The 134,474-nt window shown below is 40.9% G+C and overlaps 2 protein-coding genes and 1 non-coding gene across 14 annotated transcripts; 1 reads left to right on the top strand and 2 right to left on the bottom strand.

Moving 5' to 3' along the window:
• Positions 1–13,228: 13,228 nt before the first annotated feature.
• CDC14B (cell division cycle 14B) lies at positions 13,229–83,803 on the bottom strand. Of its 12 annotated transcripts, XM_039543913.1 has the most exons (17): positions 83,494–83,802; positions 68,500–68,593; positions 67,266–67,341; positions 61,195–61,287; positions 56,248–56,378; positions 55,560–55,689; positions 46,812–46,888; positions 43,027–43,093; positions 40,365–40,427; positions 38,475–38,562; positions 37,916–38,146; positions 35,826–35,964; positions 35,511–35,664; positions 34,610–34,710; positions 18,378–18,494; positions 13,991–14,056; positions 13,229–13,724 (listed from the first exon to the last, which is right to left on the bottom strand). In XM_039543913.1, exons 1-17 carry the CDS (start codon positions 83,639–83,641, stop codon positions 13,685–13,687), a joined length of 1,815 nt encoding a protein of 604 aa, XP_039399847.1. In that variant the 5' UTR covers positions 83,642–83,802; the 3' UTR covers positions 13,229–13,684. The 12 variants fall into 12 exon arrangements, 11 of the variants coding, with proteins under 11 accessions (XP_039399847.1, XP_039399848.1, XP_039399851.1 ...); XM_039543914.1 differs by lacking the exon at positions 13,991–14,056; XM_039543917.1 differs by lacking the exon at positions 18,378–18,494.
• Positions 83,804–92,310: 8,507 nt separating this feature from the next.
• On the top strand, positions 92,311–92,470 carry LOC120408811. The gene has a single exon (XR_005600987.1). It is a non-coding gene; the product is annotated as a U1 spliceosomal RNA (small nuclear RNA).
• A 1,196-nt stretch (positions 92,471–93,666) lies between these two features.
• Positions 93,667–99,911, bottom strand: PRXL2C (peroxiredoxin like 2C). Its single transcript, XM_039545800.1, is given in 7 exon segments — positions 93,667–94,963; positions 95,620–95,751; positions 96,988–97,090; positions 97,501–97,554; positions 98,897–98,965; positions 99,538–99,757; positions 99,759–99,911. Coding segments are annotated over 7 exon segments (801 nt in total). The 5' UTR covers positions 99,854–99,911; the 3' UTR covers positions 93,667–94,835.
• Positions 99,912–134,474: the final 34,563 nt, after the last annotated feature.

Raw genomic sequence — 134,474 nt, 5'->3', positions numbered from 1 at the left:
ATGGAATCCTAGCCCTGAAAAATTAATGCTTAATTAATTTAATTCCCACTTCCACAGCTCTGATACTGGAGAACAGTTACTTGTTTGAGTCCTTCCTGCTGCCAGCATTGACTGTCTTTCAAAATTATATATTTTTTCCTGTTTACAAACAGTGGCAAAGAGTCTGGAAACTACACAATCCAACCATCTTGACTTAGCTATCATTTAATTCTTAGGCTCATTTCATGACTACACAGATGCTCCATTCTTTGACCTTGCCTTCTCAAGTATAAATTTATAGCAGTCAATATATGTACATAAACCATACCAAAATACTGCAAAGCATGCACAATTCTGTGATGGGGAGAGGATGAGAGAATGAACTGCAGCTGACTGATTTGTTAGTCTCAGCACTTACTACCTGAGTACTTTTCAGTAGTGCATGATGGAAAGGGTGGTTTGAATATATGGAATAGAAGAGAAACCAACCACCCAGGATTTGTTCACTTAGTCTAGAGCTCCTCTCTTCCTCCAGTTTGTTTTTGCCCCCTAGCTGCTGCTGTAATAAATAGGTGGTTAATTTAGCTTTCTATGGTCTGGTCAAGACAGACACTCCCACCCTTCTGGGCTTCCTAAGGTCAGGTTTCTACAAAGCAAGACTTCTGCTACCCTTGGTTAGGGAAGTAGAACAGGGATCCTGGCTCTGAGTAAGAGGATAAGGAACCCAGCATCTGCACTTTCTGCCTGAGCAGCAGAGAAGGATATTAGCTGTTAAATGGAAATGCAATTTGCCTTTTCCAAAACTGCTAGTGACTGGAGAAGCAGTTAACTGCAATTGTTGTAGACTATAGACGCTTCTGTGTACAATCCACAGCAATGGTGCTTCAGCCTTATTAGTTTTATCTGACCTGACTGCATTATTTACATAGTTCTGTGCAGAGCATTGTATTTAGACTTGGCTTTTAAGACAAACCTTGAATATACTGATGCATGTTGTAGCAGGAAAGCTTGTTCCATTTCCCTCCCCCACAGAACATTATCTAAACTTAGCAGAGTATCAGATACATTGAGGGTAAAGGGATGGAGAAAAAGTCAGAATTTATATTCACAGACCAGACAAACCTACTCTACAGATAGCATGCTTGGGTGATGCTGAAAACAATTTTTCCTCAGAAGACTTGGTTCACTTTCATATGAACAGGAGCTGGACAAGCATGGTATAGTTAGCTATAGAAATAATAGTTTTGCTCCAGTGAATGTATTCTGTGACAAACACAGAATTGGAACCTGGAGTTTTAAATACAACTTCTAGAGGTAGCATGGAATGCGCTTCAAAATGAAAGACTCAGAACAACCTTTTTGTTTCCTTGGGACTTGTGTGAATGTCTTAACCCCACAGGGAGATTAAAATCAGTGTGACCCAGCTTGAGGCCTGAACGATGTGAATGCCAGGAATGACAAAACTCTGGGAGCTGGAAACTGTGGCATGGAATGAGTAGGCAGTGTTGGGCAGCTGTGCTCTGCAAGAGACAGTACCAGTTATTAAAGTGAGACCTCTTGCCTGTGTTTCAGTGTGAGTATGTGTACACCTCATGCTTTGCATGTCTGGTAGGTGCTTCTGAGTAGGAACTGGAGTGAGATTTACAAGAATCTCATTTACCATCTCTTCAGAAAGCCTTAGGTTGGATGGAGCTGTATGACTAAGGTGGTGGTTTTCCCTGACAGGACCAATGCCTTTGAATATGGAAGCCATAGCCATGAAAAAAATAAAAACAGCTGGTCCTGCACATCGTCTGTTCCTTTTCCCTTTGAGTGTCTACCAGTCAGGGAGAAGAAGTTATTTTTGTAGTAAGTGCAGGCCCTGATAAAGGCCCAGTATGAGGCATGAGGCCTGAACTAAAGTAATGGTCAAGACTTTGCTAACATAAAGCAAAGTTAAGCTGTGAGCCAGAGGCAGGCCCTGCTCACAGAAGCAAGGAAAGGGCTGATGCTGCAAAAAGATACATACCTAAAAGGTACTGAACACTAGATATCAGAACATTCACCTACTTGCACATTCCACACAGATAACAAAGAACAGGCTGGCCCATCCCAATTACAGGGGCAAAAGGGTAATATGATGGATAGAGTTGTTTTGATCGAACCAACATGTACAAGGTGAGAGGCAGCACCTAAATACGTATAGGGGTTGTACCTTGCTATGTAGAAAGGTGGCCCCTCAATACGTCAGGAGTGATGTGTAACTTGTTTGTATCTGTGTATAAGAATGCATCCCTGGGGAGGTGCCTTTGTCCGGCCGAGGGGGCAGTGGAAACTCCCGCCACTGACTGAGCCGGGTCCATTGCCAAGAGGCACTTTCTCGTAGTATGCCCGGTAGACTAAATAATCTACGGGGAACTGCCATTGTGTCCGAGGTCGCAATAAACCTAGTCGACGTGACTTTGCATCTTACTGGACTCTGTGGTTATTGGGGGTTCTCATCGGGTCTGCTGTGTCAGCTATCTGCGCAGAGCTGGGGCAGCACACAGAGGGAACTCACGCACGTAGCCGAGTGATATCAACAAGGAGAAAGCAGAGCACCACACCGGTACCACTCTGACAACACTGGTGACCCCGACTGCTGATCTGGTGAGTAAGCAAACCTGCCGTGGTAAGAATCGCAATCCAACATGGCAGCAAACCTCGTGCTAGGGAACCCCCTGATCCCCTCCCTTTTGAGCCCCACGGAGTTTGATAACTCCTGGACCCGCTGGATTGCCAGTAAAGGGGGTCCATATGAATTTAAAAAAGAGAGTGGGGAAACATGGACTGGCATATGTAGAGCGACGGTACAGACCGAGGCCCTGAGAAATAGTAATAAAAGTAAAAACAAGAATTTTGCAACTCCTGTCTATGGCAGTGAAATGGCTTAAACAGCATGCTGACATGCTGGCCAAGCAAGTAACAGTAACAAAGAAAGAGTTAAAAGAATCAAAAGAAGCTACACAGCCCTGGAATGCTCCCACCCCCCTTGCAGGGTGGCAAGCAGCCCAGAGACAACCAGTACAGGAACAGAGTGAAACACTGAAAACAGCTGTAAGGAACCTACAAAAAATACATGTGCCGTCCCCTGTTATAAATATTGGTGGTAAACAGCAGGCTTCAGGTAGCTACTCTCTGCCTGAAGAATGGGGACAGAAATGGAAAAAGGTGGCCCTAGTAAACTTAAAAAATAAAACAGGGTCCACTGCATTGCAACCATCACCTTATGATAAAAGCCAGGTTCTAGTTAAACTTAAACCGGAACCTAGACTGGTGCCTGTCAGAACGGGACAAGTAAGTGCACAGAAGGAAAGAGTAGCAAACAATACTCTCACTGAATTGGTAAATCAAATGAAGGAAAAAATGGAACAGTTCACAGAGCACATTAGGAGACAGGAGCTGCGACTCGATCGCAGGGGAGAATTCTGAATAAAAAAGAATTTCAAAGTAAAAAACTGAAATTAAGCAGGTTAACACCTAGAATTAATGCATTAATACATGGAGCTGCCCAAAAACAGTTAACTGCAGCAAAAAAAGGGCACTCCCACTATCCATTTGGCATGCACACAAAAGCAACAGACACTGGGGGAACAAATTCAGGTTTTACAAGAGCAGGTAACTACCCCCAATCTCCTCTCACAGCCAGGATAAAAACCAGGGGCGCAATTCCCAACTGTGCAGGTTCCCAATTGCTTTGACCCATGGAACCACACTCCACGCTCATATCTGAAAATAGAACCTTCTTTCTCAAATATTTTTACATACCAGTTAAGTTTTGTCTTTTATATGTTTTTTCAGTTTGCTAAACTTGCTGCTGCTGCTTGTACTTTCAAATACCTTGATAGAGTTAATCTCTCTTGGCTCAGGTCTCGCTACCTTCCTAGGTTCCTCTCCCCCCCCCCCCCACGCCTCTCCTCACTGCGGCTCTCTCTTTTTGTTTTAAAAGTTAAAGTTTTTACAGAAACCTCCAAAAAATAAAGCAATTGAAAACAGAACAAAACAAAAAACAAAAGAAAACAAGGTAAAAACTTTAAATCCAGTAAATTAATTATTTTAACCCTTCAGGAATGCAACAGCTGGAATTATTCCTAACTTTCTTGAAGATATGGTTGCCAAGCAACAAAAATGCATTCTCTGCTTATAATCCTAAGCACTAACTAATATTTGAAACATGGGCTTTTTTTATTTCCATATAGCAGAGTTTTAAAATAATGTTAAATATAAAGTAAAGTAATGTAAAATTCCTTGTTACCAAATTAATACAATACATTTGGCAAATATTAATATATTTTTATTAAATTTATGCTACAAGTTTTAAATAAGGTAATAACTTGTTTACTTTTTATTTTTGGTGTTAGTTTGTATAGTTATGAATAGAATTTTGGCGCCATTTGTTTTTAATTGTATGTTTGTCCTGTATGTCGTGTGTCTCTGTTGTGTGTGTCACGTAACTTTTTATTATTATTATTATTATTATTTTGTTGCAACAAAAGTCAATTTTATACCCTTTTAAAAAATATAAGTATATGTGGTACCACACTATTTTAAAATCATGGTTGAGGTATAATCATATTATTAACACCAATTTTTTGTGCAAAGTTCAAAAAGGTTTCAGTTACAAATATATGTACATATATTTCTGCCTCAACAAATAATACAATTGCAAACAACAAGAATTCTCTTTATCAATCACAGTTTTGTTTTTTAAGTTTTTTTTTTTAATTGTTATTCAAAGAAAAAATGTAAGGGGAAACCTCAACATTAAGGTAAAGATAATATTAACAAAATGTCAATTTCTTGTTTGGACTTTTTATAAACTTGTTTGCACTTATAAATATAGTTATAAGAATGTCATAACCAAAATGTTTTGAAATAACAATTTATGCATAAAGCTAACCAAACAATTTTAACAGGTTTTAACATTTTCAACAGGTTTCCACCTTTGGCTCCCAAACATAACAAAGCATCATAAAAGTATACCCTCAAAGTATTTGCATGTATCTGTATTTAAAATTTATTTTGGTTTAATTTTATAGTTGGTTTAATTTTATATGCTTTTCTTTTGTTGTTATGTTATGTTAATGGGAAGCAATGGTTGTTAAGGTTTGTGCTTCTAAACAGTTAACAAGAGTGACGTTGGTATCACAAGCAAATTAACTCTAGAAAGCTAGTTAAAATTATGTTACTAACTCTTTTGCTGTAACAAAGTGTTCAGCAAGGGAAAGCAATATACCTTCTTATGGAAGATTGTGAACATTTAGTTTAGCCATTAAGCATTACATTTAGTATTAAATATTAGTAATGCACCCCAAATAAAAATGAATGTCTATACCACAATTGCAAAAGTATAGCTTGTGTTATAAAAGACTTGGTCCCTATTACATTGTTCTTATACATTGTAAACAAACTAAGTTGAAACTGTATTAAGTTTGGGTTACTAAAAACAAACAAACAAAGAAAAAAAACTTTACTGTTAACTAACAAAAGTTGTTTAAGTTGCATCCCACAGACCAAAGACACCAGAAAATATCACACCCTGAAGACACCAGTTCATATCTGTATACAGTGAAGAAACCCCCAAGCATCAAGAAAAGAAAAAGTGTTTTATAAATAAGAGACTGGTCAATTATACCTCTATCTACAATATATGGACAATTAATTTAACAATCAGCTAAAAACCACTAGCTGGACCAGAAAAACTGTCATTTAATTTCAACTTGGTTATTGTGTAAAAACAACTGTATTATCACTGTACTACTGTATTATTGCTGTATTGTATAATTGCTGTACAATATGTACAATATGCATAACCTTGCTAAACTGTTTAACCAACACAGGTACAAATCAACAAACGAATGGCAGCAAATAACATGAAGACAAGGAAAAAACAAATTGGTAAAGAAACTAAGTTACATAGTAACTACAAATTGAGTAAACAAATTCCCTTTTAGTACCAGTCATAATTTAGGTCAGTAACACTGCATTCTAACTGAGGCACATTTATTCAAAACAATCTTGGTCAGTGTCTGGGTACCAATATTAAATCCTGACACAGCAATATTTCATAAATTGGTTACTGTCCATTCAGTAGGTTATCTGAAAGACAGCATCCATAAGAAACAACTGGATCTATATCAACCAATGGAACAGAGAAGCTACCCACTTCTGTTTCCTGCCCATTTTCAACAATTTTGAACAATTTTCAAGGACAAGTTTCCATTGAGCAGGAAGACCATCCTAGCAAAAATCCTAAATGCTCCATTATATGAATAATTCACCCCTACAGGAAAACTTACTGCAGTGGCTGAAGCTTTTCAATAATTACCAGAATCCTGTCACAGTGCCAAAGTGGAACTGTAAGTGTTGCCATGAGGGTGGAGAAAAAGCACCAAACTTCCCCCCACCCCTGCAAACATACACAGGAGTTGATTCCTTTCATTTGAATTCCAGTACCTGTATCCTCAGCTATATGACAGATGATTGGCATTACCATAACATTTCTGGTTTTGACATGTTTTCTTAAACAACCACTGTCATCTTTTCACAATCTGCATAGAAACTGCTAAATTAAATAGTCCAGGTAGTACAGCATCCTTTGCCTAACAGCATCCAAATCTAGATGACTCAGGAAAGAACAAAACCAAAAGGACAAATTGAATGGTCATTTAAAAACAGATAAAACTTCTTTTAGCACATGCAGTTAAGCTGTGGAATGTACCAGTATGGGATATGATTGAGGCACATACCTTCCACCTGCATCTACTAGAGAAAAAATAAGTGTTCTCCATCCTTGTGGTTCAGGCTAAGCTCACCAGTTGGAATCAGGAAAACACTTTCCTCTCAAGACCACAGATTTCCTAATGCATCAGAACGATAACCCACACCACCTTTGTTATTTTATTCTGTCCCGTTTCCTGCACAGACTGTCAAGTGTGGAAAAACAAGGAGTCTGGTGGCACCTTAAAGACTTAGATTTACTTGGTCATAAGCTTTTGTGGGGAAAAATCCCACTTCTTCAAATGCATCAAGTGTGGAGACTTTGCAATATGGACAACTATAAACTATAGGCAAAACAAAATCTTTAATTCCAGAGGTGACTGTCATGGTGCAGAGGCCTCTAATCTCATTTGACCAAGGTAACAGAAATCCAACTCAGCCTGGTACATATCTGTTTTTAAAAGTTAGAAAATGTCAAAAGCAAATATACTGGTACAAACTGGATTGTTTAGGTTCAAAGACTGGTGATAAAGAATATTCAAGGCTGCTGGTGAAGTCACCAGCTGACTGGGGTGCTGCTAGGGTGCCATAAAGAGCTAAAACATTGTAGAAACGGGAGGAAATGTTTACAATTGATGGGTTAATGTGATGTCACCCTTTCATAAACATTGTTTGGTGGGGGGTGTCACAGTGGGAACAGGTGGACTGAAAGGAGCAAGCCTCCTCATCACATCTGCCACCTCATGGGACCCTCACCATCCTGATCCTGAAAGGCATGCTGTCCTTACTCTATCAAAGATGGAACCAGTGCTATCACCAACTGCCTTGGTTGACTCCTGAACATCTGGAATGTGAGATGTGCTGCCACTACCTCCTTTGTGCATCCTTTTCCTTCCCTACTTAGTTTCTTCTTTCCTCTCTCTCACCTCATTTAGCAACACTACTGTAAGTTTGACCAGTGAGGCAGCTAAAACCTGTGCCATAAACAGCTCAGTGCTGATATAAGTTTGACATCACAGTGGCTAAGGGGGAGCTGTGCCTACCTTTCTCCAACAGCAAGGTTCCAAGATACAGTCAGTGCTAAAAGCAGAAGCTGCATTTTTTCTAATCTTTTCTGTTCTCTTTTGTATTTCTTGTTTTGTCTTCAAGGAAACAAAACTGGACTTCAACAGGAGCTCCATCCCATTTCACCTCACTACTTTTCCCCCCAAAATTACAATTAATTCCAGCTTTAAGACTCTCAAACAGGGATTTTTCTTATTAAAAACTCATCACAGCTAAAGGGAATAAAAGATATCAAAGCCTTACTTAATATTTTGTTTCAAATGCATTAATGCACTGTTTCCTTTTTCCTGCATCTTTAGTAAAAGGTTAAAAAGATCAATGGTCATGGTTACAGTGCAAGTAAGCCAGCAACTTGACAAAACCCCAAACCCTCTTAACTATTTAGTGTTGTAACAGTAAACACAGGTTTCATTAACATTTTATCCCATTGGGCCTGAGATAAGCCCCCTGCTTTTTCAAAACAACACAGCAGTGTGCCCAACTCTCAACAGAGAGTAAATGGTTTTGATAGGACAGCACATTCTCCCTTGGGATGCCCGTCATTTTCATTTCCTCCCTGCAGATCTGGACTATGTATAATTTTTTTTAAAGAAGTGTTTCTGCTCTGACTGTTGGTCTTTGCAATGATAAGCCGTCAGTGATTGACACGCAGGCTTCAAACAGTTACACACAGTGATAAATCTATTGCCGTGAGACTCATTCATTCTCTAGCATGCAGATTATTCAGGTCATGTAAAACTTTTATATTTATAAGTGTATAATTATCTTTAACCAATTTCAAAGCAGAAAAGGATGAGAAGTGAAGATTAGCATTTTGCTGTACAAGACCAATAGGATGATGTTATATGCATGGGAAACATATCAGGAGGAAGGTTTATTTATGCTTTTGGGAAGAAGGATGAGGCTGTGTGTTAGAGTTAAAAATTTGCAGATTAGCTGAGTCTAGTGTGTTTTTGTTGCTTGACAGAGGCAACCACCAGTGGCACAGGTTGACCACTGTTGAGTTTATACAGAATTGCAAAGATGGCCAATAGAACAATTTTTTTGTGAAATTCTGAAGTTTTCAGTTAAAGAGTTTGCAGTGGACCCTTTTGCAACATTTTGTGTATTGTATTACATCATAATTTCAATAAAATTTGATATATTTTGCACTTGATATTTTTATCTTGCAGCACTATACAGGTGAGGAAAGATGCACAAGAAGGTTAAGTGATTTGCTCAAAGCAAAGTCAGTAACTGAGTGAAAAAATAAAAACCTTAGCTGCCTGAATCTCACTCCTCTAATCTTGCTGTAGGTAAGCATCTTCACAGAGTAAACGTATTTAACAAGGCAAGAATCATTCATGAGAATTAAGAGTTTTCTTCATTTTAGTAAATGAAAAAAGTTATCCCTTATAATTTTGCACTTTATGTTGGTCAGCGAGGCAAGATTAATATATTATGCATTTCAGTGAATAGTCACAAAAATGTTACCATTTGTTGATCTACTGTTGGAAACCACCCACACCAATGCAGACCCTAACTAATCTGATTGTCAAGGTTGTTGGTAATAAGAAACATCAGGTTAATAGTTTTATTTGTACACAATTCATATTTACAATGATTACTATTCAATATTTTATATAAAACAAGTTACAATATGCAAGATTTCCAAATGACAAATGCATATCAAACTAAGTTTACAAGACATCATGAAGCTTTATTTTAAAAATACCTTCAGCAAAATAAAAACTCCCATTCTGTCATTCAATCTGATTTAAAAAAATATGATTAGAAATATACAATTTAAAAAAAAATCAGGATGAGCAGTACTGATTATTCAGTACATTTTATAGAACTTTCCAGACTCTGTACACAAGACAAATGAAAGTCTGCAAACCATTATTATAAAATTGCAGAACAATCTGATTAACATGATTGTTGATTTTTCTTCCACTTAAAATGTGCGTCTCATTTTATACAAATCCTAGCTTAATAGTTTTTGTCCAGTCTTTAAAAACAGCAGCACATCTGCAGCACTTTCCTATTTACAGTTGGAACAACAGGTCAAGATCTGGGAGTAACTTTAATATAAATTACTGACACTTTGCTGAAAAGCAGCAACTTGACCCAAGATAAAATACATAGTAACTATTGGGTAAGTAGGATTTTCACTATATATGTCAGTATAAAAGGGCAGATGGTGAAAAAATGATGGGCCACCCACCCAGAATTATACATCCATCACAGCAGGGATAATTAGCTTCTCAGCACACACGAGTACTAGGTCTCCAGCTGCCTGTTTTACATGTACATTCCATTTGGCACACTTTCTCCCCTCACTTTCAGAATTGCGGGTAGACAACTTTGGTACATATGGTGCAAATGCAAGGCAAAATGTCAGATTGAAAATACGAGCTAAATGTTAAAATTACATAGGCTCTGAGGAGGTAATGTTGGTCACTAAATAGTAATGCTGATTTGAATAGTCAAATACAGAATGGCAGTAGCATTTGTGCGTTTCTCTGCAACCATAAGATGTATGGAAGTGAAAAATGGTAGCCCAGAATCTTCATACCTAACAAAACTGTGAAACTTTGTTTAGAGACTTTCACTATATGTAATAGACATTTGTGATGGGCTTTGTTTTTCAGTTAAAATCAGTATTTGATGTTTAAAACAATGATACAAAATTGAAAGTCCGAGAGTTCATCTGTTTTTTTTAAATGTAATTTCAAAGTTTGCTAAAACTTCAAATGTTGAGGTGATTCTTAAAAAACAAACCCTAGTCTGATTCTTTTCAGGTTCAACGGACAGTACGAACAACTCAACCTGTGCATATGTATAAGCAAATTATACCTATTACATTACTTTGGGGGCAGACTTTAACTGAACAAATCAGTTCAATATTTGCCAACAACAGACGACTCCTCAGTTTCACTTCAGTGCTGAGGTAAAGCACAAACATGTACACAAAATATGAAAATACTTAGAAAACAAAGAACTGGGAAGGCAGCTGGGAAGTTAAAACTACTACATACTGTCCAAAAGCCTTATTGTGTTTTTTTTAATTTACTCCTCCCAACCACCTTACTATCTCCTCATTCAGCTGTTTAGGCTTGTAAAAAGTGGAACTGTGACCTCCCCAGGGTTAGGACATTTAAAAAAAATTTACCTGTACAGCACCTAGCACCATGGTGTCCCTTTCAGCTTTAGAGGCAAACATTTTATTTTTTGAAAAAGATCAAGGAGCTCGAGTTATTACAGTGGAGGCAAAAATCTCTTGCCTTGCATCACTCAGGTAATAAAAGGAGTGGAATCCCTCACAATGTCCCTGCTGGGGATTCTACCCACCTGGAGTGCACGGAGCCAGTATAGCAGGGCATAGGTGGCCCAAGATGGGGAGGAGGGAAGGGTGAGAGTGTGGAATGTGTTATGCATCAGCTATCCACAACAGGCAGACAGTCCCATTGGGACTGTTAGCTGGCACAAGTTAAGAGCAACTGCTAGGCTGGCTCTGACCAGGATAGGGGTAGAGAATCATGAGTTTTGAGTGTTGTCTCTGTTATCTCCCCACTCTCTTGGGCTGCCCTGGCAGCTGCTGGAAAGGATGGGGCAGAGGGAAGTCGCCCTTTACTAGGTGCTCCCCTACGTTCAGGCAGGCAGCTGCTCAGAGCATTCCAGGCTTACCCAAGAACTGCAGCTGCAGAAGTGAGAGGTATGGGGGAGGCAGCCCCCACAGGGCCTGGGCTGACATACACACTTTGGTTTAAAAAAAAAATCCACAAGGATTGTTCAGGGAGCACATTTTCAATTAATCATTAACTGCACATCCTCTCTTCTAGGTCACTGGTGGAAGTTGGACTCACCAGTCTAGCACAATAGGGCCTCTAATTCTTGATCAGCGTAAAGAGCGCTCTGCTACCCCAAATAAAAAAACAAAGGGGCTGTATTAGCAGAGAGGGAATTGTTTTAAAAAACCCACTGACTCATTTTGTCCCTCCTCCCTTCACAAGGTTAGCAAGGCTCTTGTCCCCAGAATGATGTGGCTCAGCCTCTCGCTCCCAATTGCTCTGAAAGACAATATAAAGACTAAGATTACCATTTCCCTGGAGACAAGTCTCTCTCAGCTGTACAAAGCAAAGGAGCAAAGTCAGATGAATCAACGGGGTTTCTTCTTACCAAAAAAAAAAAAAAAGATATTAAATACCTCTTCAAGGTTTTGATTCCATACTGGAAGAACCTTTTCTTCTATCTTCTTTACATTCAAGTTTGTATAATTAAAAAGTTCAGAACAATTTGGGAGGTGCTTCTGTTAACTTAACAAGTAACCATATCCTGGACTAATACTCTTCTGCCTTTAGCATCAAAAGCTAGTCAAGCCAACATATTGTTACTTACACTATCTAGGGAACACCCTTCAATTACCATGATGATTTTTTTTAATGCTCTAATAAGGGGATTAAATTAGACCTAGGTGTTGAACCTTGCCTAGCACTGTTTAAATTTAGTAGAAACATTCCCTCCCACTGCAAGACAGTAGGTCTTTCTTCAGGACAAAAAAACCTCTGCTGATTAACATTTCAACCTTCCTCCCCAGATGTATTTATACAGAACTCATAAAAACAAACCTCTTTTTACTGTTGGCTATGCAGCAGCAGATCTGTTCTGAGGGGTGTGCACATGTCAAATGTGATGTTGGCAAACAAAGATACTGGGGGGGGGGGAATAAGCTGTTCAAATATAATAGGATAAATCTGGAGGGAAAAACTTTTCTGATTTAGAAGAGAGTACTGAAAAAGAAATAAATAAAATTTCAAATCCTAGGTCACCTTTAAAAAATTACAATGACATTTAACAGATAATTAGGTATCTAGGACTTTTTTTTTTTTTGGTAAACAAAAGTATGTGGATGTTTCAAGGAGCACCGCCACCTTGAAATAACTGTTTTTAAAAAAATGACTGACTACACCTGCTCCCCACTGCCAATTTCAGTGGTTTTACAATCACAACTCATTTTTTTTAAGTGCCTCTATTTCCCCTAACCCCCAGTATGGAAGAAAATGATTAAACAAGGGAAACTATGACAATGACCATAAAGATGGTCTGATGCATAAACTTTAGGAACTATTACCATGTCTGAAAGATTGAGAACTTTAGGTATTACCTGTAGCACAAGTAGGTAAAAAGTTTTCAACTAGCCATGTAATCTAAGTTGATGGTGCTGCTTTAAATAATAAACTCTGGTAGGAAAAATCAATGTTTTCAATCAATTTGAGCAACTAAAAGCTATTACTAATAAAACAGTTAACAGCTTTTAGTTAATTTTTTTTTAAAAAAAAACCCTTTGAAATAAAGCAGTCTTTGGCATACAGTAATTAGTTTGGGTATTTAACATTACAGCTTCATAAAAAAATCCATACAAAATAAGGAAGGCTATGCAAATCAACAGGAAAGTACAATGTTATGAGAATAAAATCTTGCCTTCCCAAGATTTGCTCTGTATTGGACACTGAGATCAGCTTGGACGGACAACAGTGAATTAAATATTTAAAAGCTCCCACCACATCTTCACTTCTTATGGTGGCCAGCAGCTAACTGATTGCCATCACAATTACACACATGCATCATACCCACTAGTAAACCCTCTTTATAATAGAGAGTTTAGATATTTACACCTGAGTCTAAATTTACAAGGGTTTTTTTTTTTAACATTTGAGAAAACGTTTAGAATTAGAAAGCTGAACTGTTTGTCAAGCATCTTAAACTGGTCATTTTCTTCTACAAATTAGGAGGAGTTTTTCTGCTAAATCTTAGCTGCATTTTGCAGCTAATTTCTTTGAAAGGAAAGACTTTTTAAGTTCCATAGCAATATTCCATTCCGCCCCCCTCCAGAGCATCCTCTTCAGTCACTTCTTTTTACTTAACGCAGCACTGTCCTGGTCCTTGGTATGGAGTGACCACTGAAATGATAAAAAACAGATTTATGAGGAATAAAAACCATCCAATTTTAAATTCAAAAAACAAACCAAGTGCAAAATCTTTCTAACATTTCTGCCAGTGTAAGCTAAGTTAAGCATAATAGTACAAAGAAAAAATTGTAAAGAAAAAGACTTGATACTTTTATAGAGAATAAATTATCAATTGTAAAGAAAGCACAGACTACTGTTCTGATTACAAAGAGTAGGAAAAAAGCCTTTGTAAAGAAAAAGCAGAAGATTCAAAGTACCATAATTTCATTAAACGCATTTGCTGTAAAGCATTCCTTTTCCTTTTCTCCTTCTGAGGTATCAGACTGTGGGAAAAGTAGAAAAGAATGGAAAAGAAATATTAATTTTTTTAAAGCTAGAATTAGATCACAAACAGACAAAGCTCTGGTGTGCTTCTCTGGTGAGAAAAAAAGCTAAGAGACCTATAAATTAATTGTTGCATATATTTCCCCTTTCCTGCCAACGGAGTCACAATTATTCCTTGGCATAATGATTCCTATAGTCCAATTCCACTGAACCCCCCAAATCCTCACTACACACACTATTTCCTCTCTTCTAAATTGCTAACAACAAAGGAGCTCAAGAACTTGTTAAATACATGGAGCGCTAATAGTGTAATGAGTGGGACAATAGCTTAATTTCTATCCATTTTGAAGGGAAGAGGGTTCTGTTAGTTTCTTTACTTCATGCAGCTGGTGTTGGAATTTCTCAAGCCTCTACTGGATAGTTTACAAGCGGGGGGAGAGGGGGGTCCTTTTCCTGGCTCAGTCACTGCCTTGCTGTGTGCCTCCGTTTCCCAGTCTGTAAAGTGGGGATATGAACACAAGCTGTGTCCACCTCTGTAAAGCACTTTGAGTTCCATGGATGAAAAGCAGTTTAAGTGCTCAGTAGTAGGATTATTCCAGTTTTTTGTTTCAAGATGGGATAAGTATTAAATGTTGCCTCTACTGTAAATAGTCCAATTAAATAGATTAACAATAAGAATTTAAGGAGTGTCTGCATTCTGGAAGGAAGAGAGAAGAGGATAAAATTTCACCATAAAATGATCTGATAAATGCACTTTGTAAAATGTGAACTCTGACCTATCACTTATGGACCAATCTACAACAGCCATGTCCTAGTGATGGGAAAGTGAGGTGCCAATTGACCAAGTCAGTTAACCTAATGTCACAGAGCAGATCATGACACTAGGCTGCAACATGAATCCCTGGCAGTTCCATTACATTCTCTCATCCACACTATAAACAAAGTGCCATGTTAATACCCCCTCTCATTCTGGACAGCCAGGCATTGACAATGGCAGATATATAGCGTCACCTGAAGGAAAAGGCAAAATATTGTACATATTGGCTTGATTAAACAATCATGAGATGGCTTCATAAATCTCATCAGAAAACTTGAAGTAAATATTGTAGTTTTACTGGGAGATGAGTTATTCTGGACCTACTCCTTAACAATTTCGTCACAGTTTGAAGGATGAGGAAGGACTCAAATCTGAGGATATAATGCTAAGAATGAATTTTTGATCACAGACTGTGATTCAGCTACAACAAAACTGAAATCTGAAGAAATCAATGCAATACCTATAAATAAAATGAGATTCAATGAAAAAAATGGAAACAGTGGTCATATAGGAAAGACTATTAAAATACACAGACACCAAATAAAAGAGTACTGGCTAGGCACTGATGTCCAAAGAATCAAAGGGTTTATATTGGATGATAAAGTTAATATAGATACAATAATACTGTGTCACAAAAGACATGCTGAGTTAGATTAACAACAATACTACAGTATTAACAGAAGTCAGAACTGTTCTCCTCTACTCTGCATTTATTAGGCTTGAATTGGAATAATGCAGTCAGTTTGGGGGACAGCCCCCCCCCTTTTTTTTAAAATAAGACAAAGTTTAATAAACTTCAGGCAAAAAGGATGGGAAGCCAGTTTTTGTTTTGTTTTGAATACACTAATGGAAGCTCCATGATGTCACCCATTGATTGCATATCCTTTACCAAATGGAGAGCTGCAAAAGCCATCTCATTCTGTGATAGACTGGCTCCATACAAGATTTCTCCAGAGGCTACAGGTAAATAAAAACACATCCATATTGTAGGGAGGACATTCTTTATAATGCCCATCAGAGGGTATAAATTTAATCACATGATGTGTATATGAACTACAACCAAGCTGCCTTTTTTTTCATGGAAAAAGAACTCCAGAATTGTGACCCTATTGGATGGCACTATTTTGCATTGAGATATCTTGAATGGCAGGATCTGGTCATCAACTGACTGAAGCAGTATGGTCTCAAAGTTAAGTATCAGAAACATGATCAGATACAGTTTAAAGTGAAAAATCTGGGGCAGAAGTTTCAGAAGCAGTGTCAGAAAGCCAAATTACAAATACTCTACAAAGTTAGTGCTCATTTATGAACTGAGGAATCCCTCATCTGTAAGAGCACAAGTCTTTCCTCAGAGCCAGAAGGCATCATGCCAGGTTTGTAAAAGAGATCTCCAAGTGGCAGCACTTCTTCATATAATAATTTATCAGGTGGTCTTTTTTCATTGTGACAAATGAGAAGAAAGGAACTGGGGAATGCCTGCTGTTCTCTAGGAGGGAGGATCTATTCATAAGGATGCTTTCCAGGAACTGAAACAGTATGTCACTGAATGGACAAATAGCTACAGAGCTAAGAGGCTCAAAAACAGACGAGGCATGAAGAATATAAGAAATAGCCAGAACCAGAGAGGTCAGCATGGACAGAAATCAGTACTGATAAACAATGCAGTCAAGGAGACCTAATCAAACCAAACAATTATACAAAAACTAAATATAGCTTTTAACTATTTGTTAATATGAATCAAATGGTATATAATACCCTGAAAATTCTCTCAATGTTAACCTGCAGGTCACTTCTAATGTATCTTTTACCAACCATTAGAGGATTTATTTTGTTTGTTATTTTTAAAATAGTTTGCATTTAAGGATAAGGGCAGAAGGAAGAGAAGAGAAAAGGAAATTCTACAAAACACTACCACATACTAAGTTTGTATTTATGGCACATAAACACCAACTCATAAGTCCTAGTTGCAAGTCTAATGATTCACTCCTCCCAACAAAATAAGGCTCTTCTCTTCATCATTTATTGATAGACTAATTAAAAGATATTCACAACAAGCATAAGACAAAAAATTGTCACTTTCAAAAATAAAAAACTATTTGAAACTGCTGTATGACATATAAGCCACAGATTATATGTGATTTGGATTTAATGTGTTTAGATCTTTTGTTTTCAAACTGAAAGTTGCAAGCCCTCTTGGCAGTTTCACTCCCAAAAAAGAGAAATATATATTTGGTATCTCTCTTCCACAGTGTACTGATATCTGTGAATGTGAAAGAGGACAGCACTAGAAAAAAATATACTGATGGCTTTAAATTACCCTAATTAATGGTTGTGTAACCTACAGATTCTGAACTAGAATCTCATGCTCATTTCCAGCACAACTTGGGAGGGTCTAGGTCTGCATACTTGCTTTGCACATGGATGTATACAAGAACTCGTGTGGTAGCTGTCAGAAGTAAATATACTTTGTACCCATGTGCTTACACACAAAGCGGCACTCACACTCTTGTTTTAAACCATCCACATTTTTAATTCTCCATGTGCTTGTAGAGCAGACTACCTAGTTTAAATTCTGAATCCTTTTCCAATTATAAAATCTCATTACCGGTACTATATCTCATATCTCCTCTCTCTCTCACTCACTCATTCACACACACTCTTTCTGTGCATTTTCTACACCTCTGTGATACAAAGCCAGTGTGCTTCTATGGTTTATTTTCTCATATCTCAGTGGTCAGTCCAATTCCTCTTAGTTTTTATATTTCTTTCTCTTTCCATATTAATCCTTGCCAAGACAAAGGAGGAGTCCCTTCCCCAAAAGTGAACTGTGAAACGTCATCTAACGTTTTCGCTCAATATTGAAGATACCCTCTTTTCCACACAAGACAAGGAAATAGATCTTTTCTATGCTGAATGGTTGGCTTCAATCATCCATGTTCTTTGACTTTCCAGAAAGAGTGGAACTTTTAATGTTTATTTTCTTATTGGATGGTTAGACCAATAGAAAAAAGGATGACAATACATTTGATCTTACAGCAGTAGAGAAGGGTGTTACAGAGGAGATATTTATGAACATTTGACAGAAGTTAGTTCTTTGCCATCTGAATTTCTAATTTGTTGCACTTGTACTGTTTCTCAACTCCCCCCAGCACCCTTCCCTCCACCACACTGTCATATACAATCTCTCACCAGTTTTTTTTAAATTTGTTTCTGGAGAGGTTTCTTCATAATACCTGTAGATATTGTGATGGGAACTATTAAATCAGCAAACTCCTAAATTCAGTAATCCTTAAATCATACATAATAACCACAATACAAGTCTCCCAGTTTCCAGAATTCACTCAGAAATGTATGACACAAGAAATTCAAAGCTCCAGACAGTCTCATTACATGATACATTTTAAAATATTTTAATTAATTCCTTGTCACTAGGAGGCTAATATTCCCTCAGACAAAGTCCATCACCAGCAATGGACATGCCAGCTCAAAAGAGTAACTCTCACCTTTTTAAACTGCTTTTTCTTGCAGCAGACCTGGTAGTTCTTTTATTAATGTCTGCACTGCCAGAAATGCTAGGTTCAGACGTTTTACTTTTCTGAACACTGGACTGTAGAATTACTCTGAAAAGAGTCGGAAAAAGAAAATTATATAACCTGAAAGTTTACCAGGAAAAAAAAACTGATAAGAGGATATAATACTGTAGCACAAAGAACAGATATATCGGTATATGTGTCATATGGCTCTCCACAAATAATTCTTGAAAAAGGGTTCTTCGCAGACTGAGGTATACAACTTCCCCTTGGTAATGCCTTGTTAGTAAGTTAATTCTTGCAGTATTACTAGTTTATTTTTACTTTACTTATTTTACATTCAATAAGATTGTCAAAATGCTTTTCTTTTAGCATTACCACCTTTTTAGGAAGAAGGGGAGAAGGTAGAAATGAAGTGAACAAAAAGCTGATATTTTAAGTGCTTTGTACTGAAAGAGCGAGCAACATGAAGAGCCTAATAGAGAAGCAAATGTTATTTTCCCACAAATGACATCTCGGCTGATGCAAAAGGAATCACAACTCTCAACAGCTCCTGAAGATCAGAGTCCAAATCTCCAACCCATAACATGGTCATCTGGAACACACAGTCTGTAAAAAGCTTTGTTACAGTTGACCCGGGACAGTTTTTAGTTGACAATGCTGGTATTTTGCTGTTAGAAAACAGGGAGTGACCACACCACACTTGTGGCATGCTTTTCAAAAGTGCTGACCACCCAGCATCTCCCAGTAGACACTGGCAGCAACAGGCACAAAACACTCTTTAAAAATCAAGTCACTTGTACCCTTTGCCATCCCCCATTTTCCCCTATCTCTTTCGTTTTGCCTTGCCACATCCCACCATGTTTCTGCTTACACTATGGGAGAGACTTTTTTTTTTTTTAAATTACTCCATATGGCACCTGCCACACTTTTGGATACTCAGTTAATAAATAATAATTATTATATAACAGAAGGGTAGGAGGGAGTCTCCTCTCATGACATCAATTAAATCATTTTAGCAAGGCATTTCCCACTCAATTTGAACTCTGCCCTCACAGAACCAACTAGATTCTGAAACTATAATAAGTATAATTTGTCCATGAAGTGAAATAGTTCATTGTTATGCGTGCCACACATTCTGGTTACTTTACCTTACAAAAGGTCCTGTGGCACCTTATAGACTAACAGATGTATTGGAGCATAAGCTTTCATGGATGAATACCCACTTCGGTATTCACCCACGAAAGCTTATGCTCCAATACGTCTGTTAGTCTATAAGGTGCCACAGGACTCTGTCACTTTTTACAGATCCAGACTAACACGGCTACCCCTCTGATACTTTACTTTACAAAAACTTGAGTTCTTTGAGATGTGTGGTCCCTATGTGTAGTCCACTTGAGGTGCACAGGCATTTGATGTGCCTAAGACCAGAAGATTTTTCTTTAGTAGTGTCCACTGATCTGTGTCTGCGCACTCTGAACACAAGGCATAAAGGCTCAGCGTGGACAGGCCGCCTCTCCAGCTCCTACACCACCAAAAATCACTTTAGGAAAGGATCTGAAGTAGAGGGGAAGGAAGACAGGTAGTGGAATACATATAGGGACCACACACATCTTAAATAACTCCAGTTACTGTAAGGTAAGTAACATGAATTTCTTCTTTGAGTGATGGTCCCTATGAATATGTCACATGAGAGGACTCATTGAGGAGGAGGGTGTGAGGACCCCGATGTACTACAGATTGCAGGACACATCTGTTGAAAAAGCTTGTACCAGGGCATAATGTCTAGCAAAAAGATACACACAGAACCACATGTTGCTGCTCTACAGAAAGGAGACATCCTGAAGAACAGCTACTAAGAGAGCCTGGGTTCTGGTCAAGTGGGCTCTCTCACTTTGTGGAGGAAGTGTCACCATTAGCTCATAGCAAAGCAGGATGAAACCTGATATCCATTTGTAAAGTGTCTGTGAGGAAATTACTTCCCCTTTCATCCATTCAGTAAAGGAAACAGCGTCAGAGATTTCCTGAAGGGTTTTGTCTTGCAGATAGAACACCAAGGCTCAACAGACATCCAAAGAATAGAGCTTCCTCTGTTTTCTGGTGGTGTGAGGTTTTGGGTAGAAAACAGGTAGATATAGGACCTAATTTAAAGTGGAATTTGGAGGAAACTTTTGGAATGAACATGGGGTGTAACATCAAAGAAATCTTACACTTCTGGAAGACCATGTAGGGAGAGTCTGCCGTAAGGAATCCAAAGTCACTTACTCTTCTGATGGAGGTGACTGTGGTCAGAAAGGCCACCTTCAAAAGACAGATGAAGGTAGCAGGAAACTACAGGTTCAAAAGGAGGATTAATGAGTGCTGACAATGAGAGACTGAAGACTCAAATCGGTATAGGTTTCAGTACTGGGAGGAAAGGCTCTATCAAGGCCGTTTGAAAACCTCACAATGGATAAAGACCAAAACAGTTTTCCACTACAGAATGGAAGGCCTTAATCCTTGCCAAATGCACTTTCAGTGAGCTGAGTGATAAATCAGACATTTTTAACATAAAGGAACTAGTCCAGAATGGTAGGGATCTCTGAGCCCTTTGGACGTATCTGAGGATGCAGACATCAGATAGAAAATTTCTTCCATTTCATCAGAGACACTTCCTGCTATTATTGAGAATGGATTGTTCTGCCTCTGAACCTGACCTCTCTAAGCTCATCATCCATCCAAATACCAGGCTTAGACTGAGCGATGCTGGATTTGGATGAATGGTCTTGCCTTTCTCCTAAGTCAGCTGGTTCAGAGCTGGACAGGAAGCCATCTGAAGGAAGCTGGTGAACCAAAACTGTCTCAACCACTAGAATTGGCCAATGCTTTTTTCCTGCTTGATTTTCCTCAGGCTTGAGGTAAGAGGGGAATGGGTGGCAAAGCATCCATTAGCGGTGCTGACCATTTTACTAGGAATGACTCTTCTCAGGAATTGTACCCCTGAGCTGCCTGGGAACACTAGACTAGGCATTTCTAGTTTTCTTGGCACAAAAAAGACATCCCACAACAGGAATCCCCACTGTCAGAAAATGCTCTGTATCACTGAGCTATGAAGTTTTCAATCCTGGTCTGTGGAACTGCCTGCTGAGGCTGTCTGCCAAAGTGTTCATTACTCCTGGAAAGTGCACTGCCAAGAGAGTGATCTGGTGTCAGATATACCAATTCCAGAGACTGATCATCTTCATGCAAAGAGTGGTGGTCTGCTCTGCTTCATGTTTGTTCATGCAGGGCTCCCCGGGGAGGGGGGGGGGGACAAGTGGGGCAATTTGCCCCGGGACCCACAGGGGCCCCCCACGAGAATACAGTATTCTATAGTACTGAACTTTTTTTATGGAAGGGGCCCCCAAAATTGCTTTGCCCCAGGCCCCCTGAATCCTCTAGGCAGCCCTGTGTTCATGTACTATACTGTAGTCATATTGCCCAACATACTGAATATGTAGGACATGGATGAAAGGCAAAAGCCTTCTGTAGGATTCGAGTACTGCTTGCAGTTGGAGGAGACATGTGAAGCTTGAATCTTGCCAAGTCCAAGAACCTTGAGCCACCTGTTCATCCAGATGTGCTCCCTAGCCCGAGAGGGAGGCATATGCAATTAGTTTCTTCATGGGTGGAGGGGGAACAAAGGTAACCATTACGCCCACAGCTTCTCTTTTCCCACCAGGTCAAAGATCTTGAAAACACTGTGCGGAACTGACACTCGCTTGCCCAGCTTGTCTCTACTCAGAGCATAAACTGTTTGAAACCACACCTGATGATTCCACAGATGGAGTCCTGTGAAGAATATCACATAGGAGACCATATGGCCTAGAAGGACCATATGGCCTAGGATCTCCCAGGGCTCAGTCAAAGCTGGGAGATGAGGTCCGTCAGAGCTTGCAATCCATCCTGGGTAAGTATGCTTTGGCTGTTATCAAATCCAAAAATTGCTCTAGTAAAAGTCTATAGTTTGCACAGAAACTAAAGTGGACATTTCTAGGTTTCCTTCGAGCTATAAGGATTGAAGGAAGCTGAGTAGGGATAGAGCCGCCAACTGTACCTCTTTCCCAGTATGACTGACTTATGAGCAGCAAGTTGTTTAGGGAGGGAAATACTGGGGTGCCCTGGTGATGCTGGTATGCTGCCACCATGGATAGCGCCTTCATGAAAACCCTTGGCCAATCAAGAGACGGAAGGAAAGCTTTCTGTACTAGTAGTGGTCTAGGCTCACCATAAAGTGAAGCAACCTCCTGTGTGCTGGGTGAACGTCTATGTAAAAATAGGCGTTCTTCAAATCTAGAGTTGCAAATCAGTTGTCTTTGTTTGATCAGCGGATGAAAATATTTGAGATCCAGAATGGGTCTCCAGCATCCCTGTTTCTTGGGTAGGAGGAAGTATCTTGAATAACAGCCCTTCCCCCATGCTGTGGACGGACCAGTTCTATAGCACATAGACAAGAGGTAGACTCCCAGTTCCAGCTGAGAGTCCTCTTGTGAGAGTGATCCTTGAAGAAGGATGGGAAAGGGAGTTTTGACGTAGGGATGGACAAATTTTATTGTATAGCATTTGCCGGTGGTAATGATCTCTAGAACCATCTGTCCGACATGATCTGATGCCACACCTGAAAGAAACAGGCTAAGTAGCCACCAAATGGAGCACAGGGTTCCTGGGCTCAGGGCTGCTGCCCCCCCACTCCTGCCCAGTCTTGGGGGTTCAGCCCCCGTGTCTCCTGCTGTGGCTCCTGCCAGAGCTGAGGCACCCATTTTTCAAATTGTTCATGGCCTCTGGGTACAAGCCCCATGCCTTAATCCACCACTGACACTAATTAGCAGCTAGGTGCCCATGGTTGGGGCACTCTCACCAGTGCTGGGGAGATTGGACCTACCTCCACCTCTGGGAGCCTCCTTCAGCTGCAGGAAACTCCGCAGCTGCTGCCTTCAGAGCTGGGCACAAGAGTAAGTATGGCAATGCTGCAATCCCCCTACAACGATTTTGGGACTCCCCCACAATCCCCTTTTGGATCAGGACACCCACAGTTACAACACCATGAAATGTCAAGCGTGAACATCTGAAATCGTGAAACTGACCAATTTTAAGACCCTCTGGCCATGAAATTGACCAAAGTGAACTATGAATTTGCTAGGGCCCCAGTTAAAACCACGAAGAGGAACCAGATAAAGCTGGAAGGGCCAGTTTGAAGTTCACTGTATTGACTCAGGAGTCAAAGTCTCTCACCAACTCTACCCATTCCTGATTAATAAGGCCATAGTCCCTGGTAATGAGTTTCTGGAATATCAAAAACAGTGGCATTTTTCTTTTACCATGGAAAACTCTGTGTTTAAAATGGTCTGCTGACCACAGGATATTCGCAGGAACTTTAATAGTTTCCAAGAGTTACACAGAAAGACCCCACTTTCTTCTGGAGAAAAACAGGGAGAAGGCTGCTCCAGAGACATGGACTCATCTCCAGAGAAGATAGTCAGGTAACTGCAGTTGGAGCCCGACTTCTGCAGTGTGGAAGGAGCCAGCTAGGCTTTGTGATGGGTCTGGATGAGGTGAGGCTAAAGCTTGATGTTTTCTAGTACTGCTAAAAGACCTCTCTCTAGATGGAGACGCAGTTCGATAAGAGGATGAAGAGCCTAAAGAAGACAGATTACAAAGAGGAAAAGAATGCTGACCCAGCGCAATGTAAAGGCTCAGCAGATGAACAACAGACCTACTGCTGCAAGGGTAAATGTTACCTCTCCAGATAGAAGAATTGAATAAGGCTGGAGACAGCCTTATTGTGCCAAGAAACCCCAGAATGGATCTCAGACTCCACTCCACATGGTAGTAAAGTTTACTCTGGAGGGTCTCAGAACTAAGGCATCAGAACCCACAATCACAGAAACCTTAAGAGGTATTACTGGGGATGGCCCTCTGCCAAAGCATATGATAGAGAAAGAGGAGGAATGGCTACCAACTGTCAAAAGACTTATCTCCTTGCACAATCTCAGCACTTAATTGTAACAGAGCAGCTAACATCTATATAGACATCACTGAAACAGAGGTACACAGTACCCAGACATTACCCAGACCTCCCTTGGCTCTGATTAGTCCCCATCAATAACACCCTCTGATCCAAAGAATTATTTGGTAGAGAGGACTCTCTTGTACACTTGCCCCCAGAATCCTCACTGCAAGACTTCTGTGAATAGGACTGAAAGGAAATGTCATAGTGAACAAGAAAAACTCTTAAGTGTCAAAAAAGGAGACGCCTCCAGCTCGTTACCCTTCCTTGCTTTCTTGGGGGTTGTTAGGTCAAAGATCCAGTCTGTCCCTACTTTGGAGCCACCGCCAGATCTCATTGAGTTCCAGGCTCAGAATGGCTCCTCTGCGGATGCAGGAATATTTGCCCCATAGCCTTCTCCTTCGATGGCAGATGATGGATGCTTCATCATCCTCTCTTTTCTGGATCTTTGGGTGTAGTGGAAAGTGAAAGCCACACAACCTATACACTGCCTCAGGGACTGACCTTTGTGCAGGCACCAGAAATGCTGGTCAGTTAGCAACATCTTAGCACTGACATACAGTTAAAAAAAAATAATTCCAGGGCAGATACTTTATCTCCAAACTTTGATTTAGGAATCAGACAGGATTTACACCACAGGTGCCTGGAGACCACACCAAGTTGAACACAGCCACTTTCCCAACAGAATTATACAAAGAAGAGGAATGAAATTAAAGCAGACTACTCTATTAATAACAAAGCAAACATTCACAACAACTCATAACCATACACAAAGTAATGGAAGAAAATGGCTGAGACAGTTTTGGAGTAAAAAAAAACCTCCAGATTCCAAAAATGTGAAGTCTCTTTGTAATTTATAATGCATTATCAAATATTATGTAAATTCTAAGCTTTCATATTAAAAATAAATGGTGTCTTTTCACTGCTGTGGCACAATCGTTAGAATGTGAACCGATCTGCTGTCACTTTGTTAATTCAGTTTGGCAAGAAAGTTGTCTCCAAGCAAACAATACTAACAGCAACGAATGCTAGTATTCCCTCTCCACCAAACTAATCACTTCAAAGCCTAACTGGAACAAGAGACCCTGCCTACCCTACAAAAATAATCATTCTTAAATATGTCTATGGCCACGTCATGTTACAACATGGTTTATTCTTGCTTGTGTGGACAGAAAGGAAATAGTGAGAGAAACTTGTTTTAGTCTTAGCAGGGCTTAAATACTAACATTGAAGCAGCATAAGCAATCTCCCCATAAGAACATAAGAATGGCCATACTGGGTCAGACCAAAGTATCCTGTCTGCCGACAGTGGCCAATGCCAGGTGCCCCAGAGGGAGTGAACCTAACAGGTGATCTTTCTCCTGCCATCCATCTCCACCCTCTGACAAACAGGCTAGTGACACCATTCCTTACCCATCCTGGCTAATAGCATTAATGGACTTAACCTTCATGAATTTATCTAGTTCTCTTTTAAACCCTGTTATAGTCCTAGCCTTCACAACCTCCTCAGGCAAGGAGTGCCACAGGTTGACTATGCGCTGTGTGAAGAAGAACTATTTGTTTTAAACCTGCTGCCCATTAATTTCATTTGGCGGCCCCTAGTTCTTATATTATAGGAACAAGTAAATAACTTTTCCTTATTCACTTTCTCCACACCACTCATGATTTTATATACCTCTATCATATTCCCCCCTTAGTCTCCTCTTTTCCATCACACAAAAATAAAACTTAGAACATCTCCAGAAATGTCAGTCTGTAAGTAGAAAAACTGGGTGGCTAATGCAACATCAAGGTTGCTAAGTTAAGGAAGCTAAGTAAGTGTTCCCACATTCCTCTGCCACATTGTACATTCTTTATACTTTATGGTCTTGACAATGTAAAACAGAGAAATTCAGGTACACATTTAGCTAGGAAAGCAGGAATATAACTAGGGCCCTACCAAATTCATGGTCCATTTTGGCCGATTTGACAGTCATAGGATTTTAAAAATTGTAAATTTCATGATTTCAGCTATTTAAATCTGAAATTTCACCATATTGTAATTGTAGGGATCCTGGCCCAAAGAAGAGTTGCAGTGGGGTTGCAAGGTTATTGTAAGGGAGATTGTGGTATTGCTGCCCTTACTTCTGCACTGCTGCTAATGGCAGTAGTGCTGGGCAGATGAAGAGCGGTGGCTGCTAGCTGGGAGCCCAGCTCTCAAGGCAGACCTGCCTCCAGCAACAGTACAGAAGGAAGGCTGGCATGATATGGTATTGCCACCTTTACATCTGTGCTGCTGCCTGGAGAGCTGGGATTTCAGTCAACATCTGCTACTCTCCAGCCACCCATCTCTGAAGGCAACAGTGCAAAAGTAAGGGTGCAATGGTATGGTGTGGCGATCTGTACTTCTGCGCTGCTGCTGGCAGGGCACCACCTTCAGAGCTGGGCACTCAGCCAACAGCCGCTGCTGTACGGCCACCCAACTCTGAAGACAATGCAGAAGTAAGGGTGGCAATACCACGATCCCCTAAAATAACCTTGCAACACTTCCCCCCCCCCCCCGCAACTCCCTTTTGGGCCAGGACCCTCAATTTGAGACATGCTAGTCTCCCCCATGAAATCTGTGTATTATAGGGTAAAAGCACATGAAAGACTAAATTTCACAGCAGGAGACCAGATTTCACAGTCGGTGACGCATTTTTCATGGCTGTGAATTTGATAGGAACCTTAAGTGTAACATATTACTAAATGCAACAAAGAATCCTGTGGCACCTTATAGACTAACAGACGTTTTGCAGCATGAGCTTTCGTGGGTGAATACCCACTTCTTCGGATGCAAGTGGTGGAAATTTCCAGGGGCAGGTTTATATATGCAAGCAAGAAGCAAGCTAGAGATAACGAGGTTAGTTCAATCAGGGAGGATGGGACCCTGTTCTAGCAGTTGAGGTGTGAAAACCAAGGGAGGAGAAACTGGTTCTGTAATTGGCAAGCCATTTACAGTCTTTGTTTAATCCTGAGCTGATGGTGTCAAATTTGCAGATGAACTGGAGCTCAGCAGTTTCTCTTTGAAGTCTGGTCCTGAAGTTTTTTTGCTGCAGGATGGCCACCTTAAGATCTGCTATTGTGTGGCCAGGGAGGTTGAAGTGTTCTCCTACAGGTTTTTGTATATTGCCATTCCTAATATCTGATTTGTGTCCATTTATCCTTTTCCTTAGAGACTGTCCAGTTTGGCCGATGTACATAGCAGAGGGGCATTGCTGGCATATGATGGCATATATTACATTGGTGGACGTGCAGGTGAATGAACCGGTGATGGTGTGGCTGATCTGGTTAGGTCCTGTGATGGTGTTGCTGGTGTAGATATGTGGGCAGAGTTGGCATCGAGGTTTGTTGCATGGGTTGCATCGGCCAAACTGGACAGTCTCTAAGGAAAAGGATAAATGGACACAAATCAGATATTAGGAATGGCAATATACAAAAACCTGTAGGAGAACACTTCAACCTCCCTGGCCACACAACAGCAGATCTTAAGGTGGCCATCCTGCAGCAAAAAAACTTCAGGACCAGACTTCAAAGAGAAACTGCTGAGCTCCAGTTCATCTGCAAATTTGACACCATCAGCTCAGGATTAAACAAAGACTGTGAATGGCTTGCCAATTACAGAACCAGTTTCTCCTCCCTTGGTTTTCACACCTCAACTGCTAGAACAGGGTCCCATCCTCCCTGACTGAACTAACCTCGTTATCTCTAGCTTGCTTCTTGCTTGCATATATAAACCTGCCCCTGGAAATTTCCACCACTTGCATCCGAAGAAGTGGGTATTCACCCACGAAAGCTCATGCTGCAAAACGTCTGTTAGTCTATAAGGTGCCACAGGATTCTTTGTTGCTTTTACAGATCCAGACTAACACGGCTACCCCTCTGATATATTACTAAATATTCATAACGTGGCCAAATTAACATTACTATAGGAATCTTACTTTTTGCTTTTCCTGGCTTTTATATTTTAACTGTGTAACCTTAACACTTACTTTATGTTTTGTGCAGTTAATACAGATCTGCAAATATTTAAAAAAAAAGCATTAAAGCAAATGTGTTAGCAATTTTGATCATCTGTTGGTTGTGAATTTTATCTGAAGGACGTATGCTCTTCCATGACACTATGAAGTTAGGATGACTGTCCATAAGAAACTTAATCCTGCTTCTAGGTCTAAGGCTTAACTATAGGAAACGGTACAATTCTATCAATTACACACACATCTATTATTTCACACATTCATAGATTTTTAAGGCCAGAAGGGACCTTTCTGAACATCTAGTCTGACCTCCTATATAAACACAGGACATCTCGGTATCAGCTCCTGCTTCAGGTCCAATAGCTCTGGTTGAACTAGAGCATATATCTTTTAGAAAAATATCCAATCTTGATCTGAAAATTGCCAGTGTTGGAGAACCCCCACATCCCTGGGTAAGTTGGTCCAATGGTTAATTATTCTTACTTAAGATGCAAACTTTTATTTCTAGTCTGAATTTGTCTAGCTTTAACTCTTGCAACCACTGGTTCTTGTTACACTTGTGTGCTACATTGAAGAATGCCCCTATTATCAAATAATACATGTTCCCCATGTAGGTACTTAAATATTGTGAACAAATCATCCCTTAACCTCCTCTTGATAAGATAAACAGATTGAGTTCCTTAAGCTTATCACTACAAGACATGAGTTCCAATAATTTGATCATTCTCAAGACTCTTCCCTAAGCCATCACCAATTTATCAACATCCTTCTAGACTTTTGGACACTGTATTTGAGCAGCAGTTGTACTGTAGTGCAAGAAGTTTCCATTTATAATTAATCTGTAATGGAACCTTCACTTTGTTGTTCTATTGCCCAGAACCTCATGTTTTCAAAAGGCACCCTATATTAAACAGAAGTACCTTCATTACTCAGAGACACTGCTTCTGTTCCAGCGAGTACACAGCACCTTAACAAGCCAAGAATTGTTAAACCAGACATAAATGCAACAACAGCAAGGCTGGTAGGTCCAAACTTTACTTTTTTTTTTTTTAATCAACTAGTATGTCAGTGCTTTAAAAATCCCCTGAAATGCTAGTAACTAATGTGGGAATGGGCGACAGGGGATAGATCACTTCATGATTACCTGTTCTGTTCATTCCCTCTGAAGCACCTAGCACTGGCCACTGTTGGAAGACAGGATACTGGGATAGATGGACTTTTGGTCTGACCCAGAACAGCCGTTCTTATGTACATGAAATGAAGGCAGGAAATCAGCAAAGGTAAGAAAACATGTTAATTTCAAGCTTCACTGGGAAGAGACATACAGGAGCATCTCTCCTCTGGACTGTCTAGAGTTTGTAGAGATTTCTTATATGCTAAAGGAAAATGAAGACCAAGGTTTTAAAAGAACGGGTGCCTAAAGTCCAGTTTTTAAATCTATACTTAGTCAGTAAAAGGCTTGTTTTCAAAAGTACTGAGAGACCCTAGCAGCTCCTACTAATCTCAATTCAGAACCTTTGAAAATCAGGTATATTATTTAGGTGCCTAAATGGGTGCCTATTCTCTGCCTAAGTCGCCTTTGTAGACTACTAAAGATCTTAGCTAGCTAAGATTAATATGACAATTGGGTTTTACCAGTAGGATGGCACCATTTTCTTCATTCAGTGGATGGACATTTAGTCTGAATTTTCTTCCTTAATGAAAGATAAATCTTTCTTTTTTGATCATAGGGTTTCCAGTTATAGGGCTGTGCCACCTGATCAAGAATTGCCTGCACTCCAGGGACTCTGATTATTGTTTGGGCATTTTTCGTCCTTAACTTTAGAGCAGATTCTTACTTTTGTGGGTGCTGTGGTGAGGTCAAAGTAGCAGCAGACTGAAAGGCTTAGCTTTCATGTTTAACATGAAAGCATAGAAGACTGTTTTAAACTATGCTTACCACTCTAGGATATTACATTTTGGACCCACTTTTTCCAGCAGCAACTGAAGTTTCTAGTGTGCTACCAGAGTAATTATTCTTGCTGGGTCAGAGTTCTCTGCACAAGCAAACTCCACAGTGACAAGACTTACACAAAAGGAGAGGAATGTGCAGTGGGTTTATCAGGCAAATTTCTCTGGTGCATACACCTTACTTATCCAAAAGTTTGAGATTTTGCGGGTCTTTTTAGGGGTAAGGAAAAAAACATCAAAAAAAGGATCATAAATTCAAAGTGAAAACTAGGTTTCTTTGGCAAGAGCTATTCATCACTGTGATCATTATAACAAAAGAGGTAGTCAAAGGCATGGATATGCAGAAACCGAAATGGCTACTGCAATCTGAGTGACAGAGAGGACTATCATCACAAAATTTCATTCAGTAAAATTTTTCAATCATACAAAAGGGCTAAATTTGTAATTATGCATGGCTGGACTAAATACTGCAGGCTTACACCCATGGCAGACAGATTTTAGAAAATATTTTTGTCATGTTTTACTCGGTTTCCTGTTGTACACACAATGTAGTCCATTAGCAAAACCAGATCTATTGCCAGAAATTGAAAATCCCGACTCCAGGTATTAAAGCAGTTAACATGGGCAAACTCATCTGTGGGGAAACTAAGCAATTTCACAGCCAGTTCAAGAAATCCAAACTAAAATGGAGACCTAAACCTCTCCAGATGCATATGTGATAGGCAAAGGACAAAAAGCACACTTTAAACAATGTAATTTGTTTTTAAAATTATATTTCAGAATATTTGCAGTAGCATGCAGAGAAGAAAAACTTCAGAACTATGAACCATCCTACTTGTAATTGCTCTCCATCTTTCAAAGAGATATTGCAAGTCAGCCACACAATTACTTTATTTTAAATCACTCAAGAAATCTTTTCTTAGAAAAAGGTAGAACAATGAAATTTACCCTTGCAACAAAGCCAATAAGAAAGCTGATATGAAAGCATGCAGTTATGAAATATATTGGACAGAAAAAGTGAACTATTGTAGAGAAATGGAATGGGACACTTACACAGTGGCTCTTTCTCAGGGGGTCCTGAGGTTACTATGTTCTTAAACCATCTAGACTGAATAGCAGGCTGGGAAGAAGGGAGCCACAAACAATCCACCAGATGACAATGCTACACAGTGTAGAGACCAGCATAGCTAGGAGCCATCTAGAAAGGGTTGGGAGGGGGAGGAAAAGATGAACAAAAATTCAAACGGGAATGCTATTGGTGCATTTTAGCCAGTTACAAGTTTTAAAAAAGCAAATCATCCTTTAAATTGGGCCAAGCATTTTCTCCCTTTCTGCTATTACAACAGTCATGCAACCATTTCATGTGGAAAGTTTTATCCATGTGTTACTTGGGACCAACTTGAACTAGGTTTTCTGAGAACCTGAAATAACCCCATAACGGCTTTCAATTCCAAGGAAAGTCTACTGCACTATCTTAAAGAGAAACAAATTCTGAAATAGCTTAATACAGCAACAAACATTTGTTGCCCTCTCTTCAACCATATTAGCAATACAGGCTGGTCAAACTAAACAGTCTCAGTGAGCCACTGGATTCACTACTACTGCTTCACAGCTGTATGTTGTTGTAATACCAAAGCATCAAAGCCATAACCATCTACTAAAAGAGCAAACAGAATTATACAAGATACTCGGATGGTGAGGGCCAATTGCCTTTCTAAATTCAAAATTACAACTACTATTCAGTAGGTCGTTACCTCAGGTACAACATATTTCTAACTATAACACACATACAAAGGATCCATTCATCAAGGCATAGAGGATTTATGCAAGTAACTTTGATAAACTCTAATGAGCATTACACACAAATCCCTTGTGCCTTAATAAGAAAACAACAGACCTAGCTCTTAATTCCTCTCCCCGCACATTCTACCTTTTTGTAAACAAAGTGTTTTGTTCTCTGAGATAGTCTTACACTAAGGAAATACAAATCTCATTCTGCTTTCTTCCTATTAATAACCTTGCTGTTCAAATGATGAGGCTTAATTATGTGTAGGAGAATCTGAACTTAAAAAAAGTCTAATAGCTATTCAACCTGGAAGGATACCCTACTTGATTAGGACAGCGAGAGAATATTTTTGTAGTATTGTTATTTTGGGAGTGACAAAATTGATGACATATCATTTAGCTCCTTGATGCAAATTATTTCAGTATGTACTGCCAACACACATGATGTCGGGGATTGGAAAGGGGGAAGTCAAACTCCCCAGAAGAAAGGATTTAAGAGAATTTTTTTCCCTCTAACCACAAAGCACAATACATAATGATACTATTGGCTTTAGCTCATTTATGTTAGTCTTATGGAAAGACAACCTAGTAAGTTATCTTTGATTAAAACAGTCATGTTATGAAAAATTTCTTTATACACACTTTTTGACTAGAACCGCCTATAAACCAGCAAAGAAAAAAAACACATTTAATGCATCAATATGATGGTTATGAATTTGTTCTGTATCATACAATGAATACTCATTCCAATGGTGATTCTGCAGATGCAGTTTGTTATGTGAGAGAGGGATAATCCTTATTTATTAGGTTATTTGACTTTAGAAAAGTGGTTTTCTTGCAACTGGAGTGTGAAGGAGACAGGCGCAGGCTGTGTTTAAGTTAACTATATCAGAAGATTCTGGCTGTAGACCTAATTTTGCAACATTTTGTAGTTTGTATTTTCTTCTTTATTCACAACATATTCTATAGTTAGCTTAAGATGTATTTTCATTGTATAAAATCCTCTATTTGCCTAGTTTCCTAGGGCCCTTAAGTTAAAATATTTATATTTTTATGCATTTATAAAGGTACTTATCACCATAGTATCTATGCACCAAAGCAATATTTATTTGGTATACAGAATTAACTGTCCATGATAATGTAATGGAAAATACACTTAGGACACTGATAAGACAGAGTAGTTTGGGTGTTTTAAAGATATATTCCTTTACTGTTAGATTACTGTATAGTTTTTACTGCTATTTGGCTTTCTGCTCTCCTGATTCAGAAAAGGATCACAATGTTGTTTGTCTTCTGTAGAACTTGTACCATTTTTCTGTCAGTCCAGCCACAGCACGGTGATATGTAACAGAAGAAAGGAAGGCCAAGTTAAAAAAAAAAAAAAAAAAAAAAGGGCAGCTGGCTCTGGGTCTCAGAATGTAGCTCCTAGGTGCAAAGACAACCAGGGTAGAGACTAAGTTTCCTTTATTCTTGAGCTCAGGAGGCATGGTGGCTGTGAAATCTAACAGGTAATGATGAAGTAGATAGTAACAGTCCTGGCCATCTTCTCTCTAATTTTGATAAAGGAGCAAAGAGTTCCCCTGCTTCTGCAGAGGCTCTTGTATTTCTCTTTTACTATATGTGAAGGCACCAGGAAACCGATCTATCCTGCAACTGTCAGCAACAGATGCTAAGGTCAAACGTAGATATGTTGCTTCCCTTGCAGCTGATGTTGCATTGTCTACCAGAGACAACTGATAAGTAGCCCGTGGGCAATGCTCTCTTCCTGGTCTGTAATCCGTGTCTTAGGATCATCATATGTACACACATCCCCTTTTGAACTTATCCAGTGAGAGTTCTCTTGAAGTTTTACTACTTCTTGCTTCGGCAGAACTGCTCACATGAAACTACCAGCAGTTCTTATAAAACTAGCAGTATCTAGAGAAGGACCTTCCCCCAGAAAGATGAAAACAATAGGAGTTAAAAGTAAAAAATTTTTTAAAAAGAAATAGTTTCATCTTCTAATATTTATTTTATAATTATTTTAATAAATTAACTACACAAATTGAGTCAGTTGATCAAACACTACACCTTAGAGAGAATGACTTCTAATTTTTTTAAATACCATAATACTGAATTCAAAGAAGTGTTTGTGTTCCAACAGACTGAGCTGTCAAGAATATGCAGATACACAACCAGGCTAGTAGGCACATGTAGCATATACTGGCAGTGGGTCATTCTGGTGACAGAGGAAACAGACAAGAGAAGGAGAAAAGTTGAATACTATTGTTTAGCCAAAAAATCAAAACAAAAACAACCAACCAGTCACTAAGCCTACAGTGAATTAGTGAATCCATGCTTCCTTTAATCAATGTGAGCAAAGCCTTTCCAATGAACCTTCAGAATGGGCAAAATGGAAGACACTTCCCCCTCTCTCTTTTGGTATTTATATACACAAAAAGTTGACTTACGTTAGGGGAACTGTGGTTGCAGCCTTTGCCTGCCTTTTACTCTTCAGGGCACGAAGCTTATCACCTTGTGTTACACAGTTTGCATCATCTTCATCACTGTACTGGATAAGTAAACAAATGATAAGACAAGGATTTTAAGTTTTACCCATTAATATTCACAGTTTTATTTTAAAAATTATAATGTACACACACACACTAACTTCTTCAAGAACAAAATCTGCAGGTGTAAATTAAAGCACATTTACTTGTATAAAAATACAATTATATCTTCCCTAACTCATAGTTACTGCATTTAAATGTGAAAAGCATTAAACTCATGAGCTATTCATTCAGTATACCACCTGACTTAGAAATACTGGAAGTATTTTCAACAGTGCTGCTTAAATATAGTATTATCTTGGTTTCTATTCCTTCTTGGCATTCACGTCTCTTTTCCTATACTTGGCTTTTAAAGACCACCACATCTCCTTTTACACTGGATGCCAGTGACTAAACAAAGGTATCAGACAGTGTTACAGAAGTCAGCTGTCATGGTAGGAAAAGGCATTTCAACAATTTAAAAAAAAAAAAAAAAAAAAGCACATTTGAAATAGATCAAGGATACATCTGCTTGCAAACTTCAAAACCTTGATTTGTGTCTGTTTTAATATTTACCTAGTGAATGAAAAAGTTTAAAATATAACAATGATGCTCCTACTTCAACTGCAGAGTGCACTTCCATCTTTCACAATTGCTGTCCAGACCTTTTTGCCCCCAAATCTTTTAGTATGAAAAGGAACATAGCAAAACATACAAAAAGAATCTGACATCTTGAGCTTTATTGTACCCATGGCTTTGTCCATGTAAGAGGTCCTCAACAGCAGTGAAAACTTTTACAACAGCAGAACAGTCGGACGATTACCAGTTCAGTGTCTTTTCTGTTGGCTCTCCGGTTTTTTGCATCATTAATTGAAATATCATCTACTCCTGTGAGGATTTTTGTAACAGCAATTTTGCGATTTCCCTTTAACTTTGCACGGAAAATATCTCCTTCTGTCCAAAGTTCTGTCTGTTTCCTATTATGGAATGGAAAAGATAATTATGTTATAACTTTCCAGAAATTAGTTCCTTTAGAAACAAAGCACGCAACGCTGCTAATTTCTAATTTTTCTATTAAAATACAGTTTTTAATTAGTCTTCCAAATTATTAATTCTAACATAGTAAAAATCTACTTACTCTACAAGGAAGTGCTGCTGTGGTCCAATTACTGAGCCGGGTCTATTTATTCTAATCCAAGCAATGGTTTCAGCAGCTGTCATCCTATAATGCTTCATAATATAACAGGCTATAAGTGTGCCAGTTCGGCCAAGACCAGCTGTGTAAGATACAAGAGAGGCTTCTTTTTATATACATATTTTTACATACAGTTTAGTTTTAACTAAACTCTTAAGAACTAAAACTAAATCACTTGTGTTGCTGCTTCTATGATTGACAAATATTTAATTGCCCATCTTATTAACTCTATCGCTAGCCAAACTTACATGGGGAGCAATGTTTTCAAAAATTATGTCCAATATTTGTAATGTGACATTGTTTGAATAAAAGTATTACACAGTTTAGGTTTAGAAAGTGACTTTTCAGTAAATCACAAATATGCTTTTGTAATCAAGCCTTTCAAAGCCAGCTGCTTTTTATGTACAGGAACAAATTATAAAGACAGTTGTCTATAGCACTATGCATCATAAAATACTTTTAATATACCAATAAAATTTGGATATGAACATACTATTAAATGCTCAACTAAGAGTATATGAACTCAAAAATTGCCTTAAAGTAGGATAACTACCAACACATTCCCTTATCAAGATCTCAGGGGGGAAAAAGAGACAAGCTTTGCATTATGCCCTAAAGATAAACAAATCCAAGTCTCTGGGAAACAAAGGCAGGGAGAACCTTTCACAGAAAATGCCCTGTCAATAGTCGTCTCCCAATTTAACTTGCAAGGCAGGAGGAGACAGAAGAAGGGTGTGAAGAAAGAGAAACTGGCTCCAGCGTAACTGCTGCCTGGGATGAGAGACAGTTTGGTGATCAAGTCCCAAACTATTTAGGAATTTACTGATCAACACCAATATCTTCAACTCTATCTAAAAGTTAATATACAAGGCAAATCATGCAACACTGATGTAGACAGGTTTGACAGAATTAATTTCTATTTTTCGTAATTTTGATGGCTGAAATCAATACTTAATCATTTTTTTCAATTTTTATCAATTTAAATGTTTACAGTTGGGCAAAGTTATAGAGGAAGGGATCAGACAATTATTTAATGACAGTAGATATTGAGATTCAAAAAGTTAAAGCTTTATAACTGCCAAAACATCAATTGTCAATATCATATGTCAAAATATAGTCAATATCCTTAAATCAAATTCTAAAGTTCTCAAGCAGCATTTTTCTTACTTTGCCCATCTGTAAATTTCTATCATCATTGATGGAAATATTTTTTCAATAGTTAAGTGAGTATAGCAAAATCAATGTTAACCAACATTTACCAATAAAAATGTAAGTCTTCCAAGCCTAGATATGTGTGCTTTGAATGTGCTCCTAATGTAGGGTTGGATGTAAACCTTATTCAATAATGAATGCTGTGTGACAGACACAAAATTATCACCTCCAGTCAACAGAAGGTCTCCTCCTGGCTCCCAGACCAGCACACCTTTCCTTGGACAAAGAAGGCAGGAGGGATTTCTGCTGTGCTTGTGTCTCATCTGGGCATCTACATCTACCTTGTAGAAGGCTGAATAGGGCCTGGGGACATGCTCAGTGCAGTTATGTAGGAGCTCCATGGAGCTAGAGAATGTTCAGTGTAAATGGACTGTCCAGGTATTTTGTCAGCAAACCTCTAAAAAGCTTTATTAAATCTGTGCAAACGATTATTTTAAAAGTCTTATAATTTAGCCAGATTTGGCTAGCTACTAAAGAAAATAAAAGCAGCTATCTCCATGGCACTTAGGACTAACACTCTGCCAAATTTATAGTTTCTGCTGAAAAGCACCGAGATGCTAAAGCTCTTCAAAGAGATGGTTGGAAAAAGAAGTGTTAACATTGACACCAGGGAAAAATAGGCTTGCAAATCTCATAAGCAGCTGAAAAGATTTGCCAAAACAACCACAAAATCAGCTGAAGCATTGAACGAAAATGGTTACAGTTTGGCTAACTTATAATCAATTGGAAATAAGGGGTTATGATGCAAAGTGTCAGGTAAACTTAACTATAGGCTTTGCTCTCAACTCCACCTTGTAATATAAACTGTGCACATAACATACCTTTGCAATGAACTGCTATAACACCTTCAGCATTTTCACAAATATTTAGGAATGTTTTGACTATAGTATCACTAGGTATGCTTCCATCAGCAAAGAAGAGGTCATAATGCTCAAAACCAGCATCTGCAAATCGTTTGGCATCATACATTTTTCTGTTAAGACGTATTATGGTAGTAACCTTGTGCCTTCTGAAATATGGGAAATAGGCCTCAGGAGCATGGTGCGGATAACCTGTAGGCAGAAACAAAGGAACTAGTCATGAAAATTGCACATCCAAATGAAAAAACAAACAACATGTAAAATACCTTATTTTAAAGTTATGTCCAATAGAAGAATTCCATTTTCAGTCAGTGAATTTTTAAACAGTCTAGTTCAAATAGAGCTAAAGAAAGTCTTGGGCTTTATCATCGCCAAGTGTTCCTTCACCCCACCCCCAAAAAGCCAAGGATAAACATACCATTGGAGGAACAATTTTTTAAAAATGATAAAGTTGCTGTTACTCATAACAATCAATCAAATACACAGTAGCAGCATATGGGTTTGTGTCCCCAAAGCATACCATTTTCAGTTTTACTTCTTGAATGAGGTCCACTGAAGGCAATGAATTTGTTTGGTATTATCCAGTTAAAATCTCCATTTTCTGCTTTCTGTCAAGAGAAAATGTATGATTTACCATTACCTCTATACTTCAGGGGTGGGCAAACTACAGCCCGCAGGCCACATCCAGCCCGCCAGCCGATTTAATCCAGCCCTCGAGTTCCTGCTGGGGAGTGCGCTCTGGGGCTTCCTCGCTCCTGCCGGGGAGCAAGATCGGTGGCCGCTCCGCACAAGCCTGCTATGGCTCCCGGAAGCAGCAGCATGTCCCCTCTCCGGCTTCTATGTTTAGGGGCAACCAGGGGCCTCCACGCGCTGCCCCCACAGCTCCCATTGGCCAGAAACTGCGGCCAATGAGAGCTGTGGGGGCGGCACCTGTGAACACGGCAGCACAGACCCGCCTGGCCATGCCCTCGTGTAGGACCCAGACGGGGGACATGCCACTGCTTCCGGGAGCTGCTTGAGGTAAGTGCAGCCTGGACCATGCACCTCTCAGCCCCCCCATGCCCTAATCCCCAGCCCTGATCCCTCTCCCACCCTCTGAACCCCTAGATCCCAGCCCAGAGCACCCTCCTGCACCCCAAACCTCTCATCTCCAGCCCCACCCCAGAGCCTCCATCCCCAGCTGGAGCCCTCACTCCCTCCTGCACCCCAACCCCAATTTCGTGAGCATTCATGGCCCGCCATACATGTTCCATACCTAGATGTGGCCCTTGGGCCAAAATGTTTGCCCACCCCTGCTATATTTGCTTCAAAAGTACAAAGCCAAATACAAGCCCTGTCAGTGTAAGCACATTTCCAGTCTGCCCTTTGCTTCATCAATAAAATGCCAAATGCTCTCAACCTCTCCAATGTTTTTCTTTCTAAAACAAACTTCAAGTGATGCAATTAAGTCCCCTTCCCAAATAGAGCCACACTTGGATTTTTTTTAAAGCTTTTGTAAATTGTCTCATTTCACCTTTATCTACTATATTAGTAATTACTTCATGCAACTCCTACAAGTCCTGAGCTTTCTGTATAGATGCCGTGCTGCTTTGCCTTTAAGAGAGTACATTTATCCAAGTGTTATAGTACTTTAGCTGTACAGTTACACACAAGGAATTTCCCATAAACTGAGGTGAATTTAATGGGGTTGGAATTCCCAAGATCAATTACTACTTTTTTTAAAGGAATAATGGTGCTGCACTTCTGTCATCTCTCTATTACTTCCCACTTAAGTTTCTTTTAAATGAATGCCAACTGATCTAGTGATTAGCTATACTTGAATTGCTCATTAACTTCTCCAAGAGCAGATCCTGCCTATGAGAAGTGCCGTTGGAACTGAAGTTTACCATCATCCTACAATGGATAAAAATCAGATGTGGGGGGAAAAAAAACAAAAAACCTCTCTTTAACTAACTACCTCTTTCCAGATACCTTAACTCCACTTTACTTCCTATGCTCTTTCATCTCTTGAGACTACAGCCACAAATGCAGCCTTCTAACTCCCCCGTGTTTAAACTTAAATTACCTATCCTGCTCTCTTAGATCCTTAAATAAAGATGTATGGTAATAGCTGTTTTAAAAGCAGAAATGGAACCAACAGCAACAAAGGCAACAGTGCATGTCACAAAAAAACTGTCTTAGCATTTATAGTAAGAGTAACACTACCACCATCTAGTGCTTATAATTCATCAGTAGATCTCAACACACTTTAGCATCTCAAAGAACATCAATATCATTATTCCTATTTTAAAAATGGGGTAACTGAGGCACAGAGGGGAAATAGCTTGCCTCAGGTAACCCAGCAAGACAGGAATAGACCCCAAGTTTTCTAAATCACGGTTCAGTGTTTATCCCCAGGCCACACACTTACCTCATAATGCTCATATTCATTTACATCAAAAGCACTGAAATCCAGGAAGCCATATCGCAAAGCCTAAAATCCACAATACAACTTTTAACAAAAAGAACCTTCATCAAAAGACAAAATGCATCACCATTTTAAATGTCTGCATATCCCTTATATTGGACTCTCAAGGTCCCTTTCAGTCCTATGATTCTGTGATCTATTTTTCACCACTGTGCCAGAGTAACTCCATTAATTGGACTGAACTCAATTGAATTCATAAACATTTTAACACTTGTAAAAATGCTGGCGTTGTGGAAAATATTTAGCATTCAGCAGTGCCAGGTTTACAATGGCGCCAGTGGCTCCATGGAGCCGGGCCCATGCTCAAAAGGGGCCCCAGCCTGCTCCGCTTGCACTGTGTCCCGAGACCCCCCCCCCCTCAAAAATCACTTGCTCCTCAGGCCAAGGGCGCCTCTCCACCCCCTGGCCCCACCTGCCAGCTCCTCTCTGCCCCCTGGCTGGACCCAGTGCACCTCTGGCTCTGGGCAGTCTTTGCTTCCCATCACCTGTGGCGCCCCGCCTGTCTCACTGGAGCTGAGCCACCTGGGACTGGTGCAGAAGCCTGGCCAGTCTCAGCCAGGTGGGGGTGGAGGGGCGGATGACAGTATGGGAGGCTTGGCTGGGCCCCTCCAGGCAAGTGCGTCTTGAGAGAGCCTGGCTGGGGCAGGCCCTGGCCGGGCTGATCGTGCCATTCCCGGCCCTGGGACCAGCTCTGGCTGCACTGCTGGGCTCAGTCCATCAGACAGTCACCTCCCAGCAGGGCCAGTAAGTGCGGCCGGGAGGCAGGGGGTGAGGAGTGGGTTTCTGGAGGGTGCTGGGCTGTGAGGTGGCAGGGAAGATCTGTGTGTGTTGAGGCACTAGGGAGTGGGGGTTCTGTGGGGGGTTGTGGTGGGGCTGTGGGCAGGGGGTGCTGAGCAAGGGTGGTGTTGTGCAGGGTTTTGTGCATATGTGTTGGGGGTGCTGGGTATAGCAGATCTGGGGGGGCTCTGGCCACAGGGAATTGGGGGGAGGGGTTCCAGTGTTGGGGGGGTGGCGCATCATGGACCCGCCCCAAGAGAAAGGGGTATGCTGTCAGTACAGGGCAGGCCCGACCACTGTGCATCCAGCAACTGCCGGTTTGTAAATCGTGCCCTTGCACTGGGCTGGGTGGAGTGGGGCCATCCCTGTCATGCCATGCCCCATTGCCTCTGCTTTGCCCCTTGCTCTGGAGACTGACGTCCCCGCAACATGCTCCATTGCCTCCATGGGGGCCCACAAATATATTTGGTGCTGGGCCCACAAAAGGTTAATTCGGCCCTGTATTCAGTCTTGGTCCAAAACAAACCCCTCCATTCCTGTATCCATGTTATATATACACATACATCAATACAATTAACGATAAATAAGCAAGCCCACTTTTCTGATTTCACTTAAAAATAAAACCAGAACCAGGCCACAGAATCATTCATGACAACAAGTCTCAGAACCCCAGTCAACTAATTCAGGCTCACCAGGCTTGCTCTATGGACTAAAAACAGCAATGCAGACATTCCTGCTGGGGCTGCATCTTGGGCCTTATCCCTCTGACGGGTTTCAGAAACCGAGCGGGAATACCTATACTGCTATTTTTAGCCCTAAACCACGAGCCCGAGTCAGCTGACCAGAGTTCTGAGGATTGCTGCCACAACTACTTCTTCTCACTGCCCCACTCCCTCCCAGTGTAGATATACTCAGAGCTGCAATAAACCCTTGGATGACTAAATTAGTGGTGCAGAAGGAATGAAGGGGTCTGGCAACCAGTTACCTGATTCAACTATTTTGCCTTTCAAACTCAGAAACAAATGTTGAAATAATAAGGCCACGGAGTAATGCAGGCTCCTTCCTACAGTCATCATTAAGTTACACACAACTCCTTTATAATATTTACCATGCTGACTGTTTAGAAGACCAGTCATGGAGGGCTGTTTGGTCCAACAACTTACCAATTTCCACATTAATATCAGGATATTAGAGGTAAAATGACTGGCCTGAACAGCTCTGCCCATCTAACTCCATTGCTCCTGCTAAGATGATTTCCCTAGATAACTCCCATCCAGGGAAGAACTTGCTCTATATTAGGGTCCCAGACGCCACCCAGACATGCTCATTGGATTCCCCAGATATCAGTCACAGGAGCTCAATTACTATACAACAGGGGTAGGCAACCTATGGCACGGGTGCCGAAGGCAGCACGTGAGCTGATTTTCAGTGGCACTCATACTGCCCGGGTCCCGGCCACCAGTCTGGGGGGCTCTGCATTTTAATTTATTTTTAAAAGAAGCTTCTTAAACATTTTTAAAACCTTATTTACTTTACATACAACAATAGTTTAGTTATATATTATAGACCTTATAGAAAGAGACCTTCTAAAAACGTTAAAATGTATTACTGGCACACGAAACCTTAAATTAGAGTGAATAAATGAAGACTCAGCACACCACTTCTGAAAGGTTGCCGACCCCTGCTATACAAGATGTAGAGACTAGGCAGAGTCAGACACATTGCTGTAACGAAGGTCTAATAATTAGGCCCTTAGTTTCATGAGCTAATTTTGGCTGTATTATAATTAGCTGACAAACGTATCACAAATTTTTAAAATTTTACTTACCTTATTTATTGCATGAAAGCAGTCAAGCAATGTTAGATGAAAACTGCAAGTACCAAATGAAGCATCCCTGTAACACAAACATGTGAAATCAATTTTGACAGCTGACAGCATTTCTAGTTTCATAAGCAAAACCGCATGAGTTCCCTCATGCAGATCCAAGACTAAATGAATTAAAATGTTGTTTTCTCAAGAGCCAGCAGTAAAAAAGATTGGATTATTAGTTACTTTAAAATACTCTGTTTTCCAATCTTAAGTTTATTTATTTAAATTTTAACTTATATTTGATTGCTTTACTGGTATCTTATATTAAAACACAGACGATCCAAAATTAAGTTTATTTTAGCCAACTTTTTTTCCAACAGAAATGCCACTTTCAGTTTTTGTTGGGAATAAAAGACTTTGGCAAAGTTTAGTGAATTTGGACACCACCACTTCCTGAAAGATTTTTATTTTTAATCAAAATAGTTTGTATACTGTGATTCCTTGTGTACTGTAAGATTTTTGGAATCTGATAAAAACACTGCATATGTGGATGGATAAGACTCAAATTACTTCTAACACCAACATTCCCTATTTAAGTAATTACATATATGGCAGTTTAACCTTTCTAACCAAAAGATTAAAGAAATAGCTATAGTAATATTTAAAAGAGAATTTTCCTAAACTTAGAGCTTTAAAATATTTAGTTGGACTATGCTTAAAAATAAGTCTGGTTTTCATTAAAGCTCTTTTTCCTGCCATTCTTCTTAAATCATCTTAAGGTAGGAACAGAATGTTCTTGGTACTATGTCAGTTATTGACAAAGAAATGACTCAGTGAAACTGATGAAACCACGAACTTAGAACTGATCTAAGGTAGAAACCCCCTTTTCCCTATAGTATTAAAAAAAAAAAGTCTCTGAATTTCAGGATTATATATTTTAGTAGAATAACTGTTGGGTTTAAAACATTTTAGAAAGCCAGTAATTGTACGGTCAATGGCAATTTATAGTGGCATGCAACACTTCCTCCCCTCTCTCCTCCATTTCTGCTAGAACATGGAAAGAAGCACTTTAAATTGTCCACTTCATGCTGCACTATGGGATTACATATTTGGAGTGTCACTGATTTAAAATCTCTCTTCACCTTACCACTCTCTTTGGTCATGTCTATCCCTCATTGTTGCTACAGATTTATCACCTACTACTCTCACCAGCAACTGTGCTGTTTGAGGCATTAGAGTGAAGTAGTGTCTGGTTTAGGGGTTTTTTAAATGTGTAACAAGGGACACTGTTATAATGTTCTGACTAAAAATGACAAAAAAGTGAGCATTTCAGAGGTCTGGCTGCATCTACTCTCTCTGCACTCTCCCCTCCTCTAATGAGTTAGTGTGAAGGGCGGAGGAAGGGGAAAGGGAAGTAATAGAAAGAAAAGGAACTCATTCAGGAAACTGACAATAGTATACAGAGAATTTCTCTAAGACTTTAATATAAATTCCTCTATTATGAAAAAGCACAAGTAACTATTATCTGATCGCAAAAAGCAATTCCTCTCACTGGCTACTGAATAGTCAGTATGGACATAATCTAAAAAGAACAGGACCCTAAAGCACCATCTCAACTCAATTCTCTTCAGTGGCTTCCTCCTCCTAGTTGCATAAGGCTTGAACACCATGGACAAAATCCTGGTCCCACAGAGCTCAGTGGGAGTTTTGTCATTTACTTTAATGGGGCCTGGATTTCACCCTGTATCTTCATTCCAAAGGCTGTACACAACTATGCTGCTGCCAGAACTCAGCTCCTCTCATTCCGCCTCATGTCCTCCTCATTCCTTTCTCCTTAAATGATCTCTTTAGTCTCAAATGTTAAGCTTCTCATCATACCACCTTTACCCTTGTGGAAGGTCCCCTCTGGCATGATAAACAACCTCACACTCCTCCAAATCCCTTTGCAGCTTAGGTTATAAGCTTTTTGGGGCAAGGTCCATTTTTGTCATACACATGTGTGTACCTAGCACTATGGGACCATGATTAAGGCCTCTAGGTACTACTGCAATATAAATAAACAATAAAAGTCAGTGCTGTGAACTAACTCATTTTCCATCACTAAACTCTGTTCAGATGTTCTAAATAAGGTATTAGAATAGAGAGATTAAAAAAAAACATATTAAAATAAATTCTAAAAACAAACATGATCACCTTCCCTTGAAATACAATACATTATCATTTGTCTACTGCAACAACTTCTTTTCTATGTGCTCATCCCCAGCACAGTGTTTTTCACTATCATCCAATTTAGATTGGAAACATCTCAGACCAAGGACCTGGTCTTTCTAAGCCACCATATGTATCTGTAGCACTATGTAACTATAGTAAAACCTATCTTAGGTGACCAGAGGATGAAACCAAAAAAAAAAAAAAAAGAAAAAAAGAAAGAGAGAGAGAGGATTAGGTGGCCTCTTCTACAAATTTATCTGCAACACTAATCACAACTGACATCACCACTGTTCTTGACAGCCTCTGACGCATGGAGGATTCAATAGGTATGAAGGCTGAATGCCTCTCAATCCTAGTGCACATTGACATAGCTTGGAGAACTTTGCATTGTTCCACTGCCTGTGTAAGACATATTTTATGGATATATAATGTCACTATTCAATGTCACCAAGTCTATCAAACAACTTTCATAAACACTGAATTTACTCTATGCACTCTAAAAAGTTACTCGCAGAAACGGATGCATGATCTGCTGGGAGGGTAAAAACCACAATAAAAAAGAGTGGGGAGGAGAGAGAGAAGAGTTTGGTAGAGAGCTATTCCTCAAGAAGAGTCCTGCCATTTACTGGAACGCTGAAAACAGGCAAAAACAGCTCCCAAAAGCATACTACTGTTGATATAGGGAAAGGGAGCATGCCAGAAAACCAAAATATTATAGAAAATCTTGATGCTCCCAAGAAAGGGAGAAAGACATGAGACAGTTGCTCTGATAAGAAACGCTCACTTGCTTTTAGAGTCAGGAGTGAACGGATCACATTATAGATCTACATGTCTAGATAGTAAACTGGAATTTTTTGGTTCTCCCTTTAACTTCCTGCATTTTATAAAAGCCTGTTTAATTGCTGGATAGTTTTATCTAACTTTTGAAAGCCTTACTGTTTTAGTTCTTAGGAAAAATCTACAAAATTGTTCATGGTCAGGACCTATCAACCTTGTTTATCTACTCGATAAAAACAGAGTGGCAACAAGAAGTCTGTAGTCAGGAATACCTAAAATTATATCCCTTCAGAGGTGAAGCAACCTTTTTATTTATTTATTTTTAGATGTTTCCTCATTGGTAAAAATTTCATTTTACACAAAAAAGTACTACATAATAAAGCATTTATTTTAGGGGAGTGTGTTCAGCAAGTGACAGAAAAGATGTCAAAATTATTGCAGTCACCACAAAGTATTTATATAAATAGATATTTTAGTATGTGGTTAAAAGAATTCAGACTGGGTGACTAATGGTATTAATTTAGAATTCATTATCGTTAACTATTCCAATCTCTCTTTTTAGTGTGAATTCAAAGGGGAGAAAAGCTAATGAAAGTAAATAGTTATGTAAGCTTCCTCATATACTGTAGGTTTGCCAGCACACCTCAATACTGACCTGCAATATCGCTGTCACTCCACTATCTGACCTTGTTTTCATCAGAGACTGCCAAATATGTTGAGATGTGCAGTAGCCATAGGCAAGCGACGCAAACTTGGTGCCTCTGAACACCGTTCAGAGATCATGACACACAGAATTCTAACATTTTTATATTTACCTGAAAGGAAGATAAGATGCGTTTCCTGCCAATAAGAGCCTGTACACATCTTCGGGTGATTCTTTTAAGTATATTATCTATTTTTGGAAGAAGGAAAGAAAATAATTTTTAATGGTAACTTTAAGCTACCTATTAACTTTCAGTGTTTATTGTAAAATATTAAACTAAATGCCATAAAAATACCATATGCTTGATAATGTCTTTTTCCTAAAAGCACAGCATCAAGAATAAAAGAATATAAGCAAACAATTATAATATATGGAGATATACCTATACCTATCTCATAGAGCTGGAAGGGACCATGCAAGGTCATGGAGTCCAGCCCCCTGCCTTCACTAGCAGGACCAAGTACTGATTTTTGCCCCAGATCCCTAAATGGCCCCCTCAACGATTGAACTCACAAACCCTGGGTTTAGCAGGCCAATGCTCAAATCACTGAGATCTCCCTCCCCCCTTAATGTGGCAGACAGAAGCAAACCATATATTATATAACATACCGGCCATTATTAATGTAAGAATATGAATCACAGCATCCACTGTATAAACATCAGGATTTGTGTTGAGTTTCAGATCCCAGTGAAAGTGCTTTTGTGACACTATTGTACTAAATATACAATATTTTTGCTATAATTCTCTAACATATTCTCATGGACAATTTTGTATAAACTTTAAAGTGATTAAAATTTAAAAGAAATGTAAGAGAACATAAAACCTCTAGGGCACCAGTAAAGCAATAAAGCAGCCCATCTGCAAAGCTGCTATATGGTAATAAGGGGGAATGTTGATCCTTCTAACGTTGGAGCTGTAGGAGATCACAGTATTCCAAATCTTGCATCGCCTTCACTGCACAACCTGAACAAACACTAGGTTAAAGCAGTGTCCATTAATTAAATCCAGATGCCACCAAAAAAAAAAAAAAAGATGAGTATAGCAGCCTAAAATGTAATAGAAGGTAAGAAACCCCAAGAACATAATGAGGGCAAAATATATCTAGTATTAATTACTGGAAACATTTTATTGTTAAAAGAAATCAGGAAAGGATGTCAGCTTCACAAAACCCCAGTTCATTACAGATTATGTCTAAAAAGCTGTCTGCACCAGGAGATCGATCCCTAACTGCCAGCCATTGTCAGCAATGGTTTCTCTTGAACCAGTACTATAAATTGTTTTTTCATCAGTCATCCTTTCTGAGACTGTGCTGAAAACAATTTTACCCTATTACACCATTTTCAGCACTGGTTAAAGGGCACCTATTGTTGACAGGAGTTGTCAGCAATGGGTCCGTTTCCAACTGTAAGATGGGGCCAGAGAGTTTACAGTAGCCCTTCTGACCGACATTTGCCATCTCTCATTAGAACCACTATGTTATTAAATATAAAGAAGCAAACTTTATATAAGAACACTGTACTTTACTGAACTATACATCTTAAAAGTTTAAATTGTTGAGATCATGTTTTAACATTTTAAATTACTTCCTAAGTCTCTTTGTCAATAGTGGAAATTAAAAAACAAATATTAAACTAAGTACTTTAACATCATTCAAATTAGACAAACAATTCACATTTCTTGTACTAACAGCCACTTTTCCCAAAATTTCTTGTCAACAGTATTTTTAGTTTGTTTTTAACCAGAAATGAAGTAAAAAAGTATCTACTTAAAATTTCCCCTCACCATTTAAGACTTTCTAGGCATATTTTCTTTTCTTTTTTTAAAAGTTGGCATTGCCTTGTAATTACAGTTACACAGCTGTAAAGCCAAATCTGAAGTTTAACAAAATCATGGGTGAGGGGAACCATGTTGGTAATAAAGCTGGAAACATTTCCAAAAATAACGTAACATAAAATGACATAACATAAAAACATAAAATACAGTGTTGACTTTTATTGTTTTTCCTCTGGCAAGGAGAACAAACAGGAAAATATTTAACATTGCTGGTAGCAGAATGAAACAAAAATAAAACTATTTTTTAAATTTTAGCTTACTTTTGGTCATTTAAATACTCTGAATCCCTCCTTCTTTTACTCAAACATCCAGGGACAAAGAGACTAAAATTAAGTACAAAATATTGTTCAAGTACTATTCCTCAGATGTCCATCCAATTAGCATTCCCAGGACAATGTAGTTTAACATCATAATTATAAATTACATGGTTTGGATGTATAGGCTGTATTCCAAGAATAGTCAAGCTTGTTTTGATAAAACAGACACAACACATCCAGCAGTACTACAATGCAGGTTATTCTCAACCTTTAACATAGCGCCAAAAGCTGCAAACAGCACGCCACAATCCATCAACTGTACTAGGAAAACAAGATTCCCTTCCCCACAGAACAGGGATAGCAACTAGAGGTTCAAGCAAACAGTAAGGGCCTACACTAGTGCCTAGTCTACACTAAAAAGGTAGAAATGCATCTTATACCATCTATCCTCCTTGCGTAGATGCAGCTTATACTGGCAAAAGAGTACACTTGCCCAAATGAAATAAACTATACTGTCAAAAGTACTTTTTTTGCCAGTATAGAAGTGTTATTTAAAAACAAATAAATAACAAAAATCACACCCTTAAACAACATTGTTATACTAGCAAAAGTTTTAAATGGAGACATGATCTGAGCAGTAAAATGGTTATAAAACGATTTTAAACACAAACACACAATCTTAACGCTCAACGTACAGACAAGGACAATTGTTTTTAAAATTATGTCAGTGAATATGACTTTCAGCATAGCAGTCTTTAACTACACTTCTGGCTGACATGTCTAATATTTGCACACACGTACACAGTAACAGGATGTCATCTTCCAGGGTAGACAAGACCTAAAGTGTGAATCAGTGTGGAGCAAAAGTCACTGTAGAAGGAAGCTTCACCGAACAGTTGAGTTTTTCAGAAATTGTGCAGACAGGGAATGATCTTGATGAACTTCAGGAGGGAGAATGTTCTAGATCATAGATCGCGATCGACTGGTCGATCCTGGAGCCTCTACCAGTCGATTGTGATCTCCAGCCGCTAAAAGTCCGGCAGCGCAGAAGGGCTAAGGCAGGCTCCCTGCCTGCCCTGGTCCCACACCGCTTCCAGAAGTGGCCAGCACACCCCCGCAGCCACAGGTCTCCACACACGATGCTCCTGCTTGCAAGCACTGCCCCTGCCGCTCCCATTGGCTCGGAACAGGGAACTGTAGCCAATGGGAGCTGTGGGGTCCATGCTTGCAGGCAGGAGCAGCATGCAGAGCCAAGTGCCCCCCACCAGGGAATGCAGGGGCGTGCTGGCCGCTTCCAGGAGCGGAGTTGGGCCGGGGCAGGCAGGGAGCCTGCCTTAGCCCTGCTGTACGGGCGACCGGAAGCTGCCCAAGGTAAGTGTTGCCCAGCGGGAGCCCACAACCCATACCCCCTCGTGCACCCCAAACCCTCTTCCACACCCCAACCACACACCCCAGCTCTGAACCCCCTCCCAGAGCCAGCACCCCATACCCCCTCCTGTACCCCAATACTCTGCCTCAGCCTGGAGCCTTCTCTTGCACCCAAACTCCCTCCCAGAGCCCACATCCCCTCCTGCACCCCAACCCCTACCCCAGGCTCAGCCCAGAGCCCCCTCCCCCACACACTCCAAACCCCTCAGCCCTGAGTCTGCACCCCTTCGCAAACCCTAACCCCAGCCCGGTGAAAGTGAGGGGGGGATGGGGGAGAGCAAGTGATGGAGGGATAGGACCTCAGGGAAGGGGCAGGGTAGATCCTGGGTTGCACTTAAATAAAAAGTGATCTTGTGCGTACAAAGGTTGTAAACCACCGTTCTAGATAAGAGATGACACATAAGAAGTTGCAAAGACAAGTGCTGACGAAGGAGTTCCATGGTTCTATCAGTAAAAAGTGGCTTGCATAGAACTTGGATACAGGAGATGGTGAGTAGGTGTGATGTTATGGGGTGCTTTAGAGGACATGAAGAGAGGCTCAGCCTTTACACCAGGGTAGTCAATAGTGGACCATGTACCAAATCCAGACCGCCAGATGTTTTTGAATGGACCCCCAAATTTTTATTTACTTATTATCATTTTTTATTCTTATTTTTTTTTCTGGAGTCTGGACATTGACTATACCTTGACCAAGAAATCTGGACCTTGACAAAAAACAATTACCTCTGCTTTACACCATAGATGGAAGGCTACGAAGAGATTCTATACATGTTTTTAAAAAAATCTCTGCAGTTGCACATCGGAGGAGGTTATAGTAGTTACAGTGAAGAGAGGTACAGACTGGTGCCTTGCCAGTGCAGATTTTAACTAATGGTCAAATTATAGAAATATTGTCGAACAAGCAGCAATGAGATCTGATGATGACTAGATGCGGGGGAAGGAAGAGTATAGACAAAGATGATGCTGAACTTATTGTGAGCTTGGAGTACAGGTAGGATGGTCTGTAAACAGAGACAAAGGAAGGGGAAGAGGAAGGGTTTAGGGAAGAAAAACAAGTTTTGACACACTGAATTTAAGATGGCAAGGGAACATTCAAGAGAAAATCTTGGCCACATAAGCAAACATGCAAGACTAAACCAGAGGATGAAAGGTGCAAGTAGCAAAATAGGTTTGTGAATCACTGGCACAGAGCGGTTCATTGAATCTATGGGAGTAAGCACAGGGTAGAGGAAGCAGAGGAGAAGACCGAAGTATGTGGCAACAAGAGGGAGTGGGATGTGGGGGGTGACACAGGGCCACCCAGAGGATTCAGGGGGCCTGGGGCAAAGCAATTTTGGGGGCCCCTTCTATAAAAAAAAAGTTGCAATACTATAGAATACTATATTCTCATGGGGGGCCCTGAGGGGCCCACGGCAAATTGCCCCACTTGCCCCCCCCCCCGGCTGGCCCTGGAGAGACAGGAGGAGGGGGTGAAGCTGCATCCCAAAGGAAACACTGAAGAAGAGTTTGAGGATAGGATATAAAGAAACATGGGATTTGCAGAAACCAGGGTGTAGAAATTATGGAGGAGATTGATCAACAGATCTGAAGATGGCTGAGAAATTTAAGAACTTGAGCAAGTGACCATGAGACTTGATCAAGAAGAGGTCATTTGAGAGTTTAATGAGAGCAGGTTCATTGAAGTGAAGTGGGTAAGCAGAATGCAGGGGACTGAAGAAAGAACTGGAAAAGAGAATTAGTGAATGGAAAAGACCACTTGCTTCAGGAGTTTGAAGGTAAAGGGGAAGAGGGAGATGGGCAACAGTTGAGGCAAGTGGGAGCTGAGAGAAGATTTCTTTAGGAGACAGAAGACATGTACTTGCTTCAAGGAAGAGGCGAAGGAGCTAGAGAAGTGTGACTATAAGGGGAGAAGAGGTAACTAAGGGCATGTCTACACTTCCCGTGGATCGACGCTTCTAGTGAAGACCCACTAAATCAACCACAGATTGCTTTCCTGTCGACTCCGGTACTCCACCGGAACGAGAAGCATAAGGTAAGTCGACGGGAGAGTTTCTCTCATCAACCTAGCACGGTGTAGACACCGCAATAAGTCAATCTAAACTACGTCGACTCCAGCTACGTTATTCGCGTAACTTACGTCGACTTAACCCAGTAGTGTAGACCTGCCATAAGAGACATATTGTAAGATTAGAAGTACATCTGAGATTTCAGAGTACAAAATAAAAAAAGGATTAAAGTGTTGGAGTGGTGAATAGGGTAGGATGAAAACAGAGTTCCTAACATGTTTTGCAAATTTAGGAGGCAGGGAACTAGGTCTTACGCCAAAAAAAAAAAAAAAGAGGAACAAAGACGACTGTTTGCCTTTCGGGGATAAAGACACTGAAGTTGAGATTGGTTTATGTGGTGTTTAGATGTGCTTGTAATTATTAGAACTGGGAGCACTGGCTCTTGGGAGTCTGAAAGGACAGGAAATAGGAAGGAGGGGGGAGGAGTTGAGGAGGCTGAGTGAGAATTACAGAGTATGCAGCAGCAGCTTGGTAAAGAGGTTTCCACTGTAAAAATAAAGTCCTGTTGAAGCTTGTTAGTACCTTGCCTGCTTGATACAATAGTTTATTAGGATACATAATGTAAGCTTTTTCTAGTAAAACCCCTGGGTATTTTCTAGTATTTCAGATGCAAGCTCCCCCTCCACCTTGCATACACCTTTGTGTGAAATTTATAATTTCACAAATGCAACAAATAAAAGATAGTATTACAAGAGAACAGGCTGCAAATAATCGAGCTGTGCTTATATCAAGTGATATATCCAAATATATCTTGCTGGTAAAATACAAGATCATACCAAAAATGAAATGGGAAACAATCTACAAAAATTGCACATGTCCAACTTTTCTGAAAACTGTTAGTTATCAATCTATTCATTTTCCAGGAAACAGTCTTTCATTCACATGACAGCTAGTTGCTCAATTATTTAACACCTTTAATACAATATCTGTACAATACATATATATTTATTTTAAATGTGAGTGTGCATACATGGAAAAAAAAGTTTCACTCCAAAAGACTGGGGGTTACTGTTATACAAAAACAGTTTTTAAAGGTTTTGTGTTGTTGTTGTTTTTTTTTTAATATGGTAAGTAACAGTCAGTTTATTTATAAACACAGAACAGACATTTTTCAGTCAACCATAATAATCCATTGCAGTTTCATCAATGGATCAATGTATATAAAACACTACTACTGTTCTAGATAACCTGAATTCCCCTGTTGGCTTTATATACATAAAAAAATCCTCATCTCAGAATACATAAAGAATATGCTTCTAATTAGCAATGGGAGCATATCATCACCCTAGCTAACTACCTTTATAATTTGGCATCTGTTTCTAGTTAAGGCATATGGGGTGCAAGTTTGCTAAAGGTTGAGAACAGAAGATTTTTTTCCAAATAAGTGTACTTTTCTGCAGATGCCTACAAACAGCTCGTGCAAACCCTTACCCTTGTACATAATCCTATTGACATCAGTTGGATTACACAACAGAGTAAAGATATGCAGACTAGGCTATCCGCTGTCTTGTCGAGAAGAATGAGCTCTGTAGGAAAATTTAGGAAGTGACCTTTATGTGTAGCAATATATGCCATAGGATGAAGGAAAGAATTGTTCTTTTACTAGAACCTGTTAAAATTGTAGATTATCACCAAGAAATTGTTCAAACCACAGTTCAATTATTAAATACACGTTTCATGGGATTAGTGATATGACTATTAAGAGAGATGGGACAAACGGTTAACAACAGCAAAGGAAAGGAAGTTCCATCTGAAGGAGGCATCCTAAACTTTAGTACACAGGGTTATCAAAGAAGAATTTTACCTCATTCTGTAGTGTCACCATACAAGTTATTTTACATTGCTACTTTCCTTTTTACGGAAGATTAGTCTATTTAAATCTAATTCAAAACAGTTACAATTGCAACAAACCAACTCTGTATTCTAGCGATACACAACACTTTTATAACATTTGAAATGAAACATTTCTCTTAAAGTACTCTGAACATTCAAACTCCACCTCCACTCTCTCCCCTCAACAAAAAAAATCCTTAAATTTTAGAATCTACTTAAGATAACAAATTAATCACACCATTTACAAAACTCAAGCACTTAAAACCAAGAAAATAATGAAATGCGCTTGTGGGAAGTGTAAGATTTATTGTGTCATCATGACACAACTACTTTAACACTTACCCAAAATAATAATTCTAACAGCTATAAACTGCAAACAAACACATCACAACCCCCTTCTGAACAAACATAGAATCTACAGTACCTATATAGCACATTGATCAGCCTCAAATGCAAGTCCACACAGATGCATACATTTTACCATAAATTAATACTGAACAGTTCTATTACATGGATGATTACGATTTCAAGAATATATAAATACTTTACAAAAAAGATTCTCAACATCTGATAGATTAGGTGGGAAATATCAGTTAATCATATATCTTACAAGAAAATATTCAGATAGCAGAATCAAGATAAAAATACATCAATTTAACTTACAGGTCAGAGTTAAATTTGTTGTGTTGTCATGAAACACATAGGTGGCCAATGAAAGACAAAGGGTTCTTTTTTTTTTTTAATTAAAGTGGATCAAAACAGGCTCACAAATAGAGAAACCCTCCCATCTCTGAAAAACCTCACTGCTAATTATAAAAAAAGGAAGAACCTTAAAAAGCCTTGCAAGTGAGGAGGGAAGATAGCCCAAGAAAGCCATTAGCTGCAGAGTCTAGTGAGGACACCCTAGAAGGGAGCACTGTCTTAAGTACAAGCATATCCTGCGCAACCTTACTTCTACCAAAGAAAAAGGGGCAATCAGGTAAGTATAAGAGGGAGTAAACTTCAAGGCTACTGGAAAAACTGGTAGAGAGAGAGATGAAATTAAACTGCTACTGTGAATGCTAGTTATGGTAACAGTTTTTATATAACTTTTTAAAATAAGTCAGAGTAGGGAAATGTTGTAAAGGGCAAATTCTTAAGGAGAAAGACAAGACTCAAGGCAGGTTTTGCTTAAATGAAGGATAAGCAATGGAGTCTTATATTTCCTCCCTCCAAAAATACACTGCTGCCAACTCCTTTTCACATAAACCCATATAGCCTTAGCCAAAGATTAATCACTATGCAAATACTAAAAGAGAAGCTGAGCACTGAGTATCACAAACAGAAGGGTTATTGCTTCTACAGCTCCCTCCTTCTCTCCAAAATACTGTTTTTCCTAGGTGTGGCATTTTCAAAACAAAATAGCACTATGGATCAGAATGGGTGAAAGAAACACTGCTTACCCTGAAGAAAGAAGATGAGAAAATAGACAAAGTACAGAGATGAGTCCTGGAGAAGGTGACCTGAATTACAGCAGTTCTTGGGGCGGTACCCATGGAGGGTTGCCCTCCAAGTACATAATTAGTGCCAAGCCTGAGAAAAGAAACACTGTTACTAAGTTAATGCAGCAAAGGGAGGTAGGAATTAGGGAGGAATTTGGAACCCAGGAGGTTAAATTTGGTTTATCCGAGTATAAACACAATAAAGATGGAAGAAGGAGGCTTTCTCCATCCACACCTAAGTCCTGGTGAGGATCAAAAGAAGTCATTACAGAGACATTATAGATCATCTCAAAGAATCTCTGTTTGGTAGAACAGTAAGGCCTAAATAATGCAGATTGCTTCCAGATAAAGAAAGTTCTGCCTTAAGGATGACACAAAGCTGGTTTTGTTTTTAAATAATTAAACCAAATACTTTTAGCCCCCAGTCTTTGGGTTTCAGTAAGATACATGTTCTGTGCTGCTGATCATGTTGGGTACACCCCAATCTCATTTGGTCAGAAGCTTGTATCCCTGCTGGTACATTCTGACCACTTCAATGACAATTTAACAGACTGTGACATTACCGAAAGTACAGGGGAGGACCAGAAATGAAAGGGATCAAGATTCCAAATCACTAACAGAGTAAATGCAGTGACAGAAATATGCTTACATTTTGTTATAGATTTGGGATCTTAAAGGAGTTAGTTTAAAAACAAAAACTTTGCTTTTTATCTTTGAGATCGTGTTACATTGAAGAGCTCTGGCTGCTTGAGTTAGGCCTGGCTGGCACAGGAGGCACACCTGGAAGAAAGCAGTAGATATAAAAAGGAGTGTTTAGGCTGGATGGCCCATTCGGAAACTAGAGGGGAAAAAAAGTTGTTAAATGAGAAGGGATGGGGGTTAAAAACATTAAAAAAACATAACGATGAAGAAAAGAATTGGAACAGCCTTTGCTCATAAACCAAATCTTTGTCTGTCTCTCAGCCTCACAACGGTTAACTAGGACTTTCATAATTAGTTTAGTAAGTCAGTGACAAATGTTGCTATGGTACGCCTTGATTTGCTTAAGTGGCAGTTACAAGGATTACACGATGCAACAAATTATTGATCATTGCAACTTTAAGGACAAATAAGTTTCAAAGCAAGAGGCTTTCAAGTTAATAGTACCAATGTATCACTTGAATGCTTACTATTGATTGTTCCTAGACAGACAGGCTCTGAGGAGTACTAATTATTTTACATTTATTGCATTATAAACTTGGGGTGCCACCTCAAGTTTTATACAGCTTTTTAAGTGTTAAAAAAGAGCAAAATTTCAATGTCAGTTCCCTAAAACTGGAAAATCTTTGTAGATGTGCTAAATAAAAATTGTTTATCACACAGAGATATGGCTTATCTTAAAAAGAGATTACTAAAAATTAACACATTCAAGTGTGATCATTCCCCTAAAAGTAAGCCTTAAAATGGGCCCAAAAATGTTCCCCATAATCCTCCAAATTAAGAGCTACAACAGTTTTAAAATCCTAGTTACAAGGGCTCAGTGACCCAACAACAAACCCATCTTGCTGCATATTTTGGCAATGTAACTGAGTGTATGACTATTCTATTTGATAGAGATAAGATGGGTGAGGTAATATTTTTTACTGGACCAACTCATGTTGGCAGAAGAGACAATCTTTGAGCTGGAGAGAGCTCTTCTTCAGTTCATTCAACTCTATTCTTCTGAACTGGCAAGAAGTGTGAAATTATAAGAAACTTGATCTTTCTCATGAAGAATAAAAAATCCTTTTTAATTTCTGTATTTTAGAACAGACTTATTTAAAAGCAAATTGGTGTAACAATTTAACACATTTTGGTTGTATTCTTCTCCATCCCATAGAGTAAAAACACAGCACTATTCATTTCACTGTTGCATCTCTGATGACTTCCTCCCCTATCTAATTTCGCCTGCTTCCACCCAAACTCCTCCCTTCCCCAATCTGCAGTGTGGCTAATACATTTCCAGAACTGGAACAGAAGCGGGTTATAGAAATAAGATCTCTTCAGGCATCTAATACGAATCAATTGACAAAAGTCAAAATGTCATGAAGGACTCACAATCTTGACAGCCTAGGAAGCAAGAAACTAAACTCAGATCTTTAACATAACAGTGAAAAGCATTACTGATAGGCCAATGGACTGGAAAGCTTAAATATATATAAACACAAACTTAAATTTTGCATTCATTCCATTTACACTTCCCTATACTGAGCTTTAGAGAATTTTACCCTATAACTGAATGTACTCTTGACTACCAGAGGCAAGAACTTACATTATTCTAAGCACTGAGGCCTTGTTACTTAAACCCATTTAAGTTTAACTCAAACAATACATGCTTAAATATATGTATTTCCCTAATGAGATAAAAGCAGCACAGAATATTTTACAAATTAAGTAACTCTCTCTGAATATACATGTATCATATATACTGGAGCAGTTTAAGCCATTTTTCTCTTAAAGCATGATTCAGTTCCCACTACAGACAATGGAAAGACTTGAGGTGGACTCCACATACAAATGTCTGGGTAGTTTAATGGCAGATCTGCCTTTGGGGGTACAGTTCTGCAAGGTGTGGATGATCTTCACATAACCTTCTCTCAGTCCACAAATCTAGCGCTCCATGGAAGATCTTCTATGGGGTTAGTGAGTAAGGAGATATCCCCAGAGGCAGTATTCTCTTTATCTGTTACTCCTAGGGGAATTCCACACCACTGCACATGCACAAAATTCACCCCCTCCCCCCCCCGATTATTTTTCTCTGCAGAAAATACATTCTGCCTCAGAGGCACTGCAGTTATGCCTTTCACCCACCAGGGGCTGCAATGGCACCAGAACAGAGGGCAGCCAGCACACTGGCAATACCAGTCAGCAGCCAATAGGGAGGAGAGGCTGGGTTCCTCGCAGCACCCTGTCTGTGGGGCCAGGTGAGAAGCAGGGGCGGCTCCAGGCACCAGCACGCCAAGCGCATGCTTGAGGCGGCAAGCCACGGGGGGCGATCTGCCAGTTGCCGCGAGGGCGGCAGGCAGGTTGCCTTCGGCGGCATGCCTACAGAGGGTCCACTGGTCCCATGGCTTCGGCGGACCTCCCTCAGGCGTGCCGCCGAATCCACGGGACCGGGGACCTCCTGTAGGCAAGCCGCCAAAGGCAGCCTGCCTGTCGTGCTTGGGGCGGCAAAATACCTAGAGCCGCCCCTGGTGAGAAGGCATGGGATATGGAGGGGGACAGACAGAGTGGGGCACATGGGGATACTGGGAGGTCACAGACTGGGGTTTAGAAGGGCTAGTGCCGGGGACGAAGTGGGGTGGGTGTTGAATGGGAGTGGGGATGAGGGTGGCTGAATTGGGATGCAGGGACCCATGGGGACAGGGGGAGATGTGCCTGACTGAATGGGAGATACTAGGGGTCAGCCAGAGTCTGCACGGGGGAGGTTCCCCAACTCCCTAACAATCCCTCCCACCCCCAAAAAACCCTGTTCCATACTTCTCCCACCCACACCTAATAACCCTCCAGGTTCACTCCCAGGTTCCTTCCCAGCAATTACTTCCCTCTTGCTCAGCTCCTCTGTTATCTCTGATTACCCCAAGCCTTTCTACTGTTTCTGAGGGATGCAGGAAATATGTTTCTGTATTGTAGTTTAAATGAATTATTACTCAAAGTTATATATTAATATGCCTACTAAGTAATCTATTTGTCAAAAAAACATTTCCTGAATCTTTTTTTGTTGTTCATATTGTTACAGACATATTTGTTAGCAGGTATTTTTAAATAAATTACCAAAATAATTGAACGGGTATGATTATATTGTACTATTCTGACAAATAAAATATGTAGAATTTTAAAATACCGTGTGCATGATTTTTAACTTTTTGGTGCAAAATTCCATCAGAAGTAATCAGTGCCCTCCCCACCAGTATCCAACTGAGAGGAGAAAATATGGCCCTATGTATTTATGAAGGTTTATACAAACAGTCCCTCCAACTGTGTGCTCAGGTGTATGATGTCCTGGCAAGAAAACTGAATGGATGATCAGAAGCAGGATTGTTAAAAGTTAATTTAAAAAAAAGGTAGTTTACAAGTTACTGAAATCATGGATTACTCTGCCACTGATTACTATTATTTCTGCATTTTGGGTGCTGCATAGGATGACCATGGTTATGCTGATGCCATGGTACTACACACAAGAGCAAAAATAAAAGAAACATTCTATAATAAAAGCAGTCCACATTTACTTTTTGGCCTACTGAGTAATCAAACTACTTCTAAGGACTGGGTTTTTTTCTTGCTTAAAAACTGTGACCGATCAGTTGCTTTAGTATCTTGATGCCAAATAATTAAGCTGAAGCAAGGTATGTTGCATGTTTCCATTCAATTTCAGAATGCTGCAATGATAATGTAACATTTCTAAACACTTGGAGGTGTCAGCTGAAAAAAAAAAACCCTCTCACATTTATAATGTCAAAAGCTTCATTTATAAGTAAAGCAGAACAGGCAACAGGAAGACCCTGGGGAGCTGGAAACAGACCTACTCCGAAACACAAACCAGCAGCAGGGAAACTCTCAGAAATGCAGGAGCTTTATAGCCCTCCAGAGCTCTTAAAGGGGAATGACTCAGGGCTGTATGGACTCTAAACCCCCTCTAAAGTCACCAGTAAGATGAAAAGCACAGGTCCTTCACCCCATTCTTTACTTTTAGTCAATGCTCAAAGAGAAATGAAAAAGTCAAGTGCAGTCAAGGTACAACACAAGTCATATACCACAATGTTTACAATCTATAGTCTGTTGCATCTTTGTATTTCAAACATTCTGCATTTTAGGCCTTCACTACACGTTTTTGAGGTTCCTGCCTCAAACTTAGTCTTTCAGAGATTGAGCAATATGAACGCAACCAGTTATTAGGTTTTTCCCTTCGTGGCCAAGCACCTGACTCAGTGCATCTTCAAGCACTCTATCTAAAAAACCCCTCTACACCTTTGGATATTATATCCATTCTGAGCGAACCACATAAGGCTTTTTCCTTCCTTCCCCTAAGTTCCATTCCTGGCTTGTGTCAGGAAAGGGATAGGCTGGAGAAGATACATTTCCCCAACATATAAACTCAGAAATAAAACATTTGATGGTATTTGGCCTTTACAAAAAGGATGAAATATGATAAGGTATCAAGAATTAGCAAATTGTCTTTTAAAAAATTAAATATTGGGAAGACAGAAGGTGCATTTTCCAAAAGCACCTAAGCAACTTTAAAAGAATGTATAGGATTTGTGCACCTACATCAGGTGAGGGATTTTAGAAACACCCACCCAGAAGATTTTTGTGCAGCAGAGGAATAAAAAACTCTTAGGGGCCTTTCCTGTCACATCAATCACTTTGTTGGGGGAGGAAAAAAAGTTTGGGTAATCTCTATAGTAAAGAAAGTGTCAAGAGCAACACTAGGAAGCCAAACTCTTAGCCCTCACGAGCACCACTTTTTAAAATAAGGGGGAAAAAGTATCATTCTTTGTATTTTAAGGACTGTATATGGGAAAATGATAAAAAAGCAAAACTTAGCAATTCAATTTATAGTAAAAGGTTAAATACTTACTGCGTAAGAGCCTATGAGGAATGCAGCATTTGCTTGTTTTTTCTGATCAAAGCCAGTATAATGAATTATTTTCTTCCTTATCAATGTAAATGACTGCATCAAGAAATGAACAACAGTGTTATAATTTGGCACTTTGAACTTAAATCTGCATAGCCTGATAAAAGTAAGTTTGAAATCACTGCAGCAGAACAGCCAACTACACACAGAAATTGGCCTCACTGGAAATAAGGTTTGCAAAATTAATTCCAATGTTTAAAATGCCTTTCTGGTTAAGATATGATCAAGTGTGTTATTCCATTTTCAATCCTGAGAAGTGCTCAGCATCCAGGCAGGATCAGGGTTTTAGTGTACTGGTTGATGACAAAGCATCAAATCTGTTGAAAACCTAGTTACACTGGACCATGTTAAACCATTCTAAATAAGAGTGGCAGAGTGAACTTTTTTACAAATTTCAAATGTAATTTTTAGGGCAGTCAAGCAATTAATCACATTGTTAAACCAGAATAGCATACCATTTATTTAAATATTTTTAGATGTTTTCTACATTTTCAAATCTATTGATTTCAATTACAACACTGACCACAAAGTGTAGAGCGCTCAGTTTATATTTATTTTTATTACAAATATTTGTGCTATAAAAACAAATAGTATTTTTCAATTCACCTCATACAAGTACTGTAATGCAATCTATCATGAAAGTTGAACTTACAAATGTAAAATTATGTACAAAAAAAACTGCATTCAAAAATAAAACAAAGTAAAACTTTAGAGCCTACAAGTCCACTCAGTCCTACTTCTCGTTCAGCCAGTCACTCAGACAAATTTGTTTACATTTGCAGGAGATAATGCTGCCCTCTTCTTGTTTACAGTGTCACCTAAAAGCGAGAACAGGCGTTCGTTCACATGCCACTGTTGTAGCCAGTGCCGTAAGATATTTACGTGCCAGATGCGCTAAAGATTCATATGCCCCTTCATGCTTCAACCACCATTCCAGAGGAAGATGGGTTCTGCTCGATAACGATCCAAAGAAGAGCAGACCGACACATGTTCATGTTCATCATCTGAGTCAGTTGCCACCAGCAGATGGTTGATTTTCTTTTGTGGTGGTTCGGGTTCTGTAGTTTCCACGTCCGAGTACTGCTCTTTTAAGACTTCTGAAAGCATGCTCCACACCTCATCCCTCTCAGATTTTGGAAGGCACTTCAGATTTTTAAACCTTGGGTCGAGTGCTATCTTTAGAAATCTCACATTAATACCTTCTTTGAGTTTTGTCAAATCTGTAGTGAAAGTGTTCTTAAAACAAACATGTGCTGGGTCATTATCCGAGACTGCTATAACATGAAATATATGGCAGAACGTGGGTAAAGCAGGAGACATACAATTCTCCCCCAAGGAGTTCAGTCACAAATTTAATTAATGCATTTTTTTTAAATGAGCGTCATCAGCATGGAAGCATGTCCTCTGGAATGGTGGCCAAAGCATGAAGGGGCATATGAATGTTTAGCATATCTGGCACGTAAATACCTTGCAATTGCAGCTACAAAAGTGCCATGCGACCACCTGTTCTCACTTTCATGTGATATTGTAAATAAGAAGCAGGCAGCATTATCTCCCGTAAATGTAAACAAACTTGTTTGTCTTGGCGATTGGCTGAACAAGTAGCAGCACTGAGTGGACGTGTACACTTTAAAGTTTTACATTGTTTTGTTTTTGAGTACAGTTATGTAACAAAAAAATAATCTACATTTCTAAATTGCACTTTCACGATAAAGAGACTGCATTATGGTACTTGTACGAGGTGAACTGAAAAACACTATTTCTCTTGTTTATCATTCTTACAGTGCAAATATTTGTAAGAAAAATAATAATATAAATTAGCTCTGTACACTGTGTTCCGTGTTGTAATTGGAGCATGAGCTTTCGTGGGTGAATACCCACTTCGTCGGATGCATGTGACGAAGTGGGTATTCACCCATGAAAGCTCATGCTCCAATGCGTCTGTCAGTCTACAAGGTGCCACAGGACTCTTTGCTGCTTTTACAGATCCAGACTAACACGGCTACCCCTCTGATACGTGTTGTAATTGAAATCAATATATTTGAAAATGTAGAAAACATCTAGAAATATTTAATAAATTTCAATTGGTATTCTATTGTTTAACAGTGTGATTAAAACTGTGATTAATTTTTTAAATCATGATTAATTTTTTTGAGTTAATTGCATGAGTTAACTGCAATTAATCAACAGCCCTAATAATTTTTCCATCATGAAAAGTAGTAATTTTATGATGAAGGAAAAAGCTCCTGTGTTCTTTTTGGTGGTATTTTCTTCAGTTATTTTAAATATTACAACACTGATATTAAATATGTGATATTGAAACATTAGAAAGTTGTAGTTATTTTAAAACAGACATACACAAGTAAATATTTTTCAAAAACTCCAAAAAATCAAACATATTTCCACAACCAACCTTAACTTCTGCCCTGCATACTTGCTCAATCTCCTCCTTTCATCTAATGTGGTATTTGTATCCAGTGCTGCTAGTTCATTCTCATTAGTCCCATCATTTTTCAGCATTAATACTGCCTTCTCACAAATTCCTGGCAGCTCACAATTTCTATTTGAGCTGAAGCTCATGCTAAAATTCTGGCTGCATCCAACAGAGGCAGCTGTCGAGAGCCTGAGCTGCAGGCAATAGGCTGAAGTCCCAGCTGCCACCAGCAGAGGCTGCTGCTCTAACTGCTGCCTTCTTCAGAATCTTTACTCCTCTCTGCTTTTGCTGTCTGTGCAGAGCACAGGTGCAGCAGTCCATGAGGACAGGCAAAGAAAAGGGGAGCTGGATCGGGACCAGCAGGTAGCTCCTACCCACCAACAGTTAGCATAGCAAAGGCAAGCAATGGGCAGGGGGAGAAAGGATCCAAGGAGTATGTCTCCCCCCATCCCCTTCTCTCCAGCCTGTTGGGAGTAGGTTTTAGCCCAGTTGCACTCTCTCCTCCTTTCTTTCTCCCACTTTCAAAATCCTATATGGAGGGAAATTGTGTGTGGGCAATATATGGGGACAGAAGGAAGGAGAGGGAGCTGGGCAGGGGCAATATCTCAGAGTTGCTAACTCACACTATTTTAATTGCAAGTCTTGGAATATATCAGGGGGTTCTCTTAAAGCTCCTTGAGTCTAAAAATTACATTAGACACTCAGCTTTCATTTAAAAAAAAGTTTTCAAGGTTTTCTCCATCACCTAGAAACATGAACTTTAAAGGCTCAAAGCCAGGAAACAAGAACAAGCCACCCCAAATTTACTCATTAAAAGCTCATGATTTGGGGCGGGGGCTGACTCATGATTTTTGAACACTTGGCATTAGCTATCCTGATGGGAAGGGGGAGTCCAGAGACTGCACAGCATGAGACGGGGCAGAACAGCGGGAGCTGCAGGGAGCCTAGGACAATATCTTGGGATGGGATTAGCCCCACCTATCAGCCAAAAAGAAAAAGGTCTCCCAATTTATATTTATTACACATCAGGAATTCCCACCTGACAGGGGCAATTCCATCCACTATTTCAAATATCTGAGAACAAAACATAAATCCAATGCAAGTTTTAAAAAAAAATCTTGTTTTTTTTAAACTAGTCACATGAATATTTTCGTCTGTCTCATGGTTTTAGAGCTTGTGGAGCTGGCAATACTGTGAATCTTATTAAGAAGTTACAAGTATGTGCTCTATTACAATCAGTAAGTATAACAGAAGTTGAATAATGTAGACTGGATTCTTCAATTCAATGGAATCTGAGTATTTTGGCAAAATTTAAGTCTATCAGACCTTCTGAGACAGGCCTTCTGCTGCTGCTATTGCCCATGACTCAGAAGCAGGCACTGCTCCTCTCTCTTTTCCCATCTACACAAACACGTTCCCCAGTATTTCTTAAACTGCCTGGCTGGAGGAGACATTCCTCCCTCCCCTTCAGCAAAACTCTCACTCCGAGGAAAGTTTACGGACACTGGGGGCATAGAAAAGGGTAACTGTATTGGCTCACATACTGACAGAGAATGCTGGCAGTTTCTACTGGTGGCACTGCTGGTAAATGCTATGAAGTCTAGAATGGGTATCTGAAGGAAATTTTAGGAGATTAAGATTATACTGAAGCCTCTACCCACCCCTGAAAGCGAATGAAGGAAAAAAATGAACACTGCTAGAAAAAAACCTGAAACAGCAGCTCTGAGTGGCTGTTATTGGAGGATATGGGCAGGCAAGAGGCAACACCAGCAATGACAACAGGTGAAGTAGGAATTCTGGGACTTCCCCCATGAAGTTAGGAAAAGTAACCATAACACAATAACTCCCATTACAAGTTCATATTTTGAAGCTATGCACTGCAAAAGAGGGTTCTATAGAGTATCAGATCTTTAGCAATGTTTTTAAACCTCTACTAGGACACATATGAGGTTTCAAAATATCTATATGAAATTACTCCAACATTTTTCACTTACCAATCATAGTCCTGTACACTAGAGATAAAATGTTCATAACCACTCCAGTCCCATTTTCAAACGGTAGATAGGCTCAGGATTTGTCTTAGCCAAGGGTCCTGGACAAGATTGGGTAAAATTTCCGAAACAGTCTACATTTTTACTGCAAGCTATTTCTGTGATATAGCTTGACCAGAAACCTCAGAATAATTTTCAAAATATGAATTACCATCCATATTCTTAAAGTCCTAAATCAGAAACCACTTGTGTTTGAATCACCTCAAATTTTGCTAAACCACCATCCAACTCCATGATACACCTTGTTTGGGGGAGACAGAACTGGATTTTCAATAGAAAATTACAAGCTTACTAATGAAGTGATGGCAATTTGTTTTAAATGTTTACTACAAATGAACAATTTCTCTTATCAGCCCACAATGCTTAAAAGTGAAATGAGTCACTCAGATACCACTATGATCAGTGTAGAATGAGTTCTGCACTGAACATCCCTTTAAAACATCTAGCATGCAAGTATATTGCTCTGACAAACCAACCATTTAAAAATAAATCACAATATGGAAACTTCCATGGAATAATTTTCAAGCAAAATCAGAGCAAATTGTCATAGCTAACCAAATCTACACATAGTAGTGTATATGGCACAATGAATCTGAAGCAGACAGCTTGACACCAGAGCTAGACAGCAAGGAACATTCACAAAATGCCGAGATTTTCTGTTAAAGAAATATTGTATTGCATACTTCCAGTTTTCACAGTTCAATGTAGGGTTTCAAGATCTGACTAATGGGCTCTTGAACAAGCAAAGCGCATATGAATTTTAGTAAGATTTTTTATTTTCCTAACACATTTTGTACTCCAACCTCTGTTAGAGGTTGACTAACTTGCATTGGATAACTTGCATTGATATAGAAAATGTAAGGCTTTATTATTTTGATTCACAGAGATACTATAAAACATAACATCTACCAAGAGCCCAATTCTGAATGGTACAGAGCGCCTCCTCAGAGATAGCAAGTTACCACAACTGCAGGAGTAAGGGTGCTCAGTCACCTTGCAGGAGTGAGCCCTAAATATATTTTTAAAAAAGAAAATGTGGCTCCCCAAATCAAACAGAAGCCAAATCAAATCAATGTGTCTCTCACTGAGCCCTGAAACTCACTAGACCTTGGCAGATTTCCAAGGAGACTGAATTCCAGAGGAGGGGGCCTTCTACTGAAAGAGACCTTTGCCCACTAAGAGTTCTTCTAGTTGTTTCTAACAGCACTAATACTTAGAAGTTGCACTTTCACAATAATTACTGTAGAACTACTATATCCTAAAGGCAAATAGTTCTCCTCTTACATCCCTCACTCTGTCTCTTCCCTCCATTCCACACACATGCCTGAAAATATAATCTGGCCTAATCTGAGAACACAAATATATACTGCATACAGTTTAGTGTACACATCCAAAACACAAGCCTGAGTGGAAATCCACATATCAATTTGAAGATATTTCTCAAACAAGGAACATTTTTTCACGTCGCCATTTTTACAAATGGGCTAATTCCAATATTTTATATCTATTTGGTACAAAACAGTTTTTACCTTTAATTTCTTATTTAGCTTGCAACAATATCTGTAAGCCATTGCCAGATTGAGAGGTCCAAAATCTGCGTAGAAGCTGGGGGGGGGGGGGAGGAGAAAGAAAACATTTTGCTTGTATCTGTTCTGTAGAAATAATTTTAAAGAAATCCACATGCACCAAATGAAAACTAATAATTAATGCACACATTATACTAGATACAAAACTTCTTGAAATTGCCATGTTAGTATAGTTCTGCAGTTTTTCATCAGCTTTTAAAACATTTTTAAAATTATTCTGCTTTCTTCTCCACACAAGACCGCCTAAAAGGTCAATGAAATGATGCAGTGATCAAACTTTTGAAAGCTCACAGTAAGCTAACATTTTTTGGCATTGCACTAGGAACTCTTGATTTTAACGACAACGCAAAAGCATGCCTTCAAAAACAAGGTTATTGACTAATTCCAAAATGCTTCTGCTGGCACTAGCTAAAAGCTATCAGAGTCACATTAAAATATTATTTATATTATATTACTCATTAATCCTCAAAGCACTCTAACACTCTAGTGTATACAGAGCCCCACTGAAATACAGAAAACAAACAAAACATCATAACCTGAGTAACATGAGCATAGAAATTTTTAACTAAAGATATCCTTATTTTTTTCAAAAGTACTAAGGGACCTTTAATATCCATGTGGGATATCATAAAATAAATAATAAAAAATGTCAAGGACTTATCTGAAAGACCTATGCTGTTCACTACAGAGTACTTAATGTATCTATGCTGGGGTCATGAAGTGCTGAGTCAGCAACTGCCAGGTTTTGCCCTATCTATTATTCTAGGAAGTTTAGGTATTTTACCCTTGGTATTTGGGCAACTAGAAACATCCCTTCTGGCTAAATATTTCAGTTAATGCTTCTAAATTTTTTTTATCTTGTTGTAAAGTATTCCAATATCTTCCAGTAGGAATAAGGTATAAGTAAAAAACAAAGTTTCTGAAATTTTTCAAGATAGAAGTTGGTGAGGAGCCACCAGGCCCTCTCACGTATAAGCTCCCATTGCAAGTGAAATTAGCAGGGACTAGTACACTAGTTTTGAAAATAAACTCCATACATAAACTTCTATAATAGGTACAGAAGTTTTAACTACCGCTAATAAAAATAGACTAAGAATTACATCACTTGCTTATTAGTGCTTTTCTTACCAATTTACTGCAATGTTCTGTAGAATACAAGAATAAGGACTGTACTTACTTCTCATATACAAGTTCATCATCTATGCAGAAATAGTGTGTATTTGCAACACCACTCTTTGGTTTTTGGCAGAGAATTGCAAAATAAAGGCGACCTGAAATGCAAGAGATTTTAAACTAATACTACCCTTAACATTACAAATTTCCACAGAAAACTTGAAATGATGTTCTTAAATGTAATAACTTTAAATGGTCACAATTTAGTATCAAATTTTCTTTTCAGGGTTTCCGGATTAGAGGACATTATTCTTCAGATGCTAGGCAACAAGGAAGACAATGATTAAGCTCAAAGGCTATGTTTTGGTTACCAAATAGTTTAAAAACTTACTTGTGATTTAGTAATACGCTCTCTATGGTTTTCCTCCAGTAAACTTACAAGTTGTTCAGAGGATAACCAGACTGCCCTCCCATAACCGGTTTGGGAGGCTTTGTGTGCGTTTACACGCATATATAGGTATATGTCTATTGACTATTGCAGTTCAGAGAGGTGCAAACTTGGCTCTCCTTTGAAATCAGAGAACAACCAACCAGCCTCCCCCCCCCCCCCCCCACACACACACGACCTGGACACTTCTTATTATAGGAACCTAAAACAAGATATTTTCAGTCTATTAGGGGTGTGCTGGTGAAGGTGGGAGGAGAGTGTAAAAGTTACCAAAGAGGAAAGTGAAGCACAGTAAAAACTGATAAATGACAAATAGAAAAAGGTCTCAAGTTTGGATTCTTCCTGTGAGATTTCTTTGTTTGACAATGCACATGCATTTGTTACGCAAGATGTGATTTACTTGTATTAACTTTTAACTAGCTTAGGTAAAATATCAACAGGCTGAAAAAGGCCAAGAAATTACAGACATCTGTTGTTTAGTGCCTCCCAAATCCACTTTACATTCATTCATAACAGTTCAAACAAAAGAAAACGCGTTTTGTTTCAAAGCAGCAAACGCGACAAAAGCGGTGCAGTAAAAGTTATGACGATGTCATCGGCAGGATCTTCTTGTTCACATGCACGATTACAAAACGAGTTTCGAAAACTTGTTTCTTTAACAAACCAAAAACAGAAAAAAATCACAAACTGGTATTTTAAGTTGCTCACCTTTGACGAACTCCACAGAGGGGCGCGATTCCTTTCTGACGCTCATCGCTTACAAACACTGAAAAGGGGGCCAGCCCCCACAAGGTTACCGAGCCCGCAAACAGCCCGCTGCGTTTGTCACTGGAGTCTGACAGCGCGGAGGAAACGAAAGCGCCACTCCCCGCAGAGTTTTAAAGATTAAAGTGCAGCCTCGACTCGAGGCGCATCCAAATGCAGCGTGAGCCCCGGGGTGTCTGCCCTGGGCCCCGCTGGCCAGCCCGCCACCCGCGCTCCTTCAGCAGGCACGACGACCAGAAGTGGGTCGCCAGCAGCCGGCGGGCTCGGCCCGCATCTGTCCCCTTCCTCGAGAGAGACTTTCCAGCTCCGGAAGCTTCCTTACGGGCATCCAAAGAGAAGCGTCCTCGAACCCGAACGAGCCTGATGCGCCCACAAGACAAATCCCAGCCCTAGCTGGGGAGAAAACCAGAGCGCGTCGCGCAAGCCTCGGCAATCGCTGCCCCCGCCGGCGGTGAGCGCAGAGCTCTCGCCAGCGAGTCCTCCCATCGCAGCAGCCATTGGCCGGCAGGCGGCGCAGCCAGTGGGGCACAGCAGGGCCCGGGCCGCTCCTCTCCAGCTTACGGAGAAAACAGCTCACCAGGGGAAGCCCCACCCCGCGGCCTGCGGCTGCAGGGGAGACCGCCCGGCCTCGCAAGGCGCCTCCGGCACCCGCTGCTTCGAAGGGACCGCGTTAGCGCCGGGGAGCGCAGGACAGCAGCGCGCTCCTTGAGTGTTATTTTTAAACGAGGGCCTGTCCCCACACTGTACGGTGTGACTACAGCCCCCTCATCCAGCACCGCGCTGCGCTGCCAACTGGGCATCTGCCTGCAGTGCACGTACCAGGGTGGCGTGGCCCCTCTGGTGTTCCCTGCAAGCGGTGCGCTCAAAATCCTTAAGCCCAGGGCCTTGCAAACACAACAAGGGTGCGGCTATTGTTAAAGACATTAAGCTGCTCATAAACCATTTTCGCTCCGCTCAAAACAGTGATAAGTGTCCAAAAAGAAACGAAAAAAAACCAATTCCTTGGTTTGAGGGTGGGCCTTGTGCCTCACGTTGCTCTTCAGTGGCCACCTGAAGGAGCAGCATCGACAGGTTACAAAAAGACCTTCCCGTTCCCCATGCTAGAGAGGAAGAGTTGCTCCAGTTCCTAACTTTTTCTGGGAGTGGCAGGACTAAACTACGCTCCCAGAAGAGTGGAAGGAAACGTGAAAGGGAAGAGCCATGTCGGAATTGGGAGAAGGGGCGGGGCAGGTTGAAAAGGAGAAATAGCAGAAAAACAAAATGCAAGAGTTAAAGCACGAAGGAGCTTTAAGCGGAGCGGCGGCGGATGGAATTGACTGACGAGGCTGGCGTTCAGTAGTTTGATTCCATAGTTATTTTGGAGTTTAACCCCTGTAAATTTTCGCTCATTCGAAAAAGCATGGTGTGCCAATACACAAAAAAGAAATCCCTGAGAGTTACGTGAGTAGCATCTATTTAAAAATAAAAGAATATGCATCCCTACATCTTTTCACATTTGTATAGTTATTTTAAGAACAGGCAAAATGCAATTGCCACTAATTCATATCTGAATTTGTTTTATATTGATGCTATAAGAGTATCAAATTGAACTTCAAAATTTTTGTAAGTAGCAGCTGTATGTTGCATTGCTGCTGGTAATCAGGCCATAAAAACTGCCTTGCAGCAGTATACCAATACTTTTTTTCTTTGGAAAAACAACACTGTAAATATACAGATAAAATCTGAGCCTGAATGATGGAATTTATGTTTTACCCTGTTAAAGTGCATGAAATGACAGATTTATTGCAATATTAAAATAGATATCTAAATAAGTGTAAATGCATATTTTTTCATAAATTACATTACTTCTCTTGTATTCTCCCTTCCTCAAAGATTCTGCTCATTCACTTATTACATCTTGAGCTAAAAATCTTCATTTACTGTAGCCTCATTAAAATCTTGAAATCTTTAGCTGTGTTGTGAAACTGCACTAATGGAATGTATAAGCCAACATTTGACCGCAGAGTACAAAGTTAGCCCCAGTATTTTTGATCCTCAAGTGAAATTGTGAAATGCACAAATGTGCAGCAAAGTACTATTTCAGAATAGCATAAGCATTTTTAAACACTGGCCATATATAAATGACACGTCATTTTTTGATATCTTCAAGCCAAAAGAATTTAAATGTTTTAAAATATCCATGTGATTTAGGAGCCTATGGGCCAGATTAAAAAATATATTTAAGTGCCTAAAGATGCAATAGGCAGGATTTACAAAAACTATGTGATTATGTCTCTTTTGAAAATGTCACCCAGAAAGTGTGTACACTCAAGGAGAAAGAATATGAAGATGTCATGACAATACAAATGTTGCCACTCTCGCATGTGCAGGCCAAATGTTTAGTGTAGTTTAATACTTCATAACTGATTTGCAGTAAAGTAATGGGTTTTATCAGGACTTGTTTCACTCAGCCAAGATTTTTTGCTGTGCTCAGACCCATATGTTTGCATACTAATATCACAGGTATTAATCAATGCTTAAAAGAATATTTGACAATTGCACTAAAACTTTGCAGAGTATCTTTTTCACTCAGCTTTAGAATTTATTTTAAAACTACAAAATCCAAAGGATTTAGTTTTCTCATTCATGATGATAATCCACGGACATTATTAGAATTCTTGACTAGTACAACATAATTTTTCATTCAATTAGTTTGTAAAGCTTAGTTGGCACTGCAGCCAAAAACTTATTGATTAGACTGAAACAGCCTCCTTTCTCTTATGTCCACTCATTCTCTCATACATTTGTTTCTAGATTAATCAGTTCAATTTATTGATGCATAAAGACAGACAATTAAAAAAAACAAACCTAAAAAAAAAAACAGCCACGAATCAATCACACTAACAACCAACAACAAAAAAATAATGTAGGATTTCCTCAAGCAAGATAGAAGCTTCCAGCCAAAACTTTCCAAAAAACAGGTGTTTTAAATTAGGTTCTTGGAGTCTGTATTTAGAAAATAAGGATAAGTTTTTAAAGGGAGCCCATAGGGAGTTAGGTGTCCAAATCCTGCAGAAAGTCAGTGAGCATTAGGTGCCTAACTCTCCTAGGCCTCTTTGAAAATCTCACCCTAAATAAGTGATTTGGCATTTCTGAAAATCAAATAACTTGTTTAGGTATATAAATACAGGGCTTTGGAGTGATTTTATGGCTCCGGAGCAAGCTCCAGGCAAAAACTTGCAGCTCCACTGCTCCGGGCTCCACTCCAAAGCCCTGTATAAATATGAACTAATGAGCCTAACTTTAGGACTCTGTGTTTGAAAATGTGCGCCTTTCATTTTGAAACACAAGAACTAAGGGACACCAAATGAAATTAATAGGCAGCAGATTTAAAACAAGCCAAAGGAAGTATTTTTTCACACAACACACAGTCAACCTGTGGCACTCCTTGCCAGAGGATGTTGTGAAGGCCAAGATTATAACAGGGTTCAAAAAAGAAAGAAATACATGGAGAATCAATGGCTATTCACCAGGATAGGCAGGGATGGTGTCCCTAGCCTCTGTTTGCCAGAAGCTGGGAATGGGTGACAGTGGATGGATCACTTGATGATTACCTGTTTCGTTCACTCCCTCTGGGGCACCTGGCATTGGCCACTGTTGGAAGACAGGATACTGGGCTAGATGGACCTTTGGTCCAACCCAGTATGGCCATTCTTATGTTCTTATGAAACAAACCCTTAGGTTAGCCTGGAAAAAAAATTCACTGTCAAATGTTGATCACATTATTCTCTTAAAGTACTTACATCTTCCATAAGTTACACTAAATGTCAGTTTTGGGGAAGATACAATTTATACCAATAAAAGAATGCTTTTGGAGGTATAACTTATACTACTAGTTTCCTGAATTAAATAAGCTATACAACTTTTTTACTGGTATAACTGCATCTAGGATAGTTGCTCGTACATCTAAGTCAGTCAGGGATGAGGGAAAAATAAATCACCCTGACTGACATAGCTATGCCAGCAAAAGTTAAGCATAGACTGGGCCTTCATTGTACATTAAAGGGGGAAAAAATCCCTTATTTAAATAGAGTCACTTACAGTGTTAAGCCTAAATCAAAACTCATAATATGTTAATTCTAAACTTTGTGTTCATACCACAAACAATTCCAAAAGAAAAAGACTGACTGGAGAGTCTCTAATATTGGCATTACAAGTGCTATTTTTCTTTACACTGAACACAGCGTAAACAGCTTCTGACAACCTATTAAAAAAAAAAAGTGTATTTGGCTGGCTTAGCTTTTCCACTTTATGTCCATTCAAGAAAAGGACTCAATTATTTGTTTAAAACACAGATTTTTATGTTTCAAATAATTAAAATAATCTAATAGTAGTTCAAAATAAAGTAGAAACAGCAGTTTAATAGTCCATGCATATTGTTCACCCAAAATCTGAATCCCATTTCACACTTACTCACTTTAATGGGATTCAGATTATGGGTGAACAATATGCATGGACTATTAAATGGCTGTTATCCCTTTATTATTCATTGCTATCTTTGGATCATTTTAATTGTTGCTATATTCAGAACAGCTGAATACATTTAAGAAATGCAAGCTTAATATTCTTAATTTACACATCAACCTAAAAATAAAACCTGTATGTATTAAATGCCATCACGCAGAGAAGCTGTCAGTATTCACAACAACTGATCTGCAATAAAACTGCAAATAAACTCCATATTTTTAAGGTATTCCCTACTGGAAAATTTAAGAAAAGGAATATAAAATGAAGTAATTTCAGAACAGAATTACGTTATTTACTTTTGCCTACTCAGATTGCTATCTCACTACAATGCTGAGTATTTTGGCCTCAATGACAGGATGAGAAACTACTCAACAGAACTATTTTATTCAGGTTTCCTCAAAAGCATTTCTGGCTCTGTTTTACAATAACCAAGTATTAACCTATTACAGTTTTAAACAGCACTATTATACCCACTATGAAATGATTACAACTGAAATTAAGTCAGAGGGTCTCTGTAAGGGTCCTGATTGCAGGAGAAGGACTTACGTTTTCTTCCACTTATTTAAATAAAAGTTGTGCATCTTAAAGTTAAAAGCCAGGCATTTTGTTTTATTTACAACAAATCTGAAAACTATTTTTCATATACATTATTTCAATAGAAAAGAAAGTTTGTGATGAAAAACAAAGCTTAATTTTACGCTGGCAGAAGCTAAGGGGAGTTTGCTAATCCTGTGTCAGAGGGATGGAAGAGTAGGGCTGGTTGCCTCACAGAAGGAAGTATTTCTTGTCTCTACAAGCAGGCAATGAGCTGTGAAAATATCTATGCAGGGTATCAGCAGGATACCAGCAGCTTCCCCTTCATGATCTTATTTACTTGATTCTGGAAAAGGAATGAATAGCACCTCCTAAAAATATTCTCCTTTCCGTCACCCACAACAATCCTGATGTCTCTAGGGATCTGCAAGTCAAAGTCTTTATAGCCAGAACTTTGAATTCAAAAGGCAGCTAATACACAACAGCACTTTAATATCAGACAGCAAGTAAACATGCCCGTTCTTACCAGAGAGACTATTCTGGTGTCTGAAGATTGAAGAGTCATTTTGTCAAAAGAACAAGTGTAAGGTCTTGAACTTGATGGTAAGGCAGCTAACAAGTCCCTCAGAAGATAAATGCGTAAGAGAGTGCATTTTTAAATAATAAGATATTACAGACTTTAACAAACCTTAAATTATTTGAATCTGAAATGGTCTTGCTCATACTGAATTATAAAGATTATTATCCTGGAGGTCTTCATGCCTGGAACATTGTTGATAAGAATGGTTTGGATTGGCTTGACTGCACTGCATATGCCAAATAATAAAGAACATAGTCTGGGAGTAATTTGCTGTACTAGTAGTAAGTGAATTATGTACACAATATTTATTAAAAGTTAAGGTTCAGAGAATCCAAACAATTCTTTCTAAACCTAGAGTTATCAAAAAGATGCAATAGATAACATACAGGTATAACACTATGTGATGCCATACTAATTTACATAAAACTGAAGTTTTTCAATCAGTCATATTATAAAGAACTCACTCATCACTGCAGAAATCAAAGCCAAGAGATGATAAAACTGGTAACCATGACAGAAACCAAGTATCAGCATACTTTCTGAACAAGAATATGAGGACACAGGTTAAAATTAAATATAAAGTTAAAGACATTGTTTGAATATAAAAAGGGTTTTTTCCCAGACTGATCATATCTGTTCCACAATCATGGCCCTACTTTCCCTAAAATAATATATATAGGGAGAGAGTCTCTGTTCTCTGCTGCTCCCATGTAACAGACACGTAAATCTGAGAGAACTGAGTTCCCACACTTTCAGCACTGGATTAGACAACAAAAGCCTTAACCAGTTTCTCAAACCAAGGAAGATTTTGAAAGAGTCGTAAGAAAATGAGGTCATGCTGATAAATAATTACATACTTCTCTTGTAATGAGAGAGATTTATAATGAAAAATCACTGAAAAATGTTTACAAACAACAGTCTGAAAAACAAAAGTCTCAATAAAAAAAATGTTCCTAACATTCCAGAAAATTCTGTTTTCTCCATAATGCAACACTATCAAGAAAGAATTGTAAATTACATTGTTTAAAAAGAAATTATCAAGGCATATAGTAAACCAACAGAATATTTTATTAAAATTCCAAGTGACAGCTTAAGTAAAGAGAGACAGAATTAAAGCATGAGCAGACTGCAGACCTTACAGTACTTCTCAATGTAAAAAAAAAAAAAAAAAAAAGTACACCATCCTAAATAAAAGGACTCCAAAGCAGGGCTGTTGATTAGTCACAGTTAACTCACGCGATTAACTAACAAATAATTGCAATTAATCACACTGTTAAACAATAGAATACCAACTGAAATTTATTACATGTTTTTGGATGTTTTTCTACATTTTCAAATGTATCGATTTCTATTACACAGAATACAAAGTGTACAGTGCTCACTTTATATTATTTTATTACAAATTTTGGCACTGTAAAAATGATAAAGAGAAATAGTATTTTTCAATTCACCTCATACAAGTACTGTAGCACAATCTCTTTATCGTGAAAGTGTAACTTACAAATGTCGAATTTTTTTTTGTTACATAACTGCACTCAAAAACAAAACAATGTAAAACTTTAGAGTCCACAAGTCTACTCAGTCCTACTTCTTGTTCAGCCAATCGCTCAGACAAATAAGTTTGTTTACATTTGCGGGAGATACTGCTGCCTGCTTCTTAATTTACAATGTCAACTGAAAGTGAGAACAGGCGTTCACATGGCACTTTTGTACCGGCATTGCAAGGTATTTACGTGCCAGATATGCTAAACATTTGTATGTACCTTCATGCTTCAGTCACCATCCCAGAGGACATGTTTCCATGCTGATGATGCTGGTTAAAAAATATGTTAATTAAATTTGTGACTGAACTTGGGGGAGAATTGTACATCTCTTGTCCTGTTTTACCCACATTCTGCTATATATTTTATGTTATAGCAGTCTCAGATGATGACAACTCAGCACGTTTGTCTTAAAAACACTTTTCACATCAGATTTGACAAAACGCAAAGAAGATACCAATGGTGAGATTTCTACAGCACTCGACCCAAGGTTTAAGAATCTGAAGTGCCTTCCAAAATCTGAGAGGAAGAGGTGTGGAGCATGCTTTCAAAAGTCTTAAAAGAGCAATACTCAGACGCAGAAACTACAGAACCCAAACCACCACAAAAGAAAATCAACCTTCTGCAGGTGGCATCTGACTCAGATGATGAATAGGCATCACTCCGCTCTGTTTTGGATCATTATTGAGCAGAACCCATCTTCAGCATGGACGCATGTTCTCTGGAATGATGGTTGAAGCATAAAAGGACATATGAATCCTTAGCGCATCTGGCATGTAAGTATCTTGTGACACCGGCTACAACAGTGCCATGCGAACACCTGTTCTCACTTTCAGGTGATATTATTAACAAGAGCAGGCAGCATTATCTCCTGCAAATTGCAACCAAACTCGTTTGTCTGAGTGATTGGCTGACGTAGGACTGAGTGGACTTGTAGGCTCTAAAGTTTTACGTGATTTTATTTTTGAATGCAGTTTTTTTTATTCTACGTAATTCTACATTTGTAAGTTCAACTTTCATGATAAAGCAATTTCACTACCGTACTTGTAGTGTACAGTACAAGTACAGTAGTGAAACTGCTTTATCATGAAAGCTGAACTTACAAATGTAGAATTATGTAGAATACATAATGCGGTGAACTGAAAAATACTATTTCTTTTGTTTTTTACAGGGCAAATACTTGTAATCAAAAATAAAGTGAGTACTGTACACTTTGTATTCTGTGTTGTAATTGAAATCAGTATTTTTGAAAATGTAGAAAACATCCAAAAATATTTAAATAAAAATGGTCTTCTATTATTGTTTAACAGCACAATTAATCATAATTAATTTCTGAAATTGCTTGGCAGCCCTATTCCAAAGTATTAGTCATTTTGCAAATTGCAATTATTGCTAAAAGTCTAAATAATTTTGATGGAAAGTTACAATGCAATACAACATGCTTTAGAATCTTATTTCTCAGGTAAAGCTAGAGAACTGTACAGAACATACATACCAAAGATAGGAAATCAAAAACTGCCTACCCATCTTAAATAAAATCTCTACAATTTCTTTGGATTGTATATAGCTATCATTTTGAAAGACATGGGAGATTACATCTAATAAGTGGAGATGAGTCTGTTCAGTTTTGGCAAATAAAATTCACATTATCTGAGTGTTATGCATTAGTTGAAGAAAAAATGATGAAATTTGAAATCCACTGTAATATAGCACAATGGAAACTTTAAGGAATTGTATTCTTTAGTCAATCATTTCCCAACATCAGGGATATTATTCCTGGAATGTGGCATGTACCTACCTGCATTCACAGGAATATGGGAAAATCTGCAGTGTTTTCCCAGCCCGTGCCCTTTTTTACACCACTAGAGTAAAACATCTCAAAAGATGTTAGGACTGCCCTGGAGAGAGTTAAGGTAAAAAAGCAAAACTGAATATCAGAAATATTTTTTTAAAAGAATACTTACTGAAGCTTAAACTGACAAAGAGTAAATTGTAGTATTAAACACCCAAATATAATGCACAACAGAATTTGTAATCCATGCATGCGACATCAGACCACCATGATTTGTTACACCACAGATTACAAGGATTTAAAAATATTTAGGTTTCTTTAAAGCTGTTGCATTAGGAGAAAAGGAGAGGGCAACATGCAACATGCACAAGTATTTTGGCATTGATTTTGCAAATAGATGCTTTAGAGCATATTTGTTAGCCTGGACAGAGTCCCATTTACTAGTATGTGTATTTGCAGGATTGGGGCTTTACGTCTTTTGTGTCTTTAGTTAGATGAACTAAGGTTTGTGCATTGTGATGCCATGTGAAATGGTAGGAATGCTAGTTGTCTAGTTGCTAACAGTTGTCTACATGGGGAATTTACCAGCAGAACTATTATGCTAAAACTCCCTGTGTGGACACTATTATTCCAGAATTAAAGTGCGTTTTCCAGTTAAGTTTATGTCACTTTGGAGGCAATATAAAAAACCCTGGGGAAAAAGACACTAGTATTCTGGAATACAAGTGTCCACACAGGGAGTTATACCAGTGTAACTACAGAAGTGTATTTGTATCAGTAAATTTCCTTGTGTAGACAAAACCTAACAATATTTTTATTTTAGATTGGACTATTTTGGATTACTTTCCAACACCATTTGTTTGGTTTGTTTTAAAATGGGAGTCTGGCACAGTTTGAGTTTATATACTCAGTCCACCAGGCCCTGTCCCCAAAATGTTATATGTTTTTCCATGATAAAATTGTGTGAACCTTAACATGTCATTTCTAGCTTTGTTTTAATTTAAGGGAAACCATCAACTAATTGGAAAAAACAACAACACTTAAATCTATTATTTAAACCAGCTATTGTTACAAGTACCACCTACATCACTGTAACAGAGACTTTTTCCCCCCAGTTTGTTTACTTTGTGTATTCTCAGTTTCACTCTCTTCTATAGACAGTTTCCTATTTGCATGGGTCTGTCACACAGGAAGAGGAAAGGGTTTTGTGTATTTTTTTAAGTAAGTCATATTCTGAAAAGTTGGCAAGGAGATTGAAGGGCAGCTACAATACCCAATTGTATTAAAAAAAATTTAAACTAACTAGAGTTCAAATATCCCTTTAAACTAGAAAAGAGCAACCCAAACCCTGCATGCTGCTCCACAGAGGCAGATTCCTTTGCCAAAACGAAGCACAACTGAAGGCACTGAGACTCTCTGCAGGTTGAGCAGTTTGTGCAGAGCTGCCTAGAGGAGTGGAGCCTGAGGTTTACCCACCATTTTCTTTGGTAAGGCAGAGAGCATGAGATAAGGGCAGACAAAGAACTAGGTTGTTTTATGAAAAAAAGCATGATTTTAATTTATTTCCAAAGACCAAATATCAATTTTTAAAACATACAGTTACAGAGTTTAAGGCCAGAAGGGACCACCAGATCATCTAGTCCAGGGGCAATTACAACACAAATTGGCAATTACAACACAACCTCTCACGGGGTGGCAGGGTTATTACATGGGGGTCACGCGTACCTGCATGAAACAGATCAACTTCTATAAGAAAATTACACACACCTTTCCATTGCAATGTAGTGTATTTACTTCAAAAAGTATCGTAAACATATAATGCAGTAATCATTGATCCTAAACAAAATATGTATTTGTATTTTCACCACTTTAAGGAAATTGGACTCTGGGGATTGTAGTATCATGCAAGCAGCTTTGTTGGCTTGTGACTGAAAAAGTGGGGCCGAGACAACGTTAGAGGGCTTGACTGTTCAGCAGTTGAAGAGCTGCATTAAACTGCAAACCAAGCAGAACACTGGGATCAGCAAAAACAAAAATTATAATTTAACAGTTAGACACCCAGGCGGGGCAGCTCAAGGGGGGTTTGCAAGGGCTATAGCCACCCTAAAATTTGCCTTAGCCCCCATCCCAGCACAAAGGTCAAACTTTAGGCAGAAATAGGAATGGCATGGCATGACATTGCCACCCTTACTTCCGCAGTTCTGTGCTGCTGTTGGTAGTGATGCTGCCTTCAGAGCTGGGAGTCTGGCCAGCAGCTGCCACTCTCCGGCTACTCAGCTCTGATGGCAGTGCTTGTGACCAGCAGCAGCCCAGAAGTAATGGTGGCAATGGGGCACTAGAAATGTTCCCTCTAATTTTTTTCATCCACGTGCGGGATGAATTTTGTTATGTCCAGCACCAATATTGAGATAATGTGCAGATGTGCACCACCAATACAAAAAACAAACCTAATTTGCTGGTCATACTTAAGGGTTGCTGAAGCTGCAAATGAAGTTGACCTTGCTATGTATTCATTCTCACTAATCTATATATTATCTATTAATTTTTGCTAAAAAGGAATACAGGGCCTTCTATAATTTCTGTTACAAGAGATATGTAGATAACTGCCATTTAGCATGTGAATTGTAAAAGCCAGTTTTCTAATTTGCAAGATTATATTATAATACTTTCTGCTAGAGAATCAGATCATGGCTTTGTCAGTAATTGAATAGGACAACATTGACTCTTTTCCTATGCATCTAGATATACTGAACATGTCAAGGTACCAAATCCTGTTACCCTTCTGTATAACCCAGCCAAACTGGTGTGGTTCTACTGCAGAAAGAGTGAGCAGGCAGCAGTGGGGAAAAGCATCTCTCCCCGCTGCAGTCCTGGGCCTGGGGGGAGAGGCATCTCTCCTTACCCTAGCCCTGCATGCCCCAAGCTTCCCATCCACCACTGTCCCAACCCACCCTCTACTCCCCCTCACCTCACCTTACACATCCTTTCCAGGGTCCAGGCCTACCCGTGGCTGTGCGCCTGCCCCGCTCCACTAATTAGGTGCTTTCTTGTGCAGCCGCAGAGGCACACACCTTAGAGCAGTGGTGGGCAACCTGCAGCCCTGTCAGGGTAATCCACTGGCAGGTTGTAGGTCAGTGTGTACATTAACCATCCACAGGCATGGCCACCCTGCAGCTCCCAGTGGCCGCAGTTCGCCATTCCTGGCCAATGGGAGCTCCGGGAAGCAGCATGAACCACAGGGATGTGCTGGCTGCCACTTCCCACAGCTCCCATTGACTGGGAATGGCGAACCGCAGCCACTGGGAGGTGTGGGCGGCCATGTCTATAGACGGTTAATGTAAACACTGTCTCATGGCCCGCCAGCAGATTACCCTGACAGGCAGCGTGCAGCCTGCAAGCCGCAGGCTGCCCACCACTGCCTTAGGGGGAACACATAGCACTAGTAAGTCTGCTCTGGAAAGTGATATTTGTATGTTTGTTAATATCATTTTTCACAGCCTCCCAGCTCTGAAGGCAGAGCAGCACAGAAGTCAGAGTGGCAGTGGGGCACTAAGTCTGCTGTGAAAAGTGATACTGACAAAGTCTCTTCACCCCTTGCTCCCAGTATTGAATAGTAACTATTTAAAATAAAAAATTCTGCTCATAATAATTTGATAAAAAATGTTTTAGTCTTAATTTAAAAGTAGTAAGAAAAGTTAGATTTATTTTAAACAATTTGGTTATAAATTTAGCATTTAAAATAGCATTAAATATATAAAAAAGTGTTTTTAATTTATAAGGGGAGGCTTGCTGTCTGAAAGGAGTTGCTAATACAAAAAGTTTGGGAACCATTGTTCTAGTCTGACCTCCTGTATATTACAGACCACACCATATGTTCACACAGAAGACTAAGAAGGTTGACAGGTTGAACTATATTTCCATTCTTCTTTTCCATTAGTACTGTAAAATAGTGCAAGTTTCTAGTGCTGCCCTTTAAAAGTGGCCATTTCTGGACTTCTGTGATGTGGATAAGAATGCTAAATCAGAGGCACTTTTGTCTGCATTTTTTCTGTTATGGTAAAAACATCTAACATTGAAATTTGTGTAAAACAATTATTGTATCGACAACAGCCAGTCAGGCAAGCATTTATTAAGTGAGTCGGCAAAAGACAACAAAGCATTGTTCCCCTGTACTGGAGGCTGCCCTGAGGAAAAAGAGAGGTGGGTGGGAAGGGGAAAGAAGAAAAGAAGCAGCAAGAAGCAGGAGATGAAAGAGGTGGTTTCCTTTTCTTGCAGGCACTCCTTTCATTTAGGACTCAGGAAAAGCAAAACCAGGAATTTCACGCAGAATATTTTACACCTGATTCTTTGTTGAGCCCAAAATTAAAGTCAGTCCTGCAAGACAGGATGAGTAGGCCACTCCTATGCATGTTTAACGCATTCTGCTAATGATTTTTAAACGGCAGACACTCTGCAGAGGCATTTCAGGCCACGGGAGACCTACATATTTTCTCTTCGATTTCAGGGAGACCCGTGAACCACCTGCCAAGCCCCCTCCGCTCTGGGTCTAGCGTTGCAAACAAAACCCACGGAAGTTGTCACACGACGCGGCGGCTCCCACAAAGTTTGACAGCAACTTGTAACGTGCACAGCGAAGCGCGGCGGGGGCCGAGGCTGCTGCGAGAGGCAAGTGGACGCAGGGAGAAGGGTTTTGCTCTGACCCATTATTTTGAAGCCTGGTGAGAGGGAAGAGCTGGCTGGTGCCTTCCCTCCAGTGGAGCGGGACGAGCAAGTTCCGCAAATCCCGCCACACAGACCCTGCCGCTGCGCGCCGCGCACACGGTGTCAGAGATGCCTGCACGGGCACGGCAAGCCGGGCGAAGGTGCCTCCCGCCCCCGGCGCCCCCGCTCACCGGTGATTTCCATGCAGCTCTCCGGCCCGGACGGGGGCGGCTCCTCTTCCACCCCCGCGGCTGCAGCCGCCGCGCTCCGAGTTTTCTTCACGGCCGGCGGCGCCGGGGCCGAGTGTCGCCGGGCCCCGGCCCAGTTCTTCCGCTTCATGGCGGCGCCGTTACGGGGGGTGCGAGGCAGCCGGGCTCATCCCTGCCGCGCTGAGCCGCTCCCCTGGGCCGGGGCTCGGGCTGCCTGAGGGGAGGGACCCCGAGCCAGCCGCGGCAGCAGCGGACGCTCCTCGGCCACCTCCCCGCAGCGGGGGCCCTCCGCGCCCCCCCCCGCGCGTCTGATTGGGTGGGAGGAGTGTGACGTCACCGTGACCCGATCACGTCGGATAAAGTGACGTCATAGTGGTAAATGCTCATTACGGGTATGCTGGGGCAAAGGGCGGTGTGACCCTCCCACGTGCCTGCATCCACCGTTTCCATATGACCCTCGATGTGGCTCCATGCGTCAACCTCCTGCACCGACACACCCTGCTGTGTGCCACTTCACCCTTTCTCACACACACGCACATATATACATATATGTTGGTCTATATTATTTCTGTTGCCAGGCTGCCCAGAGGCTCCAAAGCCATTGTACCAAGCACCATACACACATAATAAAAAGTTCCTTCACCTTTGTATATCCCCACACAGACCACTATGCACCACCTTATGGTCCTTTATTGGGGTGACCATATTTCCCAAATGCTGGGGCTGGCGTCGCTGCTCGCTCAAACCCTACCTGCTCTCCGCATAAGCCCTGCCTCCTCCCAGCCCCCAGGTGGGGCTGGCATCTCCACTCACCCTCCTGCTCGTTCCTCTGCACCACACTTTTTCACAAGAGTGGGCATTTGTCCTGTTTTCTCTTGCCAACTGATCAAGTTGGCAAGAACAAACCGGACAAATGCCCACTTTTGCCCAAAAAAGTCAGGATAGCCAGGATGGGGCTTCAAAAAGGGACTGTTCCAGCCAAAACAGGAAGTATGATCACCCTATTGCTTATACATATAAACATCACAGTACACACTGAAATACACCCTTTCCTTACACCATTAAATATACAACGCCCATGTACACTCATACATCTATTCCTCCCACCCCCATACTAGCCTACACACCTCAGATACGCCCTTCTCTATATAAAATATAACTTCACATATCTCTCACGTCTTCACAGGTGCTGGAACTAGGGGTTCTGGAGTTGGCTTGAAATGGTTTCCAACATATATGGGGTTTACAGTTTGGTTCAATGGCTCTCAACACCACTGCCGCTATACAGATTTTTCCAGCACCACTGTATGACTTCATACACATACCCCCACACCTATTCAGTCTCTCTATACTGCCCCATATGCACACCCATTCATGCCCAGCATGCCACACACACATTTTACCAGGGCTGGATTTAGGAGCAGGCAACCCAGGCAACCGCGTGGGTACTGGGCTTGAGGGGGACTGGGCTCAAGGTGCTGTAAATTATTCAAAAGTATAACAAATGGAGGGGGGCAACAAAGACACTTTTCGCCTGGGGCGCCATTTGGTCTAGGTCTGGCCCTTCATTTTACACATTCATATACCCCCAACACACCTATGTAAGCTTTTTGGGATAGGGACTGCCTTTTCATTCTGTATTTGTACGGTACCTAGTACACTAGGGTCCTGGTCAATAAATGGGGTGCCCCTACAATTCAAAGAAAAAAATAATTAATAATAACTTCTGATACATCCACACTCACATAGAAAACCTTTTTATCCTCTCTTCTTAGAGTGCCCTAGATAATGTTTTATGTTTATATAGCACCTTACATACCAAAGAATTCCAAATAGAGTCACAGACTACACATACTACGCCGCTGAGATTCAGCTATCTCTGGAGGCGGAGAGTGCCAGCCAACTGGCACACAGTTTATCACACAGCAATGTAGGGGAAGGAATTTGCTATTATGAAAAGAACATCTGTTTCTACATAAAATGGACTTTGTCAGAATAGAATATTTTAGATTTATTTTTAATTGTAATATACCTATTACCATACATTAAGAGTAAGCAATTCAAGTCCATTTAATAATATTTTATTGGCATGAGAACCAATACAAGTGTTGCCAAAGCATAAGGAAGAGACAAATTCCTCAGGGAGCTGTCAGAGGAAGGTATACTTTTCCCAGGATAAGGCTTCACAGTGTATGTGTGATATATTTTCCTGTCTCCGTTTGTCATTTCTGTCCACTCTCAATCCAGAGACAGGCTGCTATGTACTGTGATGCCATCTCTGCTGTCTCTCTCCATTCTCCTAGGTTTAGACAGTTTTCTCTCATTGCTTTTACATAAAAACCTTTAATCATTTTTAGTGTTTTGAAGAAATATCTTTTTTGCACCTTATTGTATTTTGGACATTGAAGTAGAGTGTCCCTCCATCTCAGTTTCCTCTCCATCAGACTAGTTGTGCTGCATCTCTCTGGGTTTGAAGTCTGTTTTGTGTCTCCCTATTTCAATCTCTAGTTTATGATTAATGATTTTGTATTTGATAAAGCCTGCCTAAAGTCTGCACATTTTAGTATGCTGAGGTAGTCAGCTGGTGTGATAGTTCTGTGCAGTGACCCGAGTCTACCATAAAAGAAACCCCTACATAGCTGTGGTCCAGGCAAACAGATGGTTGACCAAAAAGATAGGCTTGGCTTCCTGTCCTAAAAGTAGGGTGACCAGATGTCCCAATTTTATAGGGACAGTCCCGATATTCGGGGCTTTTTCTTATATGGGCACCTATTACCTCCCACACTCTGTCCTGATTTTTCATATTTGCTATCTGGTCATCCTACCTAAAAGCAAAAATACTCAGGGTCTCACAGACTGCCAGAGAGAGTGAACTAGAAATGCAACACACACTCTGCCTCCAGTCCCTAAGGCCCTATCTACACTGGGAATAAATGTAAGCATACTTGGTAGGTAATCAACACAGGTGCAGCTCAGCTGTAATGGTATTAACATTTTAAGATGTAGTATAGAGAGCATAGGCATTTTTAGTACTTTCAGCTGACTCAGAAGATCATAACAATGACCAATAAAACAACTCTCTCAAATAGCAGTTTTCCAGGGAATGTTTGCTTATTATCTTCCCTTGTCTTCAACAGCATTTTCTGTTTGCTCTCCCTGTCTTGCTGCTGTGGGTTTAGGCAGGGACACTCACTATATTATATACATCGTATATTTTTTAATTCCCTTCAGGCAATAATTCTTATAACAACTGGTAGAAGAAGGAGTTAGTTCACTATCAGATCTTTTATAAAAACAATACTAGATCTTCCAGTCTAACTGCAGTCCCTGATGAGTTTGGTCCATTATGTGTAATGGCATGTCTACCTTAAAAGATTATGGTAATATCATGGGAGGGTTGAACTGGCAGGTTTATGAGCTCATTTAAAGTTGCTAGCAAAGCCATAGCCAGATCCTGATTTATGGGCCTGATTCTACAAACACTTACACACATGATTTGACTGCAGTGGGATGACTCAGGTATGGGGGCCTTATTCTGCTGCTCTTATTCCTTGAATAATACCACTAGTTTTAATGAGCCTACCTTCAGCGTAAGGTACTACTCAGTGTAAGCAAGGGAGTCAGAGGTGAGCTTGGCGAGGGTTGAGGATACTCAGCATCTTTTAGAATTGGGCCCAAAGTGAAGTAAGCTTCCTGTGTGATTCTTGCAGCATGCAGCTGAGAGTAAAGGCCACACTTTGTTGATCGGGAGTTGTAGCTATCTTCTGCCTACTACTTCATCATTAAGTGACCCTCTTTCTAAAAAGAGAGGCTTTCAAATAGGTCTCTGTTTTCAAAAAAAATATTGTTTAAAAATTGTGGTTTTAAAATAAAAATTTTGAAAACCAAGACTCCACATAGTTGAAAATAGTTATTTTCCCATGCACGCTTCTTGCCCTCTGTGGTAGTTTGAAATAAATCTGTCACTTAAAATGGCTAAAAAAATAAAACAGAAGTGCAGTGTAACACAGTAGCTGCCAAATAAGCACTCCCTGGTGGTCAGAGGTGTCTCCGCAGTGCCCTGACTCTTTTTTCCCTTTCTTCAGGGCTCCTTAAACTCCACACCATCTTTGTAATCCAATCACAACCCATCTTGGGGTCTGGTTTTTATTAACAAAAAGTTCCAGAAAGGCAAACACAAAACCAAAATCTTGCGCTCATCCTTAAACTGGGCTCCATTTAGGCACAACCCCTCCTCCCTGAGGTACCATCCCTTCCTACTGTTTGAGCCCCTGCAGAGAACGCAGGGCCTGGGTGCCTTCTTTGCCTTTTCCCAAAGGAAAAACAAAACTTACAGCTGGATCATCTTACCTAGCCCCAACTCCCTCTTTTAGGAACCACTAGAGGAGACCCTCTCTCCCTACAACTTCAATACAATCCTTCCTCTTTACAGAGCCATCATTAGACCCTTTATAGCACAGGTGTTGCCCCACCCCCTTAATTGGCTCAACTAGGAGCACCTCCTCTGGCACAGGGGCAATGGACAGCTTTAATCACAGGTGCTAGCCACCCTGTGACATATGGTTAGACAATTTAAATGCAGTTTTTGAAAAGCAGAGCCTTTTCCTCCCTCCTATCTGATGGACTATGGAACCTTTTTCTGAGTGTATTCTGCCATCTGCTGGGTATGAGGTGACTGTCTCCTGCTGTTTTTTTTCACTATTCACTGTGTGAGTTTTTTAAATTAATGTTGAACTAGTACAAGACATAAAATTATGATCAGATTTTGTACATTTCACATTTACTGTTAACATGGGCCCCAGTCTTGCCATTCATTGGTTACTATAATGAGAGAATTTTGCTTTGAGTGTTCTGAAATACCTTGCGTCCAACGAAGTGGGTATTCACCCACAAAAGCTCATGCTCCAAAACATCTGTTAGTCTATAAGATGCCACAGGATTCTTTGCTGCTTTTACAGATCCAGACTAACATGGCTACTCCTCTGATACCTGAAATACCTTGCAGCTTCTTAATAGAGGCTTACAGAAAAGCCTCGAAAGGGGGTTGAAAATGCCGTAAAACTCACTTCTCCCAATTGATACAATTAAGGTGGTGATAGTATTAGGACACTTTGGTTTGCATAAAACAGTAATTAGTTTTAAGATTAAGGCTCTAATTAAGTAGAAATTGATAGTTAAATTAAGAAAATATAACATAGCTGGCCAAAATGGCAGAGACAAGGATAATAGTTTAAATCTAGGCAGTGGAAAGTTCTAGCAAACAAGATAGCATCAGAGGGAGGTGCTTAAAAACATCTAGAATCCAAGATACCATCAGAGGGAAGAGCTTAAAAACATCTAGAATCCAAGATGGCGTCAGAGGGAGGAGCTTTCCTACCTAAGAATAGGTATGACATCATGCAGAGGAGCTGGAAAAAGCTAGCAGCTGATTGGCTGAAAGGAGCTGACCTTGAGAGAGCAACCAGTATATAAGGCTGACAGCAAGCAGGCTGAGTCTATAGTGGGTTAGGTGTAACAGACTTTCAACTAACAGGTTGAAAAGAAGTGGGTTTGAGGCTTTGCATAAGAATGGAAGCTGCCTGAAGAGAAGAACTGAACATCCTGAAAAGCAGCTACTTGAAAAAGTATCAGCAGAATTCTAAGGTTGCCGTGGCAATGAACAACTGCCTGCTAGCTGCTACCTTGCCAGCAGCAACAGAAGAGCAGCAACTGTCACTGCATCTGTGGCCTGACAGAGCAACAGCACAGCTGTGGAGCACATACTTCAGGAAATCAGACAGAGCAGAAGGACCAATTAGATGAGTCAGAGGGAACTTTTGAATAAGAAGTGTAACAAGAGTGTATGGCTGTGTCTGTAAATAAAGCTGGACGCCTGCATCTTTAGTGAGATCTCCCCTACCCATCTTGTAACCACTTGGCCAGCATTTACAGAATGACTCTTAACATTAAACAATGTTGATGTTAAATATTTTATTTTTAATTTGTGAATATGGTAATAGTTTTTCTTATGGGTATACAGAATTTGTGTATACCACATTGTGTTAAATATGGGGTTAAATTGTATCACTACAACTAAAAGCCTTTGTGTATATGGGAATATCTATGTTCATGTTACATTGAAGCTACTGTATTCTTTGTGTGGGGTGTCAAATATTGTAAGCAGTCTGTGTCTTCCCTGTGCTGCTTTAATTATAAGATGTTTTAAATGTAATTTTTATTGCATTTTTACTAAGTTCTATATAATCTGTTTTGCTTCATTCAATACATTGTAACCACGTATTTCCTTTAAATAAATAATTCTTTTGTTTTTGAAGAATTACTGCTTGTGTGTTCATCCTTGAGCAGAAGGCTGCATCTGTGTCTTTTCAGGGGTTAGCAAGATTAGCTTGCTCTGGGGAGCCCTCTGTGGGTTGGACACAAGCCCCTTGGTAACACCCAGGCATTTCCTTTAGGGCGGGCCACAATCTTGTTACCCTATGGTTAAATTAAAAGTGCCATTGTAGGCTAACATCATTGGCATCTAAAATTTTAGGGGAACAGCATAGGCAGATTGCTGTGCCTGCACAGAGCACCAATGAAGTCAATGAGACTCTGTGTGGATGCAATTGGTAACTAACACCCACACACACACAAAATGCAGAATTGAAGCTTTAATTAGTTCTTTCAGTCCTACTCTTATTGTCCTTTTTTCATACTATTTTAGAATTTCTGTACTAGTTTAGTTTTTAAACCATCACATGTTTGAATTAATAAGTCTTTTTTTTCACAAGGCAGCATGCTGACTCTATGGTTATGCTCTGCTCTACCATGTAAGGGTTTGATTTCTGACTCAAGTTCCTTACCCTCCAGGCCAGCAGGAGGTAGAAGTACTTTGCATCCCTCTGTAAGGGTGAAACTAGCTGGTTTAAGAGCAAGGATTATGGGTTCCAAAAGTCAAATTGTCACCTTTTCAAACTAAATTTTAGCCCCACCATTGCATGTCCCACCAACTCCCAACTCATAGCTCTCTGGCTCCTCATGTCAGTTCCAACTTCTCACATCATTTCTTCCATCTGCAATCTCTTTCCTTCATTCTCATACCATCACTCTTGCATTCCTCCAAGCAAGCAGGATATCAATCAAAAGACACAGAGGCACAGCTGAAACAGACTAGCAATGGGAGGGAAGTGTGGTAGCACTTCTGTAATTTTGGGAGAATTGGAAGGTGGTGTCTAGTGGATGAAGTTTATAATTTGGGGAAATGGGATAGAGACTGGGAGACCAGGTAACCCATTTAAAAACCAGGGAGGTGACAACCTTATTCAAAGGCAGTCTCATTCAGCTTTCTGCACTTGTATGAAAGAATGTTCTTTAAGCACAAATGAAGAATTTAGACCTGGTGGGTGAGGTAATTTATGGGACTAATTTCTGTTGGTGAGAGAGACAAGCTTTTGTGCTGCACAGAGCTCTTCTGCAGGTCTTGAAAAGGACTAAGACCATGTCTGCACTAGCACTTATGTTGGCAAAACTTTTGCTGCTCAGGGGTGTGACATAAGTTTTGTCAGCATAAGCACTCGTGTGCACAGTGCTACGTGGGCGGGAGATGCTCTCCTGCTGACATAGCCACTGCCACTCACTGAGCTGGTTTTTATATGTTGATGGAGATCTCTCTCCTATCAGCCTAATGCGGCTACATGAGCACTCTTATAGTGGTACAGCTGTGAAGCTGTAAGCTTGTAAGTGTAGGCAGAGTGTCACAGCTAAACATAAGATAGAACCGATACTGTAGTTTAGTGTAAGCAGTTAGCACATATACTAACGTACCATTCAAGGTAAAATGGTCTGTTAACACCCCCATAGTCACAGAACTACAGCTCAGTGAGTGGCAGTGGCTATGTCAGCAGGAGAGCATCTCCCGCCCACGTAGCACTGTGCACACGAGTGCTTATTGCTGACAAAACTTATATCACACCCCTGAGCAGTTGGGACTGGACCACAGGGGATGGATCACTAGATAATTGCCTTGTTCTGTTAATTCCCATTGAAGCATCTGGCACTGGCCACTGTTGGAAGACTGGATACTGGGCTAGATGGACCATTGGCCTAACCCAGTATAGCCATTTTTATGTTCTTTTGACAAAAAGGGGGTTAGTGGGTTATGGAGTGTTGTAATAAGCTATAAATCCAGTATCTTTATTAAGCCATGATTTTTAGTATCTAGCAAAGTTATGAATTTAAACTCTCAGGCTCGTCCTTTGAAAGTGTTGTGCAGATTTCCTGTGAGGATGAGGACTGAAAGGTCAGATATAGAGTGATCACATTGTTAAAAGTGTTCACCCACAGGTGACATGGTGCTTTGTCTTTTATCATTTTCCTGTGTGAGTTCATTAGAGAGTGTACTGATTGTCTGGTTTCACCCACATAGTTGTTGTTGGGACATTTAGTGCACTGGATGAGGTACACCACATGTTGTGATAGGCACATGTAGGACCCATGGATCTTGAAAGGTGTGTTGTGGGGGATGTTGATCATAGCAGCAGTGGAAAAATATTTGCAGGTTTTGCATTTGTTGTTCTGGCAGGGTCTGGTGCTGCTTTGAGTTGTTGTGTCCTGGTCTGTTGGGAGCTTGCTTCTGATGATGAGCTTGGAGAGGTTTGGGGGTTGTTAACAGGGGTGTTAAAGGGCCACTTCACCTTAAATGATCCTTTAAAATATGCACTATTTATCCTAAACTATCTGTTCAATCTTGTATTTAGCTTTGACACTCTTCGTACCTTTCCCAGACCTGAAGAAGAGCTCTGTGTAGCTCGAAAGTTTGTCTCTCTGACCGACAGAAGATACCATGATCATGAGATGGTTTTCCCAGGGTGAGGCTCATCCATTGCAGTGCAGGTGTGCTGACCTCTGAGATTTCCCCAATTGTAGGAAACTCAACTGCATAACTTGTAGAAGCAGGAGACTGTATTTGCGCTTTCTCCTGAGAAAATAATAAACTTGGTTCAATAAGAGATACAGTAACTCCTCACTTAAAGTCGTCCTGGTTAACGCTGTTTTGTTGTTACGCCGCTCCCTTATAATGTTGTTTGGCAGTCGCCTGCTTTGTCCACTGCTTGCAGGAAGAGCAGCCTGTTGGAGTTAGCTGGTGGAGGCTTGGAACCAGGGTGGACTGCCAGCCCCCCTATCAGCTCCCCACTCTCCTAAGTTCCCTGTGCGGCAGCCATCCAGCAGGCTATCAATTGCTGGCAGTTCAGCTGTCCCTCCCCACACTGCCATGTGCTGCTCCTGCCCTCTGCCTTGGAGCTGCTTTCTGGAGCATCCTGCTTGAGGGCTCAGCCGATTGCTAGTTCATCATTTAGCAGTAAGGAATTCCCTGGGAAATATCCCACTTTCTGACTTCACCACCTCAACCAAGCTTCACAATCATCATCGCTGTGTACCAGAATTAAATTGTTTGTTTAAAACGTATACTGTGTGTGTGTATATATATGAGTGATGATGCCAAAAGAAAATGGAGGGCATAAATGGTGACAAGGAAATTGAATATTTAACATTCCTTTTCTTTTAATAATCTAAAGTATCATTCAAAGATAGGCAGAAGTGTGTTGATTAGCAAATACGGGATCTAATTCCTGTGTCTGCAACAGCTGCTTTTAGCTGTTCTGGGACTGTGAAGCATCTGGAAACCCAGTAGTAGAATCCCTGGGTGGCACAGAACCAAAGAAATACCGTCTCCTGGCTGGGTGTAGGGAACATTGCCAGGGACAAGGGAGTTTGAGTGTAGCATTCTTACTGTCCGGTGATCCCCTTGTTGCCAGGATGGCTCCTGGGACTGTGGGGACATTTTACACTGAGTGCCCGATAGGGCCCTGGAGAGCTCTAGGATCAAAGGAGCTCAAAGTTAGTGTATAACCACCCTTGCTTCTCCTGTAGCAAACTCAGCTTGGCTAGAAGAGTGATTCAAGGACAAGATTTTCAAATTGACAGTATCTCTTTAAACATCTGAACCAGTTACTATAAACAATGGTAATTGAAAGCAAACAAAAACCCTCACATCCTAGGAGATGAAATCCTATTGTGGCTACTGGGTAGCTCATAAATCATTATTTTTTTAATGTAAACTTTGCATTTTCAGTCACTGAACATTTTGTTTAATTTCAAACATATTTTAATGGGCAGAACTCTGAAGAGTTTATTCTGGGACTGATAACCTTAATGGATGCAGGAGCAGGCCATGCTTTGTACAATTGCATTTTATTTTGGAGGCTTTAACCTACAGAGAGATTTTGCATGTGACAAGTAAGATATGCACGAACAGGAGCAATTTACAGCAAAGAACAAGGTTCAGAAATTGCAGGGGAGAATGAGCACATGCTCATCAATAAATAATTTACAGTTTCATTAATAAATAGGTAAAATGTGGTTCATAGATGAAAAAGTACACGATCTATATGAATGAAAGTAATGGATTCTGAAAATAAGCAGACATTGTAGGAAGATTCTAAATAGCCATCTAATAAATGCTATTTTGCTATTACCTCTGCTGCTTTGATTAAAATAACCAGCAATATTTTTGAAAGGACCTCCTGCTGCACGTACTAATGGAGATTTTGCCCTGTTAAAGGGAATACTATTACTCAGTTTAGACCCTAAATTTAACCTATTTTAAAACTGACAATCTGATTAGGAATACATTTAAAACTCATCACTGCCTTGTTTTTAGAAAGCTACCATTTAGATGTGGCAAACCAGAAAAAAAAAGTAATTGCAAACAATGGATCTTGTAATTCAAACATTTATTTAGAACTATAGAAACATGTTTTGGTGTGCCTCTTTAAAGACAGACACAGGAATAGGAATAATCTTGTGTCAGCTTCCTGTTGTTCACACTTGCTTTTTTGATAGTTTATTTTATGAAGTTCACATAATGCTGAAAGTTTCAAGCCACCAGTGAAGAAAATATATGACCTACTGAATGGCAAAAACTCCAAGCTTTTCCTTCCGAACAAAGTGATATATTAGAGTTTTGTTTTCAAGTAGCTTAATGCTTCATATTGAATCAAGATTTTTAAATTGCATTAGCAAGAATTTTTTGAGACAGAAAAGAGCAAACAGGAATTATTTTGTGGAAAGGCAGGTCATATCTTAATTATTGCTTTCTTCTATATGTTGCAAGTCTGAATTCATCTGCATCTTCAGCACAATGCAATTTACTTGGTGCTCTGAGATCCAGTATGTATTATCAGCTGTTATATAAGAACATAAAACATGACATCCAGGGCAATTCCCTGGAGTATTTTCTGTCTTCTTGTATCAAGTTAAATTTGTAATCTGTTTTTTCTGGCAAGTCAAACGTCAATAATTTGATGTTTGTTTGTGAAATTTACCGTTTTAACTCCTGCAAGCTGCAAAACTGTGCTAATGGGAGCATGATCCAACCTATTTTTATCAAGGTGCACAAAGTGGACTTTGCTACCTGGAACAGAATGAGAATAAAAATGGTAATAGTTGAATAAAATACTGCTTTATTATAACAGTTAATTGGATTAAGGAAGCCTCCTGATTTTCCAGCAATTTGTCTAAAACTGTGCACTAGCTACATGAATTTACATAACATTCTGTTTTTTAATCACAGCATGTATATTTTTATCATTTTTAAAAAATATTACAGCAACAAGGCATGACAAGGTAAGTGGTCGAATTAGACCTGTACTTTTCTGCTTCCTAGTACCTCAAGAGAATGATTTTATCATGATAACCACCGTTCATGTTTTGTTGCTTTCTTAAAAACACATCAAATAAAATACCTAGAATCCAATGTAATGGCAGAGTATAGACTGATGCCAAGATGTCAACAAGCAAAACTTAGGCCCAATCCTTTTCCTACTGAAGTCAAAGGCAAAACTCTCATTGGCTTCAACAGGAACAGTTCAGGTCTTTGTAGGAGGGGGAACTATGTAATGACACTTACAGACTTTGTTTACATAGCAGAACCATAAACATGCACAGACTATATTTCTCTTTGGGAATCCTCAGGGCTCTACCAGAGATGAAGACGACTCTTGGAAGTGTAATAAGAAACAGCTGGGGGAGGAGGGGAAGATTATTTTAAAATAAAACAAATATGCTTACCTGGGCCTAAAATCAAAGTCCCCCCCTGCTGAGCTGGATCTCCCTGAAAATCAAAAGCAGGGCCAGTCATTGCTCTCCACATACTTCTGATACTTCCTGACAGCAAGTTTGATTTCACATGTGGGCTCTGCACTAAAACATTATAGGATATCTTACAACAAAATACATTTTATCTAAAATAGATTAAAATATTACTAGATAATTTCATCAGTGTCAGAACAGAAATATAGATAACAAAATATTATTACACAGATATATACATTACTTTATAGCTGTTAAAACAGACACACACACAAAGAGCAGAAGATGGCCATACTGGGTCAGACCAGTGGTCCATCTAGCCCAGTATACTGTCTTTTGGTAATGGCTAATGCCAGATGCTTCAAAGGGAATGAAAAGAACAGGGCAATTATCAAGCGATCCATCCCCTATCATCCAGTCTCAGCATCTGGCAGTCAGAGACTAGTCTACTGTATAAAGGAAGTCAACTTCATTATAATAAGGTCCTGATTCGGATCTCATTTGCACCTATGTAAATCAGGTGTAACCACCAAAGTCAATGAAGTTATACCCGTGCAAAAATAGGGTGAGATCAAAATCAGGCAATAAGAGTCTGTATTTCCCCATTATTGGATATATTACTAAGAATAAACACATCAATGGATTTAACAGGCTCATTTCTCTTCTGTCTTAAAACTAATAATCTATAGCAGGGATCAGCAACCTTTGGCACACGGCCCATCAGGGAAATCCACTGGCAGGCCGGGCCGGTTTGTTTACTGCAGCGTCCGCAGGTTTGGCCAATCGCAGCTCCCGCTGGCCACGGTTCACCATTCCAGGCCAACAGAGACTGCGGGAAGCAGCGGCCAGCACATCCCTTGGCCCATGCCACTTCCCGCAGCCCCCATTGGCCTGGAACGGCCAACCACAGCCAGTGGGAGCTGCGATCAGCCGAACCTGCAGACGCTGCAGTAAACAAACCATCCCGGCCCGCCAGCGGATTTCCTTGATAGGCCACGTGCCAAAGGTTGCCAATCACTGATCTATAGACTGATCTATTGATGTTGGACCTCATGTTTCCTGCAGGCTTCCAGCCTTCTCTGCTTTTATATGAACTCCTGGCATTTTAAATGTAATGCACTAGATTAATCAGATCATAAACTAGGGCTTCATCCTGCACCACTGAACTCAATGAGAGCAGGATCAAGCCCATAGTGAGCCTCTCCCAAAGACCAGAAAGCTCCTTTAGAATAATGCAGTAAAACATTCAGCATTGTTGTTGTAGAGTAGCACACTAGCATGTACATTAATCTACATTTTAAATGACGTTTTCTGTGAAAGAAATCAAGGGAAGAACATAGTTCCTACCTGACGTGGCTGCTTCACCTTTTTTCATGCCAAGTATTTTATAAATCTCCCTCTCTGGATCGACATAGATTTCATGGGAATACCCCGTCAAACTACAAAACGGCTACAAGATACGTACGTACATAAAATAATTATATTAAATTTGAATGTTTAGTAAAAAAATATGAAAAATACTGATTTTGAAACCCTCTGAATTCTTCATATTAAGCCCAACCAACACTAAGGGCCAAATCGTGAAGTTCTGACTCAAACAAAACGTCCACTGAAATCAGTGGAAGTTTTGCCTGAATAAAATTTGCAGGATTTGAACGTAAGATTTCCCCCACTATACTACAATTAGAATTGCTTCATAAAAAGTAATAAGGGCCTGGTTTTAAGGGCTGTTGAGCAACCACAGCTCCACTTGAAGTCAGTTAAAATCATTGACTTGGAAATCCAACCCCTAATTAACTAGATGAACTTGTTACAAGCATAATACAATATATCATTTACCTCACTGAGTATTTTATTTACCTTAATGTGATGGTGAGATGACTGTCCAATAACTATCAGTCTCACTTTTGCCTCCTAGAAAAAAATACAGAATATAGATATAAAAACTATTAATAAGGACTGAATTTTTTATGCATATCAGCAAAACAATAATAGAAATATCTGTATTTTAGCTTAATGATCTTGGGGTACAGGATACAAAAGGTATTAGTTATTCTAGATGTAAAATTTGACTATTTCTCAATATCCAAAATCTATATTAATCAACACGGCTACATTTCCATTAATTTTTTAAAAAGTAATGTTGGTAGGCAGCTTTTTTTTAACCTGCAGATGAATATCTGTTTTATTTTCTGTTGCATCTATAGGATTAAATTTTCATCTGGCTTCAAAACTGCTTACAATTTTTTACTTGCAAAACTTCACACTCACGTGTCTGCATCTGAAAAATTGTATTTGCACCTGTATTATTTGCATATTAGAGTGCAAAATACATTCACATTCACTGCTAGGTACATTTTTTGGAGGTGCAACATCAGGAATTGTGTCTAAAACCTTGGCCCATAATGTTAATTAATTTAGACTCCTTTCACTCAGTAATGCATTCAAACAAATCATTCATGGAACTAAAAGGGTTATTAATATCCTCTAGCACTGTACTCCTTCCATAAACAATTTGAATAACTTCGATGGTTGACAAAACCAGTCATCCCATAGATGATGATGTACTTATTCCTGAAAATACAGAAGAATATAATTCTGTTATTTTTATCTGAGCAGCTAGTTTTTTTATAAATTCCTATTAAATATGATTAATTCAGCGCTTTAGCAAAAACCTGCTTATGTCAAAAGGGAAAGTGCACCCCCTCTCACTTTAAAAGTCCTCAAGGTCCTGCTCCATCTGGAGTTCGTTGTCCCTGAGGATCTCAGCCTTTCTCACCAGCCATATGCTGATGCTGGGAGCAAAATGTGGCATAGCTTCAATCAGCAGAATAGAAAGAGGCAGACTGAGTTTTTTAATTTAGCAGGGAATCGCCATCGTATGCCCTACTCACCAACAGGAGCTGGGCACTTAGTTCTTTAGGAAAGCAGAAAAACCCCAAACAACAAGATGTAATGCTGTATGGTACAACAACAAATTCCTTCTAAATTCTCACGGGCAGGTATAACAGAGCAATTGTTGCAGCAATGTGTGAAAACGCTAACTCCCTTCCCCATGGGCTTCCGGTCATCAAACGTCATGTCAAAGGAATTACAGATGCGTATTGCATCAGAAGAAGTGGGTATTCACCCACGAAAGCTCATGCTGCAAAACGTCTGTTAGTCTATAAGGTGCCACAGGACTCTTTGCTGCTCCTACTACTCCTGTCTCCCCAAACACACGCGAACACAGGCAGGTTAAGGGCATCTGACTTACTTGTAACAAATTCTTGGGAATTTTTGCCAGATCTTCTACATATTCTTTGCAGGTGTAACATAAGAAATGCTGAAAAGGTAACATAGCCAGGAGGAGATATCAGAAACCAACACAATCGCGTGGCAATGAAGCAACAAGGGACTTCAGACAGAGAGACCTCAGCTGGTAGAGTGGGTGCTTAGAAACTGGAGGCAGAAAGGAGTAGCGCTTATTAAAGAGACCCAGCTGCCGAATTCGGATGGCGATCCAAGTTTTATCAACGTCTGAGGGCGCTGGGATCTTGGTGTGGGATCTCGCTAATAGGCATTGGGGTCACTAGGACAATCAGAGAGGGCCAGCGCTTCTCAGCTGGGGAGTCGGAGAACTACGATCTTATTTCAACAAGCACTTGAAATCAAAGGCCTCTCCCCCTCCCTCAACGTGGAGTGAAAAGCGCGTGTCTCTTTCACAAACAGCTCGGGGGGACCCGTGAAAACAGGGTGCTTGTTGCGCAATGTGTTCGCTTGTCTCGCCACCCGTCCCAGCCCCTGTTAAGGACCCTTTCCGGTGAGGGAGCAAGTTATTAAACAGCGGTGTCCCGCTACGCAAGAGCCGCTTGCACAAGCGGGTGGGACGACACGAAAAGCGCCCCCCCCCCTCACCCGCACGAACACCACGATGGCTCTGTGATCCCGGAACAGGGCCCCGAAGGGGATCCTCTGCCCGTCTCCGTCCACCACCAGGCGCCGGGCGGCGTCTCGCAGCTCCCCCGCCTCCTGGCCGCTGAGCCGCGCGCGATCGCGGCTACCGATTTGCCGTGTGATCGGGGCTGCTGGGAGATTCGCCATGGTGGGGTTTGCTCTCTGCAGCTGGCTGGGACGGGCCTAGCGGCCGGGCCCCGGAAAGAAGCAGCGGAAGGGCAGGCAGCGGCAGAGGAGGCTGTGAGATGAAGTGCCAGCGCCGGTGGGAGGGCATCATCGCGCTCTCCTTTCTGGCGAAGATCCACTTCCAAGCGCAGCTGCTGAACACTCCACACCAGCAGCCGCTTCACTTCATTTGAGGAAGAGCTGAAGAGGCTGGTGTCTAAAAGATGCTTCCTAGGAATCTCTCCACCTAAAAGAGATTAGAACTGCTTTGTTACCCTTACAATGAAAAAACACGACAGGCTTCTCCAGCAGCGTCCCCCAAATGCTGCACTCCTACTATTACTACAGGATATTACTACAGAATTTTTCAAAGGGAAGTGAGCAAACATGACAACTTCAGTTTTATAGTACATATAGACCTGTACAAAAATCCAGTCAGCTACCTTCAAAGTCATCTCACTCTTTGTACAGAGCAGATATATTTATCCATGATGAGCTGGCTCAGTTTGACCCCATTTGGAATATCAATCCAATTCTGTTAAAACTTTACCAAAAAGACTTTAGAGCCCACATAAGGTACATTAGCATCTCCTGTTGTTTTGGCATTTATTATACATCATTTGCCCAAAGGTGCATGTTTAGAAGTTATGTTACAATCCAAAATACTTTCTGAATTATTTTTATTTATATGGCCTGTAATCTCAAACCTATAGAGGATTTCTGAATATTGTAAAAAATGGTGTTCTGTTATGATTGGGAAAGGCCTTGTGTCATATGTCCTCAAAACTGTTCTCAGAACTATGTCTGAGTTTTTCTGTTCACTTAGCAGTTTGTATATATTAGATCCTAAATGCTTAGATTTAACAAAATAATACTAACAGAGAGCAGTTTTCAAAGCGCTTTACAAAGGAAGGTAATTGTACAGCACTTAGCACGAGCCCCTGGCCCTTGATCGAGGCTCCTATATGCTATTGTAATATAAATAATAATAATCTCAAGTTTTACAGAGAGGGAAACTGAAGTAGAGAAAGTTTAATGTTGATGTTTTCACAAAATAGCAGCCACTTTTGAAAATGTAGCTTCAGGTGCTGATCCAGAAAACCATCCAACTATGTGCTTAACTTTAAACATTGGTTTAAGTGCCATTGGCTTCCGTGGCAAAACTGAAAACAGAATCCAGGTCTATTGACCTCAGGTCAGTTCCCGGTCTACTGGAACAATGGTTACCTAAGAGCACTGGTTCTCTACCTAAGAGCATTCCAATATGGATTTGATTAGAGTCATTCTCCTTCCCCCTTCTCTCCCTGCTCCCGTTTTCCCCCTTTCTTTTCACCTTCCACCTTCTACATGCAGAAATGTTAATAACATTAAAAGATACAACTTGCCATACTGATGTATGCTATGTTGTCCTAAATTTGAAACACATTTTAAAATCTAAGCAGAATGGATAATTAGCACATTGACATCTGTGCTTCTGTTTTTATCTCAAAATATAATTCAAAAGATATGCCAATCCCCCACATTTCCATACAAATGATACAAGTTTTTACACATATTAATTAAAGGAAAAGAGATCACTGATGTCCAGTGAGGAACACTTTTTCAGTGACTTATGAAAAATACTGAATTAACAATCAGGGGTGGCTCTAGGTATTTGGCCGCCCCAAGCACGGCAGGCAGGCTGCCTTCGGCGGCTTGCCTGCGAGAGGTCCCCAGTCCCGCGGATTCGGCGGCATGCCTGCGGGAGGTCCGCTGAAGCCACGGGACCAGCGGACCCTCCGCAGACATGCCACCGAAGGCAACCTGCCTGCTGCCCTTGCGGCGACCGGCAGAGTGCCCCCCGTGGCTTGCCGCCCCAGGCACGCACTTGGCATGCTGGTGCCTGGAGCCGCCCCTGTTAACAGTTGAATTGTGTTGCACCTTGGATAGGAGATTCAGATTCCTGAATTCATGAGAAAAGAGAATAACTAACATCACACAGATGTAGAACGACATACCTATTCTAGAGTGGCTAATGAAACAATGTAAATATGTAACCTGAATATTTCATTTGTATCAGCTGAATAGTGTGTTAAGAGAGATCACCACTCCCTATAATAGTAATGTAATGCATCCACTTAATGTAATATATGCTTGTTTGCAAGGCAACATTATTTCCACTTTAGTCCAACATATGTTATCTGGGACTTCACCTAGACCATGTCTATACTACAAAATTACGTTGACCTAAATTACGCCGGCATACAGCCGCTGCAGTTATTATATCACTTGTGCATGTCCACACTGCTTCTTGTGTCAGTGGTGCGTGTGCTCACCAGAAGTGCTTCTATTGATGCAGAGTACAGTGCATGCTGGGTAGCTATCCCACTGTGCAACTCACCACCATCCAGCACAGGGTGCTTAGGGAAGTTTTTGCAATGCTTCATAGGGTGAAAACAAGTCCTGCAGGGGTGGCTGGGAGCATTGGTTCAACTTCCCATAATGCAGTGTTCTCCATCCCATAATTTAATCCACATCCCATAATATTTCATGCCTCTTTTCAAAATCCCCACAAGCCTCCTTGCTGCTCGCCATCTGTGACAGAAGCATGGATCGTGCACAGCTCTGCACTCCTGTGATGAGCATTGTGATCATGAGCAGGGGCGGCTCTAGACATTTTGCTGCCCCAAGCACGGCAGCATGCCGCAGGGGGCGCTCTGCCGGTCGACGGTCCCGTGGCTCCGGTGGACCTCCCGCAGCTTCGTGCATGGAAGCTGCAGGACCAGCGGACCCTCTGCAGGCAAGCTGCCGAAGGCAGCCTGCCTGCCGCCCTCGCAGAGCCGGCAGAGCGCCCCCTTCGGCTTGCCACCACAAGCATGCGTTTGGCGTGCTGGGGCCTGGAGCCGCCCCTGATCATGAGGTGCCTGATCCTGCAGTATTTGCAGAGCAGCAAAAAGAGCCATGAGAAACATGATGATTTATAGGGGGCTAGCATGCTGTGGGACACAGAAAGAAACAATTCAATGTTGTTGGTGGCATTCATGGAGCTGCTGCAGATGGTGGAGTGCCAGTTCTGGGCCTGAGAAACAAGCACTGACTTGTGGGATTTCATTGTCATGAAGTTTTGGATGATGAGCGGTGGCTGCAGAACTTTTGGATGTGCAAGACCACATTCCTGGATCTGTGTGCCGAACTCACCCCATTCCAGTCCCAATACAGGGATGCCAAAATGAGATCCACACTGACAGCTGAGTGGTGGAAACTTGTAATGCCAGATTACTACCAGTCAGTTGAGAATCAATTTGGAGTTGGGAAATCCACCATGGGGGCTGTTGTGATGCAAGTTTGCAGGGCCATTTATCGCCTCCTGCTATGCAACACAGTGACTCTGGGAAATGTGCAGGACATAGTGGATGGTTTTGCAGCAATGGGCTTCCCAAACTGTGGAGGGGTGATAGATGGCATACATATTCCTATTGTAGCACCAGACTACCTTGCCACAGAGTACATCAATAGAAAGGGCTACTTTTCTATGGTAATGCAAGCACTAGTGTATCACCAGGGATGCTTTACCAACAGCAATATGGACTGGTCAGGGAGGGTGCATCTTTAGGAACACAAGACTGTTCAGAAAGCTGCAAGCAGGGACTTTCTTTCCAGACTGGTGGATCACCATTGGGAGCAGTGCTTGAAATGCCTGCCCCTTGCTCCCATGGCTGATGAAGCCATACACCGGCTACCTTGACAGCACCAAGGAGCACTTTAACTACAGGCTTAGCAGGTGCAGATGACAATTGTATGTACCTTTGATCATTGAAGGCTCACTGGCATTGTCTATATAAGAGACTGGATGTCAATGAAAAAAATATCCCAGTGATTATAGCTGCCTGCTGTGTCCTGCAATAATATCTGTGAAGCAAAGGGGGAAACATTTCTACCGGGGTGGAGGGTGGAGGTGGAGTGGCTCTCTGCTGAATTTGAACTGCCAGATACTATGGCTATTAGAAGAGCTCAGCTCAGAGAGGCTTTGAAAGAACATTTTAATAGTGAGCCATAGTAATGTATGTTACTGTAGTATGCTCTGTGATGCTGTATGGAATCTGGGAGACACTTTATGATATTGGTGATACTGATATTATAAAATTACAAGAAATCCGACCAGATATGCTGTGTGAGGTATCTGCAAAAATGTTATAATTTTCCAAGTATGATAATCTTGCTTATATGTTTGTATCACCTTTGTATTATGAGATATAGGTATATCTGTATTTCCAAACTTGTGTTGTGTTTCTGGGTGATGCCCCCAGACAGATTGGCATCAGCAGTGCCTAGCCTGTTTGATGGCCCATCCGGGTCATCAGCTGTACAATGAACCCATTGAAAGGAACCAGGGAAGACACTGTATGAGTCAGCAAGGCATGTGGTCTGCCTGTGGACAGAGAACTCTAAGGCTTCCATGCCATGTGCTGTCAGCTTGAGTTTGGGACAAAGGAAGTATAAGCCATATGGCAAAAGAATATAAAAGGCAACTATATCATCTCCATTTTATCTTCAATCCTGCTTCTTACCTCTGGAATAACTTTTCTACAAACTGAGGCTCTGAACAAAGGACTGAATGACCCATCCAAGCTGTGGGTGTATTCCAGAGGGACTTTCAAGCCAGAAAACTCACCAGTACTGCTAAGACTCTGATATATGAACTTTGAAGTCTCTGTATGTATCTGAATGCTTTATCATTTAACAACTCTCTTCTTGTTCTTTCTTTTTTTCTTCATAATAAACCTTTAGTTTTATACACTAAAGGACTGGCTGGCAGCATGGTATTTTGGGTAAGATCCAAACCTATCTTGACCTGGTAATGTGGTTGACCTTTGGGGTTCAGAAGAACATTTTGTATATGTAAATAACTCTCATTGAACTGAACCCTCGGTGCTGATCTGTAGCCAGAGAATTGGAATGCAATAAAGGGGGCTCTGTCATTTCTTTTCTTTTTTTCTCTTTTTGCTTCTTGATAACCAGTGTGGGGGATCAGAAGCACAGGTTGGGTGAGTGTAGTTCAATGTTAACCACCAATATTTGGGAGAATCTTCTCTTTTTTTTGCAGCCTGCCTTGCCCTTGGCATTTTCAATGAGGACTGCCACAGGCACCCTGGGTCACATGCTCTACCTGGCCTTCTCTTTTGTGGTTCAGAATGAATCTTGTAGTGATTGCTGTGTATGTAGGAACATAACATTGTCAATGTACCTATTAATATTGTTTTATGGGTTCTGTGACACAGTGCAGCAACAGGAAATTGATCGCTAAGAGATCAGATCATTACCAGTCAGCATATGTTGTGAACTAATAAGGATGAATTATGTTCCAAAATATAGAATTTTATTATGTAATATGAACCAGGATCATAAAAAGAACATGTAGAACTTAATAAAACTTAATAAATTAAGGGAACAGAACTTATGAAGGGGAAAGAACAGTAATTTCCATTTCAGGAAAACATACACCAACTGTGTCTTTCACAGGTCAGTGTATGTGAAGCTGTTATTTTCTTTAATGTCCCTGTGGGTGGAGTGGTATGGGTAGTGCTCCGACCTCTGATGCCACATGGAATGTTGAGAGAGCATATAGGGAGGTCCCGATATGGAGTTCTCTATGGGCTGCAGGGGCAGGCGGGCATAGGTTTGTTGAACTTTCAGGTCCACTGGAGTCTGCAGAATCTGTGTTTGCTGTCTGAGAAGCACAACCATCTCCTGCTGGATGTCCCTATCCTTTTCCTGTGCCTTTCTACTCTCCACCCTATCCTTCTCCATGCTATCTGCAAGGGTGATCGTCCAGGCCCTGTGCTCCTTCTCTGATGCAGCACTGGCTTGCAGGATCTCCTGGAACATGTCATTCCAAGTACTTTTCTTTCTCTTCCTTATCTGGCTCAGGCATTCTGCATGTATGGAAGGGGAGACCTTCAAGGCCACAATACCAGCCTCTGAAGACACAACACACAGAGGTACTATTGCCAGTGTATTCACAACAGAAATCAAAATGTAGGATATTGAACTCACTCCCCTTGATCCCCACAAGCTGTAAGCACTGCATTCTCACTTCTCCTGGGGATTGATGCAGCACAGTGCCAGTCACAGCACCAGCGATGGTGAGTATGGCCCGGTGGAGGGGGAGCTGGGGAAATGAGGGATTGTTGGGAATAGTTCACAGGCATGAATATATGTTTATGGGGCAATGGAACTGAATACTGACCCCATTTTCCACGGGGGGGCAGGGAGGGGCGATTTTAGCTGATATGTAACTCCTGAGAGTAACAGAGGCAGAGAAAGCACAGTTGTTGTTGGCTTCTTGGTACTTCCCAGGGCCATATGCTGCTAGCCTGTGTGCTGCAATGGTGCCTACTAAAATAATTGCTGAGTGCTGTGAGAAAGCATCCTACCGTGGCAGAAGAAATAAGGCAGCCCTTCCCAGAAAACTTTGTCAGAGGATTGCAGATTACCTCCATGAAAGTTTCATCAAGAAGTCTACAGAGGATTCAGGGGACATCTGGTGCACATAAACAAACTGCTCCGTGTGGCCCCCTCTGCTTAACTCTGGGGGAGAATGAAAAGCAAATAGCAACTTTACCTGTCTTGGTTGTTTCACTATCTCTTCCAGCACAAGTAAAAAAGAGTAAATCAACAGATGTGTCCTGCTACTTTGGGAGCTCCATCCTTGTAATTTCAAAGCAAACTGCATGCTTACCAGAGGTTCCTTTCTCCGCATCAGGCTCAGCCATGCTCAACTGTGGGGACTGGCTGGACTGCGATAGAGTCAAAAACATGTCCTGGTTTGCTTTGCAGCTGGATCCTCTGGTTGCCTGTCCCCCGTACTACTCCTCCTTGCTGTTCATGACAGGGGCTTGTGACTTGGGCTCCTCCAAAGTATCCACATAGCTCTTGGGGGCGTGGTGGGGTCTCCACCAAGGATGGCATGCAGCTCTTTGTAAAAGCAGCAGTTCTGCAACTCTGCACCAAATTGATTGTTGGCCACCCTTGCCTTCTGATACACAGCTCCTTGACTCCTTGCTGCAGCTCCTTGGCTTTCAACTGGCACTGTTGCTGCTCCTTCTTGTAGCCTTTCTCCTTTGTGCACTGAGCAATCTGCTCATAGATGTCAAAATTTCTATGGCTGGATCGGAGCTGTGCTTGCACAGCTTCTCCCCACAGACCCAAGAGATCCAACACCTCCTTTACATTTCAGGCAGGAGCGCATCTGCTGTGTGTAGCTGGCATAGTCAGCTGGGCAGTTGCACACTGTCATAAGTAGTTAGTTAAGGGTTAAGGTCTACCTGTAAAGGGTTAACACAGACCTGGTGAAACACCTGACCAAAGGACCAATCAGGGAAGAGAATTTGAAAATCCCAGAGAGCGGGAACTTGGGTCTCTGTGTTCTTTGTTCTGAGTTCTTAGCCATCTGGAAGTACACCAGCCCAGATGCTTAATCAAGTCTGCTCATCTCTCTGAACTAATTTCTTCTATTCAAGCTAGTGAGTATTAGAAGTACTGGGTAATTTCATATAAGAATCCTGTGTCTGCAATTCTGTGTGTTTGCATTGATTATTCGTAATTTTGCCTGTATTGTTTGTACTGAGGAAAAGGGAGAAATTTCTCCAGGGATTAATAAGATTAGACCCTATGAATGTCTATCTTGGATTCATAGAGATTGTGTATTTTTTCTCTTCTTTCTTTTATTCTTTTAATAAACTCTTTTAAGTTCAGGACTTGGTTAAGTTCCTTACCTGTGGATTCAGGGGAAGGAAGCTAGGCGCCACTCGGTGGAGACAAGGGTTGTCTCCAAGCAGAGAGAGAGCAGGAGAGGGAGGGGGGAAGTGGGCTGCTTCCCTGTGTGTAGAGATTCAAGGGATTTGAATCTGGGTTCCCCAGGGGAAGCTTGGGGGACAGGCAGTGCGTCAGACACGTTAACCTGACTGGTGGCAGCGAGAAGAAATCCTACCCTAAGGGTTAGGGTGGGGGGAGAATACCTGCGGGTCCCCACCTTTGAACCCACAAGCTCAAAGTGGGGGTGAGATCCCATGACATGGTGGCAGCGGAGTTTCGAACCCATTGTTAGAAGGAGTTTTTTCAGCTGGGCTACACTGAAGGAAGCTATTCTCTTCTTTTAGAGCAGGAAAGCAACCTGAGAGAAGAGTTGAGTTTACTAGTCTTCTGTTTCTAAGTGGTATTGTTAGAAGCAGGTTCAGCAGTTTGGCTGGAGGGAATTGAGTTTCCAGCAGGCTTTGTTGGAAGCAGTTTTTCTTTTGGGTTGCTTGGACAGGCAGCTTGAGGAAAAAGCAGTTTTCTTTCGGGTGGCATAGAAAAGCACCTTGGAGGAAAAGAAAGTGTGTGCATTCCTTAGGTGGGGGGAAGTGCCCTCACAGGTTTGCTGGGGAGATAAGGAATCTCAAGACAGAGGTTTTTAGCTCTGGTTGCAAGGAGGTGTGTCCCTCCTTTGTGTGATCAGGATTCCTTGGGTGGGGGGAGTGCTCCTCCGAGCTCATCCCGTCCAACAGGGAAAACAGGTTTGGCGAGGAGAGAAAGCTCCTGAAGCCAGTTTTTTTTTCCTGTGACTTTTGAAATGCAGAAGCCAGGAAGCCAGTGAGATTTTCACTAGTCTTTTCTTGCAGAGAGACAGAGAGTTTTTTAGATTTTCCCTATTGCTCAGTACAGAACAATAGAGAGTTGCAACACACAATTTGCTATACACAGGATTAATTACCCTTTCTCTACTCAAGTTATCATAACCAGGGAGGGGGTGTCCAGCACCCCAAGGCACAGATATGACGGAAACAAGTGACCAACTAGAGCTTGCTCGATTGCAAATAAAAATCCTGGAAGCCAAAGAGAGAGAACACCATATGGCCATGGCAGCCATAGAGGCAGACCAGAAAGCCAGAGAGGCAGACCACATCAGACAAATGGAATTAAGAGAGAAAGATCTGGAAATCCAGAGGCAGGCTCTGGAAGTAGAACAGGCTAAGCAGCATAATCCACCACCCCATCCACCTACTGATCAAACTTTTCGGAGAAAATTTCCCGCCTACAGGGCAGGTGATGATGTTGAGGCCTTTTTAGAAAACTTTGAGAGGGCCTGTATTGGATACCGTCTTCCTAAAGACCAATACATGATGGAGCTGAGGTCACAGCTCAGCGGACAATTATCCCTTGTGGCAGCTGAAATGCCTAGAGACCAGATGGACGACTTTCCACTGTTCCTAACCAAGGCCAGACTCAGAATGGGCATCACCCCTGATCACGCCCGTCAGCGTTTCAGAGCCCAGAAATGGAAACCAGAGATGTCATTTCCAGAGCACGCTGCTTACCTGGAAAAACACTATTTCTCATGGATATCAGGATCCAAGGTTAAGGAGCTAGACGACCTACACCTCCTGATGATGATGGAGCAGTTCCTAGATGGTGTTCCTGAGAACATTAGGCGCTACATCCAAGATGGTAAACCAAAAACTCTCACTGAGGCAGGCGGGATTGGAGCCAGATGGATGGCATCGGGAGACAACACGAAAGCTACTGCCACAGGGAGGCGAATCACACAAGGTACCCACCGAGACTAAACCTTACCATCGAGGGCCAATCAAGCCCACACCTACAACCCAAGCACAGTCACACCCTACCTCTTCTTCTACCTCACCAGTTTCCAGTAAACCAACACAACCCCGTGACCCATCAAGTGGGCGATGTTTTGGATGCAATGAACTGGGGCATATCAAAGCCAAATGCCCAAAGAACCTGAACCGGGTCCAACTCCTTGCACCTGCACACCAAGGAAACCCGGAATTAGATATCTCTCAAATACCCATATGCTTTAGGGAAACTTTGAGAGTGGACGGAAAGGAAGTTATCGCATGGAGAGACACTGCAGCACATGTGTCAGCTATCCACCGAACCTTCGTGGACCCCAAATTCATCAACCCGAAAACCAAAGTGACAGTTCGCCCCTTCATGTCAAAACCTGTAACATTACCTACAGTGCGTTTACCTGTCCAGTACAAGGGCTGGTCAGGGACGTGGACTTTTGCTGTCTATGACAATTATTCTGTCCCCATGATACTGGGCAACCACTTGGCCCATCACGTTGAGCCACCAGAAACAGAGGGAGTGGTTACACGCAGCCAAGCCAGACGAGCTGCTGCACCCATCCCTGTTCCTGAGCCATCCACCAAGACCCCGTCTGTGTTACCAGAGACCCAGACAGAGGTGGTGGAACCGGATCCCAGGCCAACACCGACAGCAGCCATAGTTCATCCAGTCCCAGAACCGGAACTGGAAGGACACCCAGCGCCAGCACCGGCGCCAGCTATTACAACTCCACCGCCTCTCAGCTCCACTAACCGATCCCGGTTCGTTGTGGACCAAGGACTTTTATACAAGGAAAGTCTTTATGGTGGACACCAGGAGGGCTGGCATCCTCAAAAACGGTTGCTAGTTCCAACGAAGTACCGGGAAAAGCTCTTAAGCTTAGCCCATGATCATCCCAGTGGCCATGCTGGGGTGAACCGAAGCAAAGACAGGTTGGGAAGGTCCTTCGACTGGGAGGGGATGGGCAAGGACGTTGCCAAGTATGTCCGGTCTTGTGAGGTATGCCAAAAGGTAGGAAAACCTCAAGACCAGGTCAAGGCCCCTCTCCAGCCACTTCCCATAATTGAGGTCCCATTTCAGCGAGTAGCTGTGGATATTATGGGTCCTTTCCCAAAAAAGACCCCAAGAGGAAAACAGTACATACTGACTTTTGTGGACTTTGCTACCAGATGGCCGGAAGCAGTAGCTCTAGGCAACACCAGGGCTCAAACTGTGTGCCAGGCCTTAACTGACATTTTTACCAGGGTGGGTTGGCCCTCTGAAATTCTTACAGATTCGGGAACAAATTTCCTATCAGGGACCATGAAAGACCTGTGGGAAACTCATGGGGTGCATCACTTGGTTGCCACCCCGTACCATCACCAAACTAATGGCCTAGTGGAAAGGTTCAATGGAACTTTGGGGCCATGATCCATAAATTCGTCAATGAACACTCCAATAATTGGGATCTAGTGTTACAACAGTTGCTGTTTGCCTACAGGGCTGTTCCACATCCCAGTTTAGGATTCTCACCATTCGAGCTGGTATATGGCCATGAGGTTAAGGGGCCATTACAGCTGGTAAAGCAGCAATGGGAGGGGTTTACACCTCCTCCAGGGACTAACATTCTGGACTTTGTAAGCAACCTTCAAAACACCCTCCGAGACTCTTGGGCCCTTGCTCGAGAGAACTTAAGAGATGCTCAAGCGGAGCAAAAGGTCTGGTATGATCGACATGCCAAGGAGCGGTCCTTCAAGGTAGGAGACCAGGTCATGGTCTTGAAGGCGCAACAGGCCCATAAGATGGAAGCGTCCTGGGAAGGACCATACATGGTCCAGGAGCGCCTGGGAGCTGTTAACTACCTCATAACATTCCCTGATTCCTCTTTAAAGCCTAAAGTGTTTCATGTTAACTCTCTAAAGCCCTTTTATCCCAGAGAATTACAGGTCTGTCACTTTACAGTTCAGGAAGGAGATGACACCGAGTGGCCTGAAGGTGTCTACTACGAAGGTAAAAGAAATGGTGGTGTGGAAGAGGTGACCCTCTCCACAACCCTGCAACGTCTGCAGCGTCAACAGATCAAGGAGCTGTGCACTCACTTCGCGCCCTTGTTCTCAGCCAACCCAGGACGGACTGAGCAAACCTGCCACTCCATTGACACAGGTAATGCTCACCCAATTAGGACCCCACCCTACAGGGTGTCACCTCATGCCAAAGTTGCTATTAAACAGGAGATTGACAACATGTTGGAGATGGGTATCATCCGCCCTTCTACCAGTGCATGGGCATCTCCAGTGGTTCTGGTTCCCAAACCAGATGGGGAAATACGCTTTTGTGTGGACTACCGTAAGCTCAATGCTGTAACTCGTCCAGACAACTATCCAATGCCACGCACTGATGAGCTATTGGAAAAGTTGGGACGTGCCCAGTTCATCTCTACCATTGATTTAACCAAGGGATACTGGCAGGTACCACTAGATGAACCCGCCAGGGAAAAATCTGCCTTCATCACCCATGCAGGGGTGTATGAGTTTACTGTGCTTCCATTCGGACTGCGGAATGCACCTGCCACCTTCCAAAGGCTGGTGGATGGTCTACTAGCAGGATTGGAAGACTGTGCAACTCTGCACCAAATTGATTGTTGGCCACCCTTGCCTTCTGATACACAGCTCCTTGACTCCTTGCTGCAGCTCCTTGGCTTTCAACTGGCACTGTTGCTGCTCCTTCTTGTAGCCTTTCTCCTTTGTGCACTGAGCAATCTGCTCATAGATGTCAAAATTTCTATGGCTGGATCGGAGCTGTGCTTGCACAGCTTCTCCCCACAGACCCAAGAGATCCAACACCTCCTTTACATTTCAGGCAGGAGCGCATCTGCTGTGTGTAGCTGGCATAGTCAGCTGGGCAGTTGCACACAATGGAGAGTTGCTAGTTGTACTTGTGCTAGGAAAAGGAATTTCAAAAATTCATTGGGCTTTAAAGGAGAGGGGCAGCTTCCTATCCACCTGGTCCCTGAGCAATGGAGTTCACAATGGTGACCAGAGCAGTCAGGGTGGGGCATTGTGGGACACCTCCTAGAGACCATTAACAGTGGATGTAAGTAACACAGTGTCTACACTGACATTATGTTGATCTAAATACATTGATTGTGACTCTACACCACTCAGGGAGGTAGTGTTATTAAGTCACCGTAGCAGGGCAGTTACGTCAGTGGGACTGAAATGTAAACATAGACTCATCTACAGCTAGGTTGATGTAAGCTGCCTTGTGTTGACTTAACCATGTAGTGTAGACCAGGCTCTAGAAATAGTTGATAATACATTTATTACTATTACTTATCAGTAGAAGAGAGATAAGAGCGATGGTGTCCACAAAAGGACTTAGGCATTGCAATGGTGCACATCACGCTCTCTAACTTTTAGGCACATAGAAAATCACAGGAACACCCTCCAATCCACAAAACTGAGTTAGGCACCTAGGCTTCCTGGGCAACAAACAGGGAGACAGATGCCTCAGAATGTGATCCACAAAAGCCAGCATGCTAAGTGAGGAGCTACCTCAGGTAGCCAATGGGAGATGCCAACAGATGGATGTGTCCTAAACCCTGCCACTCTCTCAGACATAGGCATCTAACTCCAGGCTGCAGAAGGAACCTATCTCTGCTTAGCAATCCATGAATGTGAACCTCTCGCCTGGAGTCAGGTGGCTTAGGAGCCTAAGGCGTTTCTTGCAGGAATGAGTTAGACATCTGTCCTGCTCTACATAAGAAGGTCAGTGGTGGTAGTGCCCACCTTATAACTTTTAGCCTACTGGTTAGGACACTTACCTACAATGTGAGAGCCCTACTTATGTGGTGTGGGAGACCCTGATCAAATCCTTTCTCCCCCACTGGCAGAGAGGGGGAACTGAATCTGGGTTTCCCACATCACAGGCAAGTGCTCTAATTGCTGAGCTAAAAGTTACAAGGTGGATGGCAACACTGCCTTCTCCTCTTGTGGTAGCTGAAATCTGAGTGGGACGGGACCTGCTCTGGTAGGTGACCTCTGAGCATGCCTACCAGACAGGTCCCTGCATGTGATTTAGATGGACAAACGCCCATCTTCCCCTGGCATGTGAATGGATCTGGGGTTTAGGCAGGGAGATAGGTGATCAGACACCTAGAAGGAGGCAGTAGTGCACATGCTCAGAGGCAGATAAATAGGCATCTAGGAAACTTTTACCCTGAAAACTTAGGCACCAAGTGAGTTTAGGCCCTTACAGGGTTCAGTGAGAGTTTTGTGGATTACAGTGGAGTTGAAACTGGAACTTAGGTACATAAACCCAAAACTAAAGCACCTAAGTCTGGGGTTTAGGTGCCTAAGTTACTTTGTGGATCAACCCTAGGAGTCCTAGATTTAAAAATATCATCTCATACTAAATACGAAAGTAATTCTCTAAATAACAGTTAAGTGACTTCTGTTAACAGTGTCTTTAATAAAAATCAGGAAGAGCAATTAAGTAAATGAAAAACTTACATTTGCTGTCGCTGTAAATTTTGATGTGACATTACTGATACAACAGATATATGTGCTTCTTAAGTATTTAAAAGTACACTTGGAATGATAATTCCTTAAATTATGGTAACGAAATACTTTCTCCTATGGTACAAAAATGATGTGCATCTACAATCCCTTTTCCAAGTGGTTCTCCTCTTATGATTATCTGTTCCTTATTAACTCTCCCTTGTTGTCCTGTTATAGAAGCTTCTTGCCAGCATGCTGTTCTGGGAACTGGCCCTTTAAAACTGGCAGAGGGAGTCAGCTGTAGCCTTCAAAAGGTCACTTTGCAGCTAGCTGCTTCATCTCTCTCTCCCAAATAGAAAGTATTCTTATCTCCTAATATAGTTTTCTGTTTATTATCCCCTAGGAGATGCTATATTTTCAGTCCCTACCCAACAATTTTCAGATAAGCTATTTGAACTTGCAACCTTTATTTTGATGAATTTCATTCTTACTTCATTGATTTATTTGGGACTGTTCATGAGAATAAGGGCTACATGACTGGGCTCATAGTGAGAGTGTTTATATATAAAAAGAATTAGTCACCTCCTCCTTTGAACCAATAATTTTAACACTATTAAAATATCTTTTTCTTAAAGGGTAACAATCATAGGTATATTTTTTCCCCACGGATCTTGTTTGTATTTGGTTTCACAACGTTAACACTGGTGGCAGTTACTCTAGGGGAACTACAGACTTCACAGCAAAACTAAACATAGCAATATCAAACAAAATGTGCACCATGTAGATATTACCTAGTGGTATAAAGCAGAGCCTTCAATGCACTTAATCAGAGCTCACAATTTTCCCTTCCTTTCCGTTATGGAGCTACCCAACCCAGAGGCTCTAAATGAGAAGCGGAGGTGACCAGCTAGATGTAAAGGAGAAGATGCTGTTGAATCCAGGAAAACAGTAAATTACATGGTGAGAAACCATTTAACTGTTTTTTATCATAGAATCATAGAATTCAAGATCAGAAGGGACCATTATGATCATCTAGTCTGACCTCCTGCAAGATGCAGGCCACATAAGCCGATCCACCCACTCCTTAGCAAGCGACCCCTGCCCCATGCTTCGGAGGAAGGCGAAAAACCTCCAGGGCCATTGCCAATCTTCCCTGGAGGAAAATTCCTTCCCGACCCCAAATATGGCGGTCAGCTGAACCCCGAGCATGCGGGCAAGACTCTCCAGCCAAACCCTCTGGAAAAGGTTATATCATACCATTGACCCATTGTACTATTTACCAGTGTGGCACTTAATTGACCTATTGACTAAGTCCGTTATCCTATCATACCATCTCCTCCATAAACTTATCTAGCTTAATCTTAAAGTCATGGAGGTCCTTCGCCCCCACTGTTTCCCTCGGTAGGCTGTTCCAGTATTGCACTCCCCTGATGGTTAGAAACCTTCGTCTAATTTCAAGCCTGAATTTCCTGACTGACAATTTATATCCGTTTGTCCTCGTGTCCACATTAGCACTGAGCTGAAATAATTCCTCTCCTTCCCTGGTATTTATCCCTCTGATATATTTAAAGAGTGTGATCATATCTCCTCTTATCCTTCTTTTGGTTAAGGAAAACAAACCAGGCTCCTCAAGTCTCCTTTCATACGAAAGGCCTTCCATTCCTCGGATCATTCTAGTGGCCCTTCTTTGTACCCGTTCTAGTTTGAATTCATCCTTCTTAAACATGGGAGACCAAAACTGCACACAATACTCCAAATGAGGTCTCACCAACGCCTTATATAACGGGACTAGCACCTTCTTATCCCTACTAGAAATACCTCGCCTAATGCAACCCAAGACCGCATTAGCTTTTAACGCCACATCACATTGCCTACTCATAGTCATCCTACGATCAACCAGGACTCCTAGGTCCTTCTCCTCCTCCGTTACTTCCAACTGGTGCGTCCCAGCTTATAACTAAAGTTCTTGTTAGTCATCCCTAAATGCATAACCTTACACTTCTCACTATTGAATTTCATCCTGTTACTAATACTCCAGTTTACAAGGTCATCTAAATCTCCCTGGAGAATATCCCGATCCTCTTCGAATTGGCAATACCCCCAACTTGGTGTCATCCGCAAACTTTATCAGCCCACTCCTACTCTTGGTTCCCAGGTCAGCAATAAATAGATTGAATAAAATCGGACCCAAAACCAAGCCTTGAGGAACTCCACTGGTAACCCCCCTCCAACCGGACAGTTCCCCCTTCAATACTACCCTCTGCAGTCTCCCCTTTAACCAGCTCCTTATCCACCTCTGGATTTTCATTTCGATCCCCATCTTTTCCAATTTAACCAGTAATTCTTCATGCGGTACCGTGTCAAACGCCTTACTGAAATCCAGATATATTAGATCCACCGCATTTCCCTTGTCTAAAAAATCTGTTACTTTCTCAAAGAAGGAGATCAGGTTGGTTTGGCACGATCTACCTTTCATAAATCCATGCTGTAATCTATCCCAGCTGCCATCGGCCTCATGCTCCGGAACCACTCTCTCTTTTAAGATTTTTTCCATGACTTTGCATACTACAGATGTTAGACTAACAGGCCTATAGTTCCCCGGGTCACTTTTTTTCCCCTTCTTGAATATAGGAACTACATTAGCTAATCTCCAGTCAGTCGGTACAATCCCCGAATTTAGGGATTTATTAAAGATTATCGCTAACGGGCTAGCAATATCCCTCGCCAATTCCCTTAATATTCTAGGATGAAGATTATCCGGGCCCCCCGATTTACTTCCGTTAAGCTGTTCAAGTTTGGCTTCTACCTCAGATACCGTAATGTCTACCCCCATATCTTCATTCCCATCGGTCCCTCTATCACTATTCCTTAGCCCTTCATTAGCCTCATTAAAGACCGAGGCAAAGTATCTAGTGCCCCTGCTATTTATGGTGTCCAAAAGAATGATAAGAAATCAAGTTTCCCTCCCCAAAGAAATTATTTAAATAGGCTAGAGACAATGCGTGAGGAAAGGGATACAACATAAATACAAAGTGACTGAATAGTTTGTCATGTGTCTTGTTAGCATTAAGGGATTTAGAAAGTAAGCTAAATATCCTGAACATTTAAATTGTAATGTAAGTTAAATTAAAGGATTATGAGGTGAAGCAGGAGAGTAGAAGGGGATTGGTTATGACATACTTACTTTGGCTTGAATTTAGCCTTGTTATTTAATGTTCCTATATTGGTGTCTGATTATCCAAACACATAATACATTTCTAAAAAGGTTAAGCATTGTAATTATTTTCAATAGAGAGAAAGTATTTTGCTCACAGCAAAGTAATCTGAAGCCAGCTTTCCCTCAATACTATGTTGCCTGTGGCTATGCTGGAAGAGCATACCAGAGAAAGTAATTTCTCTATTTTTCTTCCTATTCATATTTTCTGTGTATAAAGGAGAGATGGGTGTAATGGATTCAGTCAGGGTGGCTCCACTAGTTATAGCAGCTATGATACTTGGCTACGGTTTAGGAATGATCTTCCTGGGGCCAGTGAATGGTATAATACAGTAGCCGGAGGTCATAATCTCTTGCTAACTTTAGCACAGATCAATGCTTTGAAAAAGACCTTTTAAAATTTAATTTATGTGCAAGGGTAACATCAATTTAATATAAGAGATGTCTCCTGTCCTGTCTTTGCTGGGGGATTAATTTAGGATCCAATTCCACTCCTACTGTAGTTGGTGGAATTTTTGCCAGTGCCTAGTCTAGCAGGGATTTTTTTCTACGTTTTATGACTACAGACCTGTGAGACTATACACATGTATATTCTTTAATGAAAATGAATAAAATATGTTGTCCCATTAACCTTCTTGATTACATGTTTGCATGGGATAATATTGTGCTTACCCCAGGACTATAAACTGTATAGTTTTCACTTTTGTGCCCTTCCTGATGAACAATAAAAGTGGTGGCCTACAGGTGAAAGCTTTTCTCTTCTGTTACCAGTCACTTGAATTATCTAGTCATGAACTGTATGAAATAAAAATGGGGGCCTATAGGGGATGGTCTCCCTATCCCAGAATTGTTGTGGTAGCCTGAACCATTAGCAGAGAGACTGGGGGTGATGCAGGGATACATATCGGAGAAGCCCTATAGATGGCTCTGCCTCCATTTCCTACCTGACGCTAGAGGGACTTCCCATCTCAGAGCAGCAACAGAGTCTGCAGCCACACAAGAGAGGCTATGTGTGTATGAGTTGGATTAGTGGAAAGTAGTGATTGCTGGAGATGTGGCAAGGTATGTTCAAATTCTGTGTGGATCTCCAACTGATTTCAATGGGATTCCATATAGTTTGAATTAACACAGATAACTTATTACTTCTTTTCAGAATTTTACTTGGCAGAATTAAAGAGTAGCCAGCATTGGCACGGATAATTTTGTTATAAAACTACTAAAGTCCCCAATCCTGCAAATTATGTTGTATAAGCAGAACCCTACAGAAGTCAATGGGGCTCACTGTGGGTGTCTATGAGGCATTCATTGCAGAACCAAGACATAAGTGCTGAAAGTTCCAACAAGAATTTTTAAACAGTGGGTATCAGTTTTTCTTTCTTGTGCCAACAGAGTAATTCTACTCAGAGGGAGAAATTATATGATCCCAGTGTCAAAGGCTGATATGGAAAAATGGCAGAGATTGCTTTGTATAAAATTTTGATATATGACACAATTTAAAGACAACAAAATATAAATCTTTATGGAAATAAGTTTATAAAGGCATAGCAGGAAAAATGCAAGTGGATTCTAACAGGGCTTTTTGCAGGATGGAAGTGATATGATACAGGGTGGGATCAGCCTGGTGATTCTCTTGTAATTTTCTTTTCTTGTTTTAGTTTTAGTTTTCTATTCTTCTTCCTGTGTGAAACCATTGCATGTAGGCATGGAAGGTTGTTGTATGAGTTGATTCTATATAAAGAACCATGGCATAATAAAACAACAATATGTGAGTTAGGATAGCTAACATAAATGACTTTTTTATCAATTTGCAAACATAACATTGGATCACTCACAGACACTTCAATTATGGAGGAGTGCGTTACCATTGATATGTTAATGCATTTTTATTCATGATTCCTGGTACTTAGAAATGTACATTTTACTTGCATTTACTGCATTTCCCCCTTTTATCTGTTAGCATTGTGTGTGTACATAAAACTACAAATTCTAATAGAAATATATGTATCAAGAAGAAAGATTAATGAAAGTACTGAGAAATAGGGCAAAATGTGGAACTATATAAATAATTCATCTTCATTAAGAAGTTAAATAGTATCTTTTGAAGCAGATTAACAACCCTGTTGAAGCAAATAATGCAATTGTGAAGAAAGTGGAAGAACAGAAGGAAGATTTCTTACTTAAACATAGACATACTATAAATATAGTGCATGAGGCCAGGTCCTCCAGCCTTTGTGAATTAAAAGCTAAAGTGAACTAAGGCTATTTTACTTCTGAATGAGAGAGATCATCCATACAGGGGTTTACAATAGTTCACTGTGCTTTAAATTCACACCTTTATTTCATTTGTTTTTACTTTCCTAGTGTCTCTGGGTAGACATGCCTATGTACAAGTTAAATCACAGTAGCTATCTAGTTTCTAACTTGGTAACTAAGGGCTTGTCTACAGTCTGAAAGCTAGGGCGTAAATTTAAAGTGCAGTAACTATTTCAGAATAACTCTATGTGTGGACACTTTTATTTGAATCCCACTTATTTAAATTTACTTTCCAAGTGGATTAAGCTAAACTGGAACAGGACATTCTTATTCCAGAAAAAGAGTGTCCACACATGAAGTTATTCAGGAACAGTTTTTTGGAATAGTTACTCTACATTCAGCTTTTCATAGCAATTTTGCAGGTCGCTTAAACAAATCTCTCTTTTATTTCAGCATGTTTTTATCCTATGTACTTTTACAGCAAACATTTTTTTTTGTTTTATCTAACCTGGGCTGAAGTAGGCTGTTCTTTCTGGGAAGATTCTGACTGTTATTATCTTATAGATGGAGTTATTTAACGGACTCCAGTTCCAGAAGAAGAGAATGGGGGAAAGGGGGATTTATAGTTGGGTTGCTGAGCCAGTATTATGGAATGCCTCCTGCAACAAAGAAAGATTCCCCAGTGCAGAGGGGAAAACCTGTCGGAAGGATTCCAGTGATTTTCCCTACAGATTCTGGGATAAGAAGAACCTTGCTATCCATACCTCAGGTTTTGAGGAGCTGGTATCCCATGGCATCCCCCCAGAGGGGTTTTGTACAGTCAGAATGAAGGGGACTACATGTTGCAGGAGTGAAATCCCCCATTTTCTGTGCACATGTTCTTGTTAGTGTGTTTTAACTCCCTCTTGGACATTCATGGGATGTAGATGGGAGCATGCTGTAAAATACAGCTACTCCCTGGCTCCACCAACATCTGCTCCGAAATTTTCATGGAACATTGACAATATGAAACGCACATGGAAAGGCTTCTATAGAATGGAGGGGATGGAGAGGAAGCATGTTGTGGACACAGCAGTCACCGTGCTGCTAGTTCTCGTGATTTCATTGTGAGGTTTGTGATCTGGTGTTTCACTTAAAGCCCCAGCTCCTGGAGACATCACCTGAGAATCGCAATATCCATTAAATGAGAAAATATGTTGCTAGCCATCCTGGTTATGGTAAAAAATCTTGAAAATGTGACCCAAGTACAGGTTCAAAACTCAAAAACAGAAGGCAAATAAAGAACCCAACATGTATTCTTTTTAAAAATATCATGGGGGGCGGGGACTGACTCATGATGTTTGAGTGTTTGGTGTTGGCAATGCTGCAGTCCCTCTCTTTCAAATACCTCCAGTTGATTCTGCCACATTTGGCTTCTCTCCACTAATGCTCAATGAATGAGGCCCATAGACTCAGGACTACCTACTCAATGTTGAATAAATGCAAAGGTTGAATAAGGCCCTTTTACTACTACAACTGCTATATGTACATTGTGCTTTCCCTCCCATAGCATTTTAGAAACCACTCGCTGCTGAAGCCACCTCTGGGATGGCACGTCAGCTGTTTAATAGTGCACACAAATTTTACACCGAAGTGTACGATGGGAACTGGGAAGTAAAGGAGAATACAGTATTCATTTAGGATAATGGAATGCAATTGCAAAGAAGTAATTTAACCAAAACTTCAGGGCTAACTTTGCTGCCCCCATCTAAAGTGCCTGGGGATCTTTGATTGGCACAAGTGCTCAGGATCTCAGGTTGTTTTAAATCTCACCTGAGAGACAGGAGTTCCAGTGATCGCATTCACCCTGACACTGTGGGATATTAGTTTAATACTAACTCAGAGTATTAATTTAATGCTGACTCTGCTTTTGATATGTGGTGCTAGATGACAGTGATGTTTGCTGCCTATGAAGGAAGGAAGAGACTTCACCAGGTAAGTTACCTAACATACAGTTTACATTCTTCTGGAGGATTACAACATATAGTAAAATTGCTGAGCAAATAATAGTTTATGAAACTCCTAGGCCTAGAGTGAGACTGGCCTCCTGTCAGGGAGTGCACTGGGGTGTATGGAGCCTCCCCAAATGCCAGTTTCAGTCTCTGTGCTTTGGGGAGTGCAGTCTACTGATTGTGTACCTGGGCTGCATCTTGACTCAGAGGGAGTTGATAGGGGCAGGTTTGAGGTGAGACCATGACTCCCCCTCCCCCCACCCAGCCTGCTGAAGGGAACAGGTGCAATCTCCCTACACACCAAGCTGTTTGAGGAATGATTGTGCCTCACTGAAGCACAAACTCTCACTTGAGAGATACGGGTCCACATGACACCCAGTATTAGCCAATGCCTAACTGGCTAACTGTGCCCTTTGCTATATTTCAGTTTGTTTCACCTAGAGTCACGTTTACATTTCACATTCTAGGAAACACTTATAACTGAAAAATCTCATTGGCTACACTTGCAAAATTGCAGGCTGCAGCAGGGGGTGAAACACACCCTCTGCAGCGCTGCCTGCATACGACGCCGCAAGCCCCAGCGCCCCAGCAGCCCCCTGCGCGCCGCGCTCGTCGCGCAGCTGCTCCCACAGCTGGAGCAGAGAGCTGGACGGGAGTTTGAGTGAGAGTTTCTCCCAGCGCTGGGGCACTTGCGCTTCAGCGCTGCAAAGCGCTGCCGCGCGCGCCAGCGCTTTGAAATGGCAATTGCATTTCTTATTTGGTAACAACAAAATCTAATCCATTTGAAATCAACTCCACAAAGGTGTCCCACTGCCTGCTAGAGATGAGCAACTTGACAGAGAGCAGCCACAATTGATGCAGACAGGACTGCAGGCATACTGGTGAGAAGAGAAATACTTCAAGGATCTATCCATGACGCTGACCTCCATTGAAGGTATCTATCCTCTGCCTGCCTAAGGCAGCACAGTCTTACTTGACTTTTCACAAATCCAGGGCACTGAGCTAGCATTCAGAGTCAAAAATGTTTCTTTCAGATCCAGCTTGCTAGGTAATCATGCCTATTTCTTTAGGATGAAAATTTGATCACTGTGATCTGTGTTCATTATCTCAACACAGGAGTACAGTAACTCATTATATCTGGGGTTAATGGTGGACACAGAAACTACCAGTAGAATACTATAGTTCACCTCCTTAGCAGAAAAAACAGAGAACACATCACCCAAGTCCTCCATGGCTTCCATTTCACTTCCAGGGCCAGTTCAAGGCCCTGGACTTAATCTTTCCCTTTCCATTTGTGGCCCACTGTGAGAAACTGTCATTTTGGTTTAGAGCTTTTAATTTTAAACAAAATCTCTTGTTTTGTGAGCTATTTTTAAAAACAACTGGATGGGGTGTTTATTGTAGCCACAGACTGCTTGTGTGATTCCTAAGAGATTGTTCCTTTTTAATCTATTGATTTTGCTCTCCAAAGTGAACACTCTCTTGAGTACAAATAAGTGAACACCCCTTTGAAGGGTGAAAGGGAGTGAATAAGCATAAGAACCACAATTGTTGTTTGGTGGCAGTCTATTAGAAGAGAGAACTTTGGTCCCAGGTATCTGGGGAGACAGACAGGGGCAGCTATGAGGCTGGGGAAACAGTATTGCCTAGAGGCTAGAACACTGGGCTGGGATTCACAAGACCTTGGCTCTATGCCGAACTGTGTCACTGGCCTATGGAGTGACCTTGGCTAACTCACTTCCCCACTCTACGCCTTAGTTTCCCAATCTGTAAAAAATGGGGCAAACGATGCTTCTCTCCTTTGTAAAGCACTTTGAGATCTGTTGCTGTAAAGTAATCTATAAGGACAAGGTATTATTCTAATATTAATCTCAGATTTTATAGAAATCATTTTCAACACATTCTTAACATGCAGGAGCACAGAATAATAACTGGCATGCAAGTTTGCAAGTTAACCACTTGGTGTCATAGAAGCACAGCACACCGTTGCTTATATGTTCTTGCGTCTGTTTTCTCAGAACCAGTCAACCTGTCAGTTGAAGCTAACAGCATTCGGGTTTATTTTTAAGATGGTCCTTAAACAAAAGACCATCTCTGCTTTTTCTTATTCCAATTTCTGTTTTCTATGACAATTTCCATGTGCATCATTAACTTCCATTTCTACCTCACCTTTCTTTCTTTTTTATTTGCAGTATGTTATAGTAGAAAGGCTGCTGCAAGGTTTCTGACAAGAGCTGTTTGTAAGAGATGCGCTCTTTTCCCCTTGGGATGTTTTGCATGCTTATAATTTCCCAAAAAGGTATTATGAATATTAGGTAAAATAATGTATCTTTTAAAATGAGTCTTAGAGTCGTAAAATTACTCATACAGGTGAGTTTATTAGCATAAATATGCATCTATTAAAAAAATTAATAACCCCCCTTCAGGATAAATATGAAATTAAAGAATTAGGGTTAGCTTTGGTTAGAATTGGTTAAGGAAATATATATGTGTTTGTGTTGTAAAGAAAGGCCCTGACTAGCAAGTAGAAGGGAAGGCCTTGAAAATAAGGCCAGGAGGAATAAAGTAGAGAGGATTTCTGGTCTAAAGAATAACTAATGGGATAAGGGAAAGTTTCTAAAAATAAGGCCTCTGACCATCTGACCGCAGATGGTTTTAAATAAGACAAAAAGAATCTGTCTTAAAATGAGCCAATATGGCTCTTCCCAACTCACATACTAATGTTAAAGCTTATGTCAACCCAGGTGCAATGGAAAAACTGTTGGTCAGCAAGAAGGAGGGGAGGAGACAGAGAGGAATGGTCTTGGGAAGAAAGTAAATCTTGTAAATCTTATCTGGATTAAGACTGGAAATAAGGATTTTATTAATTGATTTTTAACTGAAGTCAGTAAGTGGCAGTGACATCACTTGTTTGTTAAAGGGTATAAAGAAGTAAATTCTTAAAGGGTGTGTTGCTAACACCTGCTTCACCTCATTGGAGCTGACCAATATGGCTCTAAGCACCGCTGGGGTTTAGCCCATTTGTAAATATCTTGATCAAATGCTTATAAATGTTTTGTTACTGTTTGGATGTAGTAAATTGGTTATTATTTAGCCTTTTTAGGCATGTTTACAGCAACTATATAAAATACCACTTGGCCTTTGGACTTAAAGGAGTTTATGGTTAATTTAGTGTTGTGGTAATACTCTGCATAAATAATAATAATTCCAAACCCTCCTGGCCCTCACTGTCCTCATTCAGAAAAAGGGAGCTATAAACCCAGTGAGGAAGAACATCAAGGATAATTAACTGGCAACCTTATGTTCCTTTTAAGAAACCATGTTGATCCATCATCTCTTGGGATTAGAAAGTCCTCTGGCCCTTGAATGAGAACTCAGGGCAGGGAGGAATTCAGTGGATCTCATTCACACACATGCACAGTCTTTGCACTTGCGGGAGCACAGGGATATTATCTCAGAGTGCTCCCAGGGAAACATATCACCCCAGAGGAGATGCGGAGGAGGTAGGGCCATGACCCTGGTCTGCACTGGTCTGTGGACTGGGTGCAGCATACTATGGGGGAGAGGTGGGTGGGAAGAAGGCTACATCATCCCAATGGACAGAGCACTACACTCTGTTAGAAGTCTGCAGAAATCTAGAAGTTCATTCTAGAAAGCAGCTTTATTTCTTCTTGCAAATAGCTCATAATCAATAACTTAGAGATGGGTCCAAATTGAGCCCCTGGATTTGGATACCCTCAGGTGTTCAAAATCTGAGTCTACCTCCAACTATTGGGGCGTCAGTCCATCACTCGGACAATTACAGCTTTGCAAAAGTACACTGGCTTTCTTCAAGCTAGAGAAGAATTTGAACTGATAAGGAATAAGTTGTGCTGAAGACTCCATTGTCGTCTATCTGTATGGTCTTGTGCAGTTGGGGGATCCTAAATCCCAGCATCCTTAGAGTGTTAAAATGTTTGCTGTTCCAGAGTCTATTTTTGATCTCTCAGTGTAGTGGCATTTACCTTTCAGGCAAGCATTCCTAAGTTATTCTTCAGTGCAACAGAAATAAAATACATTTTATGGTTGCTTATTCAAGCAAATATTCACTGAAAAGTGACATTTAGAAATGGATATTTAACAAGGGTTTAAATTTACATTGGGACTCATTGAAATGACGGTCCATGGCATATGCCTTCAGGAGCATATGCCACAGTGACATAAGGCACCATCTCTAACAAAGAACAGACTATATAGTATTAGTTTTAATTTGCTACCATCTAAGACAGAGGTGGGCAAACTTTTTGGCCTGAGGACTACATCTGGAAATTGTATGGCGGGCCATGAATACTCACGAAATTGGGGTTGGGATGTAGGAGGGGGTGAGGGCTCTGGCTGGGGGTGTGGGCTCTGGGGTAGGGCCAGAAATTAGGACTTCAGGGTGCCGGAAGGGGCTCTGGGCTGGGGCAGGGGTTGTGGTGATGGCTCTGGCTGGGTGTGCGGGCTCTGGGGTGGGTCTGGGATGAGGGGCTTGGGGTGCAGGAGGGTGCTCCGGGCTGAGACTGAGGGGTTTGGATGGTGGAAAGGGGATCAGGGCTGGGGCAGGGGGTTGAGGTGCCAGGGGGGTGGCTCAAGGGTGCAGGCTTCGTGCGGTGCTTACCTTAAATGGCTCCGGGAAGCAGCGGCATGTCCTCCCTCCAGCTCCTATGCAGAGACGCAGCCAGGCGGCTCTGCTTCACACTGCCCCGTCCACAGACAGCTGCGGGGGCAGTCCTTGGGGCAGTGTGTGTGGAGCAGAGGCCCCTGGCTGCCCCTAAGTGTAGGAGCCGGGAGAGGGACATGCCACTGCTTCCGGGAGCTGCGCGGAGCATCGGAGTGCGGCAAGCCTCAGACCCCACTCCCCAGCGGGAGCATGAGGGCTGGATTAAAATGCCTGCCAGGTCAGATGCAGCCCACGGGCCATAGTTTGCCCACCTTGATCTACAATGATTGCTATTAAAAAATGAGCTCTTTCAAGCAGATAAACAAACACAAACTATAGTTAAATTTTATCATTATTGCAAAATGATAAATTGGAATCTGTGGTGAATTCTTGAGAAATGGAGTCCTCCCATATCTCTTAGTCTATTATAAAGTATTAGATATGATATATTTCAGGAAGACCTAAGTAAAAAATTTGATTAATTAGTGGATGAGTGGTAGGGCTGTAGGGAATTCTGCACACTTTCTAGTCATTCAAACAGTCCTTTGTCATATCACCACAGTACTCTCTTACCACTACCCTGCTGTCTAAACATTTACTCTAAAACATCATTTTATCCCTTCCTGCCTTGAAATCCAATTGCAAAGACATTCACAACACATTTGTGAGGTCACTAGAAAACTGTGGCCACCAGGGGAGTTGTAGATCCTATAGTTTTCATGCAACACCATGCATATATTGTCTTTCTGACCATTTGGCTGACCCATTCTTTTACGAGGGTAGTGGGACAGCAAGCAGCCTTTCCCTTTCCCCAAAAGGAAAAATAGACCTGAGGGAACTGCACAGTTTGGCAATCAGAATCCTTCTCCAAAACCTCTAATGCTGATAAAAATGGATCAATTTAGATATAAGATATGGTCTGTTGGAAAAAAATATTTTGACTTCCCAAACCAAAAAAAGAAAGGTATATGTAAATTGATGGAAGAGTCTTTTACCCGTTAGACACCATAGCTTGTCACTGCTCCCTGAACCTTTACCTGGCTGTTCTATGTTAGAATTTAACTTGTCATTAGAATTCTGAAGAATGCTGCATGTAACAGAGAACATAGTGCTGTAGGCAGCAATGGCAGGGAGTTGTTTAATATTCATGGTGCATGCTTTCAAAAAAGACAGAGCATGTTTTTCAAACTTCAGTGCACATCTGTGCATCACGGCATGTTTATTTTAGACCCTGGCGGCCACTGAACAAGCTGGGCCAAATCTGCTGTCAGTTACACTGGTATAAATTTGGAGGAATTCCACTATTTTCCAAGGGGGTTACTCTGGATTTATACCAGTGTAGCTGAAGGCAGATTAGGTCCACTCTCTGTTTCTGGCTGCCATGCTCTGGTGATGGTTTGTGCTTACTGTTATTACAGGCCTATAGGGGTGCTTGTACAACAATCTCAGTTCAATTTGCTGATTTTAAATAAACACACTTCATTGATATGCTTGTTAGGAAGCCATGGAAAAAGGAGTGGGGCTGAGCGCCAACCTCCTCTGATTTCCAAACAGAATCCTTTCAATATTTGCTGGAGTCAGAGAGACCTGATCTAAATGTAACCACCCCCCATCCACTTTTTTTCTCTCTCTCACACACAGATGGTTTACCCATTATATTGTTAGACCCCTAGATAACAGTGTTGAGATGCTAGTATAATCTATGTTCATACAGTGCTCTCAACCCATACTAGTCCAGAAAGTGAGAAACTGTCTCTCGCTATGTTTCATAGCACAATGGAGCTCCCAATCTTGGTTTGGGATCTTATGCACTACAGTTATAAATAATAATAACCAGAACCTGGAATGAAACACAGAGCTCTTGTGTGGTAGCACAGGACACTGGCTCCAGGACATTTAAACTCATTTCATTGCAATAATGTAAAGTAATATTTTAGCTTACACAATATAGCTACAGTAAAATACAACCCTGTATGTCAGGTAGCTTAATAAATCAGTTTTGCTTATTACTTTTTCTGAGTATGTGAAACTTTTCCAGGGTTCTTACTGTGTTCTGACTTGTTCAGTTTTGTATCCTACTTATATAATTGCCCCTTGCAGCTGTGAGTTTCAAGGTTAAATTGAAGCTAAGTTGTATACTGAGGAAATTAATATGTGTACAAATGTGATTAGGACATGTGATTTTTACCCTGTGTATATTTGTTGCCAGAATAAGTGATAATTATTTAGCTGTGCAAGAGCCAAGAATCTTTATATTTTGCGGCCTCTACAATTCAAGGGCACAAAACAATTCTGGAATTGGCTGTACATAGGAAGAAAACTTGAATGCCAGTTGTTGTCAATTACAGAGACAAGGTAGGTGAGGTAATATCTTTTATTGGACCAACTTCTGTTGCTGAGAGAGACAAGCTTTTGAGTGGACCAACTTGTCTCTCTCAGCAACAGAAGTTGGTCCAATAAAAGATATTACCTCACCCACCTTGTCTTTCTAATATCCTGGGACCAACACAGCTACAATAACGCTGCATACAATTGTTGTCAATGACTAATCTAATCTATCAACATAACCTACGATGGTCATAAGAAAAAGCTCTGTGAACAATGCAAAGAGGTTAGTATTTTTAGACATAGCTTTTTGGAACCAGATAAATATATTATCTCATGTATACTGTAGTTAGAAAAGAGAATTATTTATGTAATCTATTTTTCTAGCTCCTATCACTACAGTATGTCCAACACTTGACTCTGTATCACTGACATTATAAGGCACCATATTTGTTCTTTTATGAAATCCCTGTGTGCTAAATTTCAGTAATTTTTTCTAACTTCCAGTTCTGCAAATTCTAACAGGGATCTGAAACTCAAACTCATCTCTGTCTTATATATCATGACCAGTAAAGATTTTGAAATTAGAGTGGCTTTGATGATTTTGATGATTATGTCTGACTGTGATGAGGTATTCACTCTACATTATCCCTAAAGGGGTTAAGGTGTCTCAGAAGGGGCTGCTTTATCTGGTAGGCTGCACCTGGGGGGAAATTTAGGCTTGACTGACAAGCAGTAATTGAAAATGTAGCCCACATGGGCAGGAGTAGGCAGTGGCTTCTATATGGCAAGAAGTGAGAGAAGAAGTGTGGAGGGGTGTAGTCACTTTTTGGGTCTGGTGAAGCAGAAGCCCCCTGATCTTGATGGAAGGGGTTTACTCAGAGGGGTGGGGCAGCAAGAATGATGCAGAGGTTGGAGCTGGAAGAACAGGGAAATGGCAGCAAGAGTTGAGATGGTGCAGACCTTGGCTGATGACTGTAGGATCTCTGGGTTGGAACCTGGAGTAGCTGGCCAGCCTGGGTTTTCCTACTACCAGCCACTGAGAAAGTGGCACAGTCTTGAGTTGGAGGACTGCCTGGGATGGCACCTGAACAGCTAGTCCAGTGAGACTCTGTTATGACCCTGGAATAGTGACCTGGCTGGAGGGTGAAGCCATGAAGAGACTCCTGAGACTCCTGGAGAGCAAGAGGGGCTGTGGCACTGGTGAGCAAAGGAAGGCACCTGATAGGGCAGAACTAATCTTCAGATGCAGCCACAAGGTGGTTCCCCAGTGGTGAGTAAACTCTGTGAAAAGGAGACACAGCAGAAATTAGCTCCTTCCCCCAAAGTGGCATTGTCTTTGCAGAGCAAGCTTTAATGAAAATACATTAGTCAAACCTTGTTTTAGAGAGGGAAAACTCACACTCCCATATACCCTTTCCCATAAAGTAAGAAAAAGGGGAAATCTGAACAAATTGAAAGTCAGCAAATTTTAAAATGATAAAAGGAAAGACTTTTGTTTCAAAGGCAATATAATAGCCACTGGATGTCTGTTTAGGACAGGAGTGTGGTCTAATTCAATAATAAAGGATTGGACATGCTTTCCATCTGTGACTGGTCAGCAGTTGCATATTCTCTCAGAAATCCATGTCATGGTGCTCAACAGTCCTAATCCCTTTCATGAGATCATCAGCCCAGCACTGAGTAAATGCTCACTCTGGTGCTATTGGCAACATGCAAGTTCTCCTTCACCACCATTTTCTGCTGCTGTGTCCTCTTCCCCCTTCTCTAGTGTTGCCGCTTGTCATCATCTTCTGTGGCGCTGTTGCTGCTGCTCAACCACCCATCCCCATCCTGCTACTGCTTCTTGCCACTTCTTGGTACAGATGTTGCTTCTTACCACCTCTGATGCCATCACTTTGCAGATCAAATGGCTGTCTGTGCCCAGTGCATGGCTGGTTGTGGCTTGTAAAGAAACATCACATCATACATTTCTGAATGCCATTTTCCCACATGGCAGGTCTGAGGCATCAGCCTTCTCTTCTCCTCCCGGTGTGGCCACATGTTCAGCACTCAGCCAGAGGAGCACATCCATCCCTGGTCCCGAAATGTCACCAGTTTAGAGACCCTGGAGGTTGTGGTTGATCATCATTCCCACCAATTTAGCTTCTCACTACTACTGCCTGTCAACTTAATCTTCTCCGTGTTCAGCTTTAGCCAGTTCTTAATCCAGATATTGATTTTTGGCTAAGCACTGTGAAAGCTGGGAGATTATGCCTTTTAACTCTGACATTAAAGAGCTGTAGAGCTGGGTGTCATCACTGTATTGCTGCCATTTCAGCTCCTGTTGACGCCTAGCTCTCTGAATTGCACAGAAAGATGCTAAATAATGTTGAGGAGAGGACTGAGGGTCTATAACACCCTCTGGGTTAGATAGAAGGGGAGGGGGAGGGCTCTGAGCCATTTCATGGCATTTCCATTCATCCCTACAGATTCTTGGAGCAGGATGAATACCTGCCTCGTCTATTGATTTTCTCTATAGAAAACTGGGTATCTTAAATTAAATGGCAATAGAGTGAAATTTCTCTGAAAGAACAGTGCAAAGAATAAAACATTACAGATGCCAATTTTTTTTCTGATGTTATGATTGCTGGTATTAATGCTAATTTACAAGGCATTGGTAAGATTTCATTTGGAATACTGTGTACAATTCTGGTCAAGAAAGGTGAATTCAAACTAGAACAGGTGTAGAGAAGAGCTGCTAAGCTGATCAGGGGAATGGTGGGCCTATCTTATGAGAGCAGACTGGAAGAGCTTGCTTTGTTCAGCCTAACAAAATGAAGGCTGAGAGGTGATGTGATATTGCTGTTTGTAAATACAAGGGAATGTGAAGAGCTATTTAAGATAAAGCACACTGTTGGCACAAGAACAAATGGGTATAAACTAGCCATGAATAAATTCATGCTGGAAATTAGAAGAAGGTTTCCAACCATCAGAGGAGGGAGAGAAGCTCTGGAATCAGCCTCCCAATAGGATTTGTGGGGGCAAGCAACTTAGTTTTGAGAGAGCTGGATGCATTTATGAATGGGATTATATGGTGGGGTTGCTTGTAAAGGTAGGGGGGCAGGCTCAATAGCCCTGGGGCTCACTTCAAGTTTATATTTTATGTTTCTAAAAGCTCATGCTTCAGGATTTCAGCTGACCACTTACAGGGGTCAGGAAGGGTAACTCATTCTATTTAGGTTTTTTATCATTGGCCATGGCCATCCCTGATGCTTCAGAAGGCAGAGACAGAACATTGGATGGGGAGGGCCAGGGCTTTGAGGTGACACTGAGCATTCTTTCTCTAAGGTACTTGGCTGGCTGGTTCTTGTTCATTTGCTCAGGGTCTAGCTGATTGCCATTATGTCGGAATTCAGTAAGGAATTGGCCTTTGCAGTATGTGGGTGCGGGTCACTTGCCAGGATTATTTGGGTATATCTCACTTAATCATTTCCCTGCCACTGCAGAGACCTCAGGTATTGGTGCACCTTGGTCTGTCCTATTCTCTGCCTGTGTCACATTGTAGTGTAGTCTCCTGAGGGCTGTAATACTTTGGCCTAACTTTGGTTGTTGGGTTTAGTGTGTGGATTCTGGGTGATTCTGGTGGCCTGTGCCATACAGGAGGTCAGGCTAGATGATCTGCTTGCCTTAAACTCCATGATTGTATGGCTGTTCCCTCAGGCACTCATTGATCTCAAGAAAAACAGCTCCATAGTTCTTAGTACTAAAATTCTTAAAAGTAATTTTGGCACTGGGGAAAGCTGTTGGATTGACAGGGCTGTAAAACGAAGCCCTCAGTCTGTATCTGGGCAGCTGATTTAACATAAGCAGCAGCACTTCAGGCTTTCCCCTTCCTGACCCACCAATTTCATTCAACCATAATCTGAAGGGGCCACCTCCATATGCTTAATAGTAGTTCAGTCTCCAGTCAGTGTTTGACAGTTAGTGCCACTTGTTGTGGATCTATGATGTGAAACCCAGTCAACTAGGAACTGGACCCATTTCACTTATGCCACTGAATAACCTGGAATATTTTTACTTGTAATTCAAAACTATGGTGTATAGGTTTTGTATCTTAATCCCCTGAGCTATCCAGGCCTAGACTCAACTGAGCTAAGTACTAAAATTCTCAACTAGTTGTGCAATCCATATTCAAGACATTATGTTGCATATGTGCCCCAGAAGATCATTTGTACTTAATTTTGTTAAGGCTACTAAATATTAACAGGAAAATAAAATATCATTTAACTATCGACTATAACAGGTTTGTTCCTAAATAATCACTCCTTGACGTCATTGCAGTGTACTAGCTAGAAAAGGACTCCACTAGATGGTGCTGTTTGCTAAGATTAGGTTTCCATCTGGTTTAATTGAATAAATGTATAGATGCACTTTAGAGTTTGTGTATAGAATAGAATACAAAAATGTTCTATGTGCCGAAGCTTTGAATTCACTAAATCTTGATATTTAGTTTAATGCCACAATGTTTTAATATTGCCAAATTAATGTGTAAAATTAATTGTAATCTTTTTTTTTCCATCACTAATAATACCTTTTGTTCATACAAGTATCAAGTTATTGACACAGATGAGCCTGCATCTCAAATACAAGTGACTGTCTTTCTTTGTAATTCAGTTGATCATTACTTACAGTGAAGGGAAGGAATAAAGGTTCCAAGTGAATCTTGTCTGTTATATCATACTCTCCTCCAATTCAGTTCCACCTCAGTTCAAAGCAGAACTTGAGCATTCTTGCACATGCAAGAGCTGCACATCGGGCCAGTCCCCTAGGGCTTAGGGAGGTCTCTGGGGTCCTGGACTGGGCAGAAGGGAAGCTCTGTTATCAGGAAGGACAGAACAGGAAGGCTTTCCCCAACACAGCAATCTGACCCACTTTTTCACAAGTAGGAACTCTCTATTTTCTATAACCCAGAATGGCAAGCACCCTCGTGAATGTGGAGTCAAAGAAGCAAGGTAGATCAGCAGGTGAGCAGGAGAAAGAAGAGGCAATGCAGGAATGGAGTTTGGGCTGGGAGATGGAGGAGGCAGAGAAGAAACTCAGCTTCTATTCCTTCCCTTGAAATCACAAGGACAGTTGTTAAGGATGCCAGGGCTAATGTGTCTCCTGGGCATTTGTCATGTCTAATATTTTAACATAGATGCAAAATATTGTGGGTGCTGTATACTCATCTCAAGTGTATTCTTCAGCACTCTTAAAAATGGCCTTGCTCCTGTATTCCTGTGGGTCAACTGCCTCCCCTTCTTCCTCCCAAGTCCACATCCTAGATTTCAGTTTATACCTTTTTAGAGGCATTTTAGCAGCAGATGTGAATTATTACTAGTACTTTAACTATTCTACAGACAGCTTGGCCTGTAGAAATAGGTAGTAGGTACAGAGTTGGATGTTCTTAAATTCTAATCCTGATAGGCTGTGTAGCTTTGGCAAGTCACATCACTTATCTGCCCATTTCCTCCTCTGTGAATTGGGACATCTAAGTTTACTTCCCAACCTCACTTAGATATTAGGAGTATTTAGCTAATGCCTTAAGGTGCTTTCTAGATACAAAGTAGTATCATTGTTTATTCAGTGATGACCCTAGCCTCCAGATGCCTAAAGCTGCTCAAGAACTGTACACACATCTGTAAAGATTTCATTTGTGCATCTGGCATGTAGTTGAGCTCACGCTACCCATTTTGGCAAGGTAAGGAACAAGTCACATTATGTTCTTCCTCGGCTTGATTGTACTCTGCACATAATGAGTTTATACAATGCATGGGAGTTTGACAATGCATCAAAGCATCTACCTTTCAGTTTCTGACTTGTGAAAGGCACTCAACATACCCACAGAAGGTATTTCAAATATCCACCTTTCATTGTAAAAGTTAAACTGTGTCTTGGTGAGTTTTCTAATCAAGAATGCATGTTTATATTTGTTTGACTGGTGACTTGATAAGCATAAAAATATGAAGCTGTTATAATTAGTATTATGGTACACCTAGAGCAGTATTTTTCAAACTGTGAGTCGTGATCCACTACTAGGTTGTGGCATGCAAGGTGCTGGGTCGCCTGGGGCTCGTCAGCACCGCCGACTGGGATGTTAAAAGTCCTGTCAGTGGTGCTGCCCAGCTAAGGCAAGCTAGTGTCTACCTTTTCTGATACCA

The sequence above is a fragment of the Mauremys reevesii genome, linkage group 6, assembly GCF_016161935.1.
Source record: "Mauremys reevesii isolate NIE-2019 linkage group 6, ASM1616193v1, whole genome shotgun sequence".
In the NCBI taxonomy this organism is placed as follows: domain Eukaryota; kingdom Metazoa; phylum Chordata; order Testudines; family Geoemydidae; genus Mauremys; species Mauremys reevesii.
Note: the sequence above shows the minus strand (reverse complement) of the source record. Positions and strands in the feature narration are given on the sequence as shown.

Excerpts from the sequence above, each read along its gene's own strand:
- CDC14B (XM_039543913.1), bottom strand. The coding sequence starts at position 83,641 with ATGAAGCGGAAGAACTGGGCCGGGGCCCGGCGACACTCGGCCCCGGCG. Across the intron at positions 55,690-56,247 it reads TCCCAAATCTATAACAAAAT|GCTTGGCACTAATTATGTAC; the intron begins GTAAGCATATTT and ends TTCTTTTCTCAG. Across the intron at positions 18,495-34,609 it reads GCAACCACAGTTCCCCTAAC|AGTAATTCTACAGTCCAGTG; the intron begins GTAAGTCAACTT and ends GACTCTTTTCAG.